The 144,179-nt window shown below is 41.5% G+C and overlaps 1 protein-coding gene and 1 pseudogene across 4 annotated transcripts; both read right to left on the bottom strand.

The window, feature by feature from the left end:
* Positions 1-24,516: 24,516 nt before the first annotated feature.
* On the bottom strand, positions 24,517-77,098 carry adpgk (ADP-dependent glucokinase). 4 transcript variants are annotated; one of them, XM_076302698.1, is made up of 8 exons: positions 77,009-77,098; positions 76,213-76,465; positions 75,887-76,112; positions 61,234-61,296; positions 41,556-41,676; positions 41,271-41,467; positions 40,611-40,709; positions 24,517-26,040 (listed from the first exon to the last, which is right to left on the bottom strand). In XM_076302698.1, exons 2-8 carry the CDS (start codon positions 76,449-76,451, stop codon positions 25,480-25,482), a joined length of 1,506 nt encoding a protein of 501 aa, XP_076158813.1. In that variant the 5' UTR covers positions 76,452-76,465; positions 77,009-77,098; the 3' UTR covers positions 24,517-25,479. The 4 variants fall into 4 exon arrangements, with proteins under 4 accessions (XP_076158813.1, XP_076158805.1, XP_076158819.1 ...); XM_076302690.1 differs by having other exon boundaries at positions 76,915-77,068; XM_076302704.1 differs by having other exon boundaries at positions 24,517-26,037; positions 76,915-77,068.
* A 48,340-nt stretch (positions 77,099-125,438) lies between these two features.
* Positions 125,439-127,924, bottom strand: LOC143109648 (uncharacterized; annotated as a pseudogene).
* Positions 127,925-144,179: the final 16,255 nt, after the last annotated feature.

The following is a 144,179-nucleotide window of genomic DNA, read 5'->3' as shown; positions in this document are numbered from 1 at the left end:
AAAATGTGCTGCCTAGATCATTGATTCGAACATTTACTTTTAAAAAACGGCCTGATGGTGTTGACAAAAATAAAGTGTTGATTAAAATAAAGTCCTCTGCAATGTCTGCAGCAAGGAATTTGCATATCACCGGAGTTTGTCAACTCTAAAGTCGCACATCAATGGAAGGAAATAGTGTTGACATTGAGGAGAGTGTTCATTTATTTTCATTGTGTCCCCTAGGTTATATCTGTGGCCTGAAATGCCTTGTATGTGAAAAAAACTTCTTCCCGAAGCACTTTTGAATTTATTTCCTCAGCATATTAGGTCATATCATACATTATTATGGCCATTATTTGAACAGTGAAAATAATAATAAAAGAGTTTTTGAACTTTAATGTCACTAATGCTGATTATTCAATGATTCATTTCAATTTAAATATTTAAAATACTTTCTCAGCAAAAATTATATATGCAATTAATTTAGATTAATTAATCACAGAGTATGTAATTACTTATATTTTTTCTAGGGCTGTCAATCGATTAAAAAAAATAATCTATCTCGGTGCACATTGGGATCTTAATTTAATGCCTTCCATATGTTAGGCACTGGGGTCACCTCTATTGCTTCAAGTGGTCATACCTTATTTTTAGGATCAGTTGAATTGTTTTGAGTTTTTGTCGTAACATGGTGATAACGAACTACAGTTGCATGTGACGTCACAGGTTTGGGCGCTTAATTTCTAACTGATCAATAGGGCAATTTGCTTAACTGGCTTAACATATTTTTGTAATAACGGAACGTGATGTAAACCGTGTGGTGATAACCTTTATGTCTGGATAACTGGTGTTGTGCTTCTACTCACATGAAGAGCTGGCAGTAAGTGTTAAGTGTCAATGCTAACCAGGCTAACAAACCATGCTACCGTGAGTAACGTCGAAGGGTAAAGTCACGTGACTTCTTTTGTAGTTCGTTTATGAAACAAAAGGAGCAATTTCGATTTTTTTTAATAAGGCAAAATAGGGTCTGACATTTTCACAGTAAGAAGATTATTACTGTATAGACACTGAAAACGAAGTGAAACGAAGTGAGAACGGCATTAAAGACACGCACCATGACTTATAATGCTGGGCTTATTTCAGGGGATATGACGGATTACAAAGCAGCATCTTATAGTTTACGTAGAGCTATTAAAGATGCTAAGCGGCGCTATAGAGAGTTGAAGCTGATTTCTTGGAGGGTGATCCAGCACGAGTGTGGTAAGGACTTCGAACCATCACTGGCTTTGAAAGAAAGTCCCCTCCTATGATGAATGTGAGTAAAGCCCTCCCTGATGAACTTAATGCTTTTTATGCTCGCTTTGACATGAAAAACACAGACTATCTTGCACTAGCTGCAGCATGTGAAGCAAATGAGGATGCACCTTTCTGTGTCTCTGAAGTCGATGTGAGCAATGCCTTTAGGAGGGTTAATTGTAGAAAAGCTGCTGGACCGGATGGAATTTCTAACAGGGTTTTGAAATCCTGCACTGCTCAGTTAGGTCCTGTGTTCACTTATATCTTTAACACATCATTGGCTCAAGAGACAGTTCCTACTTGCCTCAAGCAGTCTGTTATTGTTCCAGTACCGAAAAACAAGTCCATCATGTCTGAATGACTACCGCCCAGTAGCCCTGACGTCTACAGTGATGAAGTGTTTTGAGAAGCTTGTGAAAAACATTATCTGCTCATCCCTCCCTGCCTCCTTCGACCCCCTCCAATTTGCTTACAGAGCCAACAGGTCTACAGAGGATGCCATCTCAAACCTCATGCACACCACCTTAACTCACCTGGAGGAGGGGAATGGGAATTATGTGAGGATGCTGTTCATCGACTTTAGTTCAGCATTCAACACGATAGTACCTTTCACCTTGGTCACAAAGATGAAGGCCTTAGGAATGAACTCCACCCTGTGTCACTGGATATTTGACTTCCTGACCAACCGTTCACAAGTGGTTAGAGTGGGGGGTCTGACATCTGACTCATTAACCATCAGCACTGGTGCTCCCCAAGGCTATGTTTTGAGAACATCTACACACATGACTGCAAAGCCAACAGTAGTCATACCTCCATCATCAAGTTTGCAGATGACACAGTGATCTTGGGCCTGATTAGTAACAACAATGAACAGCTCTACTTGGATCAATATCAATAAAACCAAGGAAATGGTAGTGGATTACAGAAGGCAGCAGCAGAACTACAGTTACACCCCACTAATGATCAGCGGGCAACCTGTAGAGAGAGTCACAAGTTTTAAATACCTTGGTGTCCACATTACTGAAGACTTAACATGGACTGTTAACACTCAATATGTTCTGAAGAAGTCCAGACAACGACTCTACTTCCTTCGTCAGCTAAGGAAATTTAAAGTTTCTACATCCATCATGAAGGCCTTCTACACTTCAGCGGTTGAGAGTGTTCTAACTGGTAGCATCATCACCTGGTATGGGAACTCCACAGTTAGAGATTGTAGTACTCTGCAGAGAGTAGTGCGCTCAGCTGAACGTACTATAAGAACTCAACTCCCTGCTCTACAAGATATCTATTCCAGAAGAGTACTCCTAAGAGCCCAAAAGATTCTGAAGGACTCTTCTCATCCTAACAATGGATTATTCCTACCGCTGAAATCAAGAAGACGCCTATGTAGTCACAAAGCCAGAACTGAAAGACTCAGGAGAAGTTTTTATCCCCAGGCCATCCGAACTCTGAACTCATACTATACTGACTTTGCACACATTCACTCCTCAGCACTCTCAAACATTTCCCAACTCTGAACTCACACACACACACATCTGACTTTCTCCAACTTTTGCACATCTCCATAGAACTTTTTATTTATTATTTTGATTTCTCCTCCATCTACCTATGTCCTTGATTGCCTAGCCTTTCTGCCCCCCCCCCCCACCCCACCCCCATCCCCAACACACACACAAAAAACACACACACTTACATCATCACTGTCATCACCTCACATACATACAGCACACTGTTTGCTACAGTAAGCCTCCTCTACATACTTACAGCACACTGCCCCCACCTACCCACACACACACTACACACACACACACACACACACACAGTCACTGCTCCACTCCCCTCCCGCCCACACACACATCTTCACTGTCATCACTCACATACATCATACATACAGTACTCTGCTTGCAATAGTAACCTAGCGTTCATGGGCTTCGGAAAAACCTTTCTCCGAGTGAAAACATCATCATTCCGCGTCAATCACGTCACGTAATGTGTGAGTCAGAGGTCGGAAACTGGGGCTAGATTTTGCTAACAGAGTTGCCCAGTTAGGGGCTCGTCATCACTTTTGTCGTCACTTTGTAGTTCGTTTGTAGTCCATGTGGCCTTTCATGTCCAACAGTTTTAATGTGAACTTGGGAATTTGCCCTTTTTATCACTTGAAAAGCTGCATATCTTTCTTTCACGAGCATCTTACACTATATTTTAAGCAAATACAGTTGTTTGTTTAGGATTAGTGAGTGTATGTTTTAACCTTTGTTGTGGCATCCGTGTTTGTCACACATTCGATGGCAAAGCACTTGAACGCTGTTTTGATCAATGAAATTTGACAAAAGGGGGTCACACAGAAAACTGCTTTGCCACCTTTTAAAAAAATTGTAAAACAAATATAACTTAAATACTGCCAATCATTAACACCTGTAGAAAATGAATCAAACAGGTGAATAGCGTGTGATAGGCCTATAAACTTTCGTTTGCATTAAAGTTTAGTCCATCAGATTAATTTAGCTAGAATAGAATAAATGAGTAGCCTTATACACTCTCGACTGACTTTTCAAGTCGTTAGTGTGAGCCTATGCAATCAATGATGTGATCGATTATACATGTCTTGTGTACAGTAGGCTACAATTCGCGCGGGAATGCCGTCATTGAGTGCAACAATTTTCATTGCGTTTGATCCGTCATCCCGGTAAGTCGCATTTATTTAGCCTACTCTTAGTCCAGTGTATGCATGGGAAATATGACAAATTAGCATTACTAATGGCATATAATAAACTTCTAACCTTAATCGTAAATGTTATTAATGCTATGGACTGACAGTCTACATTTCTTTGTCTATGTCAGGCCGCTTTTTGTTATGAAACCGACTTCGATCTGTTTTATTATCCTCTTTGTAGACTAGGCTACTTATTTGACTTAGGCCTGCTTATTTTCTTACAATAGCCTAGGCTACTAATATACTGTAATGTCATTGCATTGTCAGTTTTAAGAGGAGAAGTGTTTGATCAGGTGTGCCCAATTTTGCCGCTGGAATTTTTGTCCTGGCGGCTTTTTAGTAGTTACAGTTCATCATCTGACCACAGTTTTAGGGCAATTGGGATTAGGCGCTGTGGAGCTCTTGTCAGCAGACATCAACAGGCTCATACAACGTTATATGAGATGGCATGGCATAAAATAGGAGGTATGTCTGGTAAACCAGTATGTACATAGGCCTATACTGGTTTTACAACTGATAATGGTAGAATTCATGGCAATGAACATAAAAAAGTATAATTATAGGATACATAATAAAGAAAGAACCCAGGATTTTTGGGCAGTTGTTTTTAGCAGGTTACGAAATATCCCTATTTGACTAAAACTCCCATTTTAAGAGAGAATAAGAATGTTTTTACAGTTTTGGAGGGCTATCATTTTATCTTTGTTATCCCCCTTTGTTCTCTTTTAGTTCTCTTACATGTGTTGGATATTTTGGTCTTTTTAAGAAAAAAAATGCTGGTGGGAGTTATAAGACTAAGGGCCCTATTTTAATGGTCTGAAACGGAAGTGTCTTCGCGCAAAACGCAAGTGACTTTGTGGGCGGATCTTGGGCGCTGATGCTATTTTACCGGCGGGATATTGACTGTTGCGTGGTCTGAAGTAGCTACATTAATCATGGGTGTGGTTTGGGCGTAACGTGCAATAAACCAATCAGAGCGTCATCTCACATTCCCTTTAACAACAGGCACGCTTGTTCCATAGCTGATTGCTATTATGGTGGCGTATTTGCCAGGCGCAGCCAGGAGCGTTCACAGCGCTACAATCACTGTTCAGTTGGGAACAGTTAGCTATTGATTTTTCCTCTTGACAAAATGTAATACAGAATTGTCACAAAGACATACTTTCCGATGTTTTGGGATCATTCTCACTGAATCACGAGGTTATGAATGCATGGTGATATATTTGCAATGTACAATGTAATCTAACATTACCTCTCTATAGACAATGCGTATCTTCTGTCAGTTAATCTCTTCTCTCCCGTGCTGCCGCTGGGGCATTTGGGTTAAATGGCATCGGCATGCAGTTCAACATCACGTCTCCTTAAGTCCTCTAACATTTCCTAATTTATGTCATCAACACATCAGTGATTCGTGAAAATGTGTACGCTAGATTTATGCCTATTTTTTCACATGGACACCACACTGATTTCCCTCGAGTGGTAATATTTTTCTTTGAAATTATGTATGGTTTACAGAAATGGGAACTACATTGTATAGATGAGAGGAGCTAAGTGTGCGTTGCGCAGCACAGGCGGCCAAGCAAGGGCTTCGTTTAAGTTGACCTAACTTTCAACTCTGCACAGTATCCCATTAACTGCGTGACAGTATACTATTTACAATATTTTCTGTAAAGCAGAGTTTGTAAACACGTTATCATCAACTTAATTCACGCACAACATTTATTTGAGCAGGAGAGAGAATAACAATGAATGGATGCAGCAACTACAGAAATTGTACAGAAATTGTAACCATACTGCTTTCTTGTACTATCTGTTGCTGGTTAACAGCACATGAAAAGCTGATTTAAGCTAATTCACTAACTCAAGACTTCAAGGCCATCATGGATATAAAACGTTTTTTGAAAATAACGAAAGGATGGAGGGAACATAGCAAAGCTTGGTGCTTAAAACCTTACACAACGGTAAATTGGAACAAAACTAAAAGTAACTTTAGCCTTTATAGGGCTGTAGCCTATAAAGTTGTCCAGATTAATAGGTCGTAATTAGGCGTTGTTGTAAAGATATTGCATGTAGATGTTGTACTATATAGGCTACTAAATATTTAGGTCACCAATGCACGAACAAAACCGGGAAATGGACAAATATTATCAAGGCTTTGAATGTTTGTGCACGGAGGTGTCTGTAGATTGGTGTGCAACGCATTCATTCATGCAGGCCTGTGGTCATGCATGCGCCCTTAAAATAGCATCTGCATTTTCGCCACAGACTTTAGACCAGGGAGTTCCTGGTCTGTGGCGGAATTGTTTTCTGAAACTGCAAAATATCAACAGTGAACGATTGCGCCGGAACACGCCCCGTCTTTTCGCTGAACCGCCCCCGTGGGCGCAATCGAATTCCCTAATTTACAGGCATGTACCTGTGGAGGGAAAATTCCAATATGCGCTGACTGCAAAATAGGAAAGACAAACGCGCGAGTATACAAATTCAATTGCGCCCGCACGGAAGATAGAGCCCTTAGTCTGTCTGAGGTGTTTATAGAGAATCAAAATCTGACAAGGATATTTTGCTTTCTGGACATGGCAATTGCATAAAATTTCATGGGCATCTTCCTTGCCATCCAAACATGTGCCACAATAAGTTTAAACAAATTATACTGTATGGTTCAAGAGATATAGCTATTTGATGTGTGTGTTAGAGGTTAGATGAAATCCCTATTTGGCTACTTTTTAACGCCCTAGCAACCATCTTAATTACCCTAGCAACCATCTTAATTACCCTAGCAACCACTTGTATAATGTCAAGCTAGCAACCACCATAGCAACCAACATAGCAACCGTGCTATTTTGCATAGCAACCACCATATCTACCCTAGCAACACCATAGCAACCATTCAAATTACCCCATCAACAACCTAGCAACCACCACAATATGATCATAGTAACCACTATACTGATCGGACCAACATAAGTGAGTTTTTTGGCTAAAAATGTAAAAATGGCTAAACTTCCACTGCAATTCCACTGCTTTGTTATTTTGCATAGCAACCACCATATGTACCCTAGCAACACCCAAGCAACCACTTTAATTACCCTAGCAACGCCCTAGCAACCATCTTAATTACCCTAGCAACCATCTTAATTACCCTAGCAACCACTTGTATAATGTCAAGCTAGCAACCACCATAGCAACCAACATGCTTACCCTGACAACCACCATAGCAACAGTGTTATTTTGCATAGCAACCACCATATCTACCCTAGCAACACCATACCAACCATTCAAATTACCCTAGCAACAACCTAGCAACCACCACAATATGACCATAGTAACCACCATAGCAACCACGGTATTTAGCATAGTAAACGCCATATATACCCTAGCAATGCTATATACATTTACTGACCTGACCAACATATGTGATGCGATCTGGGAAAACCCGTCGGATGTCGCGCTGTCACGTTTTGAGGAAATAGTAAAAATAGGTCGGTTGTCATTTATTTGGCAAAATTGTGTTTTCATTAAATTATTATTATATAACATCTTGTCTATAAGTCCTGAAAATATCTAGGTGAAATTCACTAGTTTCTGTAGTTACGTTTCGCCGTATCTGGCGGGAAGTGGTGCCATTTGTTGTCACAATGCGGCCAGCAACTGACCTGTGTTGGACATGTCAAAAATATCAAAAACACATTAGTGAGGCTGCCAATAAGGCTGATTCAGAAAAGGTAGAGCTACATCGTCTGGCCACTGAACATCTGGAGAAGGCTAGAGTAGAACGTACACACTATCAGCAACTTTGTAAGGATTCAAAAGCAAACTTGCCTGCTGGGTTAGAGTTAGGTCCACACATTCCTTGTAGCTATGAGGGAATGGTACATTATAGCATGGACTTTGCACAACAGATTCACTACCCCAATGATCCCCTCCAACCAGGGCCGATGTATTTCAAAACACCACGTAAGTGTGGAGTTTTTGGTGTAGCATGTGAGGCCTTGCCAAAGCAGGTTACTTTCTTGTTGGATGAATGCATACAGACTGGTAAAGGTAGCAACTGTGTTATTAGCCTTTTACACTCATATCTTGAGAATTATGGACTGGGTGAAATGCACATGCACCTTCATGCAGATAACTGCGCGGGACAAAACAAGAACTCTTTTGTGATGTGGTATCTGATGTGGCGTGTCTTGACAGGTCGTCATGTGTCAATCAAAATGAGTTTCCTTCTTGCTGGGCACACAAAGTTTTCCTGTGACTGGTGCTTTGGGCTCTTTAAAAGAAATTTTAGGAGGAATAAGGTTGACTGCTTGGATGACATTGCCCAAGTAGTTCAAAACTCAAGTCCATCTGGAGTCAATGTACCATGTCTTTGTGGTAGAGAGGATGGCACTGTTCTTGTACCCATGTATGACTGGAGCACATTCTTGGGTACATACTTCAGAAAATTACCCACCATTAAAAGCTTTCATCATTTCTTATTCTGTCAGGGCTCCACATTAGTAACAATGAAAACATTTCTTAATAGTGAGGAAGTTTCCCAAGACTTGGGGAGAAATGGTGTCGACTTTGATGCACTTGACCCAAATGCTTTGCCTGATCAACTCCTCCCAAAGGGGCTTGATGCTAAAAGGCAACAGTATCTTTACAATGAGATAAGGGAATTTGTGACAAAGGACAAGCAGGACTTGGTTTGCCCCCTCCCTCAGGCTGTAACCATGAATGAGGATTAATTGAATACAAGGGTTGAATCTATAGTTAGTGTTGTTACTCAACTTTTCCATTTGAATTTACGATAAGTCATGATATATTGCATATTTTTATGTTTTCTGTATATATATATATATATATATATAAGCTTACTGCATGTTTCAGATATTTTCTGCATAGTTATACTGCATATTTTTCTGGATATTTTTACTGCATGATTTGATGATATTCTATGTGTTGTTACCTCAACGTTTCCATTTGAATTCACAATAAGTCATGATATACAGCATATTTCAGATATTTTCTGCATAGTTATACTGCATATTTGTATACTTTTCTGGATATTTTTACTGCATGATTTCATGATACTTTGAATGATAGCAAAACAATAATTACATCGAATATGTGTTGATACCTCAACTTTTACATTTTGAATTCACAATAAGTCATGATATACTGTATATTTCTGATATTTTCTGTAGTTATACTGCATATTCTTTATATTTTCTGCATATGTATACTGCATGATTTGATAATATACTGTATAATAACAGAATGATACTGACATTGTCTAATACATATATAATGTACAGTAACTTATAAAGAGAAAAAGAAACAAAAAAAGAAGAGGAAGAGTAAAACAAATTCAATTCATTGAATGTTGAATGAATAAATACATTCTTCATTTTTATCTAATTAATGAGTGTTGTGTGTTTGCTTGGTGCCAAAGTAACCATTTTTTTTAAATCTTTTACAACATATACAGTGACTAAAATAAGTGTGTGCCATAATAGAGTAATTAAAATTTAACATGTGATATTCGATTGTGGTGATTCTATTTAGAATGTCCATCTTTAAAGCTGTTTTTCTCAAAATTCCATTTCATAAAACCATGTTACTAAGCTGACTTCAGATAATGATAACATTTGTTACAGACATGCTATGAAAAAAAGGAAAACAGATTTGAAAAGACATTGAAAGCAGCTTTAAGGTGGTATCAGAATCTTAAGTTGGTAAAATTTCACCATGTGATGGGTTTTCCCAGATCGCATCACATATGTGTGTTTTTTGGCTAAAAATGAGTGGCGAACAAGGTACACATATGATACGTTTTGAGCTCCAACTCAAAGGCAAAGCAGTTTCAGCCATGCAAACCATATATTTTCTGAAAGCTGGTCAGTTGTAGGTGTGACTTAACATACAATAGGACATATCCCACTTTCCTGCAACCATTGGAGGACATAAATCTATACATGGCACTATTTTGTATATTGGCGAACAAGGTACACATATGATACGTTTTGAGCTCCAACTCAAAGGCAAAGCAGTTTCAGCCATGCAAACCATATCCATAACCATACCTACCATAACCATACCTACCGTAGATAGCCTAAATGATATATTTTTGAACGTCTGTAGTGTGGAGATGTGATTTAAGCTACAGTATAATAAGTTATATTCCTCCCTTCTGTGTGATTAATAAAACCATATGCCAGGATGACATCACTGTTCAGAGTGACGTGACGAGTGCAGGTAGTTTTTGTGCTTAATAAAACCATATGCCAGGATGAGATTAAGCAAATATAAGGGTGGAATATACTGTAGGTTACACATGTCTCACCTTGATGAGGCAAAGGAGCAGCACTGCATACGAGAGATCCCTCTTGAACTTCTGCAGGATGTAAAGGTAAAACTGTTAGAAAATATATGCTTTAGGTGGTTGAATTACCTGTCCCTTAATAGTGGAGTCCACAATGGCCAGGGTGGTCCATATCACAACATGACCCGCATGGAGCGTGCAAATGTCATCTCTCTAGCTGTAACGCAAAGCATTGTGCCAGCAAAAACTACTTTTTTGACTATTAAACTTTTAGCCATTTTTCAATTTTTAGCCAAAAAACACACATATGTTGGTCAGGTCAGTCTATATATAGCGTTGCTAGGGTACATATGGCGTTTACTATGCTAAATACCGTGGTTGCTATGGTGGTTACTATGGCCATATTGTGGTGGTTGCTAGGTTGTTGCTAGGGTGATTTGAATGGTTGCTATGGTGTTGCTAGGGTAGATATGGTGGTTGCTATGCAAAATAACACGGTTGCTATGGTGGTTGTTAGGGTAAGCATGGTGGTTGCTAGCTTGACATTAAACAAGTGGTTGCTAGGGTAATTAAGATGGTTGCTAGGGTGTTGCTAGGGTAATTAAGGTGGTTGCTTGGGTGTTGCTAGGGTACATATGGTGGTTGCTATGCAAAATAACAAAGCAGTGGAAATGCTAATGTTTAGCCATTTTTACATTTTTAGCCAAAAGAACTCACTTATGTTGGTCCGATCAGTATGAAATCAGAATATGTTGAACAACGGGACATCACAAACAAGCCAGGCTCAGTTTGGAGTCGGTGGATTATTCCCGGAAGGAGATAAACTGTTTGAAACGTACAAGGTTTCTCTCTTCTGGCGCGGTAACGCTAGGTGCTAGAGGGATGGGACCAAGACACACGGCACCGACTTGAGGCCCCTGACAAGTCTTCCAAAGGTGGGATCTCTGAGACACCCACAAAAAAAATTGTGAAGGAAAAACATTAAAAAGGTAGACCACTCCCACTTCAGATGTGGAGTTGTGGGTGGTAGCATGGAGCTACAAGGCTGAAATTCAAGTCAGACCTTCTGCACATGACCCACATGGAGCGTGCAAAGTGTCATCCCTCTAGCTGTAACGCAAAGCATTCTGTCTGCAAAAAATACTTTTTTGACTATTAAACTTTTAGCCATTTTTCAATTTTTAGCCAAAAAACACACATATGTTGGTCAGGTCAGTCTACATATAGCGTTGCTAGGGTACATATGGCGTTTACTATGCTAAATACCGTGGTTGCTATGGTGGTTACTATGGCCATATTGTGGTGGTTGCTAGGTTGTTGCTAGGGTGATTTGAATGGTTGCTATGGTGTTGCTAGGGTAGATATGGTGGTTGCTATGCAAAATAACATGGTTGCTATGGTGGTTGTTAGGGTAAGCATGGTGGTTGCTAGCTTGACATTAAACAAGTGGTTGCTAGGGTAATTAAGATGGTTGCTAGGGTGTTGCTATGGTAATTAAGGTGGTTGCTTGGGTGTTGCTAGGGTACATATGGTGGTTGCTATGCAAAATAACAAAGCAGTGGAAATGCTAATGTTTAGCCATTTTTACATTTTTAGCCAAAAAAACTCACTTATGTTGGTCCGATCAGTATGAAATCAGAATATGTTGAACAACGGGACATCACAAACAAGCCAGGCTCAGTTTGGAGTCGGTGGATTATTCCCGGAAGGAGATAAACTGTTCGAAACGTACAAGGTTTCTCTCTTCTGGCGCGGTAACGCTAGGTGCTAGAGCAGGGGTCTCAAACTCAAATGAGCTGGGGGCCAATTCTGCCAACGTCATCTGATTGGAGGGCCGGCTATTTCTGAAAATGCAATGTTCTTTTTTTCAAATACCACACAAAACTGCAAACAGAAAGTGCACGTGTTTTTATCTAGTTTTAGACACCTGTGCTAGCAACCTTAGCTTATAAATAAAATAATGATAAAATAAATATTAATACAAATTATAAAACAAATGAAAAGCATAAAAACAGGTATGTGTGTGTTTCACACCAAATAAAAATATTTTCCTCAAATAACTTTTTTAAACCTGGCAAACTATAGGCGTCATGGTTAAGAAAGCAACACTATTGGATTTTTATATCAAAATTTCAAAAGGCCATGGCTTGAAAGTGGTCAGAGATAAAGTCCTACTGTAAATGTAAAAATCTTTGAGTAAAACAAAAGTTTATGAAGGGGGTAAATTTACCCATCTAATTTGCCACTGGATGGCAAGCACCTCAAATTATGCACCTTTCAATAAATACTGGATGAACATATTTGAGCAGGTTTACTTTTCTTTTTTCATATTACCCACATAACAAATTAACAGGAAAACACCTAAGATGTATACCAACACCTAAGATGTATATGGTTTCTAAACCACAAGGCCTACAATAAAGTATTCTGGTTAAATGAGTTCCTATCGCGGGTAATCGGAGTACCCAGAAGTTCGCATCATATTGCGGGTGACTTTGTAGTTTAGAGCCCTATTTCTATAGCCCTGCTGTCTGTACCACGTCCATTACGGACACTATCATCACGATTACCACTGCAACCTCCAAGCTATGTTGATCAGAGGGTCGAAATAAGCATGGTATGCTTAGTGGACACCGTCGTATACACGCAGACGCACCTCCATTCAATAGACGATCGATCATAATCTCCAAAAGGATATTCTCCTTCAGATTTAGAATAGGTGAATAACATAGCCTATCTATCACACGTAAACGTTTTTCAACATTCGGTGTAGGCCTATTTCTGCTTAATTTCTGCTTCAACTTATGCAACACTATGGCCTGCATCGCTTCCGCGTCATTACAAATGCACGTCTTTGTGTTTCTCGCATGTAATACAAGTAGCCTATTTCCTAAAAACTTTGCGCAGCGATTTTGGGTTTGAATGAAGCTCTGGATGTCTAGCACATAGTGGAGCAGAGTACAAATGAGATTTGTCACTGTACTTGGAACTATCGTCTATTTTAATCAGTATCGTTGTTTGTCACAATTAAAAAGTCTCAAGGGCCGGATTACATTATTATTTTGACATACGTCGCGGGCCGGAATTGGGCCGGACGCGGGCCGGATTTGGCCCGCGGGCCGGGTGTTTGAGACCCCTGTGCTAGAGGGATGTGACCAAGATGAACGGCACCGCCTTGAGGCCCCTGACAACTGTTCCAAAGGTGGGATCTCTGAGACACCCACAAAAAAAACTGTGAAGGAAAAACATAAAAAAAGTTGACCACTCCCACTTCAGAGGTGGAGTTGTGGGTGGTAGCATGGAGCTACGAGGCTGAAATTCAAGTCAGACCTTCTGCACATGACCCACATGGAGCATGCAAAGTTCCATCCCTCTAGCTGTAATACAAAGCAATGTGCTGGCAAAAACTACTTTTTTGGTGATTTAACATTTAGGCATTTTTACATTTTTAGCCAAAAAACACACATATGTTGGTCAGGTCAGTAAATGTATATAGCGTTGCTAGGGTACATATGGCGTTTACTAGGCTAAATACCGTGGTTGCTGTCGTGGTTACTATGGTCATATTGTGGTTGTTGCTAGGGTAATTTGAATGGTTGCTATGGTGTTGCTAGGGTAGATATGGTGGATGCTATGCAAAATAACACGGTTGCTATGGTGGTTGTTAGGGTAAGCAAGGTGGTTGCTAGCTTGACATTAAACAAGTGGTTGCTAGGGTAATTAAGATGGTTGCTAGGGTGTTGCTAGGGTAATTAAGGTGGTTGCTTGGGTGTTGCTAGGGTACATATGGTGGTTGCTATGCAAAATAACAAAGCAGTGGAATTGCTAACGTTTAGCCATTTTTACATTTTTAGCCAAAAAACACACTTATGTTGGTCCGATCAGTATGAAATCAGAATATGTTGAACAACGGGACATCACAAACAAGCCAGGCTCAGTTTGGAGACGGTGGATTATTCCCGGAAGGAGATAAACAGTTTGAAACGTACAAGGTTTCTCTCTTCTGGGGTGGTAACGCTAGGTGCTAGAGGGATTGGACCAAGACGCAAGGCACCGCCTTGAGGCCCCTGACAACTCTCCCAAAGGTGGGATCTCGGAGACACTCACAAAAAAACTGTGAAGGAAAAACATAAAACAAAGTTGACCACTTCCACTTCAGAGGTGGAGTTGTGGGTGGTAGCATGGAGCTACGAGGCTGAAATTCAAGTCAGACCTTCTGCACATGACCCACATGGAGTGTGCAAAGTTGCATCAACAAACTAGCAACCACAACCCTATTCTCAACCAAAATGATTACCCTAGCAACCAGCATAGCAACCACTTTATTTAGCATAGCAACCACCATATCTACCCTAGCTAAGTAGCCTAAATCATATATTTTTGGAATGCACTCAGATATATTGTACATTCAAAGATCAACTGGACAGCTGTATCTTACCATGATATGCGCATCATTGACCACATGGGAGACGTTGCGATTTCTCCTAGTGGCCTCTGCCCAGGTCGAACTCCTCTCTCTAAATTTAGAGAGTCGTTTGCTCGTTCTTGCTTGCATCCTAACACACCTAACACTCACTCTCATCTTTAATGTACTTATCATCATTTATTGGAGAGAATTGGGGGGGGGGGGTGGGAGTGTCCCAACAGCTGCTATTAATTAAGTTGAATTGGGGCATCAGGAAAACGTTATTACTGTATTCACAAAACATTATTAATTACATGTAGTTGTATTAACTCTGTAACAGATTGCATAAAGCTAGCTCAAATACAAAAGCACTTCTTGACTAAGGTTATTATATTATGCGCATTCATCTGCGGATTACATTCGATTGCACATGCCTGTTTTGGACAAGCATGCTATCTAATAGCCTTACCATTATGGAGTAAAACTTGTGCCACCTTAAACCGAATTTGAATATGTTGTATTTGCATTTGAATTGCTGAATTTGAACAATTGTATTGGAAAAACGAATTTGAATAGTATATGTTGAAACTGAATTCATTAGATTGTAACTGAATCTCAGTCAACTTGAAATTGAATATAATATTTTGAAATTGAACTCATTTGCTCTGATACATAAATTATCCTGACTGAAAATGTCGCTCTTGGAACTTTCACATTCAGTTCTCACAATTCAGTTTCAAAACGTGAAATTCAATTTCAGTCTACCGAGACAAAAACAGCTGGTAGCTCAGGAAAAGCAATCGAGTGCAGAGCTATTGTGATCGCGTGACTAGTTCCGAGCGCGAAGCAGAGCATAGTGGGCACTTGGTTTGCACGGTTATTAGATCTGCACGCACGATTCATAAAACACATTCCGATTGTAGGCCTACTGTCTCACCTACCGTTTATGTAATTTTAAACAAATAAATTTGTTGCAGTATTATTTCAAACTTCTAGCTTGTCAATCCTTGAAATACAGAACTAGCCTAGGCTACCCAGCCATCAAACATCAATGTAGCCTAGGCCTACTTACCTACCGTTTTTGTAATTTTAAACAAATAATTTTTTTTTTTGCAGTATTACATCTAAAAGTTTTTAGCCTGTCAATCCTTGAAGTACAGAACTACCCAGCTAGCCATCAAACATCGATGTATGGTCTTACCTACCGTTTTTGTAATTTTAAATAGGCTAAAACATTTTTTACAGTATTACATTTCAAACTTCCAGCCTGTCAGTCCATACAGAACTACTCAGCTAGCCATCAAACATCAATGTACTGTCTACCAATTGCAGTACTAAATTGCAAACTTCTAGCCTGTCATTCTTTAAAATGTCATGGGCATAACTTTCTCTCGTTTTCGTTTTTCCTACTCAACTACTGCTCTATTTCTTATCCTGGACTGCCACCTACTGGATAGAAAAGGCAACAACCTAGTAATTATGTGAATAAAAATCTACATGTTTGAATGACCAAAAAAGGACAAATCATTACCGTTTTCTTACGTTTAAAGCCACTCTTGTAATACTATGATGTGTAGGCTACCTTTATTTGCTTCCAATTACATATGGTTATGGTTACGCTTTTGTCCAAAGCAACATAAATACAAAACAATATAATACTTAAAATTTAACAGGGAACAAATGAAGATGTTGGTCAGACTATAATAAAGAGAATAGCAATAATAAACAACCATGTCAATTCAATCAATAGTCTAATGACATAAACAATGAGAAAAAAGGGAAAATAGTAATAATAAACAATAATGTACATTCAGTCAATAATATAATAAAAATAACAATAGCATGGTAAGACTACATTATGGAGAATATCAATAATAAACAACAATGTCAAATTAATCAACAGCCTAATGAAAATGAAACAATACTATACAAACCATAAGTGTTAATGAACTAAGTGCATGTTGAACAGATACGTCTTTAGACCCCTGTTAAAAGACCCAAAACTATCACAGGAACAGAGAGCACTGGGCAACTCATTCCACCAACATGGAACCACTGAGGAAAAGTCTTGAATTTGACTTATGTCTGGTCGACACAACAGACACTCTTCAGAAGACCGCAGTGGGCAGTTGGGGATGTACGTCTTGATCATTGAATTAAAATAACAAGGAGCAGATCCGGTCAGTGTCCTATATGCCAAAGTGAGAGATTTAAATGTAATTCTGCCTAATAGGGAGCCAATGGAGAGTAACTAGGAGAGGAGTTACATATGTCTTTGGCTGATTAAAGACCAGGCGTGCGGCAGCATTCTGAATCAGCTGTAACAATCTTACTACACAAGCAGGTAAACCAGCTAATAGTAAATTACAATAGTCCAGCTTGGAGATGACCATGGCCTGAACAAGAAGTTGTGTGGAATCCTGTGTCAGATAAGGTCTGTTCTTCCTTATGTTGCAAAGGATAAACCTACATGATTTTGCAATTGCATCATATCTAATATCAGCTGATTACACACATAAACTAAAATTTAGATTGCCCATACATTTGGAAATCCATCACCACCAATGGCAAACAAATCAATTCCAGAGAAAACAACAGTGGACATGTTTATTAGTGTGTAAAGTGTTTTACAATATGTGTTGCATCTTGCAAAGATATTTATTAAGAGAAATCAAGCTTCGGTGTCCATGTCTGATCGGTGCCAGTCCAAAGGTCCATTGTCCTCAGTCTATCTCACTGTCCACTGTTCATTGAGGCCTCTCAACCTATGAAAATAAAACCAACAAACAATCAGTGTTTAGCTTAAAGGTCTACTGTGAGTCTTTCTCGTTAATTGTTTATTCATCTCTGCGCAAAGAGGTCTCATAAGCATCAGGCAATCAGGATACAGAGACAACTCTGTGCACCTAAGAGACAATCAGTTGTTTCTCACACACACACATTCATACCTTGCATCGTATACATCATAATAAATATCATTACACCTTCTCTGCACACACACGACTTGGTCAATACAATGAGTTAATTAAGAACCAAGGACATTTCTATCGTCATACAACACATTATTTGCAATCTACACACACATTACTGAAACAGAAGTATCAAGACAACACACAGTTAAAGTATAATAATTAGGTTATTGTAATATACGGTGTCTATTTCTCAATAACTTTTACAAAATCTGCATGGAGTCGATGAAGAAGCATAAATCAGCCTGTAGAAATACTGTTAAACTAGGGTCTCTTGAGTCTTGATCGATCATATTATCGATATAGAACATATTCAGTTTGAAACTCTTAGAAGCTAGCTAGCTACCATTTGCTAACAAAGTTATCGCAATCCAGTTGTCTGGCAACATCACGGCACGAAAAAATTGCCCCACGTAGCATTAGCTAACAGACAACACAACGATGAAAAAAGCTTAACTAGGGGGACATATCCAGTTTTCCATGAATGATACTGTTTAACCTGATATTGTAACGTGTTCTTACAGGCCTAAAAGGCACAATGATATGACAATGACCAATCATATTGTTCTATCAAAGAGTAACGTTATAGTAGTCTAACTGGTTCTGAACTATGGAAAAAACTTTAACTTAGTCGATGAAACTATGCTGGCTAGCCAGCCAGCGCTAGCATATAATGTACATTATATACAAAGTAACGTTAACAGACATGGCATATGATATCAACTTACTTGGACGTTTTCTGACGTCTTCCATCTCTTCTTTCTCTGTTCGACACTGTAAGGAGGTTCAGGAGACAGCTTGCTAAGAGGGTGCTATGCTCTTTGCTTCGCGCTCGGAACTAGTCACGCGATCACAATAGCTCTGCACTCGATTGCTTTTCCTGAGCTACCAGCTGTTTTTGTCTCGGTAGACTGAAATTGAATTTCACGTTTTGAAACTGAATTTTGAGAACTGAATGTGAAAGTTCCAAGAGCGAAATTTTCAGTCAGGATAATTTATGTATCAGAGCAAATTAGTTCAATTTCAAAATATTATATTCAATTTCAAGTTGACTGAGATTCAGTTCCAATCTAATGAATTCAGTTTCAATATATACTATTCAAATTCGTTTTTCCAATACAATTGCTCAAATTCATATTCAAATTCATATTCAAATTCGGTTTAAGGTGACACAAGTTTTACTCCATACACCATGGCTATTGCTAACAAAGTTAAAATTACAACACCTTAACCTACCACCTATAATGGCACTTTATTAGGATATGTATACAATCTAGATTAGCCTATAGATCATGCTATTCAACAACTTCGACATTACTAATTATGTGTAGGGTAACGTTAGGTTATTTGCAAGCAAGCATAGGCTAACGGTGTTTTCTAACTTTAGCTGATACACCAAACAACGAATAGAGGCTAACAAACCTAACGATAGTACTAACAAACCTAACGATACTAATCTTACAATTTTGCAAAATTATGGGGGAGAGAAAATGGAAATATGATGTAATATAGGCTAGTACAATGTAATTGTAATCATTACAACCGATTGACGTCTTACCTTGAAATGTCCCTCCAAGCTGGATGGAAGCTGGGTTGATATATTTTTACTAGTTCGTCAAAAGACACGCCGTTAACAGGCTGTCATTGATCCACAATGGGCGTGAAGAGACATGCTAAAAGACTGAAAGGCATTACATGACACACTAAATTGCTTTAAAAGTGGCGTGCTATTTTACGCCATCTCGTGAGATCACGTTGAGATAGGCTACCGCGGACCGACAAAAAAAGAAAACAAACGTTTCTGCTATCGATGTCATTAAACATGGAGCCATACAATAAAGTGGTTGTATGAGCGTTCATTCAATGCAGGCGTCTGCGCGAGAGAAACTGAAACTAATCGATAACGTTGGTATTTAATTGTTTAACAACACTTAATAGAACAACGTTGATTTGTGAAACTTACATAGAAACAGAGCAGAGACTGTATAATACACTGTATTAAGGTTTTGCACCTATGTCATAATGTCATGTGACCGTTTGTTTACAGCTAGAGTGGTAGGCAAGAATGGTAGGCAAGGCACTGCAGAGAGTGGTAGGCAAGCCTACAACAGTCGGGTTGCATAGGCTACACATAGTTACAAATAGCTTCAAAATTGAAATTTTAATATCAAATAATATTGACCGGGATGCCGACCACTTGTGTAGGCCCTAACAGTTGGTTTTACAATAAGAAGCAAAAAGGCGACGAACGACCGTTTAGCCTACCTATTCTCGTGGTTGTGGAGGATGATCGTTAGCAGCTGTGAAGTCTTTTATTCTCAAGATGGCCTAATGGTGTAGCCTACTGTCTACGAAGACGTAGGCTAAAATACAACTATCTACAGTCATCTAAAAATGAATTGCCAGAGATAGGCTATGAAGGGAAAAAGTGCAGCATTTTAAACATGGCAAGATTATTTTTACCGGAACAGTTTGTTCTAATTTGTCTCGTGAAATTCGTGCTTATGGACATCAATCACCTATCTTCTGTCCTTCTATTTCAAGTTATCATGAGTGTCATTTGATTATATAATCACAACAAATGCTAATAAATGAAAACAGAATAGGCTTATGTGCTATAGCCTAGGCTAACATTACAGAGGGGTATTTCACAAAACCTAGATAAGGGATTAAGCTGGGATTTTTAGGTTATCCTGGATGAATTTAGCCTTGACTTTTAATTATTAACATAGGCTTAGGTAGGCCGACTCATTGTTTGCTTATTTTATTGATAGACGTTTGATGAATAGCCTACTGTAGTTGATTGGAAGTGGAGGGGCAAGTTCTCGAAGGTATTTTCAACTATAATATTAAGGTATATCATACTATGTGCATCTTTGCAGTGGCAAGCGCTTTCTTAATGACGTTGCGTGCCGAGACAAGGAAGCACTCACACGTGGGTGCATACGTAAATTTGCATTCAGTTGGTCTACCACGCCTACTCCTGCTGTTTTACAGAAATAGCCATGATTCCCCATTGCAAAAAGGACAACTTTACTTCATTGTTAGTCTATATCAAAAGCGGTAGTTCACTTTGTGTGAATGACGCTATTTTCCGCGTCTTTTTTATTCCAACCGTGGGCATTTTGGAGCAGAAACGAGAACGCGCACACATCCTGAATTACTTACACCTGGCTTGACATAGTCGCTCCTACTCATCCTGGATTGGCATTAGTGAAACGAGTTGAGCTAGGATGACCAGACAACGCTATGTCAAACCTCGCTTTATCACTTATCTTGGATGTCTTAATTCTGCCTTTGTGAAATACCCCTCAGGTCACTTAGGCTAACTCCCGTATGTCAAAATAAACTGATTTGATCCTAATTGTTTAGCGATCACACACAAAAACAGAGCAACCTCAAACACCACTGTTGAACCTAGGTTACTACTTCAGTCATGTAAGAAATAAGCAGTTTATGAATTATCTTTACCTGTTTAATCAAGTAACCTTTACATGGCTCTGGGTTCAACTTGTCCCTTGCCTACCAGCTGGATGTAAACAAAGCTATAGAACCTAGAATACGTCACATGAAAAACGTTAATAGCACTGAGTAAGTCAAATTTGAATATAACATGGCCAAAAGCTTTTGTAGCCTTCTTTCTATCTGTTAAAGATCAACAGCTCAGTGATTTAGGCTACGCCTATCTGCTCGCCAAAAAAGCTGGTATTGTGTTTCCTGAATCCTTACATTCAGGCATTCAAATTAAACTTCATTAAAAAACATGTATTTTTTTTCTCCATTTCCTACCAATGTATGATGCTTGCATGAGGGAAACATTTAAAAACAATAGCACCCATTTAATTGTTGCAGTTTTGAGAAGTATTTTTTTTCTTATGCAAGCATCATGCAACCATGCAAAAGCAATGAAACTAATTATATCTTACATTAGTAAAGCAGTCCTCTGATGTGCATGTCACAAAACATTTAAGTGAAAGTGCATTTATAACAATATAGGCATACTAATGATTGTGATAATGATAATGACAATTTGATTTGGAGGGAGTGGGGTTGGGTACGTGTAGATGAGCCCTATGACCCCAAAGTCTGCCGTGACTGGGCCTCAGGTCAAAGAAGTTTGAGAAAGGCTGGTTTACATAACCTGCATCAGATTGAGGTTTGCAGTGATGCGCCTGAAGGCACGGGTTGAGGACCCAGTCAGTTACGTCACAATATGCACATTTGTTTAAATTCATACCTGCGTAATCACCATGACCAAAATTGTACTTTTTTTTAACTTTGAATCTTGAAATAAAAAAATTGACATACCTACCGACCCATTTTTTTTTTTTTTTGGCTGTTACTGCAAACAAGAATATTTTTAAGGATGGCCTCATGACTGTGAAAATGGCTGACATTGAACCACAGTGCTTTAAATGGGAGCCCCCATGTCAGTCATCAAGGCATCAAAATCTGCACTTACAACACACAACATCACTCATAAACACACACACACACACACACACACACACACACGGACAGAACCACCACTATTCAAGAGACCATTTTGGGGCTAAATGTGCTTTTTCTCATTTGGTTGTTTTTTGTTTGTTTAGAGCAGAATGAGCCACTGCTGTTCAAAGGGCCCATTTGGGTGAAATTATTATCATAATTTATATTATTATTATTTATTATTATTTACTATAGGGTTCTAGAATAAATAAAACGGTGTGTTTGAAATAATGGAATTTGTGCTCTCTCATGAAGCTGGGTCGATGGGCATGGGGAGGGTGGGTCTGTTGATCGGGGGGTTGGGGGTGTGGCGCCACAAGTAGTTCAAGCAGACATAGGACTTTCATGTAGGCCTACTTCGACCAGGGGCCACGCCCCCTCCCCCCTGAGAAACAAAGTCTCACTCCTTGCAAACTTCAAAACTTGAGAGCCCTGAGTAAAATATGGGACCTACAAATTGTAATACATTTTTTAGGTGACGCTATAGGCCTACCTCAAATGAGTGGATGGCACACTGAAGAAGGCACACACCGAAACGCGTCTGTGCAAATAAAAGTGTATATCACATATCAGCATTTGTGTCATGATGTCTGTGGTGTTATGAAATGTTTCTGTGTAAGCTATGATTGGGGTGGGCTGAACTCTGAACGAAGCATCTGAATGCTGATATTGGGGGATAGGAACTCTGCACTGATTACACGGACTAATGGACTGGTGTTGGGGTTAATTGAATGATTGGGACATGGGCGGGGATAAGTGCTTTTATACAGGCCCACGAAGACTGAGGAGACAGGAGGAATTGGCTTCCCAACTGGCCACGGAGGGGGACGCGATCCGAGATGCAGCAAGCAGATCGGCGGATGAATGCATGCGTACATGCCGACGAAAGGAAAGTAGCCTACCTATTCCTAACTGTAATGTTGTGAGTGAGTGGGCCAGTGTCGGGACTGCCGCGATTGTAAAGGCTGTGCATTGTTTTGTCTATCGTTCCGGAGAGCTGTGGAGTTCGGGACTGTGGCTAGACCAGCGAGGGGAGAGACAAAGAGAAGCGCGCTGTCACCTACTAAAGGGGAGTAATATTTCTCACCTGTGATGAATGAGTGGGCCGCTGTAGCCTGTAGCTGTCTGAGTGTTTGTCTTGTCACGTTTCCAGCCTGCGAGGGAGAGGAGCGCTTTGGAGGAGCGGACGGGAGAGTTTGCATGCAGCGCGACTGACGTTGGGCGTGGAGTGCGAGATGTCAAGTCAATGCACAGCTAAGGGAAGTGATCATAATTTGTCGCTCAGTGAATGGGCGGGCAGATGACTGTGAGTGGACACTGAGTGTTTTTCCTTCGTTTAGCAGTGACTAGGAGAAGAAGACGTGACACGGCTCGCTCAATTCTGGGAACGACAGAAAGTGGACTGAGTGCCCCGCCCCTTCTCTCAACTCTGGTTCGTGATTGGCCTAGAGGGACTGAGTGCTTTGTGGAATTTATGTGTTTTGGTCGGCGTGGAGAAGTCGCCGACCAAGTTGTTTTTTTCTCTTCATGCGGGTTGCGCACGGCGGCCATCTAGCGGGCAGGTGTGTACTGAGCCTCTCTTATTGGGTGACTTGAGTGGCAGAACAGACACCGTGATTGAGAAACTGAGTATTGGGTGTGATTAGTAGTGTGCAGTGCTGTGTGAAAATTAATTCAATTAATTGCAGGCTGCTGTGGCAACTTTATGTTAATGTATATTTTTCTCATTGACATTATTTTTGTCATCTGTGTGTAATTTCCTGTTATTCGGCTGGTGTCTATTTGTATCGGCCACTTCTGTTTGCGGGATTAGCTGGGGTGGGATATATGGTGACGGGCCTGGCCCGGCTATGTATCACCTGCTTAGACACTACTGCATTACGCTGGGGGCTGTGGCTGTATCTGTAAAATGTAACCTTGTCTGGTGTTGTGTCACAGAGAGGACTGAATTTGAGTGGCTCGGGTGACCCGGCACGACATATATGCATAGTGCGGCCTCTCTCCTACTTTACTTTATGTATACATTTATTAACTGTACACCAATCGGCTTGTAGATGGTGGTGTTAAGTGTGTGTTTATGTGTGTGTTTGACACATAAACACATACGCCAAACCTCCTTTTCCTGTTACTATTGTCCATCTGGATAGCTTTATGTAATTGATTGTTTATCTGTTTGTTTTGAGGATTCCTTTTTTCTGTTCGCTGTGAGGTAAATTGCCCCTAAGAATAATGCCATGTTCCATATACCTAGAAAGTCAGAAATTAAAATATTAGGTATAGGTTAATCCCATTGGGTTTGATCCCTGTCTTGGAGGGGGACAGATATGGAGGTATAAAAATGACTTGAAGCACATTTTTCTTTGTATTTCGTATTTATTAGTACGCTTTTTAAAAATCTATTACTGCCACAGCGGTTCATCATTTTAACTATCTGGGGTCCACAAAAGTCAAAGTTTCTCCAAGATTCACATGTGTGATTTATTATTTCAGTTAAATCACAATGTGTAAAAAAAACCTTATGCTTAAAAACTTGGTGAGAAAAAATTTAAAGAATTTAACTAAAGAGAGAATTTCAACATAATGGCAGATTTCTGATTTTTTTTAAGAAAATTGTGAAAGGGAAAAGTTTTTTTGAAAACTTTTACATGAGAATCTATACATTGAAAGAGGTTTCATGAGCTGAGTAAGAACAGCCAATAACAAAAACGTTTAAATACCTGAAGTGTTATTCTGACCATGGTGTTATTCCAACTATACCTCTATACATTTCTTTTCTCTGACATCAACACAGAACAAATCCATTTAAAAAAAAAAAAAACTTCACAAAGTGTAGTATAATGCTGGTAGAAGGCGCCTGAACCTTAAGACAACTAAAATCCTGTACTCAATGACACTTTGGAAACGTTATGGTAAAAAGGACATATTGCGCTATGGGATTAAGACTAGTTTCTTTACATGAGGACATTCAAATTTCTTCCTGTCTCTGCCTATGGTCCTTACCTATTAGTAGCTACAACTTGTGCTGAAATTCAGCATTTATCAATAAGGACATGTTCTGGGTACGGACCTGCTTGACACATACAACAAAATGTATGACAGAACAATTAACAAGGAAAGTGAACATAAATGTATTGACTTATTACTGTTAAAAAAAAATCAACATATTTTGGAGTGTGAAGAAATGATTCTGAGATCCACTGCATAAAACAGGACATCACTAGAAACTTAACAGTGGACATTTTTTGACAGAATATTGTTCTGTAACAGTACCATGTACAAGTAACTATAGATGAAGAGCCATGATCAACTTTATAGCAGGTCCTTAGAGCTCATGTGACAGCATTTCTGAATAAAAGAGTCCCTCAGCAGAGATGGCATCACCTAACCCCACTGTCCGCAGAGGTTGTTTACACACCAGAACAGGGGTCAGGTAGAAGGTCACATTATCACGGTGCCATATTGTGACAGGCTGATTTGGACTGATATTCAGTTGCTCCCTGGGCTCACTATGTGAGCTGTAAAATGTGTGCGGGGCTTTGAGGATCACTTTTTGGACATCAATGGCCTGGATGCCACAAGCTTGACAGCTAGCCACACGTGCCCCAGCTGCCACAGCTGCGACCTGGTTGCCCCAGTATCCATCGACTGTAGCCAAAATGTGATAAGACAATGTGTGGAAATGGATGCGTGTAAGGTCAGCCTCTGAACTTGGATCACTGCGACCATGCTGCTTGAGGATCCACAGAAGTATGTCACTGACACGACCCACATCTGGTAAGCCATCCCAAGTCTTCAGCTCAGAGTGTGGGCCTCTTCCCGCCTGGGACAAAAACAGCAACTCCTGTTCATTCAGCCCGATGGAGTTCACTATGGGGATGACCTGCTAACAGAGCAGATGGTACAACTGCATGTCATGTCTGTAATTAAAGTAGAAATTACTCTTCTAGACATATTCTAAAAGTACCAATTTCCACCCCTTTCGTTTGAACATTTGAAAATAAAGATGTTTTTTAATACTTAAAAAAAAATTTGATTGATGAACCTTACATTTTTCAGTAGCCATAAGTGTGTAGATTTCAACAAAATCAGGTTTGGTTCTTAACGGGAGCTTTTACTACCTAAAATATCCTAAAATATTTTGCGTGCTCGGAGTTTGGTGCTGGGCTGGTGGGTGCCTTATTTCTGCCTTTCAACACTGTTTACAGCTCTTCGAGTACAATGTCCTTTTTGGTAAAGAGATAATTTAGATACATTTATGGGATGGGTGCTTGCGTTTCTGTAGGAATCCACCATCTTGGTTTGTATAGAAATGAATATCAAGTTGACACTGATATCATAAACCAATATTTAGCTACAAAAAGGACAGACAACATATTAATATTGAAGTATTGTCAATGAAATGTAAGGTTAACATGATTTGTAAATCATATTTTTTTTTTTTTTTCACATTTTACACAGCGTCCAAACTTTTTTGGAATTGAGGTTGTACAGTAGCCTGGAAAATCCAGACCCTGGTAATCTAGAAAGATTAAGGGTCTGGTCACGAACAATGTAATGGCCCAACTCGAGGGGCGGCACCAAGCATGCATTTGGATAACACTAGACCAATGTTTACTTTGAATGATTCTGGACATCGACGCAATTGGATAACACTACGATCAATGTTTCCAACGTTGCAGTGCTGTCGTCATCAGTTTAGCTCGCCTCAGATACGATTTGATTGGTTCCATGGGATGAAAGGGGAAAAAGTGACTGCATCATTGCTCATTGCCAATTCCATTGTGCTCCTGCGAGAACTCTGGATTTCCAGGGTAGTTGTACAGTACCAGTCCAAAAGTTTGGACAAAACTACTCAGATTCTACTTCATAGAATTGTCTTAATTTAGACTATTTCCTACATTGTAGAACAATACTGAAATGATCTAAACTACAACATAACACAAAAATATTAGAAAAAAAAAGTTTCATATTTTAGATTCTTTAAATTAATCACCAATTACCTTCATAAAAGCACACTGCTGCCATTAATCTCAAGTCTCCAGTGCTGCAGACAAATTCTCCATTTTAATCTATTTTTTTTATCCGATCTCAAGATAAATCACGATTTCTCAAATAATTTCCGTTTTTAAATTCGGGATGCAGTGGTACAGTGTGCCCACGGTTCGGTATGTATCAGTTTTTGGGCCACAGTAATGGTACGGTTTTAACCCCCCCCCCAAGATTTAAAACAATTGATTATGTATTTTGCCTATTGACGAAAAATAACAGTAGCCCTTTTCACACAGAGATCATGCAAAATTTGCGGGAAGGGGAGACGTCTTTTTGCAGCATCGTGTGTCTGAAAATGAGTTGAAAATTTGCCGGCCTGCTAATCTGTTCACATGATCCGGCATTTTGGGGAGCCAGGAGGCAGGATTAGCTAGCAAATTAAAACGTGACGTGCAACAGGGGGCGTGTAGAGTGAGTCAGATGCAGCAGGTGTGTGATTTCCAAAACCATGGCGGGAGAACCGACAACACTTTGGTTAGCTGTTGCACACATTTTTAGTACCCTACAAATGCAAGTGAAGTAGCTTTGCTTTGCTGTTGCTTAGAATTAGTGCTGTCAGTTAAACGCGTTATTAACGGCGTTAACGTAAACCTATTTTAACGGCGTCAATTTTTTTATCGCGAGATTAACGTTCTTTTTGGTGTAACAAACTTTGTAGTTTTTTCACAAGCTGTTGCAACAACTAGTAACGTTAGAACAACTAGAGGTGGATTTTGTCGTTCGTTCTCATGACACAGTTCGCGTCGTTCAGTTCACCAAGATGATTCGTTCTGAATCGTTCGTTCTTTCGTTCAGTCGCATTTCCGGTAGCCTACAACGTAGTTCAGCGGTGAATCATGGAATGCAGGTTCTCAGCTCCTCCTTTGTGAAAACGGTCAACACAACACTGTAATTGTAGCGGCAAATATAGCTGCAACTAAATGATTGTGTACTTTTAGACAAAATAGCAGTAGCTAATGTGTTCATTCATCTTGACATTAAATTGACATATTGAAGTAGTTCTAGACTACGGCTAGATCAGCTAATTTCTTTTTAAAAAATGTGTTCATTCATAATAGAACAAAGACCCAGTATGCTATGCCGACAAACATGTTTAAAGGCTTGGCAGAAAGATTATATTGATGAAAAGGTTTCAAGTCCCCATTTTGCCCAGGCTACAGAGCCATAATCACTCTGCTTCTTCTGCTTAACTCTGCCAAGAACGAGTGACTGACTTAACGAGAACGACACACCGAAGTGAAACAGGTCTTGGCGTGAGAACGAACGAACGAGACAGATTGAAGAGACATTTATTAACCTGACATGACACAGAAAATACAAAGACAGCATGCATTTACCATTAGACAGATATTTAAATGTAAATGCCAATATTGAAATGCAAAATGGAATTGTTAATGTACATTATCGTTATTTTTTATCGTATGCTCTCCCACTAGTCTCACTAGCCCATTTGTTTTTTTTCATGGAAACGGTTGCTATGCTTTCATGCCCCTCATTGGCTAATTCGATGAGAACGTTTTAGAAACAATACAGACAACAGCATACGATTGGTTTGGCTCTCGCCTTACGGTGTGTTTCCACACAGCGAAACACCTCGCGATTTTCGGCCAGCGAAATTTCGCCTCGGGGGCGTGACGGCGAAACTGCTAACCTTTTGACTGCAGTGTCTAGCCAGTGGTAGCAAGCGAGCTAATTAGGCTAATCAGCTAATTCAAACGTTTAAGTACTTAATGAAGATATCCAGGGGTCTTTATGCCTCGACTAAGTTGATGTTGCCTATAAACAACAATTCATGTTCATAGAAACAACAAGGTCAATAAGACATAATATATTTCATACATGTGTTGCAGCATGTAGCCTAGCTGTCTAGCTAGGTTTACAATGCAATTCAATGTCCTAAAATACTAGCATTTCGGCTGTCAGCTAGCTAAAAAAAAATCGAGTGCTTAAACTAACATATATAGTGGTCTATTTAGTGGAGTATGTGCTCTGACTAAGTTCGTGTGGCATATAAACCACAATTCGTGTTGATACAAGTGCCAATGTTCGTGTAGAAACATTTTAATCACATACAAATTTTCGTGTTACAGCTCAGGTAGTCTCCGCCATCTTGGTCAGACTTTTTTGTAACTCCCGCCTCCAAACACAAAGACGCGGACCTGATTGGTTCTCGAATGGTCCTCATTTAAATAAAGTTAAACTTTGGCCAACTTTGTTTCGCCTGCCTCTGCGATTCGCTTTCATTTCGCTCAACTAGGGCGAATTTCGTCTCCATTCAACCTCAATGAGAGCGACGCGAAATTTCGTTGTGTGGAAACACACCGTTAGGAAGCTGGGCCAGAGGCATTCACAGTAGCACTAAGTCAGTGTGATTCAGCGACGAACGAACAAGAACTGGAAAGGCGAACTAGTTCAGGTCGTTCATTTTAAAGAGCCGTTCGAAGGAACTAGTTCGTTCGCGACCGACCCACCTCTAAGAACAACTACAACACCACACTGGATCTAGCTAGACCGTGCTGCATGTACACGCACGGGGTTATACTTACTAAATCTGTGAATAAAAGGCACAAAATAAGGTTGGTATAAGAGTTATCTGTGTGTTTATGCGATTAATGTGACCATTATGTTCCTATTTTTTGCTCTTTCCAGTTTAGCCTACTAACAGGAGTGTCACGAATATAGGCACAGTCAAACTGCCCGTGGCTGACTATAACTAAGTTCGGCAAGCTTAACTTTACATGTCATAACATCAACTAAACATAAGTCACACCTTCATTCTATCACTTGTAATATGAACGTAGCCTTTTTCCTACAACTAGGTGAGATAATTGGCTATGCCTGTTATACTGAAGTTCCGCAGTTAGCTAGCTAGCAAGCTAACCGTTTTACATGGGATATGGTAAGTGTAGCTAGTAGGCTACGTGCTGAATGGGTTGTAATGTAGCCTACATCGTTTCGACATGAGTAGCCTAAGTAACATACACATAATTCTTTATAACTGCCGTGTTAGTAAAATTATTGAATGGCCTGTAAATTAATAACTAGATGTAACGTCAAGGTGTGATTAGGCTATCTGTCTTTCCCATTAGAATCAATGATATATGTATGTTAACTTGTTTTCCGCTAAAATGGGGCGTGATGCAGATTAAATGTAGGCTAGCCTATCTTTATGATGATGCGCCTTTAGTAGGCTACGTAAAGGCATGCTGCACATACTTGTTTGGGCTTACGAGCCGGCCAAAGAGTAGATTCGTACAATAAACACCAACGCAGTTCTGAACTCCCGGTCAGCTGAATGGTGTTTTAAATTGCTGTGGACACCGATGCCGACATGAGTGAGATGCACTCTGCTTTCGACATTCATTTACTGTACATTAGATTCCATTCTTTTCAATACAACTCTGCACACCAGCATCGCACTTTGCCGCCGTGTAAATCACGATTCAGTTATATTTGGTCGACGCCGCTCCATAAAATCCATTCTTCATCCAGTGTTTGCGTGTTAAAAACTTTGGCGCTGATGTGTGTGGCAAGTGACAGCTCACCATAGACCAGTGTTTCCCAACCTGGGGGGCGCGACCCCCTTGGGGGGGCGCTAGAGAGTCTGGGGGGTGCGCGAAGCTTTATCGTGAAACAGGTGCATTGTAAGATGCAAAATTTTACAACAGTAATAACACAGTAATACATCGTCGCAAAGCTCCAATCAAAGCATAAGCATAGGCCTAATAGCTATGAAAACCTGTCTGCAAAATCCCACAATCATAACCATAACCATAATTTTTATCTTTATCAGCCTCCGTAGATAGAACGTTCGAATACTGACTGAGCTCACAAGTTTACTTGTTCGTGCACAAAGTTAATGTTAGGAAAGAAATGAATGAATACAATTGAAACTATGGCTGACAAACGCAAAAATGACACTGACAGCACAGCTAGTGTGAAAAAGAAAATTAGGAACTACCACGAGAGATATATTATGATGGGGTTTACTCAGGGAACGGACTGCCGACCAGAGTGCGTGATATGCGGTGAAAGGCTAGCTAATGATAGCATGAAACCCAGCAAAATGAAGCGGCACCAGGTGACAAAGCATCCTGAAACGGTTGGGAATGATCGGGGTTTTTTTCTACGGAAAGAACAGCTTCTTAAGGCAAACAAGCCAATGGATATCAGGTCCGCGTTTAATAGGGCTGGCAGTGATATACAGAAGGCTACTGAAGCTTCTTTTGAGTGCTCGCTTTTAATAGCAAAAGCAAAAAAACCTCACAACATTGGCGAGCAGCTCATCAAACCAGCTTGCATTAAAATAGTTGAGAAACTGTGTGGCCCACAGGTGGCAGAGAAACTAAAAACTGTGCCACTCTCGAATAACACAGTGAAAGACCGAATCGATAAGATGGCAAATAACTGCGAGCAACAGCTGGTAGAAAAGCTTAGAAAGGGGCAGTTTGCCATACAGCTTGATGAAACTACAACTGTAGCAGACGAGGCTGTGCTCATTGTTTATGTGCAATTTATAGAGGGGGAAGATCGATCTGAAGCAGGACATTCTTATGTCTGTCAACCTTAGCACCACTACCAGGGGTGAGGATATTTTTACAGCAGTGGATAATTACTTCTCGTCCCAAAAGCTTCCCTATGAGAATGTAGTTGCATGTTGTTCAGATGGCGCTGCCTCGATGATGGGTAAAAACAAAGGATTTAACAGTCGCTTGAAAGAAAAGGCCCCACACTGCATAATATTTCACTGCATGATACACCGCCAGGCACTGGCCAGCAAAAAACTGTCTGACGACCTCAGTGAAACACTCGCGACTGTAGTTAAAATCATAAATTTCATCAAAGGTCGCTCCACCAGACAGCGTCTGTTTGCAGATTTGTGCGAGGATGAGGCGCATCAAACACTCCTCCTGCACACAGATGTGCGCTGGCTTTCACGGGGCCGAGTGCTGGTGCGTTTTGTGGAATTGGGTGAAAAAGTAGCTGAATTTCTCAAAACTCACAGCCCAGCACTGTCAGAGAAAGTAACTGAATCATTCTGGATTAAAACAGCATACCTAGCCGATATCTTCAGTCTGTACAATGAAACGAACAAGCGTCTCCAAGGCGCGGAGTCTAACATCATACAATGTAAGGAGGCGCTTGACGCATTCGTGCGTAAACTGGAGTATAGGGTCGGGAAGATGGAAAAGGGAGAGCTACAACAGTTCCCACTACTGCTGAAACAATGCCGAAATTATCCTGAAACGATCCCTGTATCTGTCCATCGTGAGTTTACCAGACACATGAACGCATTGCAAAATGAGATTAAATCACGGTTTGCTGACACAGATGAATACGTATCGAAAGAATCGTGGGTGTTGGATCCCTTTATTGCAAAAGTCGAGGATGTGCAATACCTTAATTGTGAAGATGAGCTCACCGATATCCAGGCCAACACTCTGTCAAAGAAATATTTCCAGGTAGGCCTATACTATTGCATTCAGTATTGTATCACTGTTAGCAATAAGCCTCTGTGCTCGCGCTAATTGGGATGTTGGACATAATTAAGCATAATTCATTTCATTCTTTCTTTAATTCATTCAAGGAACACGGATTTAAAAAGTTTTGGATCGTGAAGGCACCCAGCATTGCTCCAAGACTCACACTGCATGCCACAACAAGGATCATACTCCCGTTCAGTACCACGTATCTTTCAGAAACGGCCTTCAGTGCACTTGTCGCCATCAAAACAAAAGCGCGCAACAGACTGGAGGTGCACAACGACTTTAGACTGGCTGTCACTCATATTACACCTGACATTCCAGCCCTGGCTGTGGGTATGCAAGCCCAAGGTTCACATTAATGATTTCATCTTTTTTTTGTTCAATGTTCATTTTGTTGTTCATTGCTTGGTGAAGATGGAATGATTACTAAGCGGTAGGAAACTTGAGGGAAAAGATTTTAGAACAGAATGATGTTCTTTTTTTTTTTTTGAAGCACAGCACAGATTGGATATTTCACATGTTTAATGTCAACTGCTGCTTGCGTGCTGCTACTCTGTGTAAGCTATGAAAATAATTACATTTATTAAATAAAGGCACACAAAATAAAGACGTATGATTTTCCTTTAAAAAATTTTTTTTTTGGGGGGGGCGCGAATTCCAACAGAAGTGAATTAGGGGGGCCCTGGAGAAAAAAGGTTGGGAACCACTGCCATAGACTGTAGGCCTATAAAATGGCAGTGTACTCATGTCAAAGTTCCTTATTTTCAACTGAACTCAAAGATAATGAATATAGTATTTTATGTTTATTATGCCCTTTATTAGCTATATTTCTGAATAATATATTGTGTTGCCTCAGGTCTGCTGCACATCTTTTGAAATTTGATTTGAAATAATCAAATAGACCTATGTCTTAAAGTTAAGTTAATGAAGTAACTTGCTTTGCTTTCATTTGAATTCTAATCAAGATAGTATACACAATAAATGCTTTATATTGTTAACATGGACTCCTGGAAAGTTCAGAAATGCAAAATAGAATTAATCATGCGATAAGCACTACTTAGAATGTTAGATTCTTGCGATCGATGTCTTCAGACAATAAAAAGTAATTTGGAAGGGAAATTGAAGAGAAGAGTTGCCCCCTGCGTTGGCCATGATGCCCCTTTGAAAATCGGAATTTCACAGGCTACTGTGGCCTTGGTGCCCCCTTTTTTCAAAATTCTGCGTTACGTCTGACTAGCGATTTTTATTTAGCCTATGGCCTGGCAAATTAAGCTTAGCATTCACAGTGCAAATTAATGTAGTCTTTTACGCAGTGAAGAAAGTGACAGCACACGGCAAAAAAGAGAGTGCGTCCAAATTCAACCATTCTACTCGCAAAGTAGCCTACTCATCATCACACAGATATCACATGTATCACACGAAAGAGCCTTTTTCTCAGCTTTTAAACAATGTTAGTCGCTAGTTGTTATGGTAAACGGTTTGCGAGAAAAGTAAGTTTAATCTAATCATATTACATTCTGTGCCCGTCTCCGTACCCATTCATCTCGGTGGAATACTTCACAAACTTCTCAACACATGACAAACCATATATCAGAATAAACAGCAGACCTTACCGAACACAAAGGTGTACAGTTGGCCATTCCAGAGTAATCCGGTTTTAAATTTGCAGCAATGTCTATATGCATGTCTCCAACTTTTGGGTTTAGGTTTCACAATGTGTTTAAATTGTTCAATACATGAATTTATAACTGGCCAAATACAAAATAAATGTTACAAATATCGCCTAGATATCTGTAAACATTAAAATCAGAGGATAGGACAGACGCTCATGAGTTCATGCTTTGTTTTATCGCTGGATTTTAGGATAGCCTATTATGGCAACCGATTGCATACCGAACTACAGTCAACTCTAGCAGGCGTTAAATGACTGGAGACTTTGTGAATTTAAGGATTGCCACAATGTGCTGTCTCTGCTATTGCTGCTTTTAATCAGTCAGATTTGCAATCTCCTGTGGTGGGCTGGACATGATGTAGCATCAAAATGCCCCCCCAGATTCCCCTTTAATGGGGCAGCCGTGGCCTACTGGTTAGCACTTCGGACCTGTAACCGGAGGGTTGCCAGTTTGAACCCCGACCAGTAGGCACGGCTGAAGTGCCCTTGAGCAAGGCACCTAACCCCTCACTGCTCCCCGAGCGCCGCTGTTGATGCAGGCAGCTCACTGCGCCGGGATTAGTGTGTGCTTCACCTCACTGTGTGTACACTGTGTGCTGTGTGTGTTTCACTAATTCACGGATTGGAATAAATTTCCCTCACGGGATCAAAAGAGTATATATACTATACTATACTAATGCATTCACACTGGTGCCGAAACAAATTTTCTCAGCAAAATGGGTGCTTGGTTAGCCTGGGTGTTCCCATGCTGCCTTGCGCGCAATTTGATTCACGCTGCTAAGGCAGCCTGGAGACCATGGAGCAAATTTTCGCCTGAGATAGGGGACCAATCACAGAACAAGGGGGAAAGCAAGACGATGATGAGCTATGCACAGACGCATTTGATAGACATCCGTGGCACCCAATAAACGGATCTGGGCATTTTTTTCAAATACGAGAAAATTAACGTTTGGTTCCCAGACCACGTCTCATTGAGAAGTGGTGGCGCTAGCCAGGCTAGTGCTTGGTAGTAAATTTGGCGAGACACTTCATACCGCCAAAAATGCGGGGATTTTGGCAGTGTGAAAGGGCTCATTGTGAATGACTAGGCCTGGTTTCTAACTATAGGGTAGTCTTTTTATAGATTGTAGATAATTATATAGAAGTATATATACTCTTTTGATCCTGTGAGGGAAATTTGGTCTCTGCATTTCATTTGCATTGCACTCTTTCATGTGATATGACACATGTGATATGACAATCCGTCGGCCACTAAGGGTTAACTGCTTAACTTCAAAGGCTCTCTTTCTCTACTACCTAGAAACCATTATGTTTACCCTAACAACCATCTTAATTATCCTAGCAACTACCTAACAACCACTATTATAATGTCAACCTAACAACAGTCACAGCAACCAACATCATTACCCAAGCAACCAGCATAGCAACCGCTTCATTTAGCATAGCAACCACCATCAACCCTAGCAACCATCCCAAGTACCCTAGCATTAATCTAGCAACCTATATGAGTTTTCTTTCAGACATCTCTGATTATTTCATAGACCTAATGGACACTTCATACTAGACCTATTATAATAAGCATGATAAGTCTGCATATTTGTTGGCCAGACCTGATACTGAGGTCCCCTTTGCATTGAGCTCACAGTCCCCTGATAGAAGAGGCCTATGAGCGTAAGAAGCTGCGTTATGCAGAGCTAGCAGCAGAAGCAAAGCAGCGTGTCTATCACCAACACCAAAGTCTATCCAGTTGAGGTAGGATGCAGAGGATTTGTGGCTTTGTCTACCATCAGACTGCTAAAAGAGCTCGGGAGCTGTGGTCAGGCCTTGAGGAAGACCATTAGCGAAATCTCGGAGGCAGCAGAAAGAAGCAGCCAGTGGATTTGGCTGAAGCGTAATGACCCATGCTGGGCAAATAAAGGGTGAACCTATCAAGCCTGCTGGAGCCTTCAACAACAGATTTGCATAAGACAAGTCAAATTGGTGTTTTTAAATGATAATTCCGGTATTTAGCACTTTAGTTCATCCAAAACAAACCAGAAAAGAGACTCAGAGTGGTGGACACCGAAATTTTGACGATGGGTCCTGTCTCGATTTTCTGACTCGTTTTGAATCGCCTTTGTCTATTTCAGAGTGGCTGGGTATGGGCATGCACAAACATGTCCTTAAAACAACCCTTAAACTTTGTTTTTAAAACTGTGCAATCGCACCTGTTAAACTCTCGCAGTGATGAAAAAGTCTGAAATACAGACGTTTTGCCCTACACACTTTTGTCATCTGACTTTGACTGAGTTTAGTGATCTTCGGTACGTTAAGACGGGGAACTCTGATATTCTCTACATGGGAGCTAACTTGCAGTGCAACTTGCAATAAGTAGTTAGCTTCAGATATCTCCAGGATCTCCTCATATGGGCAAAGATGACAGCTTTGGGTCCTTTTGGAGGCAATCTTCACAGTCTATTACCCCACTTATAGCACACAAATTACACTCTGTGCACAAACCGTCAAGAGACTTTCATCAGCCGTGAGCTAGGAGAGGCTACACAGCAACGCACAGGGCTCTGTGGGGCTACACCGTCGATTTGACGCAGAACGGAGGACTGACTGGGGGTCAGATCTTTCAAGATCAAGGAGGTATGGAATGAAGACCATCACTGGCCTTAAGAAGGGCAGCAGCTCTGTGGAGGGAGATCTGGATAGGGCGAACCAGTTGAACCACTTTTACAACAGGTTTGATTGCCCTGCACCAGCTCCAATGGCAGTGGTCTGTCCACCACCCCCTGCTGACTCAGACACTGCTCTTGTTTGCATGCCTGCCCTACCCCCATCTCCCTGTCTCTCCAGCTCTGCATCCCGGTGACATCCAATGACCTAAGCCCCCCATCACCCCATGCCCTGCCCCCGCCTGATGCCTCCCTGCTGTGCCTGTTGAGGTGTCCACGACCATGGCAGCCTTGACAGGGACATCAAGGAGGTGGTCATCCCCAACAGGCTTTCGCCCCCCCCCCCCCACCATCACTGGATATTGCACCCCTCCCCCACATGGCGACCACGAACAATGAGGTGACAACGACTTCAGTCCACAGCCATCAGACACACAGACCCCAGATGCACCCCCCCCCCCCCATCATCATCACGGCAACTGAGGAAACTTTGTTCTAGGAAGGCAGTCGGGCCTGACAGACTGTGTCCAAGGCTGCTCAAGGCCTGTGCTGCTGAACTGGGGGAGCCACTGAAGCACATCTTCAACTTGAGTCTCCGTCTCGGACAAGTTCCAAAACTGTTGAAGACATCATGTCTCACCCCTGTCCCTAAGAAGCCACACCCAAGTGAGCTTAATGACTACAGGCCTGTCGCTCTAACATCACATGTGATGAAGACAATGGAGCGACTGGTCTTATGTATGCTCAGACCCCAGGTACGCCATGCACTAGACCCGTTACAGTTTGCATACCAGGAGAAAGTGGACGATAAGTAAGTAAGTAAATTTAGTTTATAGAGCACATTTAAAACAGTTTCCACTGACCAAAGTGCTGCACAGAGGATATGGCTAAAAAATAAAAAATAAAAGCAAATCAGAACAAGCAAAATATAAAAGGCATAGATAAGGGGAAAAGTGCTGTGAGAATCATGTTCTTTGATTTCTCAAGTGCTTTTAACACCATCCAACCCCTCAGACTGGGAGACAAGCTCTTGCAGATGGGTGTGGACGCTCACCTGGTAACCTGGATTACAGATTACCCGAGCGACCACAGTTAGACTGAAGAACTGTCTCTCGGACACTGATCAGCAGCACCGGAGCCCCACAGGGAACTGTGCTCTCTCCAGTCCTGTTCACCCTGTACACATCTGACTTCTGCTACAACACCGAGTCATGCGACATGCAGAAGTTTTCTGACGATACTGCAATTGTGGGGTGTATCAGGGACGAGCAAGAGGAGGAGTACAGGAGCCTGGTGGAGGACTTTGTGCAATGGTGCAAACTCAATCACCTTCAATTCAACACTTCAAAGACCAAGGAGATGGTGGTGGATTTATGCAGGTCTAAGCCCGCTCTGCTACCAGTCTCCATTGATGGGGTCAATGTGGAGGTGGTAAGCACCTACAAGTATCTGGGTCTCCACCTGGACAATAAACTGGACTGGTCAGCCAATACTGAAGAACTCTACAAGAAAGGGCAGAGCAGGCTGTACTTCCTGAGGAGGCTGCGGTCCTTCAATGTGTGCAGCAAGCTCCTCAGGATGTTCTACCAGTCAGTTGTTGCCAGCGTCCTCTTCTATGCAGTGGTATGCTGGGGAGGAAGCACAAAAAAGGATGCTGGGCGACTTGACAGGCTGGTAAGGAAAGCTGGCTCTATAGTAGGAGCTGAACTGGAGTGCATCACTTCAATATCTGATAAAAGGACCCTGAACAAACTGATCAACATTTTGGACAATGAGTGTCATCCACTCCACAGCACTATTACAAAGCAGAAGAGCTTGATCAGCTGGACACTTCGCTCACTGCCTTGCACAACAGACAGACTGAGGAAGTCATTTGTCCCCAGGGCCATTGAACTGTTCAATGCTTCACTTAAAGGGAAGAGGAGAGATAGACTTCTCCGCATAGTCTGTTTGCCTCTCCACCCTCTCCATGTTTGTGTACTGTTTGTCCACTAGCCACTTTTTACCACTGTCTTACTGCTTCACTGTTTGCATGCTATATTAGCTCATATGCATAACCCCTCCCTCCATCCCACAGCTGGATTGTGGCCACACTTATACCTATACTTAATACTTAATGCTTTATAATCAATACTTGAATAATGGCTGTAACCCTATTACGTCAAACCATTCTTGCACTGACATAGTTTTTATATGTCCATATTTATTTTATACTGGTCTCTAGACTTTATTCTTGCACTGTTGCACTGTTGGACTTAAGTCTAGGAGCAGCGATTTGGATATTCCCTGTTTAAAAAATAGTTAAGAAATGTAATACCTCATAAAATGTACGATTAGTAAATTTTCCAACCTTTTAATACTTTTTAAAACTTTGCGGACACCCTGTGAACATTTCTTAAAGACAGCATCATCATCACTTCTTTTGCATCTGAATGCAGCAAAATGTGACAGCCCTTTAGGAGCAATTAATTCAACTGTTTAGTTTTTCACATTAGCCTTGAATGAACTTGTTATGGCTATATTTCTGTCTAGTATAGCTAACTTTAGCAACATTAAACGAAAACAGCCCATTACACTGCTACACTAATCTAATCTAGCAACACAACTAGCCCACCTGTGACATCCCTAGGCATCTCTCCTCGCTGGGCTCCCATGACTATTCCAGCTGACATTTCAGACACATCTATCTGCTCTCACATGGGAGGATATACCGGGCGCGAGCGTTCTATTCGCATTGCGTCTGCGGCAACAATTAGCTTCCACAAATATAACTGGTTACACCAGAGGTGATAGCGGTGCATACGTTCAAAAGACTATTTTCACTCTCCAAGAGTGTGAATGACATGAGAGCCGTGAAGACAAGTTTCAAAATAAAAGCCAAAGTTAATTTATTTTCTACTACCTCACAAAGTTTACCGTTCACCGCCATCTTGAATTTAGTCACGATAAGTGGAGCGACGAGTAGGAATGAACCGGTATGATAAGGGATCAGATTCCAAAAATAATTCTGTGGAAATGCATGGATTCCAGTTGCTGCTAGGTACTGCCTGTATAAATCGTCTTGTAAATAAACTACCAGTGCTTTTTCAAAGTTCTCAATGTCTCGTTTTAAATGTCAAGGCCCTCGGAAGTCTACCAATGAAGTGTGGAGCTACTTTGAGCCTCGTAAATGGTGTAAAACAGTAATTTATTTGCATGGCTAGGCCAATGCCCGAGGCACCCCCATCGAAAAACTGTTGGTAGCATCGGCTCGGCAGGGGACAAGCCGAGATGAGCTATGAAACATACGTTCACACTCGGTATCATGTTTCAACACACTTTAGGTCAATATCACACCGGAATTCTCCTTTAACATGTATGGGAAATCCTTCAAAAACTGTTGAAAAACCATTCCAGGTGTTGACCTGCAAAATCAGCAGCAAAGCAAATGGTGCAATATAAAACATTTTGCTTTTTTGATACTTTTTGGCTTGTTTTGACCTTCAGTATTATTCTATAATGTAAAAATGTGACATTAAAAAACTGCAAATGACTAAGTGTGTCCAAACTTTTGACTAGCAAATGTATATTAAACCTACACATTTACCTCTTGCATGATGCTGCTCATGTATTCCTTGTCAGTCATGCTGGCCAATTCCAGGTGAATGGGAATCTGTTTGCGAACATCAGAGATGGCCACTACAGCCTTCATATACACAAAAAAACAGTTATCAGCTAAGTCATCAGTTAATTCTGGATATGCTTACAAAATCGCTGTGTCTCATTTTACATTGGTATTTGTACCTTTTGTAACTATACAAGTGATTCAACTCAATTTAGCTACTTTTATGTTTTCAAAAAATATATATTAAACATGCGTTGAATAGTTATTTGTTGGGATTATTTATGTTAAATATATATAAAGTCCCATAACTTTGAAATTGATGAAGACTCAATATCCAGTTATTTTGCCCAAACAAGTAAGCACTCAAAAGTGTGTAAGAGTGCTCTTGAATGTTCCTAGATTATGTTTACCTAAGAACAAATCCCAAATAAGAAAACATTGATTAAAGACAATCATTGTGAAAATGGTGTAAGTGGGTTTTAAGAACATGTTTCTTCATCAGAACAATTGATGAAAGAGGCCCATTATTTTAAAATAGAAAGTCAAGGTATGTCAAACTACAAAAGTGTCTGACAGGCTCCAGACTCCAGTGTGTTGTTTCTGTGAATAAACATTTTGACAAAGTATAGCTGAAATTATAACCTCTTTGAGCCGTTCTCTCCACAGATTCTTTCCCATTCCCTCCATCATGTGCAGGCCAGAGAGAACTACCAACTCTGGCTGGAACTCTTCAATGCTGGCAGCAAAAATCTCCATAGAACTCATCTTCCCATTGGCCACATCATGGGAAAAGATGAAACGGTTAGCTTGAGGTGCCTGTGTCATGCCCCACTGTTCCCCTTTAGGACAAAGAAACATGTTCAACAACTTGTTGAAAAGCAGTGGATTTAGCTGTAGATGCAGAATAACTTCAAATTAATTCCATACCGGCCTGATACTCCAGAATAAGGTGGAACTCATCAGTCTCTTGAAGGGACTCAGGAGGAACTACAATCTGATCATCCAGTAACTGATGCAGCTTAGGCCCAACAGGTCCACAAAGCAGAACCTGAGACAAACATCTATCAGTTACAGTTATGTTTGTATGCATGCACACATACGCACGCACGCACTCACACACAGTCCCCTTGGAATTATAAGATTTTAGTTATTCACAGTGAGTTATTCACACATTCTTATTATGGGGTAACTTATTTACACTATCTAAGGTGTTTTTGCATTTTTTTTTAATCTGGAAAACAAAAAAGGTCTATCTGCAAAGTCAAACTCTAACTTGGTTTTATAAGGTTCTATCTGTGAGCCAATCAGAACTTGGAATGCACACAAGCAGACCAAACAAGTTCAGTTTCTTTCTGATGTTGGCCTCCCCACACAACCCGGTGAATGAAGAAAAGGAAAGAAAAGTTTTGTTTTATGTTTTAGATCTTGCTAAAGTTTGTTTTAATTCTTAACTAGGTTACCTACATAATGCTAGCTTGCTAATGTTATTCTGGTACTAGAGCCCGACCGATATGATATTTTGAAGGCCGATATTGATATCAATATTTGAGAGTTTCAAAAGTCGATAACTGATATATCAGCCGATAGTCATTTTTAACACAATTTCTCCCATAACAAAGTTTTGATCAAGGTGGGACATTGTCTGTTTAAATAGGCCTAACTATCTTGTTTCCTAATGAAAGTCTCTTATACAGTAAAAATGAAATAAGTAGCAGGGCTGTAGTACTCGAGTCCGGTCTTGGACTCGAGTCCGGACTCGAGAGCGTTTTTCTATGGTCTCGGACTTGTCTCGGACTCGCAAGTATTTGGACTTGGTCTTGTCTCGGTCTCGGCCACTGGTCTTGCCAAATATGGCTTTTGGTCTCGACCGAGTCCAGGTGTCTTTAGGGCCATCAAAATTAACATGTTAATTGCCGCGATTCATTTTGAAATACATAATGTGTTACAAAATATTAACGCAATAGTGTTTACCTTTGTGGGGGGCTGATGTCACGTAACGGAAGCCGCAAAACCTAAAACCACAAGCCTGAGAGTTTATTTTACTCTCTGTGGAGTTAGCTGAAGATGAAGAGGAACCAACATTTAGCCAATAAATAGTAGTTTTACTGCATGCTGCTTTTCACTCTTGTTAGATAACGTTTACAATGTCAAAATGCACCAACAGCAACAGTTACATACAGTGGGTCCCAGTTAAGTTTGGACGGGTTCCTTCATGAATCAAGCACCCCATTTTCTCAGCAGAAATGGCACAAACTGCAGTTGACACAAACAACCACAAGGTGTCACTTGGGAGTTCTGCTTCCATGACGCAGTGAGCCATTACCAAACATATATGATAATACAATAGCGTGAGTTTATATATCTTATACCCTATTTGTCACGGTTACTTATAGATGTGATAGTGTAACGATAAGCGCATAAGCGCAGCGGGGGCACGGGAACTTAAATTGATCACGGTAGTTTAAGCTTACACTTAAACAGACAAAACATTCTAATATGAAAATGTAGATGCAATTGTTGTAAAATGGTGCAGCTCCTTTAAGAAAGCCCCGTGCGCAGGGATGGAAAGAGAGAAAGCGAGAGGGGATGTGTGTTAGAACTTAGATGCGTGTGGAAAAAGTAGACGTGCTGTTGAGACTGGAGCGAGTCATATTCAAAATAATGCAAAAAATAAATCCGTATATAAAACCAATTATCCTCATTCATTGCAACCGCAGCATGCCTGCTTGCCGACATTCAAACAAAAAAGATATGAAAGCACCTTTTGCGTTTGAATGTAGCACAATTTTTTTTTAAACAGCTGGACAAATGATTTAGCTAATTAATTATAGCCTGCACACCAGCAATTGTTGAACATTTACCTGTACAAGACAGTAGCCCAGCCTAACAAGCATGTTGCATGTTGTAGGCCTACTGTAGACATTTCACTTAAATTGCAACCGCAACATGCCTGCTTGCCGACGTTCAAACGACAACGAAAAAGATATCAAAGCAACAAGAGGGTTGAGTCTGAATGACACAGAGTTCAGACTCATATTGCTCCTCATAACCAGCTATAAAAAAAGTGTTTTTTCTTTTCTTTTTGAGCACGTCCGAATCCCAGGACATAACTCACTGGACCTTATAATAGGCTCGAGATATAATTCCAAAGGGGGCAGATAGGGGCCTACTGCACTTAAAACTTCACAAACTTAAAAAGATTGAACGAAGCTTCCCGAAATTTGAAATTGCGATCAGTGACTGGCATCGGGTGAAGCATTTCGAAGTTGAACAGGCTATTAAAAACTATTTGCGCACCTCAATGTCACAGGAGAGACTGGGCTCTCCCTTCTATGAATTGAAAACGACGTTATGCTACCTGCAAACTGGCCTATGATTTCATTGCTGAGTTTGCGGCAAAGCAAGACAATGTTTTTTCAGAGTCAGGATATGGCGAGTCAGTGTCATTTATTTGTCCTATGTTAGCCTACAGACCAGTTTCCATAGTGCACATCTTATCAACAGTTTGAATGTCGTGTGTTTCTGCTCATTGACAAATACCGTTCAGCACAATGATTCATGCCCAATTAATTCCCCCCTGTTAAAGTGTTCGCCTTTGTTACACTATTTGGTTTCGTGATGTAGCCTATGATAAACACCATATGGCCAAATATGTGACTCAGCTAATGTTATAGGCTATACAATTTCCCCTCTTAAAGACAAGCTGGTGTAGCTTATTAGACTAGGCTACTAAAATGCACCGACGGTAGCCTTGGCTATGTGTAAAGTAGCTATCGCATGATTTCATGCACGTAAGTTCATGCATCTGTAAAGTTCGCACAGGGCCTCGCACCATCTGTCAAGTTCGCACAGGGCCTCGCACCCCCTTGCGACGGCCCTGCAGCTCCTCCTAAGACAGCGAGGAAAAAGTTAAAATACGCGATAAACCCGGGAAAAGTTGACAGGTTTGTTTCGGCCCCGGTGATTATTTGTGCAATTGTGATTTTCAAGGCATTTCAAGGAAGGTGTTGTAGCATGCAAGCTCCCAAATTGACCCAGTAGCCTACAGAAGGCATCAATAAATTGTTGGGACTGGTGATTTTTTTTTCTCAATCACTTTGGAGGCTCATAGAAAAATGTCTTGCTGGCGAGGGAGGGTCACGTCTTTTTTGACTACTCCTCCGGTAGCCCCTTAAATAAATAACGAACAGTCCCTAATTGATTATAGCCTGTAGGCCTACACCAGCAATTGTTGAACATTTACCTGTACAGGACATTGACAGTAGCCCAGCCTAACAAGCAGATGTTGCAAAAGACACAATTAATCAGAAATAAATAATGTAATCTGCATCGCTTTATTTAACAAACTGCAAGCAACAAGAGGGTTGAGTTCGCTGTGAGGCCAAGCCCAAGAGCAGAGCCTATCTGTTAAGGCACTCGATAGGCTATGGTAACGGGCTGTGTGCGCCTGGAAAGACAATAGAAGATGCTTTCTGAATAGCATAGCGAAGACGGCTCTGGTCATCCCATACCCTCCCCCCACTTCCTGTAGCCTACCATTATGACTTGTTGCCGTTTTGGGACATTAAGCTTTTTCACGTTAAGCCCCCCTCCCCCACCCCCTTCTTTCACAAGCAGTGGGGGAGCGCGGGGCACAAAGTAACACTTTTTGGTAGACAAAGGAGGGTTCTCCGTGCTTCTGTCGTTTGGCGACAATCCGGTGCAACCAGGCCAGGACAGATATTTTAGAGAGAAGGAGAGACGCCGGTGCAGCTCAATGTCTTCTTAATTTTCTTTATTCTTTAGTAAAAGGTGCAGAACATTATTAAACTTTGACTAACGTCTCGATGTGTCGATATTTTTGACTAACGAACATCGAAACGTTAGTCAAAGTTTAATAATGTTCTGCACCTTTTACTAAAGAATAAAGAAAATTAAGAAGACATCTGAGCTGCACCGGCGTCTCTCCTTCTCTCTAACACTTTTTGGCTTTGGCTAAATATTTCTAAAATCATTTGAGTTTCACTAGTCACATGTTTTAACAAGGAACACTTGTTATTGAACTAATAACAGATGTGTGTCGAAAATTTACTTTATTTTCCATACGGAGAAATAACATATGCAGAGTCTAACCAAGGTCAATCTTGCCAAAAAAGCCCTCAAACCTGAAAACACATGACAAACAAACACAAAACACAAGCCTACAGTTGTAACAGCGCGTAACAGTCATTTTACTCCCCGTATGCGCTCATTATAAAGAACGTTTAACGTGTCCCAAAAACAGCTATCAACTAATCACCAAACGTCTTATAAACAAGTATTGCCAGGAGCAACACCTTGCAAAAAATTATAACAATAGGCCTAGGCCTTTATATGGCTCTGCTCCTGCCTAGATTCGAACTCAGAACTGCCTGAAAGTTGCAGACCTGTTCTGGAAATACGCGCATTAACCCACTCGACCGTCAGACAACGATATCTGCTTCGAGTAGGCCTATTGGGTAGGACTGTAGTACACTGGTTGCTGTGGCACAGTCTTGAGTGACCGAATTCGTTTTCCTTTGTCATATGAATGCTGTCATTTTGTTAACATTACTGTTAAGGAGATGCCGTAGGCAAAGGCTATATTTAACCTCGTTAGTGTAGTAAAACAAATCAGAACTATTCACGAGGTTTCCGGGCAGCATATTTATGTTCTGTTAGCAAGCGAACTTCTCATGACTGCCGACAAAGTAGCCTACTTCCAGCTGACGAAGCTCTCATTTTAAAACATTACTGAGAGACAGGCACTGTACAATCAAGACATCTTGCCACTGAATCCAAAACTATGTTTAACATTATGTACAAAGCTTATAGGCTACAGTGGACTAGCATGTTGCAGGGGCTGCTAAAAACACAGAAACGCACTGAAAACTCGGCCAATCACAGCCCTTGCTGTCGAATGCTCCGCCCCGGTTCGACCGTGGACTATGCTGCCCCCAAACGGCTGCAGTTGTACTTACATTTCACCCAGCTGCATGAATCACCTTGATGGTGAATGAAGTGTCAATTCTTAACTGTAGGTGACAATTCTGACCCACTGTAGGTGACTGGCTTAGGCTCATCATTCACTTTTAATTGCAAACAGAAAATGTCTAGCTAGCATCATGTCATTACATGCTTCTATTTCCAAAGGAATGAAATCTGTTTATACCAACTTAATATCATGCTTATCATTGTTAATATTGTACAATACATGTGGTACAAACAATATTAGAGATTGTGGACTAGCTATAGGCTATATTTCAATGGAGCTGGTAAAAAAAAGATCATTATGAGAACGTGGCCACAATGGGCTTAAAGTGACAGTGCACCATTTACAAATGAGTTAAACAGCATCAAATGTGTAGTATTTCTTAAGAAATGAATACTTTAAAACACAATTACTGTGTCAGTATTATCATTTAAATAATATAAAAGTGTTTTACTTTTACCTTTGTGGCTACTCATTAATTTTGTGATTTATGTTGTATTTAATATGCCATTTAAGAAGCTTTAGTCTTTAGGAACTTTTTAATTGCGGTTAATCAAGATTAATTCATATCAAAATATATATTTTTAATCGTTTGACAGCCCTATAATAATATTGAAGGGGAATGGCTACACTTACAAATCCTGGGTGTGTTCACACTATTTTTGCTTTTAGATAATAATAATAACCCAAAATGATTGTCTTGATACTGTCATGCATAAGACTTTTTTTCCTATCCTGGACTCGTTCTTGACTCGGACTCGAACCTTTTTGGACTCGGTCTTGTCTTGGACTCGAACCTCTTTGGACTCGGTCTTGACTTGGTCTCGACTAGTCCTGGTCTTGGACTTGACTTGGACTCGACAAAGGTGGTCTTGACTACAGCCAAGTAGTGTATAGTCTTTTCACTTTTGATAACCACCACTCAGGGTTCCCACTCTAATTCAAATATAAAATTCCATGACTTTCCCCTGACTTTCCCTGACAAAAAAATGAATTTCCATGACCTACTATATAATGAATGGTACAATACATCGACCAAAGATTTGAGAGCAGCTATGTAGCGTTGAAGAATCTTTTACTTTTTTAGAACAGGAGATGAATAAATAAATACGCATTGAATAAACAACGTTGGGCTAACCACAACTACAGTAATACTGTGTGGAAATATATGCTACAAGGATACAAGGAAGTTTATTGTCACATGCATATAGTTACTTCCAGTAAGAAATGCAGTGAAATTATGTCTGGTGTCAGCTTATTTGTGCATTTATGGGGGGGGGGGGGTAAAAAGTGCAGTAGAAGAGGGGTTTAGTAGATAGAAGTGGCAAGGGCTGCATAAGAAAGGTGGGGGAGGATTGGGATTGGGGGGGGGGCACCAACAAGGAGCACCCAAGAGCAACAGGGGCAAGGAAAAACTCCCTTACCAAGGAAGAAACCTTGGGCAGATCCACGGCTCAAGGGGCTAACCCAACTGCCAGGGGTCTTGGTGTGCGTGTTGGGGGGATGACAAGGGAGATGGGATAGTGTGCTGTGTATGTGGGGAGAGGGCAGTGTGCAATATGTGTGTTGGAGAAGCTTCCTCATGAGACAATGTGCTGTTTATTGGGGGGGCAGTGTACTGCAAGTATGGTGAAGGGACTTACTATTGCAAGCAGAGTATTGTATGATGTATGTGAGTGATGACAGTGAAGATGTGTGTGTGGCGGGAGGGGAGTGGAGCAGTGACTGTGTGTGTGTAGTGTGTGTGTGGGTAGGTGGGGGCAGTGTGCTGTAAGTATTTAGAGGATGTGTGTTGGAGAAGATCCCGAAGACAATGTGCTGTGTATGTAAGGAGGGGGGGGGGGGCAGTGTGCAGCTAGTATGTAGAGGATGCTTACTGTAGCAAGCAGTGTGCTGTATGTATGTGAGGTGATGACAGTGATGATGTAAGTGTGTGTGTTTTTTGTGTGTGTGTTGGGGATGGGTGTGGGGTGGGCAGAAAGGCTAGGCAATCAAGGACATGGGTAGATAGATGGAGGAGAAATCAAAAATAATTTAAAAAAAAGTTATATGGAGAACTTTTTGCTATTGCTATTCATGTATTTTGGCAAGTGAAATTTAAACTGCTAAAATTCCCTGATATTCCATGACTTTTACCCAAAAATTATAAAATTCCCTGACTTTCCATGTCTGGAATAGACTTTCCTAAATTCCATGACATTCCAGAAATTCCATGACCCGTGGAAACCCTGACCATTGCACAATCTTCATTGTGGGCTATGCTTTAGCTTTTGTAAACCATGCACTTCCTTGCTTGGTGTAAGAACCTTTGTTGAAATGCAAAACAATTACAGATTGAAACTAAGGAGTATATGAGATGTGAGTGTTTAACATTAATGTTAAACATTAATGTTAGCTCAGAAGACTTGTTTCATATGCTCACATTTATTTTGTGTGCAGTCTTCGTGAGCTTAATGTAACAGTTTACACTCACTGACAGCACTGACAGGACCACCAAGGACAGTCTGAGCGATGTGACCGTGTTGGTGAACGAGTCAACAGCAGCTAAACAGTTTTAGCCAACAGAACCGTCTCTGTCCAGTGTTTTTAAGGATGCATCGTACTTCCACCGGCAAACCAAGGCATTAGCTAAATGTTAGCGCTGTGGCTAACTAACTTAGCTCCTTTCAGTATGATCAGAAAATGAATGGGATGACAGTCAAAACGACAGTGCTGTTATCAATATACTCGATATAACGGCATTTATGCTTCAACTAATGCTAAAGTTATTTTAGCTTTGGAAGTAACATTAAGCTGGTGATTAAAGTTAGCCTACTGCAGTAAAAAAAAAAACAAGCATGTCCGATAGACATTCTTGGGTGTATTTAGGCTTCTAGAAGAAATGAGAATTATATTTTACATGAAAATCCTCCTACCATGAACACACAAACCACTTCAAAAAACTATGACACGCAAGCTGCAATTCGTTGTCGTTGTGTAGGCTGAGAAGTGGAACCAAGTCAAGCAGCATGCATGTCTTGCAGTAAGAAGATGTGCCATCTGGTGTACAAACCAGAGCTGGAGCTGGAAATGGAAATCTAAATCAAAGATCAATATTCAATTTTGCTTTATTTAATTTTTGAATATTTATCGGTTGTTATAAAGGCCCACCAAAAATCGATCTGGCTCTAGTTCTTAGAACCCCTTTTTTGCGTATTCAGACATATCTGTAGATGTTATTTTCGATTGTTTTTGTTTTAGTCTTGTCATTTTATCGGCTATCGTCAGTTGATACCTGTTTATTCAGCTGACAGTGGTGCGGGTCTGGTCACAAGTGGCCCATGCTCGCCTGATATCTAAATCAACTCAAACAGCGAACATTAATTAAGACAAAATTATACCCTGTCCCACGATCCGACCTGCTTATTTACAAAATGTGCGCTGTTGGTTAATGTAGCCTAACATGCAGTGTATCATTATTAAGCTATGTAAAACCTTTACATAAACAGGAACAGAAAGCCCTCCTTAATCACGTCAGCAGTGCCTGCAGGTGTACTGCCGCACGCACTGTGCGTACCATCAGGCTACGAGGAGCGAGAGGGAATTCCTGTGTAACACTCAGAGCTAGCCTACCATAATTTCCAGACTCATCACTGCACCTTTTGGTGTTTTAAGCCCCCAACATCGTTTTCCAGGCAGCGCTGCATGGAAGACACTAGGGTTAGGCAAGGGTTAGGTGCCTTGAAGTTGACACTCGCAGCCCTGCCTTGAAGTCGACAGGGGGGGCTTAAAACATCATCGAGCCTTCACTGCACTGTAGCCTATCTGAATTGCATGACAGTAGGCCATTTCTGTAAAACAAACTTATTTTAGTAGCAGTAGACCTAGAACTACACATGCAGGAGAGAGAATATTTGCACAAGAGAGAATAAGAATGAGAGTGCACACACAGGCTACGGGACTTCTCAGTGTTGTTGCCAACTAGCTAACAAGAATGAGCTAAATCACTAAGACAAGACTTCTAGGCCAGAAATGATGAAGGCAGCAAAGGTAGGCAAGAGCAAGATAAATTGTTGGTCAAAATTTTAGCGAGGAGCTGGACTGACATGCTGAATGAAGCACAATGCTGATGTTAAAGCACATACACTGTCTAAAGTCACACACACAACGAATTAAGGCAACTTTTATTATGTTTATGCTGCGCACAGTTGCCCATATTAATGTAGGCTAATATTGTCTGGCGTGAAATTACTGTATGTCCTTTTACCTGACTAATTGCACTTGAAGTTACTCATTTAGCTGGGAGGGCTTACCAGTGTCACCATTTGTGACGAGCCATGTTGGTTGTGGCTGTTTTGTGGCTGTCATACTTTTTAAATGGCTTCACAAGTGCCTAGAACATAACCAGCACTGCTGTCATCTTCTTTAAAAACCTCTCCAAATAGGCATTACATCGCTTTTCCCGGAGGAGTATCTATCATTCTGGTGACTAGGCCCCAGCTGTGGCGCAACTGGCTGGGGCACCTGCATCGTATGCCGGCGACCCGGGTTCGATTCCCGCCCGTGGTCCTTTCCGGATCCCACCCCTGCTCTCTCTCCCATTCGCTTCCTGTCACTCTCCGCTGTCCTATCATTAAAGGCATAAAGCCCCAAAAAATATACTTAACATTTAAAAAAAATAAAATAAAATAAATTCTGGTGTCTCCAGCTTCCTCCATACTTCTATCACACAGGTAGCCTATGTGGCAAGTTCATGCTGCATCGATTGAAGCCAATAATATCTTTGAAAAGCTATGGGTTAAATGTTGATGTTAAATGTTGATGTTAGCCTTCTCGTGATAGGCTAACGGTAACACTAAAGCAAGAAGCTACACGGAGATTAAGGAGGAAAAGATCAGGCAGTGTGCCAAGAGACTTGCCCCAATAGTCATCATTGGACCATTAAACCATACAATGTTCCAAAACATACAGCTAAACAAGGCAAGAAATGGTTAACAGAGAACAATGTCAACATTTTAGAGTGGCCCAGCCAGAGCCCAGACCTCAATCAGTCAAAAAAGCATAAGGCCAAAATGATGGCAAATAATCGTTCCTGCCTCAAAACCCAGATTGCTGCTAAAAAGGTGCAGTCTAACGGTGGGTTTCCACACAGCGAAACACCTCGCGATTTTCGGCCAGCGAAATTTCGCCTCGGGGGCGTGACGGCGAAACCGCTAACCTTTTGACTGCAGTGTCTAGCCAGTGGTGGCAAGCGAGCTAATTAGGCTAATCAGCTAATCAGCTAACTCAAACGTTTAAGTACTTAATGAAGATATCCAGGGGTCTTTATGCCTCGGCTAAGTTGATGTTGCCTATAAACAACAATTCATGTTCATAGAAACAAGGTCAATAAGACATAATATATTTCATACCTGTGTTGCAGCATGTAGCCTAGCTGTCTAGCTAGGTTTACAATGCAATCCAATGTCCTAAAATACTAGCATTTCGCCTGTCAGCTAGCTAAAAAGATCGAGTGCTTAAACTAACATATATAGTGGTCTTTTTAGTGGTGTATGTGCTCTGACTAAGTTCGTGTGGCATATAAACCGTGTTGATACAAGTGTCAATGTTCGTGTAGAAACAGTTTAATCACATAAACATTTTCGTGTTACAGCTCAGGTAGTCTCCGCCATCTTGGTCAGACTTTTTTGTAACTCCCGCCTCCAAACACAAAGACGCGGACCTGATTGGTTCTTGAATGGTCCTCATTTAAATAAAGTTAAACTTTGGCCAACTTTGTTTCGCCTGCCTCGGCGATTCGCTTTCATTTCGCCCAACCAGGGCGAATTTCGTCTCCATTCAACCTCAATGAGAGCGACGCGAAATTTCGGTGTGTGGAAACACACCGTAAATCATTGTGGAGACATGGAGAGGCTTGGTAGGTACTATAATAACTATTTTGAGAGCTTTGACGGTAAATAAAGATGTTTCCATTGATTATTTAAAAAGGGTATGAATAATTTTGGACATGCCATTTTTCATAAAAATGTTAAAAAAAAAGATAAAAACAATTATTTTTTGATTCCATTTTTCTACCACATTGTCTTACAACCTTTTGGCATGTGGCAGTGTCATTTTTAGTCAGAACAAACATATTGGTCAAGAGAAAATCAACATTACATCAATATTTGCCAGGGGTATGAATAATTTTGTTCTTAACTGTAGCTATTTACAACTGAGACCGCTGCTATATAGCTTTTAGCTATATATTTTGACCCGACCCACCTGCAATCAGCAACATTACATAGACATTTTACTCAAACCCGCTCATGCATCACTACTGTAGATATGCGATATTAATATTGCAAAATATGCAATATACATATTTTGCTAATATAGACTCTTAAGGATCAATATTTTTTTTTGTCTTCAAATTTTCACGATCCATCTTTAGTGTTTTTATCTGTATGTTTTAAAATAAGCGATTATATCTAGTCCGAAAAGTGATTTTCATTTTCTTTCTCATTTTTTGACAATTAATTCCACTTATTTCCACAGTTAATGTAGAAAGGTTGTTGGTTCTAAAACAATATCCATAGTTTCCAAACTCTGAGTGTCTGAAAAGTGTAAAAACACCTCCTCCCTTGTTGCCCATGTCAAAAACGATTTCTTAATCTTTGCTTTTCTTGATGCTTTCCTTGACCTGCCATGTCATTCTATTATCTAAAGGTCAACTAAAGAAATTACAAACTGCACAGAACAGAGCGGCCAGGTTAGTATTACATTGTCTCGTAAGAGCAAACACAACTAGATGTACCACATAGCGGTACAAAATATGACCGCCGCCCAGTCCTGTACATCCGTTCCGCGAAAATAAATCACATTTCAATTTGTCTCCATATTTTACTCCATCCCCCACTCTTGAAACTTTTGTGTATGCTTGTTTGGCATGCCTGAGTGTGTGTGTGCGGCTGCACAGAAAGTAGCCTACTGGTGCTGAAAAGGTGAATAGATTGTAGAATAGCCAAAGAAGATGTAGCATTGTTATAAAACCTTTAAAATCTCTAAACAATCACAAGTAGGGCAGTTTATCACAGTTCATCCATTGCAACTGGATTGATGAAAGGTCACTTACACCTGTAGGCTACATTGTATTTGGGAAAAGCAAAAGGTATCAGCATAATGTTATTTATTTATTTATTTATTTATTTATTTATAAACAAAAACATCAGTGTCAGTTCCATGCCGTTTTCAACAGCTATCAAAAACAAAGGTCATTTTTGGATGGATGGATTTTTTTGTGAATGTTTCTTCTTCTACATAAGATTTTAGTCATCTTTAGTTCATGTAATACTTTATTGTCAATGCACAAATTAAGTAACAGTAGTCTGAAACGTTATTGTTAATGCACAAATTAAGTAACAGTAGTCTGAAACGAAATGCTGTTTTACATCTAGTGGTGCAAATAACTGACATGTCCAAATGGGCCTTGATGAAATGCGTCGCTAGACTGTTCATACACATTTTAACGGGCCAAAGTTGAAGAGCTGTTGTCCGTTATTGTTCGTGCAAATATAGGCTGATTCATGTTCCCTTGCATTGTGTAACTGAGGTCCATGGCTAGTCTGGCTTTCACCAGACCAAGCTCAATCTTTTAAGAAATAAATAGCAGGCAGATCAGGCTGGGTTCACCAAGCCTAGTCCATAGGCACCCGATATTGTTCACGCTCTGGCTATTCTAAATGCAAAAATGCATCAGGGAGTTATGACAAAACTGTAACTAACAAACTAGATCCTAATAGAAAGCTGTTAGCTTCCCTAAGCTACAGGTAGGCTTATAAGGTAGGCCTATTTACAACATAAATTGTCAATACAAGACAAATAAAATCTCCTTTGGAAACCAATGGCTTACGCCTTACAGTATCAAGCGGACTTAAACTGCCATATCGTGGCGAAAAGTTGTAATAAAATTCACGCAGCTCCATGAGTCAAGGAAAGCATGAATGAAGTAGCCACTTCTAAATGGGACCCACTACACAGTAGCTTAAGGTGTGTTGCTGAAGCAGCCATAATGAAATGAAGGTGTCATTGTTTGGATACTTCACACACACGTGCTTTTTAATTTCACAGACTACAACTACCAAGCTGGAATCAAAGCACATCGATTCCCCTCTCACACCCTGCACGCACTTAAAACAAAATAAACAGGCGTCTCAGTCTCACGCATGTATAGGCAAAACTGTATCAGGTTGGTAAATCTTCCATTGCACAGAATGATTTTTGTAGCACGTGCAACAAATGACAGTCGAAAGATACAATTACAGTGCTGCTATCAATTTGCTTGGTATAACCGCATTTATAGTTTTCTACAAATGCAATCAATCAAATTGGCCTCCATCACTCAACCAACGCTAACGGTAACATTACCTAGGTCCTTATTGATATTATAAGATTCACGTACCTGCAGTAAAAACCAAGCATGTCCGATAAACATCCTCAGATTTATTTCGGCTTCAAGAAGAAATGGGAATTACATTTCATGTGAACATCATCCTATCCTTATTAGACGTTCTCTGCGGTAAACTATAGTCCTTGTAGGAAGCGTCCATTGTTATTCCAACCCACGTTTAACTTCCAACAAAATTACGTCTCACTGCAACGATGCGCCATCTAGTGGACAAACGACTACTTATCGCCAATACTGGAAATGCAGCCATGATGATGATGATGAATATTTATTTTGGCTTTCTTTTAATCCTACTGAATTTGTAATTATGTATCGGCCGTTCTAATACCGATAGTATGTGGGTGCCTGTGTGTGTGTGCATGTGTATGTGTGCACCGCCATCTACAGGCCAAGGAGTGTACAGTCACTAAATGTACACATAATCTAATTTTTTTAAGACCCCCCCCCCCCCCATGGATGAAATTCTACGAAACTTGGCATACCCCCAGAGAATGCCAGGTCAATCATACACATACAATTTGGTGCAGTTCTGAACATCTTAACTGAAGATAGGGGCGATTAAAGCAGAATAATATTGCATTTTCATTTTTTACCGGAGGGGTGCAAATCACAAATGAGTGATTATGGGCCAGATTAATGTGGGCCCTTGAGACCAACATACAGCCATAAAAGATTCTTCATCCTCGGTGCCACGGTTCAGGTAGTTATTTAGGAAAAACTGCTTTTTTTGCGGTTCGGGGGGCCCAGCACGGGGGGGGAGTGGACCCCGGGGACGAAACGAACATTTTCCGTAAAAGTCTAGTGGGGCTACATACCCACCAAATTTCATGTGCCCCGGGTATCGTTGACCAAAAATTCAGGAAGTAGATGACTGGGAAAAAAAAAAAAAAAAAAAAAAAAACGTTGACAATCCCTATATGACCGCTTCGCTAGCGGCGGTCATAATTAGTATGCACCGTCGACTCTCTTGGTTAATGGTAGAGAAGATATAGGTTGGATTTCAACACAACTAAATTTTTCAGAAACACTGTCTTTTCTTCTCATCCTGTTTTCTTATATAACCAAATTGTTAGGTGTGATCAGGTTCATTTTCATTTGACTAGGTCAGCTGATGATGACCAGTTGATGTTACCACGACCAAAATCAAATGCTTTAAAGAAAACAGTTATTTATCGTGCTATCAATCATTGGAATAATTGTCCACTGAATATACGTAAAATGAATAGCAAAGTATCTTTTAAATACCAATTGAGAATACATTATCTACATTTGTAGGGATTGGACATTGATTGGATTTACTGTATGAATGTAATAATGAATGGAATACTGTAATTTATTTTGAATATTTTTTGATGGTGTTTATAATGATGTACAATGTTTTACTGCTTTTGAATTGTCAGTGTTACAGTAGGTGATCTTTTCTTGTTGTGGACCCCAGGAAGACTAGCTTGTTCCATTTTGGTGACAGCTAATGGGGATCCTTTTAACAATAAACAAACAGACAAACCACGGATGGCCCTCTCACAGCCTGAACTAATACAAGAAAACAAATAACTCAAGGGAAAACATTGTCAGACACTAAACCGTGTGTATTTGCTCTCTTTAAAAGCAATAGGTTATCCACAGCCAACAGGCCGGGCGTGCGATAGAAGCAATGGGGTAACAGCAACAACGCACCTCAACTTTTGGAAGCCTGCCAAAATGCTAGCACAATGGCAGCATTACACTCTACAGTCACCAGTCTTAGAGTCAAGCCATGTTCTTCCAGCGACAACAACCACAAGCACCCATGCGCCAAACAATTCAAATGACCGGCATTGTTCTCCCTGAGAGGAACCTAAGTATATGATCAGCACCCACGGGTGGGTGTGTGCGCCAGGGCTGCAGGTCAGCCTTTCCACATACATCCCTGGCTTTAAAGTTCACTGTCCCGGTAGCATACCTACCTACTGACAAGGCCTGAAGGGGATGGGGGAAACATTTACTTCTGCTACACTGGCAGAGAACTCATGTGAAACAGACTGTGGGAGGTGGAAGGGGTTTGAATGCTGTCCGGCAGTATTATGAGTGTAATGTCAGAGGGATAGAACCGGATCAGGGACCAGACCCAACTCCTCCAGGGGGCGCACGATTGGAAAATCTTCACCTGCTGCTATGCTTGGGGCCAGCTCTGTTTCTTCCAAAGTGTCTGTGCTAAATGGTGCCGCTGCCGGGTGGCTGGCGCTGTTTGTGGGGGGTTGGACATCTGGTACGCCCTCCAAATGAGCCTGGAACAGTTGGTCAAGACTAAAGTTAACACCATCTTGGCCCCTGGAAGGCTCAGCGCTAGTGCTGATGTGAGCTATGGCTACGGCTACCCTCAGCTGGTCTCCAACTTCAGGGTTACCTGGAGGTATGCCCTTCAAATAAGCCTTGGACAGGTGATAATGGCTAGAGTTGACACCATTTTGGTCAATGTGTCAATGTGTGGACTGGTGCACGGTGGTATTATAGGCGAACAGGAGCTGAGGGAGCAACTGGGGCCATTAACACTTCTTTTCAGAGGGTACGGTCCTGAGCAAGTCATGAAGTTGTTGAAACATTCAAATTGACCGTTCCCCTCTGGATGATAACTGGTGGTTCTACTCTTTGTTATACCGTAGATTAGAGGTGTCACGATTTACCGGTGTTATGATCACCGCAATGATAAAATATGAAAATGTGAATATCATATAAATAATGTATAGACGCTATTATCATATGACACAATCGTTTTTAAATAAATAGGCTTTTTGTGTGTGTTGTTTCTCTCTCTTTCTCTCTCTCGGGGACCACTAGTGGTCCGCAAGCTATCCCAAGTGGCCCGCGAGCAGACGTGGTAAATATAGATGAGTTGTTTGCAATATTGAACCAACTTGTATGTGAATCCAAACAGTTCTGCAACACTGCCTATGTAAGCTACGCCAGTTAAATCATATGAATCCTCTTACACAATAAGCAAGGTGCAAAGACAATAACCAAGGTGGTTCAGTGAGTGAGCCTTTTGTGTAATGTTGAAGGATCTACTGTTTTGTTTTTGCTAGGTGGCCCGTGATTTTTTTTATTGCTTAAGTGGTCCTTGGTCGGAAAATGGCTGAGAAACACTGCTATAGCCTACAGTACCTGTCTAACATATCTGGTAAGGCCGTTAGCGTAGAAGATGAAGGAATGAATAAATGATTTGTGGCAGTGTCATCATGATGAACAGAAGAGTAGCACAGACTGATTATTGTTCGTTAGCACTAGCACTGCCGTTAAACTTTTGGGTGGCTGGCACAGTGATACAATGTAACAGCAGATGCGAGAAATTTTTTAAACGAGCCTCCCCCTTATGGTGGTATGGTAGCCCTACAAATTACATGTGGGTGTATCGGACAATCTGATACTCCTCTAGGCTTAATTGACAGGTCAGAATGGTCTATTAAAACCCTATTTAAACCTAGAGTTACTAAGTACTATAGCCTAAACTAGGATTATTTTAGAAGCCACATTGGTGCAAACCAGATAATAAAAGTGACCAGTAATGTGAAAATAGCCTTATATTTACATTGACATCTTTTTATATTTTTTTCTGGTGATTAGGCAGCATCCAGGAAACGTGGTCAAGGAAAAGATGCAGAAAGACAGCTGAGCATGTTTGAAACTTTGAGCAGAAAAAGGAAGGCAGATGAGGCAGTAGAGCATGAGGCAGAAGCCATTACAGATGCACTGACTTATTTTATTGCTAAAGATATGATGCCTTTTAGAATGGTGGTGAGGGCAGGATTTTGTGTGTTTGTTAAAACGCTGGCTCCAAAATATAAAATTCCTCGGAGAAAGTGATTCCGAAGCTCTACCTAAAGACCAAGGTTGGTGTCATGAGCTTGTTTCAGGAAGGGGAACATCTTGCATTTACCACTGATCTTTGGACGAGAGTGACAGAGAGCTTAAAGAAGCCTTATGCAACAATTTTAGCAAAAATGACCTTAATTATGCAGGTTGAGAGTCGTTCTGATGGTTCTACAACACTTTTTGGGTCGTTTGGTGGGTGCTTCGTCTCCCCCTAGTGTTTCTCCGCGGAAAAAACGAATATGCAACTTTCTGGTCTCGGACCGAAGAAATCCGGATGTGACTCGGCGGAAGGACTCGAAAATGTAGTTAGATTGTAGTTTCTAAGAAGACTGCAAAACGGACTCCGACTTGGCTTTGTTGCTGTTGAAATTGTAAGTAGCCTACCCTTGGGTGAACTTCGTTTTTGTAATGTGGTTTGATAGTCTCTTGAACAATGTGTTTGCTCGACCGTTTTATTGTGAGCCCTGTATGTGTTTAGCTTGGTTTCTTGATGGCTAGCTCGCTAGCTAGTGGGGGTTTAGCGTAGCAGTCACTTGCTACCGAAGCTGCAGGGGAAGCTATGTCGTGAAAAATGCGAGCCCAAATCAGGCGAAAAGGCGAAGGAACAGCGAAGGAATAACCAGACTTGCATAGGGCTTCTTTAACAACACATTTCATAACAACTGGATGGGAGCTGAAATTAGCCTGCTTCGAAACCGCATTCCTCCCCCTCGACCACACCAGTGAGAACATCAAAATTACATTTAACAATCTGTTGGAGGAGTGGGGCATCAGAAAGAACGCAGTGGTGAGTGTGACAAAAGACAACGCTGCAAACATGAAAGCTGCATTCCAAACTGAAACGGTTTGGATCAGCTGCTTTGGCCACAATTTGAATCTAGCTATAGGTAAATCTTTAAAAATTGACAGGGTGGATGCAGCAATAAAGGCGTGCAGGAGTGTTTATCAGGGCTTCAACCACTCCTGGAAGAGAAGGGAGCTAGCAAAGATCCAAAAGGAGATGAACATCCCACAACATGCTCTTGTCCAAGACGTATTGACTAGGTGGGGGTCTTTACGGGTAGGTGGTCATCCCTGCCGCCAAAACCACAGAAATCTGGAAATACAGGAATCAGTGCCTTGCAGGACTTTCAGGTCTCTTTTCGTTCGACCAGGGATGGTGACCACTGTACAAGATTCTGCCAAGAGTCTTGGATAGGTGCACTCGAGGTTTGCATGTTGGCTATGGCAATCGGCAGGGGGGCATCCAGGCCATGTGACACAGATCGCGTTAGTGGGGCTTGTGGGAAGCCTAAAAAGGGCATTGGCATTGCGATTAGGTGTCCCAGGACGATATTTGATGTTGTAATTAAAGAGGGCAAGCTGAGAAATCCAGCACAGTTCCAGAGCACCCAGTTTTGCTGACAGCAGGTATTTGAGGGGATTGTTGTCAGTGTAAACGGTGAACTTGCCCAGGAGATACTCGCAATTTTTTTCCGTGATTGCCCACTTGACTGCAAAAAGATTGAGTTTCATGGCACTATAATTTGACATGTTCCTCTCACTTGGCCGCAAGCCCCGGCTATCAAAGGCTATTGGTCGCCGTAACCCATCCTTCTCCTGTGACAGAACTTCCTTCAATCCTGCATGGCTTGCATCCGTCTCTAAGGTAAAGGGTCGACTGAAATCGGCATAACCGAGGACTGGCACTTGAACAAGCCGTTCTTTTAAGGCTCTGAATCCAGAAAAAGGCAAACCTAAACCTGACTACATCCAATGTTAACTATCCAATATTCAGATGTCTGTAATTGAAATGTTTACCCTATTCACCCGTTTTATGTTGCCTATGGAGGCCAGTTTTAGACTATGCTAAAAATGCTAATTAGCAGGTTTAAAACTAAAAAATCAGCTAAGTGAATATGATATTCAGAATCAGTACCCAAAAATTAGGTAAAATAACCTCTTTACCAGCATTTTCTCACATTTGACCCCGAAGTGATATTAGTCCGAGTCTTAATTATACATTATATAATAATGATGATGTCATCTGGGTTTTTTGTCCGTTGCCTCAGGGCAACAGTATGCAGTTAGACCACTTTTGTTAAGTGTGAAAATGGATCGTGAAAATTTGAAGACAAAAAAAATCTTGTTCCTTAGACTCTATACTAGCAAAATATGCAAAAAAAAAAATTCATTTTTTTTAACAAGAAAATCCAGCGGGATTACACAAGACACCGTACTATGATTGAAAGGCTTGAAGGGCAAAATGCATAAAATTCAATAAAATAAAAAAAGTTTAATAACTATTAGAGATGCACACAATATTTGGCAATCCTCTTATCAGATAATAAGTACCAGCTTACCATGAGCTGAGGGTAAGATGCAAACTTCTGTCCCATAAGAGCAGCATTCCCACCAACATAGAGCTAAAAAGACAAAAATAATCAGGCATGTACCATAAATCTGTTATCACCATATCAGTCACACATGGGTACACAGACGTCTTAACCAGCTGCACATTTACCTTCTTATTCATATCAAACAGACCCTAGTGGACCCTTGTGTACACAGAAAGTATACACTATGATCTCCTCTGATGCTAAGACCAGTCTGGACATGTCACATTCCAAGGATCCAGTCATCAAGATCTCTGCCCCAACAGAAAAAACAGGGAGGAAGTGGAATCCACAGGAAGCAGTTAAGACTGAAGGGATATTGTTGGACAGGTGCAGAAGATTTTGTCTTCGTACCAGTTCAAAAGCATGGAGTAAGTCTACAGCACAGGAGAAGAGACAGATGGTAACCAGCTTTGATTGCGAACAAGAAGAGCAAACTAGACGTTCAACAGCTGTGTCTCAAGCGAAACAAGGATAAATAATGGATGAACTGGCATGGTGTTAAGAGGAGGATCAGCTGGAAAGAGCTATGGGCTATGGATGTTAACCACATTGCATTAAATTCATGTAGGAGCCACTTATGATGTTCTTCTTACTCGACTTACTCGAACCTCAGTCAATGGGTTGGTGAAAACAGAAACTGAAAGTTATGTATGGGTCATGGCTCTTTAATGTATATTCTATTTAGTTACAAAACTAGCATGAACCAGGGCCGCTACACCTGGAGACGAATGCAAACAATAAGATGGGGCAAAGTATGGGATTGAACTCTCCTGATGGATGTCAGAAGGTAACTGCGAGTGTATTGTTGAGACTGTTCTGTTCTTATACAGGACATGGTTTTGAATTCGGAATGTGAGTGCATTGTCTACTCTATTCACCTAACTATTCCATTTGAAGAAATGGAGGAGAACTAATAGCAGAAGTAAGGGAACGTGGCTGGCAAACACACACAAGACCAGTGGAGATAGGTGCTAGAAGCTTTGGAGTAGTCACCCACAACGCTTCTGAAATCTCGTTGCAGTGTCGCTATTTCTGAAGTGGTGTAGCCACTGCCACATATACAAGGGCTCATAAATGAATTAAATAGTAAATTAATGCATGTATCTAAATAAAGAAAAAATATAAGTTATTCCTGGCCAGGTTATGTTCTGTTTTGTATGCATACGAGAGAAAGGAAAGAAATTTCACTTAAATAGAGATTCATTTTTCACTCATTTTTCCTCACTGACTGCACGTCTGTCTCTCTGAAGCGCAGCTTGCACAGGTAAATCAGCTGACCGAGTTCCGTCAAAGGGCGGAGAAATTTAAACTAGGAACATGGTGTCGGAGGGAGACAAAGGAGGAATTAAATGGCTTCACCATGCTGATCAGAATTGCTCGACGGTGGATATTTGTTTGTTTTTTCGGGTCGGACTAATGGACTAAATCGTTTTGGAATACCACCGGGAAACGGAGCGTGGGTGAGACGTGAGAGCGTGGGTGAGACTTTTTTATTTTTTTATTTTTATTGCCGGGTGTCATTGCTGCCATAAGGATTAAGCTGTGGTTGGACATTTGGAAAACTTAAGGACTTATTTTTTTGTTTGTTGGAATATCTTTCCTGGGATTTGGATTACTGTTTGCATCATATAAGATCAAAGACTGAGTTACAGTAAACGAACATAATTAACACACAGACTTTACGGGGAATACAAACGGACAGAGATTAATATGCGGCCTGCTCTATCTGAAGGCCCTTTTTTGTTTCTTCTTCTCTCTTTCTTACGCTATCTAGCAAATAAATAACACAATTAGTAGTACAAACGGTTTCGGTGAACTTTATAATTTGTTGTAATACATTGAATTGTTACAGGTAGTTAATGGCACCTGCCATTTTGTGTGGTTATGTTGCTAATTGGATCATAAACTGCCACAGAGATGGAGATGATTGACTGAAGAATTTGTTGGGATTTGTTGGTGCCCACATTAAGGGCTTACAATTTGTTTAGTTATGTTCCTGATCGGATCAAAGACGGCCATAGCAACAAAGAAGAATGATAGAAGAATCTGTTGTAGAGAACTTATTATGAGTGTGCAGGGGGTGGGTCTGGGACGCCACACACTGCTGTTAAGTCTAATTGGCTTAATTCCTCTTCCTCCTTTAAAAACCCTGAGCATTTTTGCCCTACACATATTAAAGCACCCCAGACAATTTGAACATACATATATAAGCTTAGGTAGAATATTATATGCTCGCTTGAGGTGGTTTTTGCCTTTTGCAAAAAACTTTGTGTCTTTCTCAGGAGGGATAACGATGACCAGGGACAGAATAGTGCCAAGAAGATCACTATTAGTGCATATCAAATCAGAAATCTACAACTTGCATGTCACCACCTGAATTGTTATGCAAAAGTTGCCAATCATAGGTTAACTCTTTACAAACAGTGCCATGCGAAGTCTGCTCTGAGGAGGTGGAGGATTATCATATCTCATTATTCCCTTACATTTTCCTAAACAGTTACCAATAGCCTGATATCAGACTAGGTTAGCAATGTCAGATAGGCTACCTCTTCCTCCATATGATATAATTATTACCATAACATTTTTTGAAAATAACAAGTGATTGGAAGCAGCCTATCTTGCTGCTGGTGATGGAAGCATATGGAAGCCTGTTCCTACATTGTCACATTGCTACTGAAGTGAGCTATGTCAAGTAGCTACTTACCCTAAGTGAAATGGTCTGGTCTGTTTTTTTAGTTTCGAGTTGTATTTAATCTTCCAAAACCCGTCAGATCGTCTGTATAAAGCCCAATTCACACCAAAGATTCGCAATGACACCAAACCGTTGCAGAAAGGAGTTGCAGCTGTGTGAATTAGATGTTGCACGTTGTTGCAAGCCGTCGCAAAGCATTCACCATGTCTAGTCACAGCTGCAACATGATATAGGCTAGGTTGCTAGTGACAAAATATGAGCTTTCAGTGTGATACGATCTCTTTGTAAATTACGTTTGATTAAAACATGTTTCCTCTGTTCTGGCTATCCCCGCTATTTGGATCTTACTGTATCTCACTCAGTGAACATCTCAACACTAATTGTCATCAGATAGCCTAGTCATATAGGTAGACATTCAGTGTGTTTGAAATAATTAATGCGATAATATTTTCCATCTCTGCAGAGGAAAAGTTTTGTGTAAAGGGAATTAAAGGCCTGTCTCATATAGACGCCTGTCTCTAATACTAGCCGGTGCAGTTTGGCGATTTGGGAAAATAAAAGCCCGGGCTATTATTTGGAGTTTTACAGTACACATATCAATATTATCGGCTTTGCTTCGTAAACTTCTGAAGAATGGAATGGTTTTGAAACAATAATAAGGTTGCCTTTTTTTATGCCTTTTCTCACCTCATAATGACCCAATTGATTTAACATAGTATTATCATAAGGTCATTGAGCACAGGTCATAAACAACTTTGACACAAACATGCTGTACATTTTATTATCTGCATAAAGTGTTAAAACGCATTTAGTTGCAACCTATATGCCTATAGAGCTCAACAGTCACCGGCCATCTCCGTGAGGGCTCAGCTTCCAAAAGTAAGCTTCCCATTAATTTCTCCAATCAATGTCTGAAAAAATTGTTAATAAAGAGTTTTAGGCCTTGCCTTAGTCTAGTGAAGTGAAGGTGAGGCCAAAACGTCAACCTTAAAACTTAAAAAGTGTGGAAACATTTTAGTGAAATAAAACAACTAAACAGGTTGAATTCAGACTCCGCAAAGAAGGGTCATCTGACGGCACGATGATGATGCATGAGCATCTCAAACCCAAGTACCCTAGAGCTGTGATCTAATGATAACTCTAGATGGGTACATTTTAGCGAGTAACTTTTTCAATGATTGATTACTTTGTGCCAACTGGCTATAATGTTATATTGTGCTGTTTATGTTAGTTTACCTGTCAGAAAAGATTATTAGTTTGTGAATGCTATCATATTGCAAAAGAACAGTGAATTACAGAACTAGCCTTATTCTTCCTATCTTTTGTTCATGTTAATAATGTTACAATGTTTTTTCTGCAGTGGCCAAGTGTGATAAATAGGGTTGGGTATCGTTTGGGTTTTATCCGATACCGGTGCTAAATCGATACTTTTAAAACGGTGCCAGTGCCGAAACGGTGCCTAAACCGGTACTTTGTTTTTACAATAAATTGGTATAAAGCATGAATTGCTTTTTTTTATTGATAAGACAAATTTGAACATGAAATTGAACTGTTATATTCAATTTACTATCAATATCTCATTGCTCCTATGCATAATACATATAAATGTTAAAACAGCTTGCCATGGATGCACACACAAGTAAGCTCTGCTTTCAAGTTTACCCAGTGTAGGCAGTTTGCCATAAGGTATGTTAAAACCGCTTGCCATAGAACTGCCAGTCATGGACAACGGCATTTGCAAGCAAGCTATTCTAACAGGGACTACTTTCCAGTTAATTCAGTGTGTTCACAAATGCTTCAAGAAATGTCATGTCTTCCCCCATAACACGCAATAGTTTTGAACATGTTTGGCTATATGTCGGTGTTGAAGTGTTTAGATTCCCAGCGCTAGTAGGCATTTTAACAGCAACTATGGCTATGCGCTAATACCAGTCAGCTGACTTTAATTAGCGATAACGTGCAGAGATGGTTCCGTAGCCTCTTTCACAGCTCAGTGACATCAGGTATGTAACCTACATATTTATGTTTTTGCCAGCTAACTTTTAACATGATCTTCATATTCATTGTGATGCTATATGGGCCTCCTGCACATGAAAGATTAATATCATGCCATTATGTTGTTTAGAACACACAGTGAAATAAAGTTTTCACCTACAACTTTGCTGATAACACAACCGTGTTTCGGTGCCCAACCCTAGTGATAAAGTAAACTATGGTGGCCTTCAATTTGTGATAATAATCCTAAAACCGCTTTCTGTTTTGATCTTTCTGTTTTAGTAGTACAATACGTCAATGATTCGACCCAAAGGGCCAACCATCAAAAGCAGAGTTATGATAAAATGTCCAGATAAAATGTCCAGATTGTGCGTTTTCATGAGTTTTCGATCGTTATCTATTTCAGTTCTATTCATTGAGAGTTCCTAATAATATTGCGTTTTTGGCACTCCACGTATGGGAACAAAAAGCACAATATTGTGTTTTTCGCACTCAAAGTGTATAGTCTTAGTCAGTGTTTCAAGACATTAGTGCAGTCTCGTCTTAGTCATGGAAAAAAGGTCGTTGACGAACATATTTTGTCTCGTCTTGTCTGCCGAAATTAACACTAAGAAGTCCTGAGTGGCTGAAACATTGTACTTATTAAATCACACTGGGAGCAAAGAAGACTATCTTCACTTGTTCCCCCTTTGCATCTGTCAAGGAAATCCCGTACACACGGAAAGGCCTAGGGTAGCCTACATCAGATGGCCTAAAGATTAGGCCCTTCTACATAGCATTCAGTGATTTGCATGCAGTAATTTGAACACTGATCTTGATCTAGCCTACTTTGGCTATTTACAGTAAATGTAATTTATTGCCAAAACAGAACACAATGTAAATTAACTATAACAAACAATAAAGGACTTAATTACACACAAACTACTGTTTTACTGACTATAAAAATAACAATTATGTAGGAAGTTTAGAACCCAGAATTGACCTGCACACTACAAAAGTGCACCAAATTCAACACAAATGACTCAATACACTTGGAGGATGTCTGCCTCCTTTCTTTTCCAGATATTTTAGGATTTCACCGTGGTATCGTTTCATTATCGAGTATCGAGATATTTATGGCAGGTATTGTATCGAGGGGGGGGGGTCAGTGTTTGTAGCGTATCAGTGTTTGCATATTCAACATGTTTCATACAACTGCATTTCAGTCGTTGCTTTTACCTTACCGAAAGCCTACGCATGCCAGTTATGTATCCACCAGCTGCCTGCCTGCAGCCTACTTCCAAAACTCCAAAGCTGCTTGCTGCCAGATTTGGTTCCAAGGACACAAGTTCCCTATTGTGTATCAACAACACTCAATAACAGTTTATGTGATGTGTTGTGTCAATTAAATTCCCAACAATTTCACAACAGCTGGTTCCGGAATAGGCTATTCAACTAGCCCGCTTGCTTGCGAGACTCAGGCTGCGCAGTCGGCACCCGCTTCCTGGGTTTTGGGTTGCCAGGTTTCAGCCTATGACAAAACGGTTGAAATTGAAAGTAAGTGATCGTGTATGTGTAGGGTGTATCAGTGTTGTAGTACTCGAGTCCGAGACTCGAACTCGAGTCCGAGTCATTAGCTAAATTTAGAGACTCGTGACTTGACTTGGACTTGAGCACTGATGACTCGAACTTGGACTCGGACTCGTGCATTCGCACTCGCGATGACTCGTCGAGGACTCGACTTTTTTTTGTAATATATCATAATAAGGCTATAATTGTAGTATGTCATTAGGCTATAATTTGCTATATGATTTTAATATCTAAATTATTCGTAATACTAGTTTTAGTTCAAGGTAATGTTAGGCTACTGCTTCGTGTCATAGGCTACATCGCAAGTCACATCATGTTCACATGCAAAGCAAACTAACGTTAACTTTAACACCAAAATGCCTGGAGATATGGCCGCCGCTATTTCAATGTAGTAGGCTATTCTGCCCTACAAAGCCAAAGTGCAGTAACTACATTTTTTGTGAAATTCACTTTTTTACACCAATAAAAAATGCAATATCCTCTGATCAATCTATCAAAATCTCATTAATCTACTTAAACATTTCCTGAAGATATAGGGATTTTCATTTTACAGTATCTGATAAAATACAGTGTGAAAGACAAACAACAATGCTCTTTTTCTCAGTTTGGAATTTTCGTAGATACTGCACTTTGGCTTTGCAGGGCAGTATTGCCAGGCAATATTAGTTCTCATACATGACATAACATTACCTAAGATTACACTCAGCCTAGGCTAAACAACACGTACACTGCTGCTGGATAGCTGATCATCGTGACTTGGTGAACAGTGTTTTCCCTGACTGACGCGAGAAGCGAGGTTCCATTCATTCATTTTCATTCGGGGCGTGCCCTGCCGTGCTTCTGTCTGTTAATTTGCAGCAAGCTATTATCGGATGAAAGAAAAATAAACTAAACGTTTTCCCGATCAAGATATAGCATACTTCTTAATTTTGGTGTAATAAAATAGGCTATAGAAGCATAACATTAAATTGCCTAGTAGAGTGTCCATGTAGTGTCAATGTAGGCCTACGTGTCTGCGCAAGTCAAACTGACAAACTGAACCTCTCGTGGGTAGGCCAGAAACAACTATATTTAAAACCACGAATGAACTGGATTACTGTTACTGTTCAAACGAGCGAATGGATAGCCTAAGCCACTGCACGAAAAAAAAGGAAATAGCAACGTGTTCTATTTCTAACAAGTGAATATCGTAGCAAATAGAATGGCGATGGCAGCTTAAAAAAACATTTATTTCACTCATCTCGCTGAAATGAACGTGGCCTGTTGCACAAATAAATTAATTCGATTGATCTACATCTTCGTTAACCTAAAGCTATTGTTGACGTGAAATATGTCTCCATAGTGTCAGTGAAGTGATAACATAATTATGCAGTTGCCGGTAGCCAGTGTTCACGTCACGGGAGTCAGAAAGAAGCTACCAAGACGGGCCCTGCTCTGTTTCTGTCCCTCCCAAACTGCGCTAAAATTGTGTAGTCTACAGCCAGAATTTAAAAAAATGCCCTTTTATGATCCACACTACCTCTTACAAAATAGGCCTACTCCAACGTTCATCTAGCTCTTGTGAAGTATGAACTTCTACAACACTGCCTATACAATTGTCAGCAGTCAGTAACAGCATAATGTGACTTAATGGCCTGTGTGATTGGGATGTGGATTGCTCATTTATTATGAGTAGGCCTATAGGCTATGGTATAGCTATGGTATGGTATTCTCTCCGATATAATAAATACAACACATTGGGTTTGGCAAGAAATTTGGCAATACTACTTTCACACAAGTGATGGCACCCCTGCTTGGAGACAGAAGATTGTCAGTTTTGCTTTTAAGGATTTCCTCTGCAATGGAAAAAAATGGAACGACATGTAGGCTATGCTTACTTTAGTGCTGGACTTGGACTCAACTTGAACAATAGGGACTCGACTCGGACTCGACGTGGATCAATAGTGACTCGACTCGGACTTGACTCGGATGAGTAGTGGACTCGACTCGGACTTGACTTGGAATTTTTTTTAAATGACTTAGACTTGACTCGGACTTGAACACTGAGGACTCGAACCTGGACTCGGACTCGAGGCATAGTGACTTGACTACAACACTGGGGTGTATTTCATACACAATCTGGCAACCTGGGAGATGTCAGACTAACAGAAAAAATGAATGGATCAATGATTTTAAAATGAAGTTTGATGGCAATGCAAATTACGGGAGTTTTCCGGGTGAAATAACAAAACGGGAGGGTGCCAGGAGATGACCTTGAAATACAGGAGAAACCCAGGAAAAACGGGAGTGTTGACAGGTATGTTCGGGATATTGCCATCCTTGTGTAAACCAGACTAAAAGGTACAGAGGCACAGATTCACTAGGGCATACATGGGCAACATACGGCCCGCGGGCCACATCCGGCCCGTGGGCTTTCCCTGACCGGCCCGCGTAAGGTCCGTGAAAGAACAATAGTCAAGACCCTAGCATAGAGATAATGCATGCAAATCAATATCGTTGTTTTTATTTTTGAAAGCGACTGCTATTTGTACGCCCATACATTTGTGCGTGGATGCATACGACGTAAACACCCTCACTGATGTGCTGGTGAATAGAATTTATGCTTCTGCGTCGACACAATGCAGTTGCCTTTACGTCGGCGTAACCCTTTTAAAGTTTTGTGTCTCTTCTGTCTGCGTCGCTCACCACCGCAAAGGTTGTTAGAACGAACTCCTACTGCTGCTCGTTGGCGATACGAAGTGTTCATTTCAAAACGTTACTGGCAGATAGACAGTTTACAATCGGATAACCCCGTAATTGTAACCAAAATATGTCTGAGTTTATTTGCAAAGCTTATGTTAGCGAACTAGTATGATGCTACTACCCACAGGTTGCTTGAAGCAGCCGGCTCAACACACAGAGTGAGTTGACCAATCACAGTTATGTGCATAAAGTTAAAGCAAAAACATAGCCTACATTTTTAAAATAGTTTTCTTTGTGCATGTTGATTAACTAATGACAGCCTACTATTGTCTGCTCCACATTTTCGTAGTCTAATTCTGCATAGAGTTAATTTAATGATGGTAATGATTTAATGAGGAAATATTGCTGAGTGTTGATGAAATGGTGGCACAGGCCTAGGTTGTACTGACTCCTTCACATTTTCATGACCTAGCCTAATTATATAGATATTGTAGTACTTTTTTATATCAGTCTTTGAAAACTGAAAAAAATGTCAATGTCAAAAAATAATTTTCGAGAATGAGGATTAAATACTGGACATAGATTAAATATTGCTGTTTTTCCATTGTCTCCCTCACATTTTCATCTGTTCTTACGACTAAACAAAATCATATGATTTACTTAATGTTATACAAGAACAGAATAGAATTGAACAGAATTGAGTTCAGACTTGAGTTCGGTATTTTGGGTCCGGCCCTCCTCAACAGTCCCAGTTTGTCATGTGGCCCCTTGGGGAAATTAGTTGCCCACCCCTGCACTAGGGGGTGTAGGGGGGCATTTTATACAATTTTGATATGATACATAATGATATTAATTGAATGCAGTAATGCATATGTATCGATTCCTGAGAGTCTCAGCTTTCTAACGATATAGTATCACTATGATGCTTAATGATATGGTGAATAGAATTGATGTACAGTACGGGGGGAGGGGGGGGCACTGTAAATAGGTTGGTGCCGGGGCAGCTGGAAGGTAAGTCACTTTTACTAGATTAGCATGGTTCTACACGCAGTTGTCGTCTAAATGCAGTGTTTTGTAGGCTATTTAAAGCATTTCATGTTCATCACTCACTTGTGGTGTAGGCCTACTGTATGTCTTGAGTGATCGCTGTCCCTTTAAATGTCTGGGACTTTAAATTAAGTTTTAACGCCATGCTGTTTTTGTTGATGGATAGCGCCATCTTTGATTTAGAGTTTTCCTAACGTTTAATTTAACGACACACACACTTGCATGGTTAAAGTAAGGAATTGTTTCCTTGTTGTGCAATTCCCACATAACATGAGATACTAGGCCTAGGTTACATAAAAAAAATTGGTTAATAGGCTACGTTTATGACTAGATCGAACTTTGTTACTGATAGGCTCATACAGTCATACAGTAGGTGGAATAATTGTTATGTACGGTTTTGGATGATCATAGTCAGATGGCAGTGCCAGCATCAACTGAAAGCTTACACACCAATCAAGTCAACATTTGCGTGTTAAAACTTCCAGCTGAAGTAGATCTACTGCGAAAATAAGTAGCCTAGTGCAAACTGAGAGAGTTGCCTCCCAACGGAGTGAGTGTAGCAAATATTTTCTTAGCTGCTATAAGAGCTATAGGCTACATCTACCACTCCTTTGCTACATGATTAAATATTATCAGATGAGAGACAGAAGCACCGGACATTTGACCAGCAGCCCCATATGAGAAAACGCTTCTCTGGTTCCTCTGTAGTAGATGACATATAAAAGAGTGATGTTTGCATCCCTGATAATCTGACCTTCTCAGACACCCCGCCACCCCCAAAAAAAAAATGTGTGGGTGGTTGTATTGGTGGGGCCTTTGACCCCAAAGTCTGCCATGACCGGGCCTCAGGTCAAAGAAGTTTGAGCTGATCTATGATACTGCGTGCATGTTTTACCACTACTTTTTCACAGATAGATTGAAGGGATGACCAGTCATTTCTATTGGTAACTTTCATAACTTTTTAAACTAGTTTCTCAACTTTTGATCTGCACTGGACAGAGAAAGTGCCAAACCAGGCTGCCATTATGTATCTTATTGGACTTTCTAGCACTGCGTTATATAGAGCCGAAGTCACGCCCTTCTACTTCCAGTTCATGGGACCTATCTTTCGAAAAAATATGAACAGGAGTCAATGGAGAGATAATTCTTTTTTGGTCCTGTTCGAATTGTGCCAAACATTTCACATGATGCGTGTACATTTTAAAGATAATTTTTCACGTTAGTACAGTACGCTGTGTTTGGAAAATAGAGTCCCGCTGGATTTTCATGTAAAAATTGATTTTTTTGCATATTTTGCTAATATAGAGTCTAAGGAACAAGATTTTTTTTGTCTTCAAATTTTCACAATCCATCTTTAGTGTTTTTTTCTGTATGTTTTAAAATAAATTATTATATCTAGTCTGAAAAGTGATTTTCAGATTAGAATTTTTTGACAATTAATTCCACCTTTTGCACACAAAACTCCCAGATAATGTAGAAAGGTTGTTGGTTCTAAAACAATATCCATAGTTTTCAAACTTTGAGTGTCTGAAAAGTGTAAAAACACCTCCACCCTTGTTGCCTATGTCAAAAACGATTTCTTAATCTTTGCTTTTTCTTAATGCTTTCCTTGACCTGCCATGTCATTCTATTGTCTACCTTAAGAGAAATTTGTCTTGAAAATAATCTTATAATAGTACAGGCAACACAGTACACCACTAGGTGTCATAGGCATGGGTAATTGAGTAACAGTAGGCAAAATTAACAAACAAGGTACAAACAAACAGACAAACCACGGATGGTCCTCTCACAGCCTAAAATTAATACAAAAAACGAATAACTGAAGGGAAAACATTGCTCAAACACTAAACCATGTGCATTTGCTCTCTTTAAAAGCAACGGGTTATCCACAGCCAACAGGCCAGGCGTGCGAGAAGCAATGAAGTCTTAGAATTAAGAATAAAGCCATGTTCTTCCAACAACAACTACAAACACCCATGCGGCAAAAATTTCAAACGACCGGCATTGGTCTCCCAGAGAGGAAGCTACGTATATGATCACCACCCATGGGTGGGAGTGTGCGCCAGTGCTGCAGGTCAGCCTTTCCGCATACACACCTAGCTTTAAAGTTCACTGTCCTGGTAGCATACTATACTGCCAAGGCCTGAAGGGGATGGGGAGAATATTTACTTCTGCTACACTGGCAGAGAACTCATGTCTGGCAGTATTATGAGTGGAACGTCTTAAGGGGGCCCTCTTCCCCATACAGCCTAATCTTATAGTGTGTGCCAATTCCATCAAGACACTCCACAATGTCATACTTGGTAGACACCCATGCATCCTGGATTTTATGGCGACCGTGAAAATGGTTCTTGCAAAAGAGCTTACATGTACATTATATTTAGCAGACACTTCTTGACCAAAGTCAAGGGATCACATTTTCCCCGAAGCAACTTGGAGTCAAGTGCCTTGCTCAAGGGCATAACAGTGAAAGCCGGGAATTGAACCGACAACTTTCAGGCTACTGCACACTAGCCCAGCTCCTTAACCACTACACTACCACTGCTCACTAGAAAAAGACTAGAGTGCCAGGTGGTAATATGGGTACAGTCTCAGGACCGCACACTGCAATCTCCCAGAATAACTAAATTTATTGAGTTAAAAACATAACGCAACGTTTCGACCCACCAGGGTCTTCATCAGGCCTGATGAGGCGAAACGTTGCGTTATGTGTTATGATTGCAGTGTGCGGACAACTACTCTTCTTTCCTTGACAAGCTTTTTTTGTCCTGCACCTGGCCTCAGTGAGGTGGGATGTGCATACAACCACTTTGAAAAGGACTACAGTGTGGCACTATAATTTGACATGTTCTTCTCACTTGGCCGCAAGCCCCGGCTAGCAAAGGCTATTGGTCGCTGTAACCCATCCTTCTCCTGTGACAGAACTGCCCCCAATCCTGCATGGCTTGCATCCGTCTCTAAGGTAAAGGGAAGACTGAAATCGGCATAACCTAGGACTGGCGCTTGAACAAGCCATTCTTTTAAGGCTCTGAATCCAGAAAAAGTTCTGAAGGCAAACCTGAACGGGACTACATTCAATGTTAACTATCCAATATTCAGCTGTCTGTAATTGAAATGTATGCAAATTAGTGCATAATTAATGAGATATTGTTAAATTACATCCCTAAACATATATTTTCAGAAAACTTGTAATGCAAAAAAATATTGTCTCTACATAAATAATCAACTAGTAAAGTTTCATAAGAATATCAAGGAGTTACATTTTTTACCCTATTCACCCGTTCTATGTTGCCTATGGAGGCCAGTTTCAGGCCGCAAATGCTAATTAGCAGGTTTAAAACTAAAAAATCTGCTAAGTAAATATGAAATTCAGAATCAGCACCCAAAAATTAGGCAGAATACCCTCTTTACCAGTGTTTTCTCACATTTGACCCCCAAGTGATAGTAGTCCCAGTCTTAATTATGCATTATATAAATGATGATGTCATCTAAGTGTGAAAATGGATCGTGAAAATTTGAAGACAAAAAAATCTTGTTCCTTAGACTCTATACTAGCAAAATATGCAAAAAAAAAAAATGTTTACAAGAAATTCCAGCGGAATTACACAAGACACCGTACTACGTCAAGAAAGTACTGTTGTGGCCCCAGCTGTGGCGCAACTGGCTGACACCGTACGCCGGCGACCCAGGTTCGATTCCCGCCCCGTGGTCCTTTCCGGATCCCACCCCTGCTCTCTCTCCCACTCACTTCCTGTCACTCTCCACTGTCCTATCATTAAAGGCATAAAAAACCCCAAAAAAATATACTTAAAAAAAAGAAAGTACTGTTGTTCGATAGACTGCAAAAGTTATGTTTTTGTGTGAATCCGTTCAGTGAACTACATCACACGTCTCGAACGATGTATGTCACCAACGTAGTGAAATGATACAGCTAGCTATCATGCTAGTTAACGGTTACATCTTGCTACCAGCTTTGTCACTTAACAGTAGCTTATGTACACTCTATGGACAAATACAACTTACCTGATGTGTTTAATCCTCTATTTCATCGGCCAGGGAAGCCCAGGTAAGACCTGTTGCTGGTATGCTTGTACATTCCAGTAAGGCTGTGAATGTGCTAACGTCACTAGCGCGACTGATAGGTTTGTAGTCATTGGAATTACGAGCTTTCACAATGTTGTAATTTAATTGTTACGCAACAAATTGCAACTTTCTTTACATGATAAATTGTCTTTAAAATTGACAAACATCATATGTGTAATTCTGTGGACTTCGGTTCTCTATAGAATGAGGTCATGAACTTTGTATTTATGAGGGGTTTTTTTTTCAGAATAAAATTGTTTCTGTATAATGTTGGAATTTCCTTATTGTTTTCATTGTGAGACTGACATAAATTGTAGAAGATTTAATGTACCTCTTTTTTTCCTCCACTTTACCAGGGGTGACAATAAATGTGGAGGGTACAGTATGCTAATACTAGTAAAATACAAACAAAATGTGTGTCTTTTGTAACTGGCCTAGTCATTCCACCCACTTTGTAACAATCAAGACTGTTAGTGAATCTAACAATCCATCTTGAAAGGCCAGTATGACTGTATGATAGGCCTATATCAAACTGCCTTATTTAGTTACCTGAGCACTAGGGTCCTCAGCAGCAGCCTGTGCAATACTAAGGAATACTTCCTTGTCTGTGAAGAAGCGCTCTGCTGCAGCACCCCTCTCCATAAAATGAAGAAAGGCTTCCATCAGGTCATTTTTGGACTGCAAAACCTCATGGTCAAAGCCTCTTCCAGGATCAAGAGCCAAAGCTTCAAGTAAACCCACACCTGACACCACCACGTCCACACAGGCATTCACTCTGAAAACATTAGAAACAGATGAAAGACACTTACCATTGCAACACACACATATTTCAATAAAGAGAGAAAGGTACCCAGTGACTTAAACCACATATTTACCCAACAGCAATCCTTTTCCACTGATGTGTAGGAGCAGTGATAAGAGCCTCCCACGCACTGGCAATGGCCTGTTCAAAAGTGGGTGTATTGAGGTTGGCCTCCTCTACATTCAGGGTACTGGAGCCATTGGGGAATGGTAGAGAGAAGTACCACAGCTGACCTGGCAGGTTTGGATGAGTATGATAGAAATACCCCAAAGTGACCGCAAACACTGCTATAACTGTGGCCGTCTTCCACATGATTCCACTCTATTCTGCAACAGTGACAAATGTAGACAGTATTGAACCTTAACGTGCGTCCGTTCTGCTTTATTTTTAACAGTGACGGCCATTTCCCGTAAATAGACGTTTACTAAGCACATGTATGAACACATAATAACACACTAAATCCGTCTTTTAAATCTAAGACAAAATGTGCCTTGTTTTGTATTGACGTCAGCATATATTGCTACATGAAACCTATTAAGTTACTTAACGTATGATTTGCAAGACGTACAAATAACAAAGCTCTAACGTTAGTGTGTATGTTGTTGTCGGAAGGGCTAGTGATGCAATACATGCATCGATAACCTAACAGCACGGTTAAGTTAGCTGACACAAGGCAACTTGAACATTAAACTGGTCAACGTTACCAAATATAGCCTTCGTCAAACCAGCGTGTCATGTTTGATCAGACGTTAGGTGTAATGGAATATATTGTTACCTGCTGTAGTTCTATGGAAAGACACCGTCAATATTAATATTTGCACGATGTTTTAATCACGGAATTACATTAGTTTAACATCACGTTATCATACCGTGTTAGTTAAAACTAGCTGCAAGTTGAAACATAGACCAGGTCTTCCTAGTACGTCACTGTCGTCGAGTATCATGACAAGTTTCTCGTCAGAATAAAAGTCACAGAAAAAGTGACGGTTGTCAAATATTCGAGATGTTTCGTTCATCCCGGACATCATGTCATGTCAAATCAACTGGTGCCTCCCACTTGACCCCTCATATTTTTTTTTTCCACTGATGTGTGTCTACACCTCAAGGGAAAGTTCACAAAGTTATAGCTTACTTCCTAATTTTGAGAGTGATAGGACAGGAAAGTCCCAGCAAACACATAACCTTTAGGGAACGTTCCCTTAAGGTAATTGCCTTTAGGGAACGTTTAGGGAACGTTCCCTAAAGGTAAAATATTTTGAACCTTTAAATGTTCCCTAAAGGTTCTTTAAAAGTTCGAAAGATTTACCTTTAGGGTACGTTCCCTAAAGGTAAATATGTTGAACCTTTAAAGAACCTTTAGGGAACGTTCCCTAAAGGTAAATATTTTGAACTTTTAAAGAACCTTTAGGGAACGTTCCCTAAAGGTTCTTTTTTACCTTCAGCTAACCTTCTATGAACGTTCCCTAAAGGTTCTCTTTGAGGATGCATAGGTAAATATGGGATGTCTTAATTATAAGACTCTGAATAAGATTCTTATCGATTGTGTGGAGGGAAGAGAAAAGCTATACATGTAATACAGACTATGTCTGCTTTTCTGTGTGCTTCTAGTGAGCTTGTTGCTCTGTGTGTGTGCCCCCGGATGGATAAAATGCAGAGATCTCCTACAGTCTAAGTTAACTTAACAACCATGTTGGTCCAGTTTAGATGGCAGTCCTACACCAACACATACACTCTAAAAACTGCTGGGTTATTTCACTGACCCAAATGCTGGGTCAAGGCGTATGAATGATATTTTGGGTAGATTTAACCCAGCATTGGGTTAGAAATAGTAACCCAATGCATTGGGTTACTGAATGATACACGAAATCGAGGCTCTACCGTTAGGTGAAAACTTTAGTCCGCGCCAACTGCCATCTTTTGGATGACTTTGACATCGAGGGACAGACTACTCTTTCTCCTTGCCTGTTTCAAGTAAGTTTATTCACATCTATCATGTTCAAAATATGATCTATCACATCATGTTAACATAAATAACTTAGGCATATAATTAACATACTAATCTATAATTAACCTGCTTCTAATTAACATACTTTCATTCTTACATAATAATTATTGTTGAAGGTCATTGTCTTTTTAAGCTAAGAAGCAGCATGCCAAGTTGTCATTAATAGCACAAATAGAATCTAGCATAATTGATATTAACATGTTCTTACACATTTACGTTTTCTTGAATAATTCAAAACAACGTGAAAGGGACTTAATGTCAGTTGCCTGAATACATTAAGGTTAGGTAACGTTAGCAGCTAGGCTAATTACGCAACGGTTTATTAGCCTAGCAAAAGCTACGTTAACTAGAGTGTAACATTAAAGTAATGTCTGGATTACATTATCCTTGTCTACTGTGATAAGGTAACATTTATTAAATCTCTAAGCAGCATTGAAAGGTAGTGAACACTATTCCCCAAAGTGTCGCATTTTATAGCTATCTTTGTTTGCACAACTGTCTCTTTGGGAGGTTAGCTTAATTTCTCCTGAGTTTACCATGAGGTAACGTTATGCTGCTAGATCTAGCTACTAGCTAATGTAATATTAGCAATATAATGGCGCGTAGTCGTCTGGCACATAAAAGATCTGGCAGAGCCATCATTGTCAGATAGGATTGAGGCTGAGGGAAGTCATTTGTGTGTTTATTTGGTCTAATATTAACGTTGCCAGTGTTGCCCGTATATGTTGCAGTTGATACAGTATGCAGGGAAAACGTTAACGTTACCGGTATGAGTTTGAGCCGCAACAGTATTTGTTATCAGACATAACGTTAGGGCTTTTCTCAATATGCGTTCTTTTCTATAGCAGCTACTTGTGTTCTCAAGAACTTGAAAATGTTAGTCGTGCTCTCCTGTTAATGCGTTAGTAAGTGATACTGGGTAATTAAGTGTCTCGATAAGAAATGTGGATGGAAATAAGTTAACGTTATAAAATTAGGTTCACTAAATGTCAATTACGTAAATCGTCGAAATAATAAAACAAAATGGCTGCATCCCTGTTAAGGATACTCCTAAACGTGCCAACTACCAACCATTTCGTTCGAAAGGTCTTCCACTCCTTCATAGAACCACGGTTACATTCGTAACCAGCGTTTTTTATTACTTCAAAATAACATTTGGTGAATGAACCTTACATTTTTTTAGCAGTCATGGGTGTTTAGATTTGAGCAAAATCTAGTTTGGTTCTTACTGGGACTTTTACTGCCAGAAATTTCCGATTTTGTTTACTACGCTCAGAGTTTAGTGCTGGAAATAAAAATGAGGCTCGTTTCCATTGTGAGCGTTCGGGGTAAACGTTTCTAGTCTTCAATCTTATTCTATTGTATTGTTTTGTAGTGAATGTCATGGAATTGGTGATTTTTTTTTTTATGTCTCACACTTTGCTTAAACTCTTGTTTATGTTCGGAAAGATGGACGAGTTTGTGAAGGGAAAACTTGAGGAGTGGGGCCTACACGACTTGCTCCCTATGTTCGAAGGTAGGTCAGCTAACATGTAGTGAAATTGCTGCTATCATACACAAGATTTTGATTTTGAATCTATAAATACTGTTCTGAGTATTTAAAATACTGCTGTAAAAAGCTGTAACCTCATTGATGCATACTATAGTAACAGGAATGGGACTAAAAAAGGACACTTGCTGCATTCCGAATAGGCCCACTACCATGCATACTTGTTAGCTGTCTATTATAGTCTCACAGTGAAAGCATCACATTCAAAATAACCAGTCTGATCACTATTAATTATTGATTAGCCTCATGCCATTATTCATATACAGCCTAAACCAACATCATATACCATTATGGTAAATGGTGGTCTATTCAATAAATGTCCTGGGCCCGTATTCACAGATTTTATCTTACCACTAGGACTATTCCTAAATTGCACAAAAAGATTTTAGCAAGGAGGTTTCTCTCTTATCCACAAAGGCTCTCAGACCTACTGTTAGTAAAAAAAAAAAGCCAACTCCTAAGATAACATAAGAGCTCCGTTGCTATAGTTGACGTCATTATCCATGCACAAGCTTGACTGAAGTGACCACCTTGATTTGCTGATGATTATAATGCGGGAATGATGGCAAAAACCTCCCCTACGATGATGAGTGACAGGTCTTTGCTGGTGAGAATGTGTGCGTTACACAAGTACTGTCAAGAATGGAAGATGATGAATAAATAGCCTACATGAATAAAGAGTAAGACAAAGCAAAGTACCATAATGAAATACACTATGGATTGAAGCAGTATCTTTGCAACATGTTATAAATTAATCTGTATTGACGCATACAGTCGCAAAGAGGGGAAACAATTTAATTTGATTTACAATGAAACGTTACATTAGTTTACATGCAATGAATGCTTTTTGGTTGTTGGTGGCGTTATTGCATCCTTTAGTTAAAATGCACAGTTATTACTAGCCACATGTTCATTTCAAAAAATTCGGCATCGCGACATGAAATGCCACAAAAAGCGGCTTAGGATTGTTTGTGAATAGGTCTTAGCGACAATTGTGCTAATCCATCCATAATTGCATTAAGCATAGTAAAAATGAAATGGGACATTCCCAAATTTCCTAAAATGTAGGTTAGTTTCTTAACTCGCCTTCTGTCTTTCTCTGCATGTCACAAGAGTGTGAATGTATCACGGTTTTGGTTCGAGTAACGAATGCCTTGTTATATTTTGCAGTTGAGAAGATTGACAAGGAATCCTTTCTTCTTTTGGACATTGCCTGTTTGACCTCACTGATCCCCCACATTGGGCCACGTCTGAAGTTTCAGAAATACTTAAAAGCACTGGTTGGGGTAAGCCTAAGGTTTTAGATCTATCAAAATGGGCTACATATGTTTTCGTTGTAGTAGGTCAATAGGCTGTAACATTAGACAGTATTGTGCCCATTTAAGACTGATACACAATGTGTGTGCTGCATGTAGCTACTTCCAGTGTGCTCAAGTTGGTTGTCATCGCTCATTCAATCAGTATAGATCATTTAAGAGACATTTGTTGGGGCATGCTATTGAGTTTGAATCTGGAACAGATGAAAGTTGTTCAGTTCAATGTCACGATGGGTGTGATTCACATGAGCTTGAGGAAGAATGTAGAGAGACGGCTTTGGAGGAATGGGATGAGTTGGATGATGAAAACATAAAAAACAGAGTTGCACTCTATTTAGCAAAGCTGAAGTCAAAGTCTTCACAGACTGTCAGTGCAATTAGGGATGTGGTCGAGCAAACGTCTAGTCTAATCAGTGACATTGTTGGTCGTCTTGAGCGTAAAACTGTCTCTTTTTTAAGAGAGGTTGGGCACTCTGATACTCCACAAGGCGAGGAACTCATAGAGCAGTTTAAATTAGCAGCAGAGCCATTTCAGGGCTTGGAGTCAGAGTACAAACAAATGAAATATTTCACACAGTCTGGATACTTTGTACAGCCAGAGGCAGTACCCCTCCCTGGCTTTTCCTACACTCAAGAGAGAGACAGAGAGACAGGGGCTGTTAAGCAATTGGCAGTTCGGGATACCTTCCAGTATATTCCCCTAAAAACTATGCTGAAGCTAATCATGGAAAGTCCAGGAACAATGGAGAAAATCTTGCAGTTGCGACAGGTTGAAACAACAGCAATTGAGGATTTTAGAGATGGTACAGTCTTTGCAACTAATCGCCTCTTTTCTGAGGAGTTCTCTGTTCCACTGGTGCTTTACAGTGATGACTGTGAGATGGTAAATCCACTTGGATCGAAGACATCAGTCCACAAGCTTGGTTTCATTTATTTCACTATTAGATGCTTGCCACGTGAGTACCTGTCTAGCCTGAAGTCTCACTTCTTGTTAGCTGTGTACAAGACAGATGTAAGTATCTTATCATATGGAATGAATGCTGTCCTAGATCCAATTGTGAATGAGATTAGGGACCTTGAACGGAATGGTATACAGGTTGAAACCCCACAGTTTAAAGGCATCATTAGGGTAGGATTGGCACAGATCTGTGGAGATAACCTTGGACTAAATGGCATCCTTGGTTACATAGAAAGCTTTTCTGGCAATAGTGTTTGTCGGTGGTGTCGGGTGCACAAGCCGGTTTTGAGGGTGCAGACTGTTGAGGATCCATCATCAATGCGTAATGAGGTGAACTACCATTCAGACCTAGTTCTAAATAACCCAACAGAAACAGGTATCAAGACAGAGTGCTCCCTGAACAAGTTACATTTCTATCATGTAACGGATAACGTGGCTCCTGATGTTATGCATGACATCCTAGAAGGGATTGGTGGGTTTGAACTGAAGCTTGTTCTTAGTTCATTGACAGAGCAAAAAGTCTTGACCCTTGACCAAGTGAACTATCGAATAACAAGCTTTGACTATGGATTTTCTGATTGTCGCAATAAGCCGTCTGTCATCAGACCTCAGGACTTAAAAAATCCAGATGGGTCATTTAGACAGACAGCAGCACAGACATGGTGTCTATTAAGACTACTGCCCCTTATGATAGGTGACTTGGTGCCAGAGGGCAATAAACATTGGGAATTGCTCATTTCGTTATTGAGCTGTATGGAGTTGATATTCTCTCCAGAATTGACATCAGGAGCAGTTATCTTTTTAGGATATCTCATTCAGGAACACCATTGTCTTTATTTAGAGCTTTATCCAGACCGGCACCTGAAACCGAAACACCACTTCATGACTCACTATCCCGGAGCGATCAGGAAACTGGGGCCAATAGTTCATTTCTGGTGCATGCGTTTTGAAGCGAAACACGCGTTTTTCAAACGTGTGGGCCATGTCACCTGCAATTTTCGCAACATTTGCAAAACACAGGCCTTTAGACATCAGGTAATGATGTGCTACACTCTTTTGTCAGGTCAGATGTTCTCCCATGATTTTCAAGTAGGACCGGGGTGCACAACACTTCTTGGTACCATAGACGGTTTTGAGAAGGTGAAATCTGGATTTGAGGGGATTGCCATATACACAGAGGTGTATCTACCTTCTTGGATCAAGTACAAGGGTACTAATTACAGGCCAGGAATGACCCTCCTAGTGTGTCAATCTGCAAATGGTGACCCTCAGTTTGGAACCATTCAGACTATCGTGGTAGTTAACACCACTGTGAAAGTCATTGTGAAGAACTGGGACACAACTGGCTTCGAAAGGCATTTTTTTGCCTTTACTGTCTCTCCCACCTCCTCAATCCAGTCCATTGACTTGGATTCCATTAGTGACCATCACCCTCTCCATGTTGTGAGGTCTCATAAGGAGAATGACAGTGACTTCTACATTTCCATGAGATACAAGCTATTTTAATGTAGTATCGATTGTACATAGTTATCAGTAATGATCAATGTCTAGTCCGTTTGATTAGATCTACTTCCTAGTTTTACCTCATCATTGCAACTAAAATATGAATCAAAAATGTATTCTACTCAAATCCAAACATACTCATGGAGAGGGGTCTCGGATGTAAGTGGAAGTAAGTGAGTCATTATACAGTAGTTTACAAACTTCAGTACTCTGAATTTACGTGGTTAAAGGGATATTTCACTATTTTGGGGAATTACGCTCATTTGTCATCATAAAAGTGGTTGCTAGGCTGTTGCTAGGGTATTTAACATGGTTGCTATGCTGTTGCTAGGGTACTTGAGATGGTTGCTAGGCTGTTGCTAGGTTAAACTTATTTGCTATATTGCTTGGTTGCTATATTGGTTGAGTCAGTCATTCAAAATATAATCCTCTGTATACATAGTACATTGTAATAATAATCAAAATTTTATTTAAATCTTTGCTAGGGTACTTGAGGTGGTTGCTAGGTTAAACTCATTTGCTATATTGCTTGGTTGCTATATTGGTTGAGTCAGTCATTCAAAGTATAATCCTCTGTATACATAGTACATTGTAATAATAATCAAAATGTTATTTAAAACTTTATTTGAATATAATTTGAATAATAAGAATAATAAGAAATGAAATTCGAATGGGAATATAGAGGAAGATTGACAGCCCTAAGAGAGGTAGGGTTCTATGGTTGTTATGTGCAAAATATTCACCAGAAACCACATTTGTAATGATAAACACAAAAATAACTAACATCAGTGATGTCTTCAACATGAAGAGCTGTAGTTTGTACCATACAACATAACAGCGTTTTCAAACGTTCATATGAACTATGGTTTGGAGAAACACCTGTGGGATTTCCCCCTAAAAATGTACATTGATCTGGAATGACCCTTTTGCTTTCAGGAGCCAGGCACTGAATCTGTTTGCACACCATGCCTAGACCACCATCCTTCAGTTGCAGCGGAGCAAGGAGGCACATTTGTAAGCACACTTTCTGCAAACATACAGTTGTGTTCATACGTTTACATATGCTGTACATACACATGCTAAAGTTAAATAAAAAGAGGAATAAAAAATCATCTTTTGGAAATTGATCTTAATGCCTTAATTTAAAAAAAATCCTACCTTTAAGGACACCAATTTTCTTTGTGAATGAATAATGTATCATACATAAATAAATGTTCTTCCTTAAAATTCAGAGGCTCATAAGTATACATACCCCTATGTTAAATTCCCATAGAGGCTGGCAGATTTTTATTTTTAAAGGCCAGTTATTTCATGGATCCAGGATACTATGCATCCTGATAAAAGTCCCCTTGGCTAATGGGGCTTTAAGGAAATACCCCCACATCATCACATAGCCTTCACCATATCTCACAAATGGGGTACTTTCCATAAGATCATCTCTCAATGCAAATCAAACCAGCTATTAGGCTAACTGAAATAAAGCCATGCCAATCTCTAGGTATTGTGAAGGATATGTGATGATGTGGGGCTATTTTAATTCCAAATGTATATGGCTATATTCTGAATATGCCTACCAAACCTAGTTTAAATTGTTCTGAGTGGGAGACCCACCCCATACTGGGAAATTCACCCTTATGGAATTTAGAATAATATTTTTTCTCCTTTTACCCTTTCATTTATTTGGGGGGCTGTGGCCTACTGGTTACTGCTTCGGACTTGTAACCGGAGGGTTGCCAGTTCGAATCCCAACCAGTAGGCACGGCTGAATTGACCTTGAGCAAGGCACCCAACCCCTCACTGCTCCCCAAGCGCCGCTGTTGTTGCAGGCAGCTCACTGCTGGGATTAGTGTGTGCTTCACTTCACTGTGTGCTGAGTGTGTTTCACTAATTCACGGATTGGGATAAATGCCGAGACCAAATTTCCCTCACGGGATCAAAAGAGTATATATACTTATACTTACTTACTTATTTTTATAGAATATCCGTGATATCCTCAACCGAACAGCGGATGGACAGCACCTCGTTTCGAATCTTGAACACAGTATCCTCTCCCATACGGAAAGGCGGTCCATGGTCCGCATTCTTGTCTCTCATTTAATGGAGCGCTTCGGAGAGAAGTGAGTATTTCTTCTCAAAAACAATTTAGTGACAACTGTCTATCTCTAGTGACTACTGTCTATCTCTTTTAATAAAAGCCTATATGTGTATTTATTATAATTATTTATTATAATGTCAATTTCAATTGTTTTGAAGTCCTACTTCAGATACAAAGGCATTACTGGCTTCATCGTTAGTGGAACAATTTCCATGTTTGAGAGATTGCCATGGCACTGGCTATGTAAGTAAAGTGAATGACCACATTGACACCTTATTTATCATTGGAATAGTGGTGCTAGAAAGTTTGACCACCTCTTACTACCTTGTGCATGTATTTAGTTTTTTGTTTGCTTCATATATTCCAGGATGCATGGTTCACCAAAGGCAGGAACCATAAACCTGCCACAGGGTTTCTGGAGGAGCGCCTCCGGAATGTTCGTAAAAGACTGCATAAAGGCAGGCGTGTAAATTCGGCACCACAGCTAGAAGCTCCAGTTGTTTTGCCAGGTAACAACATATTTTGCCATTTTCCATCTTGATGTATGCAAGAGAGCATTTGACTCTTTGGGCTCTATCTTGATGATCTGAAATGCATAGTCTGAAGCGTACGGTTTAAGTTCATTTAGAGACCTTAAAATAGCCATTTGTGCGTTATGCGCCTGACCTATTTTTTTCCCCATTTAACCTTTTGTTGATGGACCGTTCAAATATCGTTCCTCCAGGGGGGTATTCCATCAACCTCGCTAATGAAGGTGGAATTATCCTTTGATAACGGGTGTTAGTGAAGGCGTGGCCAGGGGGTGACATTATATTTTGATTTGTTGAACATCGTGTTCTATGTAAAATGCACTTTAGATCGATTTCCGGATGATTTGGGGTACATACGTTGAGTTGACATCAAAATTATGTCATTCGGATGTGTTTTGAGAAAGTTCGATTGTACCGTTTTCAGTCACAACTCGTAGCCTGGAAGTGAGCGGGGCATTTCAATTGCGCCGCTACAAAACGCTATTTCTATACCTCTTCTACAGTTCCAAACAACATAACACTTACGTGGTAGTGAGTAGAGGGTCCCTAAAGCCAAACCGAAGTATCCCGAGGTCTTTATGTGGTCGAATAGAGAGTCCAGAATGAATTTCATCAAGCCAGTACCTTTCCGGGAATGTTGCCATCTTTGCCGCCACCTTGAGGGGAAAGTCCGTAGGAGTCTTATTGCTGTGTAACACGCTCTGGAAATTCACAATTTCGTCGCCGTTTAAAAAAAAAAACATAGTCCAGTCCATACAACTTCATTTCAATTTCGAAAGAAATACTGGACTATGTTTTTTTTTTTTTTTAAAAACGGCGACGAAATTGTGAATTTCCAGAGCGTGTTACAACACACTCAGCAATAAGACTCCTACGGACTTTCCCCTCAAAGTGGCGGCTAAGATGGCAACATTTCTGTAAAGGTACTGGCTTGATGAAATTCATTCTGGACTCTCTATTCGACCACATAAAGACCTCGGGATACTTCAGTTTGGCTTTAGGGACCCTCTACTCACTACCACGTAAGTATTATGTTGTTTGGAACTGTAGAAGAGGTACAAAAATAGCGCTTTGTAGCGGCGCAATTGAAATGCCCCGCTCACTTCCAGGCTACGAGTTGTGACTGAAAACGGTACAATCGAACTTTCTCAAAACACATCCGAATGACATAATTTTGATGTCAACTCAACGTATGTACCCCCAATCATCCGGAAATCGATCTAAAGTGCATTTTACTCCGGATAATTCCTTTAAGCCCACCTAACGACTCTATACACGATTTCATTGGCCTGATTAAGTTTCGATTTCTGGAGCTCACAAGCCAACGGAGAGTTGCTAGACTAGCCCTGGCAGCAAATGTAATTTGCGGCCGCTAGGGGCGCGTCTAGATTTCTAGGCTAATAAAACAGTGGACTGAGCAAAGAATTGATGAACTAAGGCAGGCATGCAAACTGGTCAGGGGTGAAAAAGGTGAGAAGGGCACGCAAAGTGACAATAGTGCATAGCTTCCACGGAGTGTGAAATGGCCCAAAACCAGAGATTTACAAAGAAAACAAACTATAAAATCACTAAAAAATTTGTTGTGGCCAAAAATATCATATATATGATAAAAATAAGTGAATATAAAAAAAGTGTCTTCTTCTCCTATTTCTCCTTAAGTGTGAGGGGCCCGTTGCACTGTTTGGCAGCATGCTTCAGCATGGCCCTCCTCTCCTCCTAAGCAATCTACATGAGTTTTCTTTCTTTCTTTTTTCTCTGTGCCTGAAGTTCAGACATTTCTGAAGATTTCAGGCCTATTGGACATGAAGACATAGTAGGCATAGTATTAGAATAAAGATGATAAGTTTGAATATTTGTTGAACCAAACCAGGTGAAACTTGCTTGAGACACACACTATTTCAGACTAACATTATATAAAATAGGGTAGACTAGACTAATTTGTAAAATCGATTTGAAATGTTTTAACTTCCTATGGAATGGGCATGTTTGTTTCTAGACCAGGTCTTGTGAAGCCGTGTGCAAAAGTAGATAAAAATAAAATGAAAAATGAGTCATTTAGACCATTATTTGCTAAGGTATGCTCATGCGTTTTGTAAAATGCCCAATGGAAACTCCCCATAGGACTTTTGGTTACCCAAAATGCATACTGACAATAAAAGCCTTACTGTGTGGTTTCTGGACTATTTGGATTGTTTGTCAGAGGTTCTGATGGAATGGCACACTATGGAATAATTACAGAAATGTCTTTGCATTTTCTTTGTTGGTTCAATGGGTGTGGATAAGATGGCTTATACATCTGCACAACAAATATTGGATAAAACAATGGATAAAAATATGGATTCCTGTGACTATTTCAATACCCAATGCATCTATCTTATTGATAAGGATACACACTGCAGCTAGAAGGTAGGGAAGCACCGGAGGGGGAGGAGGGCAATTTGATACAATTTAATTGAGACATAGTAAGATTAATCTGATAATGTAAAGCACTATACAGATTGTACATGAAAAAGGTTGTCATATATGGATTCCCAAGTGTCCAAGCTTTCAAATGGTGTATAACATTACTATGCTACATATCAATATGGTGCAATTGATTTATAATGTTGGGGGAGAGGGGGGTGGGTGTGTTGTGGAGGGCACACTGTTTCATAACAAGTGTTATCCTGCAGCCTAGGTTACTTACAGATTGTGGCATTGTGCTAGTTAGTTTGTTTAACCAACCAATAAAGTTGTGTTGTGTTAATAGTGTCCACACTACATGTTAAACTGTAGCCTACCCTATAGGCACAGGCTACTTCAGATCAGGTCACTGAACGTTTCTTAAAGACATGATAAATCAACACTGTTTTTGTCTCTGAGCAAGATCAGTATAGCAAAGATCAGTATAGCAAAGGCTAATGTGAATAATTAAAGAGTTAAATGTGAATAATTAAAGAGTTAAACGTTTTGCACAGCTCAGTTTAGGAGACATTTAACTCTTTAGGTTATTCACATTTGCCTTTGCTATACTGATAAGGTCTGTGTATTTGCTTCACCTTTTGCCGATCTAGACCAAGTACAGCACGTAACCTATTCATCAAATATTCATTGTGTCTATATTTCTGTCTCATATCGCTAACTTTAACAACATTAAAACAAAACCGCCAATGCTACGTTGCTACACTAATCTCAACGTCTTTTTCTAACAGAAGTTGAAAGTTTCAACTAGCCCACCTGTGACATCTCTAGGCACCTCTCCTCGCCGTGCTCACATTCCAGCTGACATTTCAGACGCATCTAGGCCTATCTGCGCTCACAAAAGGAGGCTATACCTGCGCGAGCGTTCTGTTCACGTTGCCTCTGCAGCAACAAGCTTCCACTGATGTTTAGTAAACGCACATAACCTAACATTCGTTGCTGAAATTTTTAATGGCGCTCTGGCAACACCAAGATATGTTTGCGTCTGCACAATAGTAAACTCAGCTCACGTTGACCCCCCCCCCCCAAATATTTTCTCATCGGTTCTGCACAAACCACGTAAGTCAGTCATTTTGGATTCAAAACGGCGAATTTCGCCGAAAGGTGAGGAGTTTGCATGCCTGCTAAGGGCATGTTTTGAGTGTACATCTTGGGACATATTTTTACAACCTGATCTCACCCTATGAATGAGCAGGCTGACAGTGTTTCATCTTATATATCTTTTTGTGTAGATAATATCATCCCCATGAAAGAAATCACCATATTTCCCATTAATGAACCCTAGTGTGGGATCACTAAAGAACTTAAGGCTATCCTGAACAAAAAGAAACAACTGTTCTATGTTGGAGAAAAAACAAGTCAACAGAGAGGTGAAGCAGGCCATCAAAAAAGCTAAAGCAGGGTATAAAAGCAAGATCGAAGAGAAATTCACACAAGGTAATCTCCACGAGGCCTGGCAGGGTATTAAGACAATGGCAGCAGTCAACACTGTGCCTGACTTCAGACCTGTGTGTGTGGCTGGCAACAGTGATGAATCCCTCCCCAATGAGCTTAACTCTTTTTACAAGATCACCAGTCTCAGTTGGCGGATATCATCAGTAGCTTGACCCCGAGTGACCCCATCATCATCACTGTTGAGTCTGTGGTGGAATGTTTGAAGAGGACACAGATCAAGAAAGCTCCTGGTCCAGATCACATCTGCGGTTACACACTGAAATACTGTGCTGAGCAACTTGGAGGAGTTTTCCAGCAGATATTCCAGAGGTCTCTATCTACTGCCTATGTCCCACAGTCATGGAAACACTCCACAATCATTCCCATTCCCAAGAAGAGCAGCCTTAAAGTCCTGAATGACCTAAGACCCATAGCCCTCACCTCCCTTGTTATGAAGGCCTTTGAGAGGATTGTGAAAGCTCACATTATCAGCGCCACAGCTTCAAAGATGGATCCTCTTCAGTTTGCATATCTACATATTGAATGCCATCCATGAACATGTAGAAAGCCCAAATGATTTTGCCCGGCTACTATTTGCAGATTTCTCGTCTGCCTTTAACACCATTCAACCTCACATGTTGGCTAAAAAACTTATGGACTATTTCAACCTGAATCATCAGCTAATTCTGTGGATTACAGACTTTCTGACCCAAAGAAAAGAGGTTCTCTGACATCAGATACACGTCCACTGGCTCACCCCAGGGTTGTGTCCTCTCACCACTACTTTTCATCTTGTACACAGATGACTGTAGAAGCCGCCATGCTGATCGTCATCTAGTGAAGTTTGCTGATGATACTGTTCTCCTTTCCCTGCTACATGGTTCTGTCCAAGATCATGGGCCTGTCCTCAGTGAGGTTGTGGAATGGTGTGATAGCTCCTTTTTGGAGCTAAATGATACAAAGACCAAGGAGATGTTCATTGACTTCACTAAGCGTAGAGGAAGCAGGACTGCAACTACAATCCATGGGGAACCAGTGGAAGTTGTACATGAATATAAATACCTGGGCACTGTCATTGATGACAAACTGCGTTTTGACTCTAATACAGAGGTGATTATTAAAAAATGTCAACAGAGTCAGTATTTCTTGAGAAAGCTTTACTCCTTTGGAGTGAACAGGAATTCTCAGCATTTTTTACACCTCCTTTATTGAAAGTATATAGTTAAATGTGCTCGCCACTTTTGCACCCAATATACCTTCATAGAACTTAACACTGCACACCGCAACATTTTTTTCCTCGCTTTGTGCAAAGAAAAACTATAAATCGTGTGTCCTTCATTGATAAGGAAACATGCTGAGGTTACTTACTTTATGAGCAGGCAATGGTAGTCTGAGCGTGATCCAGGATCCAGATCCGGCCGCCTTGTTTTCTCGATCGATTGCTCGACGTGCACACATACAAATCTTTTTGCACCTATAGAGTGGTGAAGTCCCGCCCCTTCCGTTTGCCTCCATGGGACCTATCTTTCAAAAAAATTTGAACGGCAGTCTATGGCGAAAAATAAATTATTTTCTGGTCCCGGTTGACTTGTGCCTTGAATTACCCATATGATGTTTGTCCATTTTAAAGACACATTTTCATGTAAAGACATTTGCAGTTTGTTTCGTAACTATTGAATTACAACATTGTGAAAGATCGTAATTCCAATGACTACAAACCCATCAGTGACGTTAGCTCATTCACAGCCACACTAGATTGTACAAGCATACCAGCAACAGGTCTTAATTGGGCTTTCCTTGCCGAAGAAAATACCATGAGTCAGAGGATTAAACTCATCAGGTAAGTTGTATTCGTCCATAGACTGTACATTACATACTGTTAAGTGACATAGCAGGCAGCAAGATGCAACCGTTAACTAGCATAACAGCTCTTATCGTTTCATTACGTTGGTGACGTACATCGTTCGAGACGAGAGATGTAGTCCACTGAGTGGATTCGCACAAAACCAACATAACTTTTGAAGTCTATCGAACAACAGTACTTTCTTGACGTGAAAAATTATCTTTTAAATTCACACACATCATATGTGAAATTTGTGGCACAATTCAAACTGGACCAAAAAATAATTGTTATCTCTCCATTAACTCCCGTTCATAATTTTTTGAAAGATAGGTCCCATGGACCGGAAGAAGAAGGGGCGGGACTTCACCACTCTATTATATCCATAGACAGTAAAAGAAATGGACGAACAGACTCCGTCGTTTTCAATGGGAGGGCACTGAGTCAAATAGAACGATTTTTCAGTTGGTCCCCCCAGTACTGCGCAGACTCACACTTAACTTCGTGACGTTAGCCATCGAACTGAATCTTGTAACTCATATGATAGATACACAGAAATTCTTCTCACACTTGCTTCGCCTTCAAAGTCATCAAAGTTAAACATTTATTTATGTATTATTATTAATATCATCCTCACCAAGTCGTGTTAATGTTGAAGCTACCATACATGATCATCTTCAAAAACAGTCATGCTAAAACAAAACAAAAAAGTTATAGCATTGAAGCTAATCTTCTTTCCACTTTTCCAACCTACGGTCAATCCATCGAAAACCTCTGTGATTAGTGCCGTTTTTAAAAAAATTAGGTTTACTTTTTTATTATTATACGGTTGCCTCTGTGTAATGCTTTACCTTAACATACGGTCGTGTATGCTAGGTTTTGCTTATGAGTTACCGTCAGACAGTAAGGTGGACTGAGCTTCTTATCCAAACAGTACGGTTATCTCCCTACGGCGCGAAAGAGAGATTACGTCAAAGCTAGCTTCCCTCCAACCGAACAAGCTAACCATTCTTCTTACGGGTAACCAACGTTACGGACGAGGTAATGGAGTCTGTTTTGCCTTTGTAGTGTTTATGTAAATTACACAGAAGCTACAATATCGGCACAGGATATATGTTATATGAAGTTATGGTATTTCAAAAAAATCCTAGAATAAATAGACTTCTATGGGAGTTAGCAGAGAGGTGGTCCCTCCAGCCTACGTCGATTCTTCTACTTCCGGGAATTCGCCTGCCCCCTTGATTATATCCTTTTACAGTCTATGATTATATCACCTAGCTAGGAGCAAAAGTCACTCGTCAGGGACATGGTGGAGGAGGCAAAGGGAGAACAGCTAAGAGGGCACTTACAAGAGTTGTAAGAAGGAAAGTGACAGAAGAGGACGGGTATAAGGTTGTGATTAAATTTAAAGAGGGTAGTGATATACAGGACGTAAGTCTCTCTGCCTTAACGAGTGGAGTAAAAAAATCAGTGGGTGAAGTAGAATTGGCAAAAGTGCTACGCGATGGCAGGTTGTTGATTAAGTGTAAGGACATAGGACAACAAGATAAGGCTATGCGAGTACAAACAATCTGTAAAAAGGAAGTAAGTGAAGTGAGAATGTTTGGCGAACACCGGAGAGCGAGGGGGGTAATATCAGGAATCCCTTTAGGTGAGAAGTTAGAGGAACTTAAAATGATTATTAAGGGAGGAACTGTAGTTGAGATTAATCGTCTTAAAATGACGAAGAATGGTGAGAAAGTTGACAGTACCTCAGTACTCCTGGAATTTCAGGAAGGGGTGCTGCCATCTAAAGTGATGATGGTTTATGAGTTTTAGTGTGAGGGAGTATATTCCTCCACCCGTAAGATGCTACAAGTGTCAGAGATATGGACATATTGCAAGAGTGTGTAAAGGAAAGCAAAGATGTGGAAAGTGTGGTGGAGATCATGAGTATGGAAAGTGTGGAGATAGTGCTGAGAGGAAGTGTTGCAATTGTGGTGGGGATCACACAGCAGCTTATGGGGGGTGCCCAGTAAGGAAAAAGGCAGTAGAAGTGCAGCAGATACGTGCAGATCGAAATCTGACGTATGCAGAGGCAACCAAAGTGGTCAACAAGCAGAAGAAAGAAAGCCCTGTAGTGAGTTACATGCAGGAAAGGGATAAGGATGTGGTAGAAATCAATACAGAAAAGTTGGTTCTGTTTGTAGCATATGTGATCAATTGTTCTGAACAAGCAAAAACAAAAACTGAAAAAATAAAGATAATAATGAAAGCAGCATGTACATTTTTGAATATGAAAGATTTGTCTTTTGAAAAAATTCAAGCAGGTCTTGTTCAAAGTGAGGTAAGTGAGGGAACATTGCATGGAGCTCTAGATCCACCATGTTAATTTTGCAATGGAATGCTAGGAGTCTTATTGCAAATGGCCAAGAACTTAAAGGTTTTATTGAAGACTTAAATGATAAGCCAGATATTGTATGCATCCAGGTGACTTGGCTTAAGTCTATTTTAGACTTTGTGATAAAGGGGTATATAAGTTTAAGAAGGGATAGATTAGAGGGAAATGGTGGAGGGTGTGCTATTTTTCTAAGACAAGGTTTACAATATAGAGAGTTAAGGAAGGGAAATGAGTGGGAGTTTATTGCAGTGGAGGTATGGACAAGTGAGGGAAGTGTTAAAATAATTAACTTTTATAATCCATGTAAGCAACTGGAAATTGGGCACTTGCAAGACATTTGGGGTGAGTTAAATGGGAAAGTTATTTGGTGTGGAGATTTTAATGGGTTTTTAACAGATTTTAGATTTTAATGGGATTTTAAAGGATGACAGTAATGGGAGCATTGTTGAGGAATTTATGGAAGAGAAAGAGCTAGTGTGTTTAAATGATGGAACTGGGACAAGGATAGATGTAGCAAGGGGGACAGAGTCTACAGTAGACATTACACTAGCTACAGTAACAATAGCTAGGAAGTGTAGGTGGGAGGTAATGAGAGAAAGTACAATGGGAAGTGATCATTATCCTATACGAATTCAAACAGAAATGGAATTGACTGTGGAAAAGGTAGTGAGGGAGGGGAGATGGAGGTTGGAAGAGGCTGACTGGGAGAAGTTTAGAGAAATCAGTGAGTGTTCTTTGATGTGGGTCAGAGATGATCAAAAAGTTGAGGAGTTAAATACAGAGATAAGTAGCACTATAATTCAGGCAGCAATAGAGGCTATTCCAAAGTCTAAACCCACAAAGTTGTGTAAATTGTGCCATGGTGGTCAAAAGAATGTGGTGAGGTAATACGGAAAAGAAATAGAGCTTTTAAAGAGTTGAAGAAGACACATAATTTTCAAAATCTAGTTGAATATAAGAGACTACAGGCAATAGTGAGGCAAACAATTAGGAGATATAAAAAAGAGTATTGGAAAAGGTTTTGTGACTCAATTGGAAGGTCAACACCAGTGGAGAAAGTATGGGGAACTATAAAGAGAATGAGAGGCTGTGGGAAAGAGTTTGGTTACCCAGTAATGAAGGATGGCCAAAATAGTGTTACTAGTAGTGAAGCTAAAGCGGAGCTTATAGCAAAGACACTAGTAAAAGTACATAGTTCTGAACATTTAAGTCAAGAGGAAAGAAGAGGAAGGGAGGATACTATTGCAAGATATGGGAGTATCAGTCAGGAAGGTGATGGTGAAGATGGTAGTGCGTTAAATAGGTTATTTACAATAGCTGAACTTAATAATGCCTTAAGGAAGCTGGGTAAGTCAACTCCAGGAAGGGACAGTATCTGTTATGTAATGCTAGAACAGTTAAGTGATAAAGGGAAAGAGATGTTGCTAAATTTGTACAATAAGGTATGGATGGAAGGCACTATTCCAAGAAGTTGGAAGGAGTCTATAATTATACCTATAAGGAAGCCAGGGAAAGATCCAACAGTTCCAGAAAGTTATAGACCGATTGCTTTGACCTCTCAGATGGGGAAAACTATGGAAAGGATGGTCAATGATAGAATGGTATACTACCTGGAGACTAGAGGTCTGATCAAAAATTATCAGAGTGGGTTTAGAAGAGGAAGAGGAACAATGGATCCTATGGTGTGTTTGGAGTATGAAGTAAGGAGAGCTCAGACAAATAAAGAGACAGTATTAGTGGTGTTCTTTGATATTGAAAAGGCTTATGATATGCTGTGGAAGAAGGGACTGCTTATCAAGTTAAAACTAATGGGAATAAAAGGAAGAGTTTTTAGCTGGTGTAAGGATTTCTTAACAGAAAGGAAAATAGCAGTTAAAATTAATGAAGTATTAAGTAGTTATTATGAAGTAGAGAATGGCACTCCTCAAGGGAGCATCATTAGTCCTTTGTTTTTTTCTATAATGATTAATGATGTGTTTAAAGATGTAGGAGGCTCAGTCGATGTAGCTCTGTTTGCAGATGATGGTGCAATGTGGAAGAAGAGTAGAAATGTTGAATATGTTGTTAATAAAATGCAACAAGCAATTAGTCATATTGAAAGATGGGCATTTGAATGGGGATTTAGATTCTCAGTGGATAAAACAAAGACCATGTTTTTTACAAGAAAGAAAATAAGTCCAGATTTAAAACTTAGGATATATGGATCAGAATTAGAAAGAGTAGACTTCTTTAGGTATTTAGGTCTATGGTATGACAAGACGCTTACATGGGCAATTCATGTCCAAAAAGTAGTGGAAAAGTGTAAGAAGGTCTTAAATGTTATGCGTTGTTTGAGGGGAGTAGAGTGGGGTGCAAGCAGACCAGCTATGAAAACTATTTATATAGGATTAATAAGGTCAGTGTTGGATTATGGATGTTTTATATATGGGTCTGCTTCTGCAACTCAGTTAAGTAAGCTGGATGCAATACAATATCAGGCTCTGAGATTATGTAGTGGGGCATATAAAACTACTCCTGTGGCTGCTATCCAGGTAGAGATGGGAGAGATGCCTCTTAAGCTAAGAAGAGAGCAGTTGGCCCTTGTTTACTGGGCAAACCTTAAGGGCCACAAAGATGACCATCCTTGTCAGAGGGTTCTAATGCCCTGCCAAGAGAAGGAAAAAAAACAAAGCTCATGTTTTGGTTGGATAATAGGAAATGTTGCAAGAGAAATGGAAATTACAACGCTAAGTGTAAGTCCAACAGTAGCATATTCAAATGTTCCTCCATGGATGTTTAAAGAAGTAGCAATAGATTTAGCATTATTGGAAGAAAGGGAGAGTGGAGTTACTATTGATAATTGTGCATTTGAAATGTATGTCAGAGGAAAGTATGGAAATAATATTCATGTGTACACAGATGCATCAAAAATAAACAAGAGAGTAGGAGTTGCATATGCAATTCCTGAATTACAGTTGGTAAAGGCTAAGAGAGTTAGTGATGATCTTGCTGTATATACAGCTGAATTAATTGCAATATGGTTGGCGTTATTATGGGTGGAGGAGTATAGATCTAAAAGTGTAGCAATATGGTCTGACTCAAGTTCAGCGTTATTAAGTATAAGGAATGTACATTCTGAATCCAGGCAGGATATTATATATGAGATAGTGCATTTGGTAAATAGGTTAACCAATTCAGGAGTCAACGTCCTTCTGGGGTGGGTTCCAGCCCATGTAGGAGTAGTGGGGAATGAAGTGGCAGACAAGTATGCTAAACAGGCAACAAAACAAGACAGTATAGGTGTTCAGGTACTATATAGCAAAGCTGAAATTAAAAACATGATTAAAGCTAAGAATAAGGAAATATGGCAATATTTATGGGATAATGAAGTTACAGGCAGGCATCTGTATTCAATTCAAAAGAATGTAGGATGGAGTAGGAGTACCAGCAGAAACAAACAGGAGGAGGATATTGTGTCAAGAATGAGGTATGGGCATACAGGGTTGAACAGCACACTAGTTCTAATGAGAAAGCATGCTGATGGTTACTGTGAGTGTGGCATTCAAGAAACCGTAGAACATGTCATAGTACAGTGTCCTAAATTCCAACAGGAACGACAGACACTTATAGAGCAGCTAGCACAAGAAAAAATAAGTCTGGACATAACAGATATACTGCAAAGAAATTCTGGGGAACAATGCTTTAGATGTGTTTTTCAATATTTGAAAACAACAGGTTTATTCCATAGAATTTAGAGGGATGTAGTATTCAGACTCACACTCCTATTCAGAAGGTGGCGGTAATGCACCTACAAGCTGTTTGCCAACCGCCAAAGGAAAAAAGAAGAAGAAGAAGAAGAAGAAGAAAAGTCACTCGTCACTCGTAGAAGCAGATTCGAGCACTTGTATCAATTGACTTGCAGTCGTGCAAGAAAATCAAAGCGATCTGTAGAATTTTATTAATGAGAAATTATTTCACAGATGCACAACTTCGGATGCATTAGTTCACATTTGGGTTTACAAATGCACGAATGTTGTGCATGTTCTCAGATTATGAAACACGGATGTGCAAATGTGTTTCGCACCTACTGCGCTGCAACGATTGGAGCAAAAGTGTCGAGTGCGTGACTCTTGAAAGTTGTGACTCACAGGATAGGATTTATGTACCTGTAAAAAGGATTTGTGTACCTGTAAAAAGGATTTGTGAACCCGTAGCCCCTATTTTGTGTTAACAAGGTATAAAAAAATATGTACAACTTCAACTTTACTGTTACACATTTACGACTTTAGTGTGCACATGCAAAATCTGCAGTTAAATGTGCTCGCCACTTTTGCACCCAATATACCTTCATACTAGAAAGCCCTTGCCTGTTCTAGAAAGACTGATCTAATGCAGCAAATATATTAAAAGGCTGAAGTCGTACATTGGCTAGGCCTATCCCCAGAATATCAGCAGCAAACTCAGTCTCTGTCGCGCAAAACAGTCTCCAAATAAAACGCACATCGGCCTGTTGCCTATTCTGCCAGCTTGTGACAATATATCGTCCAAAATGTTTGATTGCATTGCATTCTCCACATTTTTAGCTAAATTTTCATGTACCACATCAGCATTTTTGTTCAGTGAATCTTTTGTAAATTGCTTTACAATTACCGTCGGGCCCTTGTCAGCAGACTTCGGCTTGCCTCTTGCACTATTCACTCCTTGTCTTCCGATGTCATTTCTGAGTCATCTAGGCTACAGATGTTTACACACATTCACCTCCCTAAATAGAACCAACTTGACGTTGACTTCAACCTGTGTTATATCCTAGATGAGACTGCCTGGGTTATTTTGTTTAGATAGTATTAGCCTATATATAAAACACATAATAGCCTATTCAAGGAATAGGCATTTAAAAGAGAGACAGAGAGTGATATGACTCAGAAATGACATCGGGCGATGGCAGTGCGAGATGTTCAGAACATACACTCTAAAAAATGCTGGGTTATTTTTTCATCCCAAACGCTGGGTTGAGGCTGTTGGGTCATTTTGTATGGTTGTTTTTACTCATATTGGGTCATTTCTGTAACCCAGCTTGCTGGGTTGATAGTTTATCACTGCTGGGTTGATAGTTTAGGGCTGTGCTCCCTCCTGTCCCCCACCTGACGTGGAGTACACTACCCAGCACCAGGGTGACTTCAACACAGCTGCATAGTTATTTGAAGGTTGAGAAAAAAAAAAATCGGCAGGCAGGCAGGCATATTCTTTCAACCGTCAAGTCCAGCAGCTGTCAACATGCAATGGAAATCAGGTGATTTCGGAAGGTATGTATCTGCTTTTATTTATTTATTTATTTATTTTTATCCAGACGGATTTTAAAAGTCCACCCAGAGACATACCCTTCGTGATATCAAGGAATATTCTGCCTGCCATTTCGTTCAGCTCATAGACTGTATATATAGAACTATATACAGTCTATGGTTCAGCTTCAAGCAGGTTAGCAGGTGTCATTCCACTAATATTAGCTACTGTTAATGTTAAATCTACACAAATACAGACTCATAAAAACATAGTTCTGTATTCACTGGGTAGGAACTGCTGAACAGAAACAAAACGAACTTTTACAACGAACTGCAATTAGCATACCAGCAGCTGGTAGGTAACGTTAGCAGACTTGGAAACTTTATGCTAATTAAATATGCTTCGTGGTTAACGTTTGTCAACTAGCCCTCACAGTCGAAGTAGTCTCTTCACAACACGTAACTTACGATAATAATCATGCCAAACAACATCGTATTAAATCATTCAGGGTAGCCTCATATTATAGCCATGTAACTTACTGGGTGGTTCTTGGTGGTAACATTAACTTGGATTCACTAATTGAATAATGTGTTAACATTAGCTAGCTAACGTTAGCACTGCTGAACTTATGTTTGTCAGCCTAATGTTAGGCTAATGGTAATGTTGTTATCAAGCTCATCTGACATAAACGCACGTTTTGTAGGCTATTACTGGTATTATGTTTAAAACTACTCCATAATATTAGGTGGTCATGGTTTCCGAGTGTGTTGCACTAATAATTTGTCTCCTGGTGGATTTTTATGTCTGTCAATATCATTCACTGGTAATGGTTCATGCAAGTCTTGATATAAAGTTCTGTAACGTTAGGCTAACAACAGTGATTAAAATGCACTCTTTTTTTGTTTGATTGACAGGGCTGACCCCCAAAACGGACTTTGGAATCTGCCTGTCTTCATGGAAGTATCACATGCATTTTATACTAGGCTATCTATTCAAAAATAAAGAAAATTATCAAATAAATAATTGTGTCGAACTGTTTTATTTCATTACATGGCTTTTGAAGGCCATTTAATATAGACTGTTTATATCAGGCCTAAAGCTGTTAACAGAAGGTGTGACTTTCAAGTAAGTAAATACAAACCTTGAGTTATTAAAAGTTTGTACAAGCAGAGTATTTTAAAAATCAACCAGTAGTTTTGGGGGATTTGGTTACATAACCCAAACATTAAGTAACTTTAACTAAACAGTTGTGTCAACATAACCCAACATATTGGTTAAATTTCAACCCAGTTGTTGGGTTAAATTTAGTAACCCAATTTGCTTGGTTAAGATAACCCAATGCTGTGTTGGACCACATTTTACTCGGCTGGGTTGAAAACAACCCAGTTTGGGTTGTTTTCAACCCAGCATTTTTTAGAGTGTAAGAGCTAAAACTTCTACAAACTCAATAACATCCACAGCGGAAAAAGAAGGTAAGAAGTCGGAAAACTTAGATGTGTAAGGCAAGCAAGCAAGTTTGGCGGTTGTTAGCCTACTAAAAATGTGAACATGCACGTTGCACTGTTGTGCGGTGGACTTTCAGAATGAATGGAGTCGGAGTTTCTTTAATATCGAGGCGTCATATTTGTCCGATGGCCTGCTATAAAATGAATTGCGATGTCTGTCTGAAAAAGACGCGCTCGTGCAGTCAAAATGAATGGGAGTCTTCAGAACAGGCTTGTCAGTCAACCTGACATGTGTAAAGTAGCCTATAATGTGAATGACTTGTTATTTTATCAAGGATTTCTTTCTTTTTGCAAAAAATAAAGTACAATAGGCACTGGCGCCTTAATGCAGGGGCTTACCCGGGCTTCAGCCCAGGGGCCTCGACCAATGAGGGGCCTCCTAATAATAATAATGATAATCAATAATAATAAACGTGTCCGTATTCGCGGCGTCATTAGCCTACTCTGGAGCCGAGCTAGCCTAAATAATTGAGCACATCGTACTGCTCTACAATTAGGCTACATCCATGCAGAGGCCCCCTTTGTCTTCTCCAATTCTAAAATGTAACAAAACATAATCCCAACGGGTGTAGAGGAGCTAGAGGAGAGGCTGAAACTGACTGACAAACGTATCATACAAACTCTGGAGATAACGTGGGTAGGATTGAAGCAACGATAAACGAATGACGTGGATTCCTGTAACTGTCCATGAAAACAGAAGGCATAGCAGGTAAATATCGTAACAAATAGCCTGGAAATTAAACTGCTTTAAAAACATGTATTTCACTTGTCTCATTGGAGTGAACGCAGAACATGGGCTGAGGCGCAAATAAATGAATTAGTGATCTGCATCTCCGTTCACCAACAGCTAAGTTTGTGCTAACCCATTCGCACATATAATAGTCTATGTTATGTTTTCTCCATTGTTAACGTGAGATATGTCTCCATGTAGTGTAGTGATAATGAAGGTAGCCATGTTCACGTCACATGAGCCAGCTTGTTCTGTAGGCTAAATTTCTGTCCCTCCCAAACTGCGTTAAACTGGTGTGTTAAGTAGACAGAATTTCAAAAAAACTCCTGGGGAACCCCCCGACACGACAAACACATGCACTTTTGAAAAGCTTTTAAACGTCCATGTGTACCCATCTTTTAACTTAGCCTACAGCCAGTGTTGTAAAAGTTCAACGCTTGTTTTCGTGCAGTAGGCTAGCCTTTTTGATAAGCGATGTCATGGGTAGGCTGACGTGATTCGAGGGCTTTCTGTTCCTGTTTATGTAAAGGTTTTACATGCTGAATAATGATAGGCTACACTGCATGTTATTAACCAAAAGCGCACGCTATGTGTCGGGTCAGATCGCGGGCCGGGTCTCATTTAATCATAATTAATATTTGCGGTTGGGGGGGGGGGGGGGGGTCCTTAAAAACCATATAGCCCAGGGGCCTCGGGTGGTATTAAGGCGCCCCTGACAATAGGCATTAATTAGTAGGCCAGGAGCATGCTGAAATTATGTGGCAAATTGCGTTTTTTATTACAATGATAAAATTGTAAAAGGACGTGACCGAAGCTGAGGCAAGCCAGGCAATAGGCCTGTATCCCGACGGTAATTGTAAAGCAATTTACAAAAGATTCACTGAACAAAAATGCTGATGTGGTACATGAAAATTTAGCTAAAAATGTGGAGAATGCAATGCAATCAAGCATTTTGGACGATATATTGTCACAAGCTGGCAGAATAGGCAACAGGCCGATGTGCGTTTTATTTGGAGACTGTTTTGCGCGACAGAGACTGAGTTTGCTGCTGATATTCTGGGGATAGGCCTAGCCAATGTACAACTTCAGCCTTTTAATATATTTGCTGCATTAGATCAGTCTTTCTAGAACAGGCAAGGGCTTTCTAGCCTCACATCAGCAGCGCTGCATCACCCATATAGCCTACATTAAAACAACCAACGGATGGTGGGCGGGTGCAGTTTTGAAAATTGGTCAACAAACTTTGGTGCTGATGGATGGCTGATGGATGATAAGTTTTGCTATGCAGTTATGGTTGAAATAATAGCCCATCAGCGCATCTCTAGTGTGTGTGCCTCTCTCTCGCTCAGAGAGGAGGGAGAGGCTGAGGGTCGATCCAGCATGGATTCTAAACTCTGTGGTGGATAGGATCTACAATTAGGTGTTAATAATATTACCACGCTAGGTCGAAGTACTCCCAAGTGCTATTGCGCCACACATTGTAGTTCTCCTGTTTATTCGCTTGGAAAATCGCCACGTTTCATGTTGTGTGAGGTACACATTTTAATCAACTACTCGTGCAACTGTATTTAAGTAGGGAAAAAATGGAGGTGTTTGATTACTGCTATGTTCCTCTCTCTACGGCCACGGCAGAGCCCGCTAGCATAGCAACATGCTAACACATTCGCGCCGCGCGACAGAGCGTTTGAGTGCACCTACCGGCGCGGGAGAGGTATGACTCAACTCGTGAAAGTTAAGGTAAGAACATATATTACTACTGATTTTGGGTGGCGTGTTCCTTTAACAAGCACATAGCCCATTGTGCAGGCCTACTCTGCTATCACTCAGCTCTTGGATTAAAGGGGAACTATTTCAACGTAATAAACCCGTTTAGAAATCATTCGGATGGTTAAATGACCTGTTCCGTGAAAATGGTGACTTTCCCCGCTGCGCCTAGCGTCCCCAGGCGGAAAACCAACCTTGCAACATTGAGACTTACCGTCCCGGAAAGAGAAGTGAGAAACAAGAAACTCGTTTTAAATCGTGTTTCTTAGTGTTAATTTCGTCAGACGAGACGAGAGGAAATATGTTCGTCAACCTTTTTTTTCATGACTAAGACAAGACGATGACGAGACGGCAGTAATGTCCTGAAACACTGACTATCTTAAAGGAACACGCCACCCAAAATCAGTAGTGATATATGTTCTTACCGTAACTTTCACGAGTTGAGTCGTACCTCTCCCGCGTCGGTAGGTGCACTCAAACGCTCTGTCGCGCGGCGCGAATGTGTTAGCATGTTGCTATGCTAGCGGGCTCTGCCGTGGCCGTAGAGAGAGGCACATAGCAGTATTCAAACACCTCCACGTTTTACCTACTTAAATACAGTTGCACAAGTAGTTGATGAAAAATGTTAGGGCACACAACATGAAACGTGACGATTTTCCAAGCGAATAAACATGAGAACTACGATGTGTGGCGCAATAGCACTTGGGAGTACTTCGACCTAGCGTGGTAATATTATTAACACCTAATTGTAGATCCTATCCACCACAGAGTTTAGAATCCATGCTGGATCGACCCTCAGCCTCTCCCTCCCCTCTGAGCGAGAGAGGCACACACACTAGAGGTGGTGGCTGGTTGTTTTAATGTAGGCTATATGGGTGATGCAGCGCTGCTGACGTGAGGCTAGAAAGCCCTTGCCTGTTCTAGAAAGACTGATCTAATGCAGCAAATATATTAAAAGGCAAAAGTCGTACATTGGCTAGGCCTATCCCCAGAATATCAGCAGCAAACTCAGTCTCTGTCGCGCAAAACAGTCTCCAAATAAAACGCACATCGGCCTGTTGCCTATTCTGCCAGCTTGTGACAATATATCGTCCAAAATGCTTGATTGCATTGCATTCTCCACATTTTTAGCTACATTTTCATGTACCACATCAGCATTTTTGTTCAGTGAATCTTTTGTAAATTGCTTTACAATTACCGTCGGGCCCTTGTCAGCAGACTTCGGCTTGCCTCTTGCCATATTCACTCCTTGTCTTCCGATGTCATTTCTGAGTCATCTACAGATGTTCACCTCCCTAAATAGAACCAACTTCAACCTGTGTTATATCCTAGATGAGACTGCCTGGGTTATTTTGTTTAGATATTAGCCTATATATAAAACACATAATTGTAGCCTACCATTCAGGGAATAGGCATTTAAAAGAGAGACAGAGAGTGATATGACTAAGAAATGACATCGGGCGATGGCAGTGCGAGATGTTCAGAACGTAAGAGCTAAAACTTCTACAAACTCACTAACATCCACAGCGGAAAAAGAAGGTAAGAAAAATAGTCGGAAAACTTAGATGTGTAAGGCAAGCAAGCAAGTTTGGCGGTTGTTACTAAAAATGTGAACATGCACGTTGCATTGTTGTGCGGTGGACTTTCAGAATGAATGGAGTCGGAGTTTCTTTAATATCGAGGCGTCATATTTGTCCGATGGCCTGCTATAAAATTAATTGCGATGTCTGTCTGAAAAAGACGCGCTCGTGCAGTCAAAATGAATGGGAGTCTTCAGAACAGGCTTGTCAGTCAACCTGACATAACAGTGTGTAAAGTAGCCTATAATGTGAATGACTTCAAGGATTTCTTTCTTTTTGCAAAAAATAAAGTACAATAGGCATTAATTAGTTGGCCAGGAGCATGCTGAAATTATGTGGCAAATTGCGTTTTTTATTACAATGATAAAATTGTAAAAGGACGTGACCGAAGCTGAGGCAAGCCAGGCAATAGGCCTATAGGCCCGACGGTAATTGTAAAGCAATTTACAAAAGATTCACTGAACAAAAATGCTGATGTGGTACATGAAAATGTAGCTAAAAATGTGGAGAATGCAATGCAATCAAGCATTTTGGACGATATATTGTCACAAGCTGGCAGAATAGGCAACAGGCCGATGTGCGTTTTATTTGGAGACTGTTTTGCGCGACAGAGACTGAGTTTGCTGCTGATATTCTGGGGATAGGCCTAGCCAATGTACGACTTTTGCCTTTTAATATATTTGCTGCATTAGATCAGTCTTTCTAGAACAGGCAAGGGCTTTCTAGCCTCACGTCAGCAGCGCTGCATCACCCATATAGCCTACATTAAAACAACCAGCCACCACCTCTAGTGTGTGCCTCTCTCGCTCAGAGGGGAGGGAGAGGCTGAGGGTCGATCCAGCATGGATTCTAAACTCTGTGGTGGATAGGATCTACAATTAGGTGTTAATAATATTACCACGCTAGGTCGAAGTACTCCCAAGTGCTATTGCGCCACACATTGTAGTTCTCATGTTTATTCGCTTGGAAAATCGTCACGTTTCATGTTGTGTGCCCTAACATTTTTCATCAACTACTCCTGCAACTGTATTTAAGTAGGTAAAACGTGGAGGTGTTTGAATACTGCTATGTGCCTCTCTCTACGGCCACGGCAGAGCCCGCTAGCATAGCAACATGCTAACACATTCGCGCCGCGCGACAGAGCGTTTGAGTGCACCTACCGACGCGGGAGAGGTACGACTCAACTCGTGAAAGTTACGGTAAGAACATATATCACTACTGATTTTGGGTGGCGTGTTCCTTTAAGATACATTATTGTTGACGAAAAAAGACGAGACTAAAATGTTTTGCATGAAATAAAAACTAAGATAAAATCTCTCTACATTTTCGTCTACAAAATGAGAAGACAGAATATCTAGCTGTTACGTTTTCAAAATATTCCAAATGAGTTCATACGCAACAGTTTTCCTGTAGGCTAGTCTACGTGCTGTTGCTGCAACCCTGTGGCTGCAACACGAAACTACATGGAACAAGAACACTGAATATTTCTGCCAGAGTTAGCAAGCTAACTACCTAAGCTTTATGCCACAATGCTACATACCCAGAAGTTGAAGCTTCTCTCATACAAATTAACATCCCCCAGAATGTCCATACGAAAATGTTCATCATGTAATGTCAACTATTTAACTAGTTAGACTGATGATGCAAAGTTTGCTAGCAAGTAAGCTAATATGGAAAGTTCGCTAGCAAGTTAGCTATGGCTAAGATGGAGAGTCTGTTTGGGGAATGTGTTGTGTTTGGGCGCATATCGCCATCTAGCAAGGCGGAGTAAAACATTAATACTTTGGCCTACGACAGTGTTTCTCAAACTTTTTCAGTTTCAGGACCACTTAACTAACCCTAGCTAAAAAAAAAAAAGATTAGACCTACTTCTACAGTAGCCTATAATTAGTCAAAACAATAGACCTACTCACTGAACCACCTTGCTTATTGTCTTTGCATGATTTAAACTGGCATATCTTACATAGACAGTGTTGCAGAACTGTTTTTACATACAAGTTGGTTCAATATTGCAAACAACTCATCTATATTATATTTTACCGCGTCTGCTCACGGACCACTTGGGATAGCTTGCGGACCACCAGTGATCCCCGGACCACACTTTGAGAAACACTGGTCTACGAATATGACAGTGGTCCAGTCAAATCTCTTACTGTCTATGGTCAAATCCCAGCCGAGCTATAACTGTAGCTCGACTTACCTGTGCATGTAAACATACTGACTGACAAAAAATCAGAATGAGTAATTATAACAGACGAGTAGCCCTGTGGACACACAATATTGTTGGAAAATTGAGATGTGTGAAACACTATTTGACTCAAATGGTAATCAGAAATAATTTGTTATTAAAAAAAAGACTAAAATGTGTTGACTAAAACTGACTAAGACTAAGATACCTTTAGTTTTCTTTTGACTAAAACTAGACTAAAATGACGAGACCTTTAGTCGACTAAAACTTGACTAACAAAAATGATATTTGAATGACTAAATATGACAAAGACTAAAAAGGACATTTCATCACAAGACTAAGACTAAATTAAAAATAGGTGACAAAATTAACACTAGTGTTTCTTACCTTGTAACATCCACATAGTTCTGCCAAACTTATGCTAACCGTTCGCTAGGCTATAGCTTGTAAACAAATCCATGTGCTTTATCGTTACCTTTTCCCACAGTTTGAAATAGCATAATGCACAATTTCTCCAGCAGAGGGGGAAATCCTGCTAAGTTTCCCTTTAACATGATACACAGGATTTACACTTGCAAAGTGATGCAAGTTGATAGACAATTGTGTATCAAAAGAAGAAAGAAAAGTTTGCATAATTAAATGATTTTTAATTAAATTTTGCAGCATATAGCCTTTACTATCTACCCCCCTTTTTGACAACTGGCATATCGGTTTTACATATCGGTTATCGGCCTCCTGTTTTGGTAATAATTGATATCGGTATCGGCCCTGAAAAAACCATATCGGTCGATCCCTACTAACGTTCACGTTATCTCCAGACTGCCAGTGAGATGAAGAACTTTGTTGGCGTTGCATGCATCGGTTGTGGAGACACAGCTGTGCGCAGTTTCACGCGAGTCATCATTGCCCTTGGACATTTTCAGCCGGTTGGAAATTGGACTAATTTTTATCTTTAATTTTTATTTATTTTATTTATTAATTTGTTTGTTGTCTGTCTTGTATGTCTTGGTGTCACGGGTACGCTGGCGACTACGCCGCTCCGTCCGGCATCTTTTGCGTTTGTTATTTCTTAAATGTAGTTCTGTCTTGGTGTCACGGGTACGCTGGCGACTACGCCGCTCCGTCCGCTATTGTCTTTGTTAGTCTATGTGTCATTGACATTGTCTTATATGTGGAGCGCTTTGGGTTGCACTCTGTGCACGTTAAATGCGCTATACAAATAAAACTGACTTGACTTGACTTGATGATGGGTGTCAGTGCCACGGGGCGGTAGTCATTGAAGCAGGATGGAGCAGTTTTCTTCGGCACAGGTATGATGGTGGCAGCTTTGAAACATGATGGGACGATGGCTTGCTTAAGGGAAGTGTTAAAGATGTCTGTTTTAGACATCGTTAAGCTCCTCAGCGCAGTCCTTCAGTGCACGACCTGGGATGTTGTCTGGGCCTGTTGCCTTACGGGTGTTGATAGCAGCAAGTGTCCTCTTCACGCTGTCGGCAGAGAGGCACAGGGGCTGCTCGTGTGGAGGGGGAGGGGTCTTCTGTGGGCAAGTGCTGTTTTGTGCTTCAAAGCGAGCAAAGAAGCGGTTCAGATTGTTGAGCAGAGGGATGTTGCTCTCACAGCTCTGTGGCGCGGGCTTGTAGTCCGTGAGGGCCTGAATGCCCTGCCATAGGCTTTGTGCGTTCCTGCTGCTGTCTTTGAAGTGGGTGGTTATCTTGTGAGTGTATTCCTTTTTTGCTTCCTTGATGCCACGGGATAGGTTGGCTCTCGCTGTTCTCATGCCAGCTTCATCCCCAGCTCTGTAGGCTTTGTCTCTGGCCCTCAGCAGCCTGAGGACATCCCCTGTCAGCCATGGCTTCCAGTTAGCCTGAGTGATGATGTCTTTTGTGTGGGTCACATCATCGATGCACTTGGTGATGTAAGAGGTTACAGTGTCTGTATACTCCTCTATGTCTGTCTGGTTGTTGTAAGTGTCTGCCTGCTTAAACATTTCCCAGTCTGTTGTGTCAAAGCAGTCTTAAAGAGCATCGGACTCTCCCTCAGGCCACACTTTTACCTGCTTACGAACCGGTTTCTTTGCTTTTACTCTTTGTCTGTATGCAGGCATTAGCATAACAGTGATATGGTCAGAAAGTCCAATGTGGGGGAGGGGGGTGGCTTTGTATGCTCCTTTGTGTGTAGTGTAAACCAGGTCCAGGATGTTGTCTCCTCTTGTTGGTAAATCAACATGCTGGTGTAGCTTTGGAAGAACAGTTTTAAGGTCTGCATGGTTAAAATCTCCAGCGAAGATGGTGAAACCGTCTGGGTGTGCCGTCTGTTGTTTACTGACAGCCTGGTACAGTTCACTAAGAGCCGCATTCCTATCGCTGTTATTGTTGGTGGGCGGGATGTATACTGCGACTAGCAGAATCGCAGTAATTTCCCTTGGCAGGTAAAAAGGACGGCACTTTATGATCATAAACTCTGCTAGTGGTGAGCAATGTTTGCATACTACTACATTGTCCTGGCACCATCCCTTTACAATGGCCCTGTCTGCTCGATAGCATGGTGCATGCTCCAGTTGTACAGCAGAGTCCAGAATGTTGTCATTTAACCAAGTCTCAGCAGCACAGCAGTTACTCACTGTCCGGTTCGTTGATCTCAGCAGTCGTATGTAATCCATTTTGTTGTCCAGTGATCGCACATTTGCCAGGAGAATGGATGGTATGGCTGGGCGAGTTGGGCTGGGCGCTAGCCTAGCCTGGCCCGGACGCCTCCGCACTTGCCCCTCTTTTGCTTCCTCGCACACCGCTTCCGACGCTTTCTTTCCGGGGGAGGAGTAGCAGGCGAGTCCGGTGTTGTTGCAGGCCGGAGTAGTCTGAGTTCCTTTAGCGTCTCTGTTGCAAAGTCCAGAACGCTGCAAAACTTGCTTTTGCAGATATCAAGTATAAACTGCCTGCTGTACTTGTAGGACGACGTAGTAAGACGAGACGAACACGTAAAACCTTCGGACAAACACTTTTTTTTTAAACGAACAAAACACTTGCTTTGCTTTGTATGTCCCCTTTCTTCTTCTTGGGTGACAAAGCTGATCTACAAACCACAAAAAGGGGCAAACATGTGCATGCTGAAGGGCAAAGGGAATATCAAAATGTTTTACTCTGGCCTTTTATGGGGTATGTATTGGCAGACAGCCCTGGTAACTTACCGTTGTCGTTGACACACCCGCTCGCTTGACTGCCAGTGCAAAGTAGCCTGTGCTTTGACACTCACCGTGCTTGTAGCGTGTGTGTCAGATAACCCTTCCCCCCCTCCACGTCGGTTTTTCAGCCAATCAAGTGACAACGTTTCTTGTACTGTTGTGCTGGCTGTCGGAATGATCAGCAGCACAAATGAGTTTGCTAAAATTGTCAGGATCTGGACTGGACTAATGATTTTGTGCCACCCTGGTGGCCATTTTGTGTAGTGTCCTGTGTTTTGGTCTTGCCTGTTCCCCATGTGCTTTGTGTTTACCTGCCTGTCACCTGTCTTTGTCTCCGCCCCATCTCCTTATTTGGTCTGTGCTTCCTGTCTTGTTAGTTTTCCCTCCGTTTCTGCTTCCTCACCTGTTCCCTGTTATTGTCTCGTTGGTTTCGTCCAGTCCTCTGTCTTTCTGTTAATTGGTATGTGTATTTCTACCCTCCTGTTTCTCTGTTCCTTGTCGGCTTGTCTCTCTGTTTGTCTTGTCAAAGCCCCGTTGTAAGTTAGCCTTTAATTGTTAAGTTCATGTAGAAATAAATTGTAGGGATGGGCAAAGCGAGGCTTTATGAAACACTGAAACGTTCGAAGCAATTGTGCCAAATTGTTCCGAAGCTTTGAAACAATTCCGATACCTCAGAGCTGTTTAGGGTGAAACAAATCTGTCAAATGCTTCGTATTGGAGATGTAGTCTTTAAAGCTCGTGGCTTGCTGTGTTACCTGTGTTCACTCTTTGTCAAAAGCTAAGCAGCATGCCCTTGGTCAACTACTGGATGGGAGACCACATGAACTTACAATAAAGAGAATCTTATCGCTGCCACTATGTGTTCTCTAAATCACTTTCTTATAAAAACTCTCGATTTTTGACCATTCTGAGAGTTTAGTTGAAACTGTGTGGTTAATGGTGAAGTAAGAAAACATAAACAGATACGATCTGAAACAATACCTTACAAATCAAACGGGGATCGAACCACATTTGAGCAGCCTGGGCTACCATGCAAAAAACGCCCTCACAAACCACTACACCATCATAGTTATTGCTTAAGAGAAAGTTACACTGTTAATTGAACGCGCGGGCACGCCTGCCGACACCGGTGAAATGCACCGAAGGTTCACTTAACTTTGGTCACATGACATGGGGATTTTGAACGATGTTTCGAAGCAGTGGTCACATGACATGGCTGTTTTGAACCACGTTTCGAAGCAATGTTTCGAAACACTTGTGCTTCGAAGCCTCGACACTGATTCGAGACGTCGGTTTCGAAAGTCACACCCCTAATAAATTGTTTTAGTCCGTAACTCTGCCTGGTGGAGTCTTGCATTTGGGTCCTCCTGCACAACCCTGACAAAAATATTGGTGGGGACAATTTTGTCATTGACACTATTGACATATTCAGGGTTTTTCTTAATGATCTGTTGTTTATTGTTAAGCGCTCTAAATAAATTATTGCAAATTTACTCGTGGTGTGGCGTGTGCCCTTGTGTTTTGTCTCGTCCTTGAGTCAGGACGTTACAAAATGGGGGCTCGAGTCCGGTCAGTTTAAATGGCTTGAGAGAACCCGGTTAATTTTACTGTAATTAATTTGTAGGCTACTTGTTCTTTGTTGGTCCATCTGCTTTAGGCAGTGGTTTTGGTTGCTTCTTATTGGGTGATACCGATGGGAAGTCTTGGTAATTGAAAGAGCGGTAGGCCTAATTGGTTTGAGTTTGTTATGGTAGGGACGCGTCCACTTTTGGAAGTTGTTTGTTTGTTCCAGCGTTTTTGAGGGCGTTTGCCAGTATTGCGGTAAGGTAAGTACTTTCATTTATGTGCAAAATAATAATAAGTTGTCTGTTTGGAGTAACTACCCTGTGAGGTGTAGCGGTGTGCTTCCTTTGAGGCACATTGGGGCTGGGGTATAGTGTTGCGGTGAAGGTGAGTAGAAGCTTTTGCTCGGGTGCACTTCCGCGGTGTGAGGTTCATTGCAGATTTTACTGTCACGTTCCGATCTCTGCTGGAATCAGTGTGAGAGCCGCCCGCCGAAGATAAAGGTTCTTTGTCGGTTGCTCTGACCCGTGCATAAATACCCCTCATCGGTAGCCGCATGAAGAGGTAGGTTTACTGTAGTGAGAGTACTTTGCGGGTAGGTATCGTAGATAGTTGGGTAGCGCTCCAAATTGGTTGCACGGTAGTATTTTCCTTTGGCACTTGCTGTGGTTTGATTATGTCGGCCGACGGATTTGTGAGATCTCCGTCTTGGGATGTGTTTTATAGTTGCACAAAGAATGAATTGTTGAAGATTGCGGAGCATTATCAGCTGGCGGTTACTGAAAAGAAAAAGGATGCGGTTGGGTTTAATTGAGAAAGGAATTTTGTCAGAAGCTTCTCCGAGTTCGCCGCCTGACAGGGGTAGTAGCGCGTTGTCTTTTGATCAGCAAAAAGATTTGTTGTTGCTGCAGATTCAGCGCGATAAACTCAACTATGAGACCGAAATTTCTAAAGTGCAGCTGGAAAAAGCTCGTTTAGATATGCAGAACCTTAACTCATTGAGTGCCAAAAACGTAATATTAAGTTTTTCCTTCCCATGCGTTGAGTGCCAAAAACGTAATATTACGTTTTTAGCTTTTTTTTTAAATTACGAAACTAGACACTCTAGCACACCTTCTATGTGATTTTGGGAACTCTGTGATGAATGGAAATGAAATATATGACGATCGTGAAACTCATGAAAACGCACAATCTGGACATTTTATCTGGACATTTTATCATAACTCGGTTGCCGCTTTAAGTCGAATCAGTGACGCATGCACGTCAGGTCAAAACCAGGCCATTTTCGTGGGTCTATCACTAGGTGGCAGTCTCGCCAGGTCTCGCTGATCACTTCCCGGACTGTTTACACAAGTAATATCTCCATTTCTAGAAAAAAACGATTTTGATGAAAACTAGCCACTGTTTAGCTTGGGATTTCTCAGGAACAGAGGCGTGTAGAAATACACGGTTTGCACCCACCGAGAGCTTAAAGTCTCACCTTTTAATCGAGCTATTCTACGTGTTCATAGCTATAACACGGAATATGCTGTGGCTGTACAAAAATCATCAACAATGGTCTAGATTGCTGGCACTCTAGGACAAAGCTCCCGAAAACAGCTTGGCATTCAATGAGTTAAATTAGATATGATTAAGGAGGGTACTCTGCCAGAATCAGCAGTTAATGAGTTGTCTGTGGGCTCGTCTGATACGACACAGAATTTGAGATTAGTTCCGCAATTTAATGAGAGAGATCCAGACATTTTCTTCATATTGTTTGAGCGAGTTGCGGAAGCTAGGCGTTGGTCTGACACTGAGCGTACACTTTTGCTGTCTTGTGTTTTGACTGGGCGGGCGCAAGAGGCTTATTCTTCTCTAAGTAGGGAAGACAGTGGGTGCTACGTTAAGGTTAAAGACGCCGTGTTAAAATCATATGAGCTTGTGCCAGAGGCTTACCGTGTACGTTTTCGTTCTTGCAAAAAGGAAAATGCACAGACTCATTTGGAGTTCATGCGTGAGTTGAATAAACATTTTGCTCGTTGGTGTTCTGCCCAAGAAGTAAACACTTTCCAAGATCTGTCTAATCTCATTGTTTTGGAACAATTTCAAAATTCCAGGGTTCCTACGCAGTATGGAAAACCTGGAAAAGTATGGAATTTGATTTTAGTAATTTCCAGGTCTGGATAAGTATGGAAAAAAGAAACAAGAGTTTGGAGAAATATTTGTGTTTCCAGACTATTGCATTTGCAGTACTAATCACTTCACTCAGGTCATAATGAACCATTCCTACTGTTGTGTAGCTTAACTGTCAGTCCCCATCGTCAAGATACAACTATGATACAACTAAGATACAACTAAAAATGACCAAGCTAAATGGACGAATATTAAGTGTCATTTTTTAATTCACTTCAGTTGTCCATACCTTTGTTTTCACCGAGTTATCCCAAACCAGAAGTGGCCGCAATGTCGAGAATATGGTCAGAAAAATCTAACGAGAAGTTTGGAAATTTGAGTATGGAAAAAGTATGGAATTTTTAAATGGAAAATGTGTAGGAACCCTGAAATTCTGTGCCTGATAAGAGTTGTTACATATATATTAATGAACATGCTGTTAAATCCGTTTACGAGGCTGCAAGGTTGGCTGATGATTTTGTGTTAACCCATACTGTTTTTTTTTCTGATCGGCCTAGTTCTGATTCTAGCTTCAGGCAAACTATTCGCTTTTGTTCTCCTACGTTTAATCGTAGCTCAGATTTCAATTTGTTGTGCAATTATTGTACAGAAAGAGGTCATTGGAAGAAAGACTGTCCAGCACTGAGATACAAGTCAAAACATTATGGTAATGCACATGGTAAACCTAGTGCTTTGGCAGCGCCAGTTCCATTTGTTGGTGGGGAGCAGCAATTGGAAGCCCCAGCGAAGCCAAGCATGTTGGATCATAACATGGTGACATTTTCTCCTTTTATTACAGAAGGTTATGTGTCTCTTGTGGGCAGTGATGAGCATGTTCCAGTGAAGATCTTGCGAGATACAGGGGCAATTGATTCATTTATATTGCTATCGGTCTTGCCTTTCTCACAGCGTTCACATACGGGAGTCGGGGTGTTGATCCGGGGAATGGGTTTGAACACTTTCTCTGTTCCTCTCCACAGAGTCATCCTGAAATCTGACTTGGTGCAGGGGGAAGTTGTGCTTGGAGTACGGCCAGCTTTGCCTGTTGAGGGGGTACAGTTGATTCTAGGTAACGAGCTTGCAGGTGAGCGTGTGTGGGCTTCGTCGTCGCGTTCGGCAGTTTCTCCTCCGGATCCTGTTGGTCCGGACCAGGATGTAGTGACTGACATTAGCGATGCAGTGTGTGTAGTTACACGCGCCTCAAGCCGCACTGCTAAAACGGAGAAAACTAAAGAGACTGAGGTTAGCTTTAATGTGTTGCCTGTGCCTGATCTTGCCAATCTACCTTTTCCTTTGTCTGTTGATGATCTAAGTAAGGAACAACAACAAGATTCGGCCTTGTCAGAATTGTTTGCCTCTGCTTTGTCTGGTGTTGATGCGTCTAGTACAGCGCGTGGTTATTTTGTGCAGAATGGGGTACTGATGCGCAAGTGGGTTCCACATGGGGAAGATTTTGTGGGTGAACCAATTGTTCAAGTCGTCGTGCCTACTAAGTATAGCCATTCCGTGCTCCAGGTTTCCCATGATCAGTGTGGACACCTGGGTGTGCGGAAGACCTACGATCGCATACTGCGATATTTCTTTTGGCCACGGGTGAAGAGAGATGTGTCTGCATATTAAGACTTGTCAGATAACAAGTAAGCCCAATCAGACATTGAAATCAACCCCATTGCGTCCCATACCTGCCATCACAGAGCCGTTCGAACATCTTATCATAGACTGTGTGGGCCCTTTGCCACGTTCTAAAAGTGGTAGCAATTACCTGTTAACAGTAATGTTTTTAAGTACAATGTACCCTGCAGCCTATCCATTGCGCACGATTACAGCTAGATCACTGGTGAGGGCCTTGTCTCAGTTTAGGTCTGTTTTTGGGGTGCCTAAAATCATACAAAGTGACTGTGGTTCCAACCTGTCATCCCATTTTTTCGCTTAAGTTTTAAAGCAGTTGCGTATACAGCACAATCAATCCACGGCATATCATGCGCAGAGTCAGGGGGCGTTGGAAAGGTTCCACTCGACGCTAAAATCGCTGTTGCGTGCGTACTGCATTCAACTTGATCGTGATTGGGAGGAGGGATTGCCCTGGTTGATGTTATCGGCAAGGGAGGTAGTCCAGGAAAGTTTGGGTTTTAGTCCCAATGACTTAGTTTTCGGTCATCGTGTAAAAGGTCTATTGGCTACCTTACGTGACGAGAGTGGCACCTCAGATCCGCCAAAGAACTTGGTGGCATATGTGAACGGGTTCCGGGAAAGACTGTATCGTGCAAGAGAAGTGGCAAAACTCAGGTTGGAAAAGGCTCAACAAAAGATGAAGCACTTTGATATGACTGTACCGTGGAGAAACGGACTTTTGAACCTGGCGATCAGGTTCTTATTTTGCGTCCAATAGTCAGCTTTCAATTTGAGGCTAAGTTTGAGGGTCCATTCACCGTCCTTAAGAAAGTTTCAGAGGAGAATTACTTGGTTTCTACTCCTTCATGTAGGAAAGTCAGTCGTGTTTATCATGCTCATGTAATGAAGCCTTATTATCAGTTCATTCATACAGGAAATTTGGATGCCAATGGTGGCAATGCTGCTTTAAGTGTTTCAACGGTGTCGGGTAGTAGCTCGCCCATAGTCGGTGGGGAGGAGGAGAGCTTTGCACCGGACGAGGGGGTGTTGCGGGGTCGTTTGAAGAATTCAGAAGCTTTAGCCAACCTTGATGTTCTGTTCAGGCATTCGCCTTCTGGTCATGCTCGTGATCTGTCAGAGTTAATTCATGTACATACAGGGTTGTTCGGTGATGTTCCATCTAGAACAAATTGGATAGAACATGACATTGAGGTTGGTGAGTCAGGTCCTATTTACCTGTTGAGGAGTGAATTATTTTCCTGGCTTTAAAATGCCATTCTGATGCTTTGTGGGTGTAGAGCGGGCGTAGGGCTGTTGGTGGCAGCGGCAGACCTGAGTCTGGGTTTTGTTAGGTTTTGGGTACTTGTTTTGTTTCTTTATTTTAGCACTGCTACATTCACTCAATGCATCCATACATTTGCCTACACCACTGACTATTGACATATTCAGGGTTTTTCTTAATGATCTGTTGTTTATTGTTAAGTGCTCTAAATAAATTATTACAAATTTACTCGTGGTGTGGCGTGTGCCCTTGTGTTTTGTCTCGTCCTTGAGTCAGGACGTTACAGTCATCTTAAAATTTTTATTAGGACTAGTCCTTAGCGTCCCACCCTAAATCACTGCACAGAGGAGGCGATGGCTTAAGAACTTGCAAACACCACATGATGTGAAGTCTCTCCAGCAGCTGCTTGGATTTGTTAACTATCTCTCCAAATTCTTACCCCTCCTTTCAGATGTGTGTGAGCCACTCTGGCGATTGACTGACAGGGATGTTGAATGGGCTTGGCTCCCTCAGCACGATGCAGCTTTGCACATCATCAAGGATCTAGCCATACGCCACCCTGTCCTCAGATACTACGACCTCAATGAAGAAGTCACTCTCCAGTGTGATGCAAGTGAGACAGGCCCTGGAGCAGCCCTTCTGCAGAATGGATAGCCTGTAACCTTTGCCTCAAGGACGTTGACGCCAACTGAACAGAGGTACAGGGAGGGAATTCAAGCCAAACCGTTGCAACTTTGCCATCAATCATTATGTTAAGCCCGCCTAACGTCTCTATACACAATGTGATTGGCCCTATCGAACTTAAATTTTTCCAGCTCGCAAGCCAACGGAGAGTTGGTAGGGTGTGTCTAGATTTCTAGGCTAGAAGCCGCTACGAAAACTAAACCTGCAGGAGTTAATGCTTCAATGTCACTTCAATACCAGAGGCATTTGAGAAAGTAAAAAATTTTGTCAAAGATAGCCCCAAAGCGAAACAAATCAACGACAAAATGATTGCATTCATGGCGCTTGATGATCAGCCCTTCTCAGTGGTAGAAGACACAGGGTTCCGCGGCCTTGTAGAACATTTTTAACCCCGCTATACTATCCCAAGTCTTTTCAGATGTTTGTCTCCCGATTCGGTATGATGTCATTGCTAAATACATACACAGCATACTCACGACAGCGAAAGACAACAGTTTTACCATGGACATATGGACGAGCGATGTTGGCTGGCTCTCACACTGCAGCGGCAATCTCTGGTGCTTTTGAAAACATGCTTGAACAGTGGCACTTGACCAAGGAGAATGTGCATGTTGTGATCAGGGATAATGCACGTAATCTGGCAAAGGCTATAGAGGAGAGTGGTGTTGCTAGCTTGGGTTGCAAATATGCTCAAACAAGACGTATCAACCCGCTGGAACAGCACGTTTTATATGTTGCAGTCTTTGATAGAACAGAAACGGGCAATAGCGGCATATGGAGTTGATCACGAGTTTACCCTCAATCAGTGGACTCTGATAGAAAACATGGTGACCCTGCTTGAACCATTTGAACAGTTGACCAGGGACATGTGCTCATGTGCCACATGTAATCCCTTCAGTAGAAGCTTTGAAACGACTGTTGAGGAAAGAGACATCAGACCACGGAGTCAAAACATCTAAAGCCCTCCTTACACTGACCGACTTTGGAAAGATTTGCAAAGATTTGGAGAAGATTTTGAAAGACTAGAGTCTCAGACCCTCTCACATCTAAAAACAAGTAGTAGAGTTTTAAGTCACAGACTATGATTTTGCAATGACTAGGGATCTTGCAGGGTCACTGCAAGACTGCAACTAGATTCCTTTAAATTATTACCCATCGTGCAATAGATAAACAGGAACTGAAATTATAGCCTACTAAACTCAAAGTCGTATTTTCATGTTTCTGCAGCATTGTTTCATGCGTGACATTCCTAACCGATATAGAGTTGTTCTGTCACGTGGAAGCCGACTAAATATGTATAAGAAATGACAAATATTATAAGAATAACAAATAATTATATAGGCTACAGCTGTCGCCTACTTTGCCCCTTCCTGTTTGGTGTTGGAGAGAGGTCACTATTGGTTTTTATAGTTCACGTCACTATTTGCATGAGCCACGACTAGAAAGACTTGCGATAATATCAAACATGTTTGATATTGTCGTAACGGCAAAACTAGAAAAGGACTGACTCCGACTGACTTAACACCACTAAGATTGGCACCTTACACTTAACGATCTAGTTGACGGGAGCGTGCCGCGATTCCAGTACAACTCCCATGATTTCTGTCTGACTTTGGAAATTTAGTCGCCGACTAAAACAAGCGATTCAATGATGTTAATTCAGAGCCCCTTTACTGCTTTTCAACAATCCTTGACGCACGATACAAGGACCGCTACTTTGACCGGTGCGTAAAAGTGTCAGCTGTGGAAATGTTTCGGCAAAAAGTGGAAAAGAACGTCCAATGCAGGGATAACTGATGTGATGGAAACTACGAAACACCAGAAAAGCGGCCCCGGAGAGAAAGAAGCTTGTTGCTGGACATGTATGATGAGATTCTGGATGAGAACGACAGCATGACACAGGAACAGGAGGGTAGTCCGGTACAAACACAGGTAGGCAGTCGTAGGCTACGTTTTTTTTTAGGTAGCTGTGTTAACTTGAGAATATGCCTATGACCAACATAGTAGTTGTTTACAGTAGTTGTGAATTCGTAGACATATTCAACAGAACGTGTTCTTTATCATTCCCTTTATAGCTGCAAGGATACCTTGCAGAATGTCTTATTTCACAAGACCAGAGCCCGTTGGAATATTGGAAAATAAATAAGAGTTGCTTTCCAATACTGCGCAGAAATACCTGTCGGCCCCTCCTACTAGTGTGGATAGCGAGCATCTGTTTTCTGGAGCTGGCCATGTGATCGATGAAAAGCGAAACAGGATTGCATGCGAGAAAGCATAAATTCTTTTGTTTATTAAGAAAAACCTGCCACTCATGTCTCCCAAGTAACACACCACACCCTCTCCCCTACCCTACTGATGACACACACACACACACACGACAGTCTAGTCCAGAATACAAAGTACTACACGTTAAGTGTTTTAATGGCAGAAGAGTCCCTGAGGGTAATTGTTGTGTCATGATATAGAAGTTTTTTCAAAAACGTTCTAATCACATATTTGTGATCGTACTCCCAGGGGCCCAGCTGCATCTGATCACATATTTGTGACCGTACTCCTCAACAGGTTAATTGAAAATGTGAAAGTTCCTTTGAATTTGTTTTTGATCTTATCTTCTGTCAGTGGATCCAAAGCATTAGTTGACAATTTAAATTAGCTTTCTTGTGTTTACATGTGAGAAAATAAAAAGGTAAATCAAAAACCTTTTGTACCCTTTATTTATATATATATATATATATATATATATATATATATATACAAATATTGGTTATTGTATTGGTATCAGCCCCAATAAACCAATAATTATCGGTTATCGGCCCTAAAATTCCATATCGGTGCATCTCTAATGTAAAAGACAATTCAGCAGGCATGGCATACCCCACACTGTCTTCTCAGACAATGGCCCCCCTTTTAACATCGGCGAATTTCAGCTGTTTGTCGAATATTGGGACTTCAAGCACACAACCTCATCCTCATATCACAGCCAAAGCCGGAATCAGCAGTAAAAATTGCTAAGCTTTTACTCAAAAGATGTACCATGGATGGAGAAGACACATGGAAAGCAGTGCTGGCATGGATAAACACTCCAACAGAAGGCCTTAACAGTTTACCAGTTCAAAGGCTCATGTCAAGGCACACCAGCTCTCTGCTGCCTATGAAGATTGCTCTTCTACAGCCAAGAGTAGTGAAAGGTGTAATTAATTGCGAAGAAAAGTGTTTGTAACAGCCCTGCCCCCTTCCAACACCAATTACCAGACTCTACTCACCATCCCCGGTCTACTAATGAGTCACTTATTTCAGTTAATCCCCTGCACCTGTCCACGCCCCTATTTAAACCCTCCTGTTTTTCCTCTCTTTGTGTTGCATCGGTTCAGATGCCGAAGGACTGTTCATTACTGAACCTTGGAAGCTGGCCTGTTCTCATTGCTTGTTCTCTATTTTGCCTGTTATCTCCTGTGTGTTTGATTAATTGCCCTTGTGCAAGTTTTGTTTTGGAAATTAAATACAAGAGTCCGTGTGCATTATTTGCTGGCGCTACCCGAACTGGCTATGCACTCCGGTAAGAGAGTCGCTGCAACCTTTGGTATTGTTCAACAGATTTATTGAAATCCGGTTCCAGCAGGTGAAGTGCTTGTTGCTTGCAATGGTATGTGTTCTTTGTGTGTTTAAGTGGGGGTGTGTTTGTGTGTGTGTGGTTTTCTGTAAATAAAGAAATACAGAATATATAAATATAAATTGTACATAAAGAATATAACATACATAAAAAAAAAAAAAAAAAAATATATATATATATATATATATGCACACAATATACAGACTAATGAGCACTAAACAATATTCACTCTGCAATATACATAATTGCTTGCAATAAATAATTGCTGTGCAAACAACCAAAATGCTGAACAGCAATGGGAATCATCAGAAGCCAATGCAATCTGGAGTTGCAACGTGTCTTTATAAACATTAGCCACTAGATGGCACTCTAAGACCACGAATGGAGCATAACAGTAGCCTTCAGATCCAATAGTCATGTGACCGACTAGTGGCGCGAATATCACGGTGAAATGTGCTTCCACAACTAAATTGGCAACACTATTGCGAGTGCAACAGTTGGACTAATACTCGTAATTCACAAATGTACAACACTGTATGAACATTCATCCATGAATAAAGATATTACTATTACTACTGAATGTTATATTTGTGCAACAGGTTACTAGCATTACAACAGACATGAGCGTGCTATACTGCAACTGTAGGCTACTAAAGTAAAATAGTTTACCACAAAGGAAAAATAGTTTTCCACAACTTTTTGGACCACCCGTGCCAAGTCCAGACCTAGGCCAAGTCGTGGCTATCCAGCAACGTAGTCTGGAGGAGATTCGGACTACCCTGGATGAGGTAATCCGTGAAGTCCGACGGATCGGTGCAACCCAGCCTCCACCTCCAGCCATGCTATCTCCTGCTCAGGGTCCAATTCGGGAAACTGTTCGACCTTCTGACTCCACAGTCAAGCTTCCAGAACGCTATGACGTAAGGCTGTAACGATATGCGATTCGAAACCGAAATCACGACACTCATATCCACGATACTGTATCGCGGTGTGAAAAGGCAGAACCGCGACACACCCTTTCTAGTGTTTCACGCCGTGCTTTGCAGCTTACGCGGCTGTATAAGCAACACACTCCCGCTTTCCTTACCGGTAGCCTACGTTGTCCAACAATAAATAAATAATAATTCCATACCTCTCGTTGCTTTCATTGTAGACTATGTGTTCAACTTTACCAAACAGTAAGTAAACCCCCTCTCCTTGCCCCGCTCTCCCTCGCTCTTCCTCCCTCTCCTGCTCAATGAACATGCGCTCAATACAAGGATACAAGGATACAAGGAAGTTTGTCACATGCTGGAAGTAAGAAATGCAGTGAAATTATGTCTGGTGTCAGCCTATTTGTGCATTAATGTGGGGGGTAAAAAGTGCAGTAGAAGAGGGGTTTAGTAGATTAAGTGGCAAAGGCTGCATAAAAAAGGTGGGGGAGGATTGGGATTGGGTGGGGGGCACCAACAAGGAGCACCAACAAGGAGCACCCAAGAGCAACAGGGGCAAGGAAAAACTCCCTTACCAAGGAAGAAACCTTGGGCAGATCCACGGCTCAAGGGGCTAACCCAACTGCCAGGGGTCTTGGTGTGTGTGTTGGGGGGATGACAGGGGAGATGGGATAGTGTGCTGTGTATGTGTGGAGAGGGCAGTGTGCAATATGTGTGTTGGAGAAGCTTCCTCATGAGACAATGTGCTGTGTATTGGGGGGGGAGTGGAGCAGTGACTGTGTGTGTGTGTGTGTAGTGTGTGTGTGGGTAGGTGGGGGCAGTGTGCTGTAAGTATGTAGAGCAGTGGTTCTTAACTGGTGGGTCGGGACCCAAAAGTGGGTCGCGGAACCATTCTGGGTGGGTCGCGGAGCTTGTGGTTAAAAAAAAGAAATCGCCCATTTCAAATAGACTTAAATTGAGACGAAATGGTGCAGAATCCACAGTGTGCGATGTTCACAATTGCTGGAACATGAGTGAAAATGCCTCATAATAAAGTACACCTGTCAAAGACAGACCTGTCAAGTACTTTAAGGTGACATCAGGAGTTGGAGACTTCACAAATGTAATGCCAAACAGCATGTTCCAAACAAATAGGCCTACAGGCACTTGGCCTTTCTTAGCAAGGCTAGGCAATCAAGGACATGGGTAGATGGAGGAGAAATCAAAAATAATAAATAAAAAGTTCTATGAAGATGTGCAAAAGTTGGAGAAAGTCAGGTATGTGTGTCTGTGTGTGTGTGTGTTTTGATGTGTGATGAAATAAGAAAATAAATAAAAGGTCTGTAGCATAGGGAGAGGGATGTAAAAGTGCCAAAAGTCTTGTAGGTGTGTGTGTGTGTGTGTGGGGGGGGGGGGGTGTCATGAGTGCTGAGTAGTGAATGAGTGCAAAGTCAGTATAGTGTGAGTTCAGAGTTGGGAAATGTTTGAGAGTGCTGAGGAGTGAATGTGTGCAAAGTCAGTATAGTGTGAGTTCAGAGTTCGGATGGCCTGGGGATAAAAACTTCTCCTGAGTCTCTCAGTTCTGGCTTTGTGACTACATAGGCGTCTTCTTGATTTCAGCGGTAGGAATAATCCATTGTTAGGATGAGAAGAGTCCTTCAGAATCTTTTGGGCTCTTTGGAGTACTCTTCTGGAATAGATATCTTGTAGAGCAGGGAGTTGAGTTCAGTCAGGACCACTTTAGTCAAAATAGTTTATTGATATGTAATAAGTTACATTTGGCGGTATGGCTCTGTTCTGGGACCTCCCTACCCTTCCGTGTGCCAACACAGAAAGCCTAAGGCAGGGAGAGCAGCAAAGTAGATCCCCAAAACACCACACCGGCAAACCTCCAGCCAGCACGAGGTGCAGCAAAAGGAGGGAGCTATACATTAATGGCACTAAGTCTTACCAGATCCAAGAATTACATGGACAGCAGGGTTGTGCACAATTCGAATTGCAATTCTGCTTCCTGTTTGCTACCTCAATTGAAATGCAAGTGAAATTCAAGAATTGAATTGGAATTTAAGAGGCAGTTTCAATTCAATTTTGCACAAGCCTGATGGACAGTCTAGGCAGAACAGAGATAGACCCCCAACAACCACACAGCGATCATCAGCCAGCAGGAAAGCTATGGCAACCTCCAGGAGATAACTAATGACGTGATCACTTGACAACATGACTAAGGCCTGCAGTTATGCCACACGTCTTTTATTGAGAATAGCAATTCATAGAGCACTCATAGCTTTTTGAGTGTCGAGGATGTCTTGAGCTTCAGGTCTGATGTAGCGCTCATACGCGGAGGATGACCATCGACCCATAGCCTTGAGTGTGGAGACAGGAGCAATTGCTGAAGCTGTAGTTGCTGCTCCTATGCGCAGTGAGTGGGTTGTGTAACGATCAGGAGGAAGATCGCAGGCCTGGCAAAGGCGACTGAGACGAGAGGCGAACCAAGCCCGAGACATGGGCTTTCCTTCCTCCGTAGCAAAGAGGGGATCCTGAGGGCTGGCGTAAGGGCGGCTTCTCAGGTAGTGGAGCATGGAAGTGAGAGGACAAAAAGAAGAATTAGATTCAAAAATGAGGATTGTTGTTCCTTCTTTATCTTTATCTGTTTTTGAATGTTTCAAGAATAAAGAAAAGTGGTGAGGTTTAATAGTAACGTCAGCTATAGTGAGATCATAAGATGGGTCAAAAGAATTTAAGCGTGTAGTGAATTCACCCCCTCTAAGGAAACCGTAAAAAGCAGTGAGCAAGACAGTTTCTAACAGTAAGTCTGAATATGGACCAAAGCACCCCTTCCTCAAGTGAGTGATCATTTTCCTTAGAAGAGTGAGAGGGAGACGGTTATCGTTGCCTTGGGGTTTCTCCCTTTTTAGACCATTTAGCAGCAGGCGAATAGATGGGTTTTGGAGCAAGCTGATGGCGGATGGATCCAAGCAGCGCAGGTGAAACTGTATGCCTGCAACTATACCTTTAATGGAGGAAGGCTGAAGTTTTCGAGATTCAAAACAATGCAGGCGCAGACTAAAGAGATATTAACAGGCAAGACAGGCACTGAGAAGGTACAGCAAAAGGAAGAAAAATAAGACCAGGCTGAATCAAATGATTTTAAGGTAGCCTTAGACAGTCCAGATCGCATGTAGTGCGCAGCAGAGACCATGAAGGATTGAAAATCTAATCTAGCACAGTTTGATTGAATGGAGGGCAGGTTAGGCTGGATGGTGCGGCCTCCGGGCATAGATGGTGGAATTTCTGAAAATCAAACCGGGACAAGGAATCAGCTGTTTGATTATCCAGACCTGGAACATGGGCAGCTCGGACAATGAAATTACCTAACACTGAACACCAAGTCAGGCGCCTTATGAATCTATTAATAAAGGGCACTAAGGAACGACCTTTGTTAATAATATAAACCGTAGCCTCATTATCACAATAAAATATAATCTTTTTCCTGGACCATTGGCTACCCCACAGAAGACAACTAATCACAATTGGGTACAATTCCATTAAGGCGATGGAGGACATATCGGGTGATAAGGAAGTCAACTCTTTTGGCCATACATCAGCAAACCACTGATTATTGAAAAAGCCTCCAAAGCCAACACTAGGGGCAGCATCTGTGTACAATTTAAACGCTACAGAGGATTCGAACGAGTCATTATAGAAGAAAGAGATGCCGTTCCAATTGTCGCATAACGTAGACCAAAAACGCAACTCTGATCGGCAGCCTTTATCTAAAGTTACCATATCATTAAGACTTTTTGCTGATTTAGCAATATCTAGAAGCCTAGAAATAAAGGACCGGCCCTGTGGAATGACGCGCATGGCAAAATTGAGGTGCCCAAGTAAAGAAAGTAATTCCCTTTTTGACAAGACTGAAACCTCGTGTGCTTCCTCAGAAAATCCCTAATACGATCCAGTTTTTCTAGGGGAAGGGAGGCCTGCATCCGCTCACTATCCAGTGTTATCCCTAAAAACTCTAGCACTTTTTGTGGACCCAAAGTCTTTTCTTCAGACAGAGGAACTCCTAGAGATGAAAAGGTGCGCTTCAGAGTGTCTATACAAAGACCTGGGACTGAATCAGGATAATCAACAAGCAAAAAGTCATCTAGCAGATGCAGTACAAAGGGCAGTTTGCAGTTATTAAGGAGGATCCAACAGAGCACCTCCGATAATGTATCAAATATCTTTGGACTGCTGCGGCAGCCAAACGTGAGTCTGACAGAAAAATACATTTTATCTTGCCACATAACCCCAAACAGATGCCACTGCGATGGATGGAGTGGCATCACTTTGAAGGCGTCCGAGATGTCCGCTTTTGCCAGCCATGCTCCTCTACCTGCTTCTTTAATAAATGAAATCGCGTTATCGATAGAAGCGTAACACAATGAAAATGGAGCTAATGGAATAAGACTACTAATGCTCGGGGCTTCGTTATTATGAGGCGCAGATAAGTCGATAATGAGGCGTTTTTTGCCTGAATATTTACGGGTGGCAATCCCTATAGGATTTATGCGAGTTGTAGGAAAGGGGGACTTGTCTAAAGGGCCAATCATAAATCCTTTTTTAACTTCTTTGGCTAGCAAAGAGGAGACAACCTCAGGCTCCTTCAGAGCTAATTGCAGATTACAACATGTAAATGACATTTTGGGAAAGCAAAGCAAACCCGCAAGAAAACCCTGGACTAATCCAGTGATCAAATAATTCACAAAACACTGGTTTGGATGCTTTTTAAGCGCCTTCCCCAGCTCAGGAACGTTCACTGGAGTAGACGGCTTTATTTCTTTGACTTCTTCATGAGGCGGGCTCGTCTTGGGCTCACCGATTTGGGATGCCCGTCCCCGCAGTAACTGCAATCGTGAAAGTATTTACAATTAAGAAATCTACATACATTCTCGTTAAAGTTATAGCACAGTGGCGTAGGGAGTGAAGTCACCTTCTCTCCGAGAACTGGCTTAGGTGGTTGACCTGGAGCTGCGGGAGAACTGACTGATTTGGGACACAAATTACACGAGTGAGAGAAGGAGCCGCAGATGGAGCATGAGAGGGGGAGAATGTCCAGTGAAGTATCTGCTAATGAGGGCTAGATCGACCACTGACCAGTCCAGTCTTTGGTTAAAGCGCAGGATAAACATTGCCGCTTTAGCAGAGAAAGCACGATGATAGTCATAAAAGAGAGTTCTCCGTTATAACATGGCGAGGTCGGCTATGATGGTTAGACATGTGTCGAGCTCGGCTCTACGAGATAGATACACCTCGCAGATGACGTCTCTGAAGACGCTAAAAGCGACGCAGAATTCGGCCAGAGTCAGTGTCTTAGAAAGCCGGGGGTCACTATCTTTCAGGGTTACTGCTACATCCCCACAGTCCACAACGCGCCTATCGCTCACATCAGAGCAAAGCAAAATCTTAACAAGATTCACGTCTTTACCTGACAGAATTTGAGCGCGCAGGGCTTGAGAAATGGCTGAAGCAGGTGGGAAAAAGGGCACTCCGGAGGCCATGGGCATAGCGGTTCTGAGAGACCTCTGTGGAACCAACGGGTCATCGGCAGGCGGGGAGAAGACGTCCCGTGGTGGAGAGGCTGATGTTCCGGCTGGAGTAAAAGGCAGCGAGGATGCAGCTCGATTAGTTTCCAGTGCTTGAACTCTGGAATCCATGTTGATGATGGAGGAATGGATGTTTGACAGAAGTGCCAGGATATCGTCGGCTTTTCCCGCCGCGCTTGTTGCTGCTGCACACGCGGGGGCGCGGACCTTCTTGCTCGGTGGGACGAGTCTGGCCTGCGGGCGTGCGATTCTTCCTTTTCTCAGTAGCCTTCCTCGGAGCGGACGGGGCAGGATCTGTGGATACTGGGCAGGGTGCAGGGTCGACACGGCAAGTGTCCAGAAAAAATGCAAAAAGCTCTTCGTGGGAAGCGCCGACCGGATCGGGAATGTTGTGCTCGTACAAGGCCTCGAGGAGACGGGGAAGCGGCCACTCGCTTAAAGAGGTGGTTTGTTTCCTAGCCAGGCGAGAGCTTCGGCGTTTGGCATTCTCGTCTCCGATCGGCTCCTCTACCTCGGTGGCTTGAGGTGGTTGGGTATCCAGGATGCAATCAGCTGACCAGTGATCATCCCCCTCGATGTTTTGCCATAACGAGAAAGGTGAGCACAAATGACAGTATAAACTTAGCTCTCATGAAGACGTGTAGGCTCTCTAGCAGAGTGGCTTGCAAAGGGAACGCAATCCCAGCCATGTTAGAGCAGCTTAAAAGTAGGGCCTAAATGCCTCTCAGCCAATGACGAGCTAAGGGTACTCTCAGCTGACAGGCCAGCTGATCAACCAGCTGATCGGCCAGCTGACAGCTTGGCTTGACTCCGTGGCCTGCCAGAACTAACACTGTGCTCAATTTCTTATAGTATGTTCAGCTGAGCGCACTACTCTCTGCAGAGTACTACAATCTCTAACTGTGGAGTTCCCATACCAGGTGATGATGCTACCAGTTAGAACACTCTCAACCGCTGAAGTGTAGAAGGCCTTCATGATGGATGTAGAAACTTTGAATTTCCTTAGCTGACGAAGGAAGTAGAGTCGTTGTCTGGACTTCTTCAGAACATATTGAGTGTTAACAGTCCATGTTAAGTCTTCAGTAATGTGGACACCAAGGTATTTAAATCTTGTGACTCTCTCTACAGGTTGCCCGCTGATCATTAGTGGGGTGTAACTGTTGTTCTGCTGCTGCCTTCTGTAATCCACTACCATTTCCTTGGTTTTATTGATATTCAGTGTCAAGCTGTTAGATTGACACCACTGTGCCACCTCATCAACCTGATCCAAGTAGAGCTGTTCATTGTTGTTACTAATCAGGCCCAAGATCACTGTGTCATCTGCAAACTTGATGATGGAGGTATGACTACTGTTGGCTTTGCAGTCATGTGTGTAGATGTTGTACAGCAGTGGACTCAAAACACAGCCTTGGGGAGCACCAGTGCTGATGGTTAATAAGTCAGATGTCAGACCCCCCACTCTAACCACTTGTGAACGGTTGGTGAGGAAGTCAAATATCCAGTGACACAGGGTGGTGTTCAGTCCTAAGGCCTTCATCTTTGTGACCAAGGTGAGAGGTACTATCGTGTTGAATGCTGAACTAAAGTCAATGAACATTATCCTCACATAATTCCCATTCCCCTCCTCCAGGTGAGTTAAGGTGGTGTGCATGAGGTTTGAAATGGCATCCTCTGTAGACCTGTTGGACGCATAGGACGCATAGAAGACGACTAGCTAAATTACTATTAAATCCACATTGCATATTTGTAAAACTCTTGTATTCAAATTGACTTATCATCTCAATACCAAAACGTTTCCCAAAAGGGCCTGTCCCAAGGAGAACAAGTATTACCTTGAAACTTAAAGGAACACGCCACCCAATGTCAGTAGTAATATATGTTCTTACCTTAACTTTCACGAGTTGAGTCATACCTCTCCCGTGTCGGTACGTGCACTCAAACGCGCGAGCGAATGTGTTAGCATGTTGCTATGCTAGCGGGCTTTGACGTAGCCAGCCAGTCTTCACAGAATCAGGCAGGTCGGTTTGGTGAGCAAAATACAGCTGAAACTGGGTGATAAAGCCACGGCAGTCTGCTGGTTTACAGTCATAGTAGGGCTGTAACGATACACCAACCTCACGATTTGGTTTGTATCACAATTTTTGACCCACGGTTCGATTCGAACCTCGATTTTTCTTTTTTTTGGGGGCGGGGGGGGGTCTAGACATTTTATTAAATAACATTTTAATAGCCTACCTAGGCCTGTCGCGATATTCAATAAATCAATTAATCGCATGATAATTAAAATTAGCTCAATAATTTTTCTGGCCGCGATAAATGCCATTTGCATGCTTGTTTGTTTTCCTCGTCTCTCTCTCTCCCTCTCTCTCTCGGGTCCTTAGAGTAACGATGAGTGAACCCTCATGTCAGTCACTTGTCAGTCGCATGGTGTGTGGGGAGGCGGGACTACTGGCGTAGCCTACCACAGAGTGCAGCTAAAGAGCCGCGTGAGAAGTATACCGGTAGGCATTAGGCAGAGAGAAAGCTAGTTGCGAGTTCGAGTAGGCTACGCCTAATAAAGACAAAAAAGATGGAATTGGTATCTAAGTCAAACGCGACAGCTGCAGTGTGGGAGCATTTCGGATTTAAACCGAATGCCCGTGGTGAACCACTGAACGTGTGCGAGTCGGTGTGTCGCATTTGTTGGAAAACAGTCGCAATTAAAAGCGGCAACACAACAAACATGCATATGCATCTAAAACACAATCATCCGCTGCAGTTTTCCCAGTTGGGGAAAAAAACAACAAGTGGGCCGTCTTCCTCTTCCCGAGGAAAATTCTCAGAACGACAATATTATCGCTTATCGCAATAATTTCTGAGACAATTTATCGTCCAGCAAAATTTGTTATCGTGACAGGCCTAAGCCTACCTTACACCAGAGGATTAGAATATAATATATAGTATAATATATCTGTATTATTTTATATCCTCCTGATATAGATAAAGATTTTACTGAATGTCTGATATTTATGACAGCACACTGTATGCAGATTAACCTATAGCCTAGGCCTACTATTTTTTATTACAACTCTACCTCTTTAATTCAGCTGTCTGGTTGAAGGAAATATTGTAAACAAAGTAGCATAGTTGGCTAGCTTATCATAGTCTAATGATTGGACTGTTCAGTTCCCCCATGTGTGTTTAAAGGAACACGCCACCCAATGTCAGTAGTAATATATGTTCTTACCTTAACTTTCACGAGTTGAGTCATACCTCTCCCGTGTCGGTACGTGCACTCAAACGCTCTGGTGCACGGCGCGAATGTGTTAGCATGTTGCTATGCTAGCAGGCTTTGACGTAGCCAGCCGTAGAAGTAATAAAAAACATCCAAGTTTTCCCGACTTAAATACAGTTGCACGAGTAGTTGATAGAAATGTCTACGGCCACACAACATGAAACGTGGCGATTTTCCAAGCGAATAAACAGGAGAACTACAATGTGTGGCACAATAGCACTTGGGAGTACTTCGACCTAGCGTGGTAATATTGTTAACACCTAATTGTAGATCCTACCAGAGTTTAGAATCCATGCTTGATCGACCCCTCAGCCTCCCCCTCCCCTCTGAGCGAGAGAGGCACACACACTAGAGATGCGCTGATGGGCTATTATTTCAACCATAACTGCATAGCAAAACTTATCATCCATCAGCCATCCATCAGCACCAAAGTTTTTTGACCAATTTTCAAAACCGCACCCGCCCACCATCCGCTGGTTGTTTTAATGTAGGCTGTGATGCAGCGCTGCTGACGTGAGGCTAGAAAGCCCTTGCCTGTAGAAAGACTGATCCAATGCAGCAAATATATTAAAAGGCTAAAGTCATACATTGGCTATGTTGTAGCCTATCCCCAGAATATCAGCAGCAAACTCAGTCTCTGTCTCGCAAAACAGTCTCCAAATAAAACGCACATCGGCCTGTTGCCTATTCTGCCATGACAATATATTGTCCAAAATGCTTGATTGCATTGCATTTCTCCACATTTTTAGCTAAATTATCATGTACCACATCAGCATCGTTGTTTAGTGAATCTTTTGTAAATTGCTTTACAATTACCGTCGGGCCTATAGGCCTATTGCCTGGCTTGCCTCAGCTTCGGTCACGTCCTTTTACAATTTTATCATTGTAATAAAAAACGCAATTTGCCACATAATTTCAACATGCTCCTGGCCTACTAATTAATGCCTATTGTACTTTATTTTTTGCAAAAAGAAAGAAATCCTTGATAAAATAAAGTCATTCACATTATAGGCTACTTTACCACTGTCATGTCAGGGTGACACTATGACAAGCCTGTTCTGAAGACTCCCATTCATTTTGACTGCACGGGAAGAGAGCGCGTCTTTTTCAGACAGACAGAGCAATTCATTTTATACCAGCATATATTAATCGAATTAATAGATATTAAAGAAACTTCGGCTCCATTCATTCTGAAAGTCCACCGCACAACAGCGCAACGTGCATGTTCACATTTTTAGTAACAACCGCCAAACTTGCTTGCTTGCCACACATGTTTTCCGACTATTTTTTTCTTACCTTCTTTTCCCGCTGTGGATGTTATTGAGTTTGTAGAAGTTTTAGCTCTTACGTTCTGAACATCTCGCACTGCCATCGCCCGATGTCATTTCTGAGTCATACAGTGGGTCCCAGTTAAAAATTGACACTTCATTCACGATCATGGTGAATGGTGAAATGTAAGTACAACTGCAGCCGCTTGGGGGCAGCATAGTCCGCTGTGGTGTTTCACGGTCGAACCAGACGGCGCATTCGACAGCAAGGGCTGTGATTGGCCGAGTTTTCAGTGCGTTTCTCTGTGTTTTTAGCAGCCCCTGCAACATGTTAGACCACTGTAGCCTAAGCCTTGTACATAATGTTAAACATAGTTTTGGATTCAGTGGCAAGATTTCTTGATTGTACAGTGTCTGTCTCTCAGTAATGTTTTAAAATGAGAGCTTCGTCAGCTGGCAGTAGGCTACTTTGTCGGTAGTCATGAGAAGTTCGCTTGCTAACAGAACATAAATATGCTGCCCAGAAACCTTGTGAATAGTTCTGATTTTATTTACTACACTAACGAGGTTGAAATATAGACTTTGCCTACAGCATCTCCTTAACAGTAATGTTAACAAAATGACAGCATTCATATGACAAAGAAAAACGAATTCGGTCACTCAAGACTGTGCCACAGCAACCAGTGTAGGCTACAGTCCTACCCAATAGGCCTACTCGAAGCAGATAGCGTTGTCTGGTGGTCGAGTGGGTTAATGCACGTATTTCCAGAACAGGTCTGCAACTTTCAGGCAGTTCTGAGTTCGAATCTAGGCAGGAGCAGAGCCATATAAAGGCCTAGGCCTATTGTTATCATTTTTTGCAAGGTGTTGCTCCTGGCAATACTTGTTTATAAGACGTTTGGTGATTAATTGATAGCTGTTTTTGGGACACGTTAAACGTTCTTTATAATGAGCGCATCCGGGGAGTAAAACGACTGTTACGCGCTGTTACAACTGTAGGCTACAATGATTGCAATACAAAAATATGCGCGTGTTATAGTTTAGTTAGTTTTGTGATGTTTTGCACTTTTGCATCATGTGTTTTCAGTTTTGAGGGCTTTTTTGGCAAGATTGACCTTGGTTAGACTCTGCATATGTTATTTCTCCGTATGGAAAATAAAGTCAATTTTCGAAACACGTCTGTTATTAGTTCAATAACAAGTGTTGCTTGTTAAAACATGTGACTAGTGAAACTCAAATGATTTTAGAAATATTTAGCCAAAGCCAAAAAGTGTTAGAGAAGGAGAGACGCCGGTGCAGCTCAGATGTCTTCTTAATTTTCTTTATTCTTTAGTAAAAGGTGCAGAACATTATTAAACTTTGACTAACGTTTCGATGTTCGTTAGTCAAAAACATCGACACATCGAAATGTTAGTTAAAGTTTAATAATGTTATGCACCTTTTACTAAAGAATAAAGAAAATTAAGAAGACATCTGAGCTGCACCGGCGTCTCTCCTTCTCTCTAAAATATCTGTCCTGGCCTGGTTGCAACGGATTGTGGCCAAACGACAGAAGCGCGGAGAACCCTCCTTTGTCTACCAAAAAGTGTTACTTTGTGCCCCGCGCTCCCCCACTGCTTGTGAAAGAAGGGGATGGGGAAGGGGGGCTTAACGTGAAAAAGCTTAATGTCACAAAACGGCAACGAGTCGTTTTAGGCTACAGGCCTTCATAATGGTAGGCTACAGGAAGTGGGGGGAGGGTATGGGATGACCAGAGCCGTCATCTATCGTCTTTCCAGGCACACAGCTCGTTATGTAGCCTATCGACTGCCTTAACAGATAGGCTTTGCTCTTGGGTTTGGCCTTACAGCGAACTCAATGCTCTTGATGCTTGCAGTTTGTTAAATAAAGCGATGCAGATTACATTATTTATTTCTGATTAATTGCGTCATTTGCTTGTTAGGCTGGGCTACTGTCAATGTCCTGTACAGGTCAATGTTCAACAATTGCTGGTGTAGGCCTAGGCTATTAATCAATTAGGGACTGTTCGTTATTTATTTAATTAAGGGGCTACCGGAGGAGTTTTGGGAGCGTTAGTCAAAAAAGACGTGACCCTCCCTCGCCAGCAAGAATTTTTTCTATGACCCTCCAAAGTGATTGAGAAAAAACGCATGACCCTCCCCAGTCCCAACAATTTATTGATGCCTTAGGCTACTGGGTCAATTTGGGAGCTTGCATGCTACGACTCCTTCCTTGAAATGCCTTGAAAAGGCTGTCGTTTGCACAATTTCACAAATAATCACCGGGACCGAAACAAACCTGTCAACTTTTCCCGGGTTTATCGCGTATTTTAACTTTTTCCTCGCTGTCTTAGGAGGAGCTGCAGGGCCGTCGCAAGGGGATGCGAGGCCCTGTGCGAACTTGACAGATGCAAGGCCCTTTTCACTTACGTGCATGAAATCATGCGATAGCTTACTTTACACATAGCCAAGGCTACCGTCGGTGTATTTTAATAGTAGCCTAGTCTAATAAGCTACACCAGCTTGCCTTTAAGAGAGGGGAAATTCAATTGTATAGCCTATAACATTAGCTGAGTCACATATTTGGCCATATGGTGTTTATCATAGGCTACATCACGAAACCAAATAGTGTAACAAAGGCGAACACTTTAACAGGGGGGTATTAATTGGGCATGAATCATTGTGCTGAACGGTATTTGTCAATGAGCAGAAACGCACACGACATTCAAACTATTGATAAGATGTACTGGTCTGTATCTATAGGCTAACATTGGACAAATAAATGACACTGGCTCGCCATATCCTGACTCAGGAAAAAAAACATTTTCTTGCTTTGCCGCAAACTCAGCAATGAAATCATAGGCCAGTTTGCAGGTAGCCTAACGTCTTTTTCATAAAAGGGAGAGCTCAGTCTCTCCTGTGACATGGAGGTGCGCAAATAGTTTTTAATAGCCTGTTCAACTTCGAAAAGCTTCGTTCACCCGATGCCAGTCACTGATCGCAATTTCAAAGTTCGGAAAGCTTCATCTTTAAGTTTTAAGTGCAGTGGCCCCTATCTGCCCCCTTTGGAATTATATCTCGAGCCTATTATAAGGTCCAGTGCGTTATGTCCTGGGATTCGGATGTGCTCAAAAAGAAAAGAAAAAACACTTTTTTATAGATGGTTATGAGGAGCAATGTGAGAGAGAAATTTGATGATCATTGATCGTTGTTTTGGGACGTTAAGCCTTTTCCATAGGCGTCAGTGAAGGAGATTGAAGAATGACCATTTTTTTATACGAAAATATTTCTTAACTACAAAAACTCAGTGTCTAAAAACTCAGTGTGATTCAGACTCAACCCTCTTGTTGTTTTATTATCTTTTTCGTTGTCGTTTGAACGTTGGCAAGCAGGCATGTTGCGGTTGCAATTTAAGTGAAATTTCTACAGTAGGCCTACAACATGCTGTTAGGCTGGGCTACTGTCAATGTACTTGTACAGGTAAATGTTCAACAATTGCTGGTGTACATGTTATATAATCAATTAGCTAAATCATTTGTCCAGCTGTTTAAACATTTTTTCGTGCTACATTCAAACGCAAAAGGTGCTTTGATATATTTTTCGTTTGAACGTCGGCAAGCAGGCATGCTTTGGTTGCAATGAATGAGGATAATTGCTTTTTTTTTGCATTATTTTGAATATGACTCGCTCCAGTCTCAACAGCACGTACTTTTTCCACACGCTAAGTTCTAACACACATAGGCCTATCCCCTCTCGCTTTCTCTCTCTCCATCCCTGCACATGGTGCTTTCTTAAAGGAGCTGCACCATTTTACAACAATTGCAGCTACATTTTCATATTAGAATGTTTTGTCAAGTGTAAGCTTAAACTACCGTGATCAATTTAAGTTCCCGTGCCCCCGCTGCTTCATGGAAGCAGTAAGTCAGTCGCATCAAAAATACTAGTGGCACCCAAGTGACACCTTGTGGTTGTTTGTGTCAACTGCAGTTTGTGCCATTTCTGCTGAGAAAATGGGGTGCGTGATTCATGAAGGAACCCGTCCAAACTTAACGGGGACCCACTGTATCACTCTCTGTCTCTCTTTTAAATGCCTATTCCCTGAATGTAGGCTACAATTACTGTGTTTTATAGGCCTATATAGCCTAATATCGAAACAAAATAACCCAGGCAGTCTCATCTAGGATATAACACAGGTTGAAGTCAACGTCAAGTTGGTTCTATTTAGGAAGGTGAATGTGTGTAGGCCTAAACATCTGTGATTTAGAAATGACATTGGAAGACAAGGAGTGAATAGCAAGAGGCAAGCCGAAGGCTGCTGACAAGGGCCCGACGCTATTGTAAAGCAATTTACAGAGCAGCAATTTTGGAGGCTGTTTTGCGAGACAGAGACTGAGTTTGCTGCTGATATTCTGGGGATAGGCTACAACATAGCCAATGTATGACTTTAGCCTTTTAATATATTTGCTGCATTGGATCAGTCTTTCTACAGGCAAGGGCTTTCTAGCCTCACGTCAGCAGCGCTGCATCACAGCCTACATTAAAACAACCAGCGGATGGTGGGCGGGTGCGGTTTTGAAAATTGGTCAAAAAACTTTGGTGCTGATGGATGGCTGATGGATGATAAGTTTTGCTATGCAGTTATGGTTGAAATAATAGCCCATCAGCGCATCTCTAGTGTGTGTGCCTCTCTCGCTCAGAGGGGAGGGGGAGGCTGAGGGGTCGATCAAGCATGGATTCTAAACTCTGGTAGGATCTACAATTAGGTGTTAACAATATTACCACGCTAGGTCGAAGTACTCCCAAGTGCTATTGCGCCACACATTGTAGTTCTCCTGTTTATTCGCTTGGAAAATCGCCACGTTTCATGTTGTGTGGCCGTAGACATTTCTATCAACTACTCGTGCAACTGTATTTAAGTCGGGAAAACTTGGATGTTTTTGATTACTTCTACGGCTGGCTACGTCAAAGCCTGCTAGCATAGCAACATGCTAACACATTCGCGTCGTACACCAGAGCGTTTGAGTGCACGTACCGACACGGGAGAGGTATGACTCAACTCGTGAAAGTTAAGGTAAGAACATATATTACTACTGACATTGGGTGGCGTGTTCCTTTAAACACACATGGGAGAACTGAACAGTCCAATCATTAGACTATGATAAGCTAGCCAACTATGCTACTTTGTTTACAATATTTCCTTCAACCAGACAGCTGAATTAAAGAGGTAGAGTTGTAATAAAAAATAGTAGGCCTAGGCTATAGGTTAATCTGCATACAGTGTGCTGTCATAAATATCAGACATTCAGTAAAATCTTTATCTATATCAGGAGGATATAAAATAATACAGATATATTATACCAAATAATATTATATTCTAATCCTCTGGTGTAAGGTAGGCTATTAAAATGTTATTTAATAAAATGTCTAGACCCCCCCGCCCCCAAAAAAAGAAAAATCGAGGTTCGTATCGAACCGTGGGTCAAAAATTGTGATACAAACCGAATCGTGAGGTTGGTGTATCGTTACAGCCCTACTATGACTGTAAACCAGCAGACTGCCGTGGCTTTATCACCCAGTTTCAGCTGTATTTTGCTCACCAACCCGACCTGCCTGATTCTGTGAAGATTGCTACGATCATTTCTTGTTTATCGGGAAAGGCCTTGCAGTGGGCTACAGCCGTGTGGGAAAGAGGGGGTCAAGATGTTACATCACACGGCCGCTTTGAAGCTCTTTTCCAGGCCGTCTTTGATCACCCAGATGAGGGGAGAGAGGCTGGTGACAAACTGCTGCAACTCAGACAGGGCTCACAATCGGCTGCTGGGTACTCCCTATCCTTTCGGACAGCAGCAGCTGCCACTGGGTGGAACGAACCAGCACTCTGCTCCCTGTACCGACGAGGACTAAGGGAGGACATCCAGATCCAGATGGAATTAGCCTGCCGAGATGAAGACTTAGATTTGGATGAGCTAATTGGATTATCCATCCGCCTTGATCGCCTGCTGCGAGAACGCTGCCGGCTTCCTAAGCATTCCAGATTGCTCCTAAATCATCCTCCCCTGGATTCATTACTGGAGCCCATGCAAATCGGCAACACACACCTCTCCTATTCTGAACGTTGGTGCCGGATTGAACTGGGCCTATGTCTTTCTTGTGGAGAGGAGGGTCATGTCTTGTCAAACTGCCCTGTGAGACCAGTCCGCCCCTGCGACAGAGGATTTCCGCCTAAGGGTGCTGGGCAATTCCATGGAAAATTAAATTTTTTGTAACATCCATAACGCCAATAAGATGTGATGGTATGGTATGATGTGAATGATTACATGAAATTTGAGCATTTGCTATTTTTGGCTGAAGAATGTACATGAGAAAAAATGCACAAAAAATGAATATTATCATTCACATCATACAAATGTTAAGGAATTTCACTGGCGTTATGGATGTGACAAAAAGTCAATTTTCTGTGGAATTGCCCTGCTACATCCCAGGATAAGGTAGGCGCAGCTTCTCAGCTCCTATCTGCCATTCCTGGTGCCTGTGACTGTTGCTTGGGTGATGTATCTGTTGTCGTTTCAGCACTCCTAGATTCAGGTGCTGCAGGAAACTTTATTTGTGCATCGCTGGCCCGCACTCTTCGTTTGCCTCTTCTTCAGCTGCGAGATCCTATGTCCGTCCATGCCCTGGATGGCCGTCCTGTGGGAGAGGGAATGATCACCGACACAACCAGACCTGTCAGCCTCACTGTGGGGGCTTCCCATCATGAGCGCCTTACCTTGTTAGTGTTGCCCTCAGCCATCCATCCCCTTATCCTCGGACTCCCATGGCTCCAGGACCACAACCCCAGCATCTCTTGGACTTAGAGGGAAATCATCGCCTGGTCCTCACCCTGTCAATCCAGATGCCTGTCGTTGGACTGTGCAGCTACTACAGTGGAAAGTCCTCTCATGTCAGCCACTCAGGAGATTCCCCCTCAATATTTAGATCTGGCTGAGGTATTCAGTAAAGTACATGCCACCTGTCTACCTCCTCACCGGTCATGGGACTGCGGCATTGACCTCTCCCTGGTATGTCACCACCATGTAGCCGAGTGTATCCTCTGTCTCCTAATGAGACCCGTGTCATCGAGGTCTACATTGTGGAAGACATCATGTCTCACCCCTGTCCCTAAGAAGCCACACCCTAGTGAGCTTAATGACTACAGACCTGTCGCTCTTACATCACATGTGATGAAGACAATGGAGCGATTGGTCTTAGGCATGCTCAGACCCCAGGTACGCCATGCACTAGACCCGTTACAGTTTGCTTACCAGGAGAAAGTGGGCGTGGACGATGCCATCACTTATCTTCTACACAGGACACATTCCCACCTGGACAAGGGGAAAAGTGCTGTGAGAATCATGTTCTTTGATTTCACAAGTGCTTTTAACACCATCCAGCCCCTCAGATTGGGAGACAAGCTCTTGCAGATGGGTGTGGATGCTCACCTGGTAACCTGGATTACAGATTACCTGACCGAGCGACCACGGTTCGTCAGACTGAAGAACTGTCTCTCTGACACTGTGATCTGCAGCACCGGAGCGCCACAGGGAACTGTGCTCTCTCCAGTCCTGTTCACCCTGTACACATCTGACTTCTGCTACAACACCGAGTCATGCCACATGCAGAAGTTTTCTGATGATACTGCAATTGTGGGGTGTATCAGGAATGGGCAGGAGGAGGAGTACAGAAGCCTGGTGGAGGACTTTGTGCAATGGTGCAAACTCAATCATCTTCCACTTAACACTTCAAAGACCAAGGAGATGGTGATGGATTTCCGCAGGTCAAAGCCCACTCTGCTACCAGTCCACATTGATGGGGTCAATGTGGAGGTGGTTAGCACCTACAAGTATCTGGGTCTCCACCTGGACAATAAACTGGACTGGTCAGCCAACACTGATAGCACTCTACAAGAAAGGGCAGAGCAGGCTGTACTTCCTGAGGAGGCTGCGGTCCTTCAATGTGTGCAGTAAGCTCCTCAGGATGTTCTACCAGTCTGTTGTTGCCAGCGTCCTTTTCTATGCAGTAGTATGCTGGGGAGGAAGCACAAGGAAGAAGGATGTGGGGCGAATTGACAGGCTGGTAAGGAAAGCTGGCTCTGTAGTGGGAGCTGAACTGGAGTGCATCACTTCACTATCTGACAAAAGGACCCTGAACAAACTGATCAACATCTTGGACAATGAGTGTCCCCCACTCCACAGCACTATTGTTAAGCAGAAGAGCCTGATCAGCTGGAGACTTCGCTCACTGCCTTGCACAACTGACAGACTGAGAAAGTAATTTGTCCCCAGGGCCATTGAACTGTTCAATGCCTCACTTAAGGGAAGAGGAGAGATAGACTTCTCTGCATAGTCTGTCTGCCTCTTCACCCCCTCCATGTTTGGTACTGTCTGTCCACTAGCCACTTGTACCACTGTCTTTATGCCTCACTGTTTGCGTGCTATATTAGCACATTAGCACATATGCATAACCCCCCCCCCCCCTCCATGCCACAGCCGAACTGTGGCCACATTTTCTTAAATAGTTAAATATATAGATATATAGACTACTTTATTTCTGCATTGTTGCACTGTTGACTTACTCATTTGCACCATCACCATGACCACTATCACCATTGCACTACCACCATGACACTCATTCACACAGAGCACCTTACCATACCTTACTATGCACAGAGAATCACAGGCTCAGTCACAGGTAAGCGCCTCTGATTTATTAATCACCACTATGTGGATACTGTTTTTAGAATTGATTTAGATTAAGTGTTAGTATAATTTGTATTTTTGTAATTTGTATTTTAGTATATTTTTATATATTGTATTAAGTGTTAGTATAATTTGTATTTTAGTATATTTAGCATATTCTTTATCTTCTACTGTCCTTACTGCTTAGTTGTGTTTTTTATATTATATACTTTAATTACTCTTTCTGATGTTAAGAATGTGTTTGTGTTGTATGTATGCTGCTGAGACCTTGAATTTCCCCTGGGGATCAATAAAGTATCTATCTATCTATCTATCTATTTATTGCAGAGGCCCTGCAACAAGGATTTATTCGTCCCTCCACCTCTCCTGCTTCAGCCGGGTTCTTCTTCGTGGAGAAGAAGGATGGGGGCTTACGTCCTTGTATTGACTATAGAGGTTTGAATTCAGTTACAGTTAAATACCGTTACCCACTCCCGTTAATTCCATCAGCTGTCGAACAAGTTCGAGGATCTCAGTTCTTCACCAAGCTAGACCTTAGAAGTGCTTATAACTTAATCCGCATTCGAGAAGGTGATGAGTGGAAGACCGCCTTTAGCACCACGTCAGGACACTACGAATATCTTGTCATGCCATATGGTCTTTCTAATTCACCATCTGTGTTCCAGGCAATAGTAAATGATGTACTTCGTGACATGTTAGGTTGATTTGTCATTACTTATATTGATGACATTCTGATCCATTCCCCCTCTCTAGCTGCCCACATTGCGCATGTTCGGCTGGTCCTATCCCGTCTCCTGGACCACCAGCTCTATGTGAAGCTGGAGAAGTGTGTTTTCCACCAAACCACCATCCCCTTTATTGACTATGTGATAGGCCCTGAGGGAGTCAAGATGGAGGAGAAGAAGGTCAGCGCCGTGAGAGATTGACCGGAACCCAAGACTGTAAAGGAGTTACTACTTAGTTCTGTTGCTGCCCCTCTCACGGCTCTCCTCAAGGGTCAGCCTCGTCGCCTCAGTTGGGATGATCAAGCTAGGACTGCCTTCAGCCGGCTGAAGGAGCGGTTCACCACTGCGCCGATACTGAAGATGCCTGATCCACAGAAGCAGTTTGTGGTTCTTGCCTTCGTTCATGGTTCGTGCCTTCTTTTCCGAGTCCTGTCTCCTGCAGAGAATGATTATGATGTGGGTAACCGGGAGTTGCTGGCAGTAAAGCTGGCACTCGAGGAGTGGAGACACTGGTTGGAGGGATCCCAGGAGCCATTCCTTGTTCTGACTGATCATCGAAATCTTGAGTATATCAAGACAGCAAAGTGCCTGAACACACGTCAAGCCAGGTGGGCTCTTTTCTTTTCACGTTTTGATTTCTCAATCACTTTCCGTCCAGGATCCATAAATGGCAAAGCTGATGCCCTGTCTGAGGGTGACTGAGTCCTCTGCCAGTGACAAAACAATCATTCCACCATCACTGACTGTGGCCCCTGTTCTATGGGACATTGAAGAAGAGATCCGTCGAGCCCTTGCCACCACACCTGCACCGCCCCGCCTCCCAGGTACAAGTCAACTTTCTTGCAAATACTGGTGGCCTACCCTGTCTGCTGATGTCAGACATTATGTCCGGTCATGCTCTGTCTGTGCCACGACAAAGTCCCCCCAGGAGCTCCCTGCTGGGAAGTTGATGCCATTGCCCATCCCGCAAAGACCATGGTCCCACATAGCAGTGGATTTTATCACAGATCTCCCAGCGTCGGGTGGTAACACCACTGTTTTAGTGGTCGTAGACAGATTTTCCAAAGGTTGACGTTTAATCCCCTTTGCCTCCCTTCCGTCTGCCTTTCAGGTTGCTGACGTACTTTTCCAACATGTTTTCCGCTGTTATGGACTCCCAGAAGACATCCTCTTTGACCGTGGCCCCCAGTTCACCTCCTGTGTTTGGAGGGCTTTTATGGAGAGACTGGGAGTCATGGTAAGCCCAATGTCCAATGGCCAGGCAGAGAGAACCATCCAGGAACTGGGACGGTTCCTGAGAACTTACTGTCACTACAGACAACATGACTGGTCCCAATTCCTGCCCTGGGCAGAGTATGCCCGCAATTCCTTACGCCACTCGTCAACTGGCTTAACCCCCTTTGAGTGTGTTTTAGGACGTCAGCCCACCCTGTGTCCCTGGAACCCAAGCCAGACTGAAGCCCCGGCAGTGGACAACTGGTTCTGCCATGCAGAAAGGGTCTGGGAGATGGCCAATGTCCAATTACAGAGAGCTGTCTGTCAACAGAAGAGTCTGGCTGTCTACTCGAGACCTAAGGCTGCATCTACCCTGCAAAAAACTAAGTCCACGATTTGTAGGACCCTTTAAGGTCCTTCGCAGAGTTAACCCAGTGTCATGCACCTTGCAGTTACCCATGAATTATAAGATCTCGCCAACCTTCCATGTTTCTCTCCTTAGGCCAGTAACACCAGGTCCCCTGTCTGATGCGGTTCCTCGGGATGCACCACCTCCCTGCCTGGAGATCGATGGGACACCTGCCTATTCGGTACGGGCTCTTCTAGACTCCCGATGCCGTCAAGGCCACATGCAATACCTGGTTGACTGGGAGGGGTACAGTCCTGAGGAACGATGTTGGGTTGGCCGGGATGACATCTTGGATCCAAACCTGGTCACCGAGTTTCACCGGACACATCCACATCGCCCAGCTCCACGCCCCCGGGGACGTCCCGCTGGCCGGCACTCCTTCACGGCTGGAGCCGCTCGTCAGAGGGGGGCTACTGTAACAGCCCTGCCCCCTTCGCCCAGTGTTGGAACAACTCAGTATAAATACACATGAAAATCAGTCAACCTTGGATGATGACAGCTGGGACACTGGAGATGTCCCTACAACCACTACACAACTTTCAGCTGGAGATGCAGACATTCCAACTACCAACCCACCTTTACAACACACCAGAACCAGGCCAAACATCCAACGGCTGGCAAGATACTCCAAAGACTATGCTGTTTAAAAAATAAATAAATGTTGATAAACAGATTGAAAATTCAACATTGTATTCACCACGCGCATCACGCACAAGGGCACCAAGGGACAGAGGGGGTACC

Source organism: Alosa pseudoharengus, unplaced genomic scaffold, assembly GCF_046254945.1.
Source record: "Alosa pseudoharengus isolate Yale_2024_CS ecotype anadromous, Long Island Sound unplaced genomic scaffold, YU_APseudo_1.1 YU_APseudo_1.1_scf_10, whole genome shotgun sequence".
Classification (NCBI taxonomy): Eukaryota; Metazoa; Chordata; class Actinopteri; order Clupeiformes; family Clupeidae; genus Alosa; species Alosa pseudoharengus.
This window is presented reverse-complemented; position numbering and strand designations above follow the sequence as displayed.

Excerpts from the sequence above, each read along its gene's own strand:
- adpgk (XM_076302698.1), bottom strand. The coding sequence starts at position 76,451 with ATGTGGAAGACGGCCACAGTTATAGCAGTGTTTGCGGTCACTTTGGGG. Across the intron at positions 76,113-76,212 it reads TGGAAAAGGATTGCTGTTGG|AGTGAATGCCTGTGTGGACG; the intron begins GTAAATATGTGG and ends TAATGTTTTCAG. Across the intron at positions 40,710-41,270 it reads GGAGAGAACGGCTCAAAGAG|GCTGTAGTGGCCATCTCTGA; the intron begins GTTATAATTTCA and ends GTGTATATGAAG.